Source organism: Taudactylus pleione, unplaced genomic scaffold (genome assembly GCF_031769625.1).
Source record: "Taudactylus pleione unplaced genomic scaffold, aTauple2 ptg000032l, whole genome shotgun sequence".
Classification (NCBI taxonomy): domain Eukaryota; kingdom Metazoa; phylum Chordata; class Amphibia; order Anura; family Myobatrachidae; genus Taudactylus; species Taudactylus pleione.
Window position 1 is genome coordinate 35,496,983 of NW_028284434.1, and position 144,179 is coordinate 35,641,161.

Sequence of the window (144,179 nt, forward strand, 5' to 3'; positions counted from 1 at the left end):
GCCTAGTTTTTCAAACTGCCATCCTGTCTGCCACTGCAGTGTCACTCCTAGATGGACCACGTGTTTGTGCCACCCACTCGTATCTCTTAGCATAGTCATCCAGCTACCTCGGTGCAACCTTTTGGATATAAAAACACTATTGTGAGGTGTGAGGTGTTCAGAATAGCCTGGAAATGAGTGGAAATTAAGGTTATTGAGGTTAATAATAGCATAGGAGCAGAAAAACACACAAATTCTGTAATTTTAGCTGTTTTTATGCTTTTTTTAAAAAAAAATACAGATCCAAAACACAAAACCCAGAACCTAAAACACGGAAGGGTGGTTTTGGCAAAACCAATCCAGATCCAAAACACGAAGAAAGATCCAGATCCAAAACCAAAACACGAAAAGTGGCCGGTGCACACCCCTAATATATATGTATGGCCTGATTCAGGGTTGTATGCATTGAAAACCCAGTAGATTACAAACAACTCCGGGGTATTGCAATCTGCGCAGGATGTGTACTGTGCATGTCCAGATCTGAGTCTGCGATGACGGTTGCAGTGCCCCCTAAGCCGCAACAATATTGACATGCTGCAGCCATTGGGTGAGGGGAGGCAAACGGCTACGTTCTTGAAAACAGGGGCATGTCGGCCCCGTTTTCAAGGCGTGCTGAGGCGAAGGTATATCGTCTTCCGACGCAGATTTCCTGGCCATTGCAGCGTGTTTACATGGGCCATCCTGAGTAACCTGATGGTAACTAAGATGTCCGATGGTCATGCAAGTGGTCCGATGATGCATCTCCGGACGCAGCAGCGCATCACAGAAGCCGACAGGAGGTGTCTATTTAGTTGCCTCCTGCGGCTTTTGCACATTGTAGATAATCCATTACATGCAAAGACGCCGCGGCTGCAATTCTGCGTCCATCTCTTAATCAGGCCCTATGTTACATGTCATTTTGTATAGGAGATCTGGCAATTTGTCTGCAAGTATACAAATATAATGAGCTAATATAAGATATATAGTACATTCTAACGTCAAATACCCCTACACTACACATATTTATTCATTAATCCTAGCAATATGCTACTTACGTAATGCAGGGTTTTTGTTGTAAAGGAGCTAAACTCGCTCTTAATATGAATGTGCCCGGGTCCCCAACAGCAAGTGTCAGACTGTTAGCTCCTAGTATCAGTTCGGCTTCCCTCTAGTCTGATACAGCCCCTCAGCCAGCTGCTGGGAGGATGTTCCTAGGCAACGAACAGGCTCATTACCGAGACCACACTGATTAGGAAAAAGAAAAAAAAAAACTAAAATGGATTAATTATTTAATTAACTAATTGATGATCAACTTCTTTTTAATTACGCACTTAATTAAAGAAGTGTAACTACAACATTGCCCTTATCTACTGTGTTGATATACTGATGAGATTTTAGGAGCCTGCCTGTTGCTGAAGATGTCGTTCTGAGGCTGCGATGTTCCTTAATTGAACAGCCTACTCCAATGTTTTCAGCATATAGAGTTCCAAGGATTCCAGCTTGGTTTTAATAATATAATAATGTAAATATTATGACAGATATTTGACAGGAGGAGAATCTGTCGCATTAAGGTCCGATATGAACGATAACGATATCGATCATATTGTTATCGTTCATATCGTCCAGTTTTTGGGCCCTTCCAACCCCCAAACGATGGTCGATGCGCGGGCACGGATGGTCGATATCGATATCGACCATTGTCCGTGCATGCAGGCCAACCTGGTCGATATCGACCAGGTTAGCCTGGTTACTATAGGGACCCGCGATCATTGACCGCGAGTTGTTATAGTTGTTTGGGGGTTGGTGCATGTGCTGGATGTTCCATATCGAACATACAGCACATGCAGTACGATCAGACAACGATATCTTTATCGTTTTCTGATCTGTCTGATCGTTCCGTGTGTACGGAGCTTTAGACAGTTTAAAAAATAACAAACTTTTGAATAAACTATTGATATGATTAGAATCTTTTTCTGCACGGTACTATGACCAGTGGCGGCTCCAGAGGTGAGGCTGCAGCACAGTCAAAAATTCAAATAGGGGAATCACACCAACTGCCAGTGAGTCCTGGCCGGCGATGTTTGGCTGTGTTTGGGGTGGCAGTTGGTGGGGCTCCCCTATTTGAATTTTGGACTGCACTGCAGCCCCACCTCATATGACCATAGGTGGAAGCGTGTTAAGCGACCCAAGTTTGCATTTATTTTAGCAGCTCATGCTCATGGACGAATATATTTAATATAAAGTCATTCGGTGGGCGGGCCCTATGGCCAGAGGTGACATGTCTGAAGATGACTGTACGCACCCATCTTTGCAGCTATTGGGCAACAGCATTTGCTGGGCAGCCTATTCAGAATGTGATCATGGGCCTGATTCAGCATGGATCGCAATTGTAACCGCCTACTCAGATTGGCCTATGGTGCATACTGCGCATGCGTATGCACTGCAGTGTGCTTGCGCAGCGATAGCCTTGCGATCATGCACGCACATAGAAAGCCATTGCAGAGTGAGTGACAGGACAGCAGCATTTGGGGGTGGTGACAGGGGAGTGGTTGGAGAAACGCAGGCGTGCCTGTCAGTTTGAACGCCATTGCATGGGCATGCATAAATTAGCCACTGCGACGGCATACGCAGCTTGTGTAATCACTGCTTGCGACGAGGCTTGCAATTTCTGAGACAGGTAATTGTGCGTGACGGGCCGATGTTACTCAATGTTACTGATGTATACGTAGAACCGTGAGGTATTATGGATGTGAGAAAGCAGTAGTGGGCATCTTTATGCTGGCTGAGCGGTGGCTGATATTAGCAGGGCCGGCTCTAGGGGTGTTCGACTAGAGCGGTTGCACAGGGGTGCCACCCGTAGAGGGCGCACCCCTCCCCAGAATCCCGATCTCAGCTGGACAGTACTGTCCCGCTGTTCCACCCGTGGGCCAAAGTGGCATGCGTGTGGTCAAATCGGGAGGTTGGGGACCCCCACCGCCGCAGCTGTGCGGCAGTGCCGGTCCCCAAGAGTGTGAATGGATTCAGTGACGGGAGAGGGCTGGGCTTTACCCCCAGCCTGACGTTATTTGTAGGCGTGCCATGTGGGCGTGCCATTATGCAGCCTCCACTGTTCATTGGAGGCCAGCAGTGGCTCTTAAAATTAAAAAATTTACTTACCTTTGAATACTTGTAAACAGGGGCCGAGCTGTGCTGTGCGCTTCTTGGCAGCGTTGCGTGATTCAGAAAATGGAGGCCAGGGAGTGGCTAACTTGGTCAATATGGTTGATCGTTTTATAGTTCAATATGAACGATTTTTTTCAACGATATCGACCAAGTTGGCCTGCATGTACGGTCGACCTCAGATATCGTTATCGTCCATACGGCCACGTGCATCGTTGGTCGTTCAAAGCAAAAAAGTCAACGATCTGAACGATATAACAATAACCGATATCGTTATTGTTCATATCGTTCTAGAAAATCTGACTGTGTGTATGCACCATTACTCTGCAAATGAAAATTTTGATTCCTATTGCACTGCTCCACCAATGAGGGCACCTTTGCACCTATTCTGTACTCTGAAGATTATGTCTTCAACCTGCTCATTTCCCCACCTGCCTGTGCAAGCTTCTGCTGCTCTTCTGCAAATAAACCTGCCCGCTTGCTTCTGTTGCACAACGATATAGTAAATGTTCTCCGTTGTGTATAGATGACAGGTAAACATTGCAGTCCACAGCATAAGTAATTCTTCACGTATGTTAAATATTGAATAATATAAAAATATTGAGGTATGACTAGTGGAGGTGCGATCACATAAGATCATGAGGACCTATATTTACAAAGCTTGAGCTTGCTGTCAGCACAGTGTTATGTGGTGAGGAGGACATGCACAGTGTATATCAACGGTGAGAAATATGCCAGCTCTAACATTTTCTTGACCATGTCATTTTGGGGATCCCTTATCAAATATTGTCATAGAGTGAGCTGGTTATAGTGAGCATAAAGGGCCCTGCAATGTAGCAAATATTCAAATATTCCTGGCAATTGTACTCACATGTAACCATACATGGCAATAAGAATTATTATTTTCCAAGGATGTGTTTCAAAAACTCTTGCAAGGACATGGACTCCGACAAAAGTCCATGCTTACACGATCACTTTACCTTCAGGTTCAGTTCCAACAGACCTATTGCACATGTGACCAGGGACACCATAGGGGGGGAGGGGGAATTGGATGGCAAGGTGGTACATGTGTATGGGGCCTGGGCAGATAGGATGGCGGATGGTGGCTCCAAAGATCCTGACTACAAACTGCTTCTGTGAAGCAGTGGCTGGGATCCATGGTGCCTGCAGTCTCTCCCACTGTCCTCTTTGCCCCTGAAGTATCTCCCGCTGTCCCTTTTTCTGCTGCAGTCTCTCACACTCTCCCTCTATGCCGGGCAAGCAGACAGGAAAAAGGGTGAGGGCTCTGCAAAGATCCCTCTCCCATCTGTTGAATAGAGGGAAGAGTCTGCTAACACCAGAGTTAGTTTAGTGAGGCTCCTTTTGCTATTTTTTCACAATTTACAAATGGTAAATCTGACCTGATCGCATTTCCCATTACATGTATGGGAATTTTGACCAAGATTCAAATCAGATGCGAATTTTAGAGCATGAAGAAGATTTTTGGGAAATCTCCTCCAAAAACCCTTTGATACTTTTAAGGGATACTAAAATAATGTGAAAAGATTGTTTAGACATCTGTGTGTGTATTTATTTTACAAGTGTCAACATTGGCCCTGGCTCGCTCTGAATCAGGGCCCTCCTCCATTAAAATGGAGAGTCCTCCTGGACGCTCGTATAGCTGTGGGTCACCACCCACAGCATATACGAGCGTGCAAAAAGATGGTCGCGATGGTCTTGACCACCGCGACCATCGGACTTGCGAGGGAAACCCTGCGGTCGGGTTTCCCAGCCGCTAGCCCAGGAGTGATTTTGGCTCTATCAGAGCCAAAATCACTCCCACTGACACAGTAATCCTGTGTGGGCAACTGTTTAGTTTTTCTTCCATATTTTCTCTGAGTGCAGGATGTGTTGTTTATTGTGCATCTCTCTATTGATCTAAAAAATATGTCTGATGGCATGTGGGCAGGTCTGCATATGTGTGAGGTCTGAAGGGATGCTTGGAACATCTGGGTTATAAGGAGAGGTCTGATGGTATGTGGGGCGCATCAGTACCATGTAGAAAGCTTCATAGCATGACCTTGCTCTGGGTACCAGAGCTTAATGCCACACCTCTGCATCCACCAGGCCTTTGAGGGGTGCGTGGGATCTAGGAGTTGGAGGTCCCTGCCTTTTTCATATGTACTGGGTCAAAATTTCTGATGGCAGCACTGTATGTGCGGCCATTAGACTGCATATACACGAGAGTCCATTTTCAGGGAGGGCTCCAAAGTTACCCTTTTAATACACACACAGGATACTTATGTATATATATATATATATATATATATATATATATGTGGCAATACTCCAGAAAATGGTTGTTTTAGGAGGATTGACGGCAGAACTAGGTTGCTACATTTTCCCTTATAATTTATAAATAAAAAAAGATCAGGATTATGTAATCCAACTAGATGACTAAAAGGTGGTTGATTCTGCAATTGGATTTTTTCTCAGCATGTAGAAGAGAAGCAGATCACTAATACGCTGAACAATATTGGCAGGTCTTTAAACTTTGCTGAACAAATAAACTATTTTGTGTTTCTCTTGCCATGTGTTTGCTGCAAAACACGCACATTATACAGTATAACATTATAACGTGCACTGTCAGGTTTTTTTTTTCTACGGTTAAAAAAATATTTTGTAATCTTGTTACAAAGCATTTGCCAGCGGCCTACACTTTGCAAACATACCACGATCCTCTAGTTGGCAGGGACTGAGGAAGTACCAGAGGGATCCATATTATGCATTTTAGCTACAGAATTTGACATAATGTACTCTAAACAAGAGTATTTAGCACGTACAGTATATACATTCTAAACACTACATGGCAAAGACATCCATTTTTATGTTACATCTTATTATTTTATGACCATTGTGTTCTTAAAGCTGTATTACTACTTATTTTACAAATGTCCTCCGGTAGACACCGGAGGGGAAGAGCAGATGGCAGGATGAGGAAGGCGTGACGTGGTAGATTGCTTCATCATAGGGCATCACAAATTGCATCATCAGAACCCAGGCCACCCACTTCAATGAGGAAGTGAGCAGATCAGGGAGGCTAGCTTACTCTCTTGGGAACCTGGAAGAGCTCCCCAAAAGTTTTGAATCTCCCGGACAGTCTAGGAGAGTAGGGAAGTATGCAGCTGAAAGACTTTCTTCTTTTCTGGGGGCTGTTGTGTGATTGATCTCAGAGCCTCAGCCGAAAACCAGACTGTGTGACACCATGGAGAGTGGTAATAGCTGGAGGAACATTCAGACGTTGGCATCACAGGTACTGTGATTTATATTGCTCCTCCCATTAACCCACCACTTCTCCCTCCACAATGGTGAGCTGAAATGTTTGGCTCCATAGGTGGTAGTGCAGATTTTGTTCACTTTCACAAACACACAAATGAGAGCACCATTGATGCCGGGATCTGTAGGCAGGAACAGATATTTTTTTTTCCATAGCTTGAGAGTTGCTGTAGTTCTGCGCTCACAGTCTATAGGAATGTGTCTGTATGGAGCACGTGAAAGCCTCAAGCAGAGAGCTTCCTGGGTTACGCTAACATCTGATAGTGTTCTTTTAAGAGTTATTGATACATTGGCCTGATGCTAAGGTTGAACGTATTTGACTCAAATGTGCAGATGTAAAATGTGTTCACTAGCAAACAAAATACGCAATTTTGTACAGAAGTGTGCTCATTTACATCAATAGCAAAGCGCCTGGTATATAGCAGGCAACATAATCCGTAGTGTGTACTAACACCTGCTCTTGGGTACCTACAATTGATACAGCCTTGGCAGTTTATTGTGTGTTCCTCTCTGTACAACTTTTTGCAGTTACACAAAAACTGCCTTAAAGCACTTGGCCTATATTAGGCAGCCCCTTCCCTTTCCTGTTCTGCCTCTCCAATGGCAAGCTGGTTTCATGTCAGATGTAAGCAAATTTGCATATGCGGGTGACATGTTTTGTGGACACATACAGCATACCTCATAAGATTTGGGAGAGGGTCTCAGGACATCACGCACATGCATGCACGGAAAGGGGGTAGGGCTGTATGTCTTGCTCCTGCTGTGGATCATGTTGGGAATGGGCGCTCATCACCCCCACACAAACACACACACACCTGAGGCACGCTGGGGGCATGTCCAGTGCTTCCCGGGTGGCCTTGAGCCTCTATAGTCAGTACTGGAATAGAGCAAGCATGTGTGCGTTGACCTATAAACCTTCTATCGGATGAGGTGTGTCATGTATGCAAACCACTTATCATACTAACATAAAATAAAGACACACTGAGACGTGGATTTGGCAGATAACTTGATGGCGATTTATTGGAGCAATAATAATAATTATTATTTATTATTTATTTAAGGATGTATGGTGGCAAAGAAAGGACGGCCAGAAATCAGCCAAATCTGCTATGCCCACACACAAACAACAAAAGACATAGCAGGCGTAGATTGCCCAGAGTGCATACACATAACCATGTAAATCATATCATCAACAAAAGGTAATGCTCACCCCCATCTTGACTTCCCACCCGTTTAGGTGGTGATACTGCCCCCCGTTAGGTTGGTACAGCCAACTACCAGTCAACGAAGTGAGCGACCTTAAATCATAATTGGACCCGGACTGGTGACCTGCCGTTCTTTCCTGCCACCCAAAACCAAACCCACAACATACCAAAATTTATAGGGGAGGGAGGGTGGGGAATCTGGAACAAAGAGGCTTTGGCCCACACTTCTAGTCCTTTATATAATGTTCCTGTTACAAACTCGCCCCTGCTTGCCATAGGCTAACTCCCACAAGTAATTTGCATACATACCTGCCCCCATCCTAGAGGTTTAAAACACCTCTCTTCTTATGTAATCTTTCGGTTTCTCTAAACCTTCTATCGGATGAGGTGTGTCATGTGTGCAAACCACTTATCATACTAACATAAAATAAAGACACTGAGACGTGGATTTGGCAGATAACTTAATGGCGATTTATTGGAGCAATAACAATTATTATTTATTTATTATTTATTTAAGGATGTATGGTGGCAAAGAAAGGACGGCCAGAAATCAGCCAAATCTGCTATGCCCACACACAAGCAACAAAAGGCATAGCAGGTGTAGATTGCCCAGAGTGCATACACATAACCATGTAAATCATATCATCAACAAAAGGTAACGCTCACCCCCATCTTGACTTCCCACCCGGTTAGGTGGGGATACTGCCCCCCGTTAGGTTGGTACAGCCAACTACCAGTCAACGAAGGGAGCGCCCTTAAATCATAATTGCACCCGGACTGATGACCTGCCGTTCTTTCCCGCCACAGCAAGGTTCTGCTTATAGAACCGCCGCACCGCCACCATACCAAGTACTACCCCAAAAACGCCAACTCCTCAAAAAGATCCCCAATAAACAATGACAAACCCTCCTCTGTTAAATGAAATCCATCAGGTCTATACAAATAACTAAATGGAAATTGAATGTTCTTATGGTAAATGACATGGCCATAATTGGCCATCACAAATTTGGCAACTGCGAAATTAAGTTTCTTCCTAGCTTCGTCAATAGCAGGAAAACTCCTAACCCCACACCAGCCCTGGCGAGGTACAATGCAAGGCCCAATTAATTTACATGAGGGCCAGGCCGATAGCATCTTTTTTTTTTTTTTTAAAGAGCATCCTAACGGTGGAGGAAAGCAGTAAATGAAAAATTAGTAATTGTCATAAAACAATAAAATTTTATGGTGTATTAGTGAGGATCTGATAGAACATAAGTGAGTATCTGCCAAAAAGAAAAATGTTCTATTGGTTGCCGACTATTTAAAGTGTCTAAGACAAACAAAAGACACAAAGGGGAAGAATGGGTGGGGGGGAATTGGGAAAAACAGGTGAACTCGGCAAGAGGTAAAATAAAAACCTGCTGAGGGATGGACTATGACCTAACTAATTAGCGCATTTTTCTCTGTTTGTATAGTAACTTGTATTTGCGAACTAATTAGCGCTTTTTTCTCTGTTTGTATAGTAACTTGTATTTGCAAACGAATTAGCGCATTTTTCTCTGTTTGTATAGTGACTTGTATTGGCAAACTAATTAGCGCATTTTTCTCTGTTTGTTTTGTAACTTATATTTGCGAACTAATTTGCGCATTTTTCTCTGTTTGTTTTGTAACTTGTATTTGCGAACTAATTAGCGCATTTTTCTCTGTTTGTATAGTGACTTGTATTGGCGAACTAATTCGCGCATTTTTAAATGCTTATTCATCCTGTAAAATTGTTTGTGGTTGCCCTTTAGCATTTTTGGCTTACATTTGACCCCAATTTGACGTACTGTGTGCAATGTCGTTTTGCTCTTTGCCCAAATGTGTGTTTCGCCTATTTTATGTTTTGTCTTGCACCAAATTTACAAACATAAATGCACAGACTAAACAGATTTTTTTTAATATTGGGAATATTTACAGTTTGGACGTATCATGACAATACCCCGGCATGTAAGCAGCAATGGATGGTATCATCAAGCTAAGGTGTTTTAATTTTCTTTTGGGGTGGGTCCAAAGCCTTACATTCAAATCTTGCCATTTCAGGTTGATCTTGGGCGGATTGTTCTGGCCATGCTCCCGGAAGCCGAGCAACCTCAATCTCGTCCCAGGCGTAGGCATCGTAGGCGTGCAAGGCCCCAGATATTTCGAAAACGTGTCACCCTTTTTGGAATGCCCGATGATGAGGTTTTAAGACGCTACCGTCTTCCTCCCAAAATCATCATAGACACTCTCTCATTAATAGAGAGTGATCTTGAGCGGCAAATTGACAGTCCAACAGCAATACCACCACTTACGCAATTTATGGCGGTGTTACATTTCTGTGCCTCAGGATCGTTTCAAACAACGGTGGGAATAGTGGCGGGCATCTCACAATCCTCCTTTTCCAGGATCCTGAGGGCAGTGATGGAGGCACTTTTCAAGCACCTCCATCATTTTATTAAAATGCCTTTGGATATGGGTGCCCTTAGTGTGGCCAAGGCCAATTTTTACCAAATAGCTGGCTTCCCACACATCATAGGGGTTGTGGATGGTACTCACATGCCACTTCAGCCTCCAGCACGGCTGGAGGCAATATTTCGCAACCGTAAACACTATCACTCCCTGAATGTAATGGTGGTATGTGATGCCTCCCTCCAGATCCTGTCCCTGAATGCAAAATTACCAGGAAGTGCAATGACTCCTTCGTCATCCGGCAATCAGGGATATGGCACAAATTAAACAACCTACAAGCTGGTGATGCGTGGCTTCTGGGTAAGTGGAGACCTTTAGTACATAACAATGTTAAGCTTGATACACAGTGATCCTGATGTTGTCTATTCTTTTTCACAGGAGACAGTGGATACCCTTGCATGCCCTGGCTGCTCACTCCTTATTTGGCTCCCACACCAGGCCCACAAAGTGAGTTTAATACCGCACTTACAGCCACCAGGCAAGTGGTGGAGTGCTGTATCGGCCTTTTAAAAGGCCGATTCAGATGCCTCCACCGCTCTGGTGGCGAGCTCATGTATTTGCCGGATATGGTTTCGAAAATTGTGGTCCTGTGTGGGATATTTCACAACATCGCCATAAGGAGTGGTGTCCCAATGCAGCCAGAGGATGCCTTACCTGAGAAACACCTCCCAGTACCAATGTCATTTTCCATTTTTGGGGTGGACAACATGATAGTTTACATACTGACCTCCGACCAACCTCGGGGGGCCATACGCGATGATGTGGTGGCCTGATATTTTAGGTAATTATTGACCAAACAACAGTGTTTATACCCAATGTGTTACGGTTTTTTGGCGTTCATCTTTTTTGATATTAATTCTTGCACCATCTTCTGTTTGTTTGCATAATCTTTGCCACTCCCACGATGACTACTTCCTGCTACCCTTCAAAAACCTTTATGTGGAAACTTCTGGAATATATTATGACACCCATATTGCAACGCCATATTTTTGACATCATGTGGGCATGGACCTTCGTCAACCAGTTCTTGATTTGTTGTGTGTTTGTTTCCTGTTTTTGGTATGTGGTGTATTTCTGATTATCACTGTGTGTTTTGTTTGTGAGTGACCACTTTGTTTTTTGATTTCTGTTGTGAATAAATATTTGGAGAGTGTAATTTGTTTCCTTTTTGGGCACGTTAGAAGCAAGTGTAACCAAACTCCCAAACGTTAAATTTACCTAAGGGGTAACCCAGTAATGAAGCAAGTGGAGCTAAAATGTAATATGTTTTCGGGGTACTAACCAACACACCAAGTAATCCTGTACAATCAGTTACCTTCGTAAGATTGGCCTAAGCAGATTGGCCACCAAATAGGAACCTGTAAAATGTTGTAAACTATCATGTTGTCCACCCCAAAAATGGAAAATGACATTGGTACTGGGAGGTGTTTCTTGTGCCTGTTTGCCTTCAAAATACAACACACAATCTGTAGTGAGATTATTTGGCAATCCTTGCTTGAAGAGTCTACTTATGTCAGTGTAAAGAATCTTGGATTTACTAAAAACGCATGAGACAGAGCGTGAATTAAAACTGATTTATTTGTAAACAATTTGAAATTTAAAAAAAAACAAAACTAATTCCTAAGTAGGACCGCCAGATGGTCAAGGCCCTGCAGAAGCCCGGTGACTTGCTCCCGCATACGTGCCACACACTGACAGATTTCTGCCCGACGCCTCTGTTCCTCTGTGGGTGACAAAAGTTTGGGGATTAATACATCAATAATGAAGCAACATTAAAAAAAAACACAAAACAAGCAAACCAAAACTTAAAAACTTGTGCCAAAAAACAACATTACACGGATAAAACCCAGCACCCCAAAATGTCCTAGGCCAAAAATACAAGGGCCCTAAAAAAATGCACACAGGTGTGATATGTGTATGGTGAAATCAGCAGGAACAGGTAAAGACAACCCCCAAAAATACCCTAAGGCGACAGAAAGCCAACAAAAATGGGGAGGACACATGATTACATACAAACAGTTTGTGGTGCCCCCCCCCCAAAAAAAGTACATACCGTTCGGCAAAACGCCAGAGCGAGAAGCCACTCCCTCGACCACCTCGGAGGTGGCTACATTCCCCAAACCTAGGGGCAGGGTGTTGGAAGAATCCTGGGAGGGGGTATTTGGAGGAGGGGCGGATGAAGGAGAGGGGGAATTGGGCTGGAGGGGAAGTAGACCAGAAATCTCGGCCACAGGGTCTGGGGAGGAGGGGGTAATTGAGGAATTGGGGGTTGGAGAGAGGGGCCGGGACCGGCGTCTTGTCTGGCGATGATGCCGTAGTCTTTGCTGTGCCCCTAAAAGATGTAAAAAATATTGTGGTTAGTTTCAACAGGAATCCAAATACAAAAAAAAAAAATATATAAGTACAATGACTAAATAGGACAGACATGAAAACATGCACATGCAGATATGACTACAATGACTAAATAGGACAGACATGAAAACATGCACATGCAGATATGACTACAATGACTAAATAGGACAGACATGAAAACATGCACATGCAGATATGACTACAATGACTAAATAGGACAGACATGAAAACATGCACATGCAGATATGACTACAATGACTAAATAGGACAGACATGAAAACATGCACATGCAGATATGACTACAATGACTAAATAGGGCAGACATGAAAACATGCACATGCAGATATGACTACAATGACTAAATAGGACAGACATGAAAACATGCACATGCAGATATGACTACAATGACTAAATAGGACAGACATGAAAACATGCACATGCAGATATGACTACAATGACTAAATAGGACAGACATGAAAACATGCACATGCAGTTAGGGCCCACAAGATAAACTTGAAAACCACAGTCCATAAAACTTACTTTCCTCGATCTGCATGCGAAAGCATGCCAGCAAGCGGGGCGTACGCCGGTGCAGGTCCGACCACCTGCGCTACAGCTGGCCAATATGTCGGCATGAGCCGAAGGAGCGCAGGCGGCGACGTACCTCCGCATATGCGGAACGCTTTCTGCTATTTGAGATGGGTGGAGGCTGACTGGTGATCCGCCTGTCCATCACCTCCGTGAGCACCAGCAGTTCGCGCCTGGTGAATGCGGCGGATCTCATGATGGCAATGGTGTATGTTTAGAAAATTATTTTTAATAAAGCACCAAAAAAAAATTTGATTGGCTAATGTATTTGGGAAATGAACAGGACAAATTCTATTGGTTAGTGTATGAGTCATGTGTTCGACAGGGCCACAAATCTCTTGAGAGTTATGATAGGCTTGATGCAGTGACATGCGTAAGCAAATTTAAATAAAGAAATGAACCACAGAAAATTTGTGGGGATACAAACAAATAGAACAATTGTTTAATTGGGGCTAACATGTCTTTTGAACAATAAAAGCGAAGGTTTAAGCCGTACGTATTCTGCGAGTAAACACAAACACGGACAAGATTAAAGTTTATTGCATTGTGTTGAAAAAAAAAAAACAATTAAGCTAATTGATACATTGATTGGCATGATACGATTGAGGGAGGTAGGCAGAAAAAACGAGCAGGTAATCGGAATCTGACAGGCCCACTTCCGGTTTGTACTTGTGCGTGCGTTCCCTTCAAGCCATTTCGGGGATGTACGCTCGCTATTTGGCACGCTCGTTAGTTAGAGGAGGGGTCGCCTGAGTTTGGGGTGGATTTTTAGCTGCGTACGAAAATACGAGCGAGTGCTTGAATTTAAATATTTTTTTACGTACGCCGAACGTACGTACGCCCACTTGCGAGTGGGTCTGAATCAGGGCCATAGTCTCCCTTGCAGATCTTAGTGCGGCAAGTAGCCTTTAAACCTCGCAATACCGCGGTGTTGTCGCAGTGTACGCCTGCAGCACCTTCCAACCTTTTCTCTATATTCCTACGCTTAGGGGTGCGATGCCTACGCCTCGAACGTCGCCTTGCCTCCAATTTTGCGTATTTTGCCGCTCGCACGCTCTGCCAGCGCTATCCGCATTAGAGATAGAGGAAGCAAAAGAAGACGTCAAAGAACTAGAGTCTGAGAAAGACCCACCTGAACCCTCCGATGTCACGGTATCAGAAGAAAATGTGGACGGCCCTTCGCCGATGTCTCCATCCACCAGCTCTCCTTCCTCGACATCGTCATCTGAAAAAGAAGAAAGGACGCCTGCTGCCACCTCTGCGGCAGGCAACCCAACATCCACACCGCCCTGACCAGATCCTTGGTTCAGCGGAAGGGAGGGTACGGTAGTCACTAAACTTTGCTGGGCCAAACTAGGAGCAATAGTCCTCAATGCTTGCACCAACAGCCCTATCTCCAACCCCCCTTGCACCCCTGCAGCGTTAACGTTAGCAGGCGCGACAGTTTGGTGAGGCAAAGGGCCTGCTGGCGGAGCTGCTAAAAATGGGGCAAATGCAGCAGCCAGAGTTAATAAGGCCGACGCAATGGCTGAGGGTTCTGGCTTCACAGCAATGGGGGGAGGGGCGGCAATACCCAAAACTACAGGGGCTGACTGAGCTTGCGCCATGCCACTAGCACTAGGGCCCTGAGCTCCAGACCTGGTAACATGAGCTGGGGACAAACTGTCTGTAAAATGGCTGCCCCCTCGACTAAGCCCAGATCAGCCTCAGGCAGCTGAAAGCGGGCAGGAGGGGGCGCAGAACGGCGGGGACGGGGCATGATCACTAATAAACAGAGACAGGGCCAGCAACAGGGATGCTACACAGCGAAATTGACAGGCCAGGAAAGTGGGGGGAAAGAAATGAATGTGAGAAGAAATATGACAGCAGAATAGGGAGAGAGATGAGTAGGGAGAGAGATATACAGTAGAAAGAGCGATATAAAACAAGAAGGAAATCAAAAAACAAGAAAGCAATTAAGAGTATCAATGCTAACAGCACACACTGTACAATGCCAATTTCTGTTACTGACCAGAATCTGGAACAAAGAGGCTTTGGCCCACACTTCTAGCCCCTTATATAATGTTCCTGTTACAAACCCGCCCCTGCTTGCCATAGGCTAACTCCCACAAGTAATTTGCATACATGTCTGTCCCCATCCTAGAGGTTTAAAACACCTCTCTTCTTATGTAATCTTTCGGTTTCTCTGACATCTGTAGAACACTGGGGCCCATGAGTGGGATCGTTAGACAGTCCTGAAATGTGGGACCTTCCTACCATAATCAGGACAGTTGGGAGGTATGATGTACAGTACAATTTCACAGAATTTACTCAGCATCTTCGCCACTGTATTTTGAGAATTGCTCTAATTAATAAACAGTCCCATAACATTTCTTATTACATTATCATAATACAAAAGCAGTTGGGGTACCAGGGTTGCTATTGATACTGGGCTCAAGGCAGAACATAGAATCAGCTTTATTATCTATTTAACGATCACCCTAACTTTTGTAAGCACTAAAATCAATGCTGGCAGTATATTACGGACAGCACCTGGAAAAAGAAGAGGAAAATATATGGCAGGTTACACAGTAGGATTTGTCTACTTCTTCCTTCATGAGTGGTAGCATGTCCTCTGTGCTTTACATAAATCTAGCGCTGAACAACAGACTCTTAAGTGTAGCAGCCAGGACACAGCAGATGTAATGAAACAATCGACTTTTGAACGCAGCCTGCAGCTTCTCATCTCTTAGCTATACCTCGTGAGGCTTCTGACTGCTCGTTTCTAATTTGATTTATTAGTGGCTTGCAACTAGGACGCCCAATGGATTCCTGTAAACATGTAGGGTGCAAGATGGTGTAGGGGATCAAACAATGTAATGTCTACTTATGAGGGACGGTAGTGGATTGAATTGCTGGTAGTTTTAGATCACAAAGGTTAGTGTAAAAACAATGAGCCTTTTCCTGCTTGAATTGTTGATTATATGCAGTGGATCTTGTGTAGCACAAAGGAAGAAGGATGAATGAAGTTGTATAGTAATCAGCGGCGTAACAGGGCTTCAGTGCACTCTGTGCTGACCCCACCCCCTGAGCGCTTGACGTCATGATGACGCGCATTGGGGGTAAAGCAGCGAGCACCTGGAAGTGCGTCCTGAGGATGGGTTGAGCAGCTGTACATACCACAGGGTGCGTGAATGGAGCATCCAAAGGATGCTCAGGGCAGCACTGCAGCAGCGATACTGGTGACAGGGTCCGCCCACATGGCCCTGCGCTCTGTTCAAAGGCACCACTCACACACCTCTACTAGTTATGACCCTGGTTGTACAGTAGCTTAGACCTGGTAAAACTTTGATTCATGTCAGTTCCCTCAGTAATCTTTGTGGAAGTTATTTTGTCCCAATGCCAGTTCTAATTCTAAATAATAATATATGATTATGGACTACCATAGCAACCACAGTTCCATGTCACCTGATGTAGTGAGCAGAGAGGCATTGTAATGCCCCTCTGAGCTGTATCTGCACTGAGACATCCTCCCCCTTCTTATCCCTCCTCTGCCATCACATGACATGCCGGGAGCTATGAACCTGCACAGACTGACTGTGTCTGGCAGCCATTTTTGTTGCCCTCCAGAGAGATGTCAAACAGAGATAATGATTTATAGAAGGGTAGCTAAGAAAAAATAGTAAATCCTTAAAAGCTACTTTATAGAGAACAAAAATTGTTTGTGGGATCGCTGCTTTAATCTGTTCCTGATTTACCGGTGATCCCACTCTTTGTTGCAGTGGCTACTAGTGCCAACAGCACATTACATAACATTACAGCTATTATGCAGATGCAGCTATGATATAGAGGGCAGATATATGATATTTTGGTAAAGACTGATATTACTACACCCAACAAATCAATTCGATCTACCAGTATTGGCAAAAGGCAGGGCTGTTTTCGTTGTACCTGTATGACTTGTAGATATCTATTAGCTGGTGATGTATTTTACCATCCATACTCTGGAAAGCCCTATCATATCAGATTTACCCGTACTTGTAATTCCACATTTGTGGTATACCAAATTTTGTGCCCTTGTGGGTTGTCATATGTAGGGAAGACTGAAAGGGCTTTTAAAGAACGTATGACACTCCACCACTCGGCTATTCAGTGCAGCTTTGAATACAGGTACGAGCGAACATTTTGCCACGGTGCCTCATACCCTTGCCTCCCTACACTACCGCATGATAGATCTTGTGTCAGCTTCTATCAGAGGTGGTAATCGACCCCTTAAGTTACTCCAATGTGAGACTCATTGGATCCACACGTTGGGGACCCTTGCTCCCAAGGGGCTCAACGAGAATTTAGGATTGAACTGTTTTCATTAGCAGTCCTCCTCCCATGAGCTACACCTTATTATAGGTTAAAGTATATAGTAATTTTCACATATATCTTAGCGACAGTTTGTTGTATATGTCACTCTTATTACTGTGTGTACAGCTGATGATATATGTGCTCCAATTTGCTGACACCTAGTGTCTTGTGGTGCTGTGAACTTCACCTGGTTTGATATTAGCCCAATTGTGCTTCTCCTATTATTGTGCAACCTGTATGTACTATCTGCTATCGTTTGATCTATTTATCATAGCTGTTTTCTATAGCTTGTCCTCTTAACTTATGTGTTGGCATATTTAGTCCATTTTTAACAGGTGTGTTATATTTGTATTTTTATAACTTGTCTTTCTTATACAGAATTTTCGTAATTATGTTGGTTTCCATGGTGATGGGGAGCACCTCCAGGTCCTCAGTCGGTGCATACCATGTGACTTAGAGCCTGATGACGTGTTTTTAAGCGTCGCCCGCCGGGGGAGTGGTCACTGGGTGAATGAACTGTTTTAAGGTAAGATGTGTTTTGCGTGTTGCATTAGTCCTGATGAAAAAGCCATAATAAAGAAACGTTGACTTCATACGCTGCCTGTTAATTGCCGTTTGTACCAGGAGTGCCGTTGTACCTTTGCATTATATATATATATATATATATACATACTGGTAAATAGTCACCGACTGAATGGGAGCGACATTACATTTCTGGTTAGTAAATTATTTCCTGTGTCTGTCTGATAACACTGGATTAAAGGGGTTTATAAATTCACAGTGAATGAAAACAATGACATGACTAGTTATGTTTAAATCTGTGTTAAAACTGCAAGCAATTTGATTAGGAGCAAACTGTTGATGGATGGGGTATTTCAGGAAGCTGTAAATGGAAATTGTTTGTCCTCTGGCCACTTGTGTTTTATTTGAAATTTATAAAACTTGAATGCAAACTTCCAGGTTCTGGCCTGGAGAATATCGCAGCTCCACAGTAGTTTGTCTCCCTATCAAAAGACATTAATAATTTACTCTCTAATTAAAAGTGAGGTCAAACAATGAAAATGCCTTAACTAAACAGTTGCAGCATGATATATTAAATTGTCAAATATATTGTTTTAATGGATGGATTGGGACTTAGTGATTTATGCATTGAATACTGACCAATGTTATATATATATATATATATACATACTGCGTACATTAGCACTTGGGCAATGAATTATAGTCTACATGTTAGCATATTATTTTTAGTTCTTTTTGGGTTTGCAGTCATTCACCTTATCATGGGCCTTTGACAATGATGCTCCCTGTTTGCCTACAGACTGTCGGTTTTCTCCAAGTCACCTCTTCTCTTCTCCACCCACACCACACTAAACCTCCACCTTACCCACCATCTGCTGTCACCCTTCCTCATTCAGAAGCCCACCATATACCCACACTCTCTTCATCCCCCCGCTCTAAATCAATTTCACCTTCACAAACATCTGCAACTCCTTGATTCTCCTTGCAATCACCAAACCCTTGATTTACCCATCTGATACCACTGCTCCTGCAGCTATCCCCTTTGGGGGCCTCACATTCTCTCACACACCTTGGCTTGGAGGTTTCCAAGGTGGTGGTCTTGGGGTCCCTCTATCCTCGGGTCACTCCTACCAACTCTTACCTTATGAACCCTCCATTTCATTCTTTCCATTCAACACTCATAACTGTCTCCTCTTCCAACTTCTTCGAGTAGCTGTCTTTTTTCGTACCCCTGGCCTTAGCTCAAAATTCCTCCATAACTTTGCTTCCTGGCTCTTAATCTTCAAATGGGCTCTCAAGACCTATTTCTTCCTCAAAGCTTTCCAGCGCTCATCTTAACCCACTACCCTATGCTATAAGGACAGAATCACCAAACAACGATGGTGATTATTATATTCTGACACTAAATAACCATATAAACAAACCAACTGTTTAGACATTAATTTAATACTTTTACTGTAGAGTATCCAAAATGTAGAGTAAGCTAGGACTGTTAGAGCACAAAATATGATCCCCTTATTCTATTTCTTTAAATATAAGTGGAAATGGAGGTACATGGTGGGGACTTTTTAGACTGACTATGAACTATGAAGTGATGGCTATTTATCTAGACACTATTACATGAGTATGTATTGCTTGTGGTTTGAGGCATTAGCCAGCAATTTCATCTTGTGATATATTTATTTTACCTGTCAGGGTCCAAGACACAAAACCTGTGAACTCTGTCGCTCAACCCTGTCCAGACACATTGCCTAACAAACCTGTGGGGGAACAATGGGCCCTTGGCAAAACCTGACTCTTATGTCATTTGAAAAAAAAAAAAAGATAAGTTGGGGAATGTTTTTGTTGGTAGTTTAGCTTTGAGGTCACCGCACCTTGGATTGTACGTCCTTGTTACCATGGCGACCAAAATTTTGGACATCGGAGTAAACCCAACTGGAAAACCAAGACAGAATTAATAAATAGATCTGAATTTAGGGGATGCAGCGCAGTGTTCTTTAATATGTTCTAGGGGCAAAAATACATTGCCTCCAATACTTAGGGGCAAGGCAGTAGATATGTAGGCATTGATTGGAGGCCATAACTGTCCATTGGCCATTGAATTTAATATTCTCTTCTTTCAGAGAAGCAGGCAGAGTATCCTGATCTCAGAGTTACAGTACAGTATGTCTGGCCCTGTCCCTTACTCCTTAGACTAGCATTGCTGTAACCACAAAATGCTTCACCTATCAGATAACAACAGGGAAGGACTCACTGGAACAGGTGTCCAGAACGGGATGTATTTAGCAGACTCGCGGCCGGGATGCCACCGGTCTAAATTGCATTGAAATACCGATACCTATCTTAATCCCGATGCTGGAATCTAGAAGGACGCCATCCTGAACGAGGTGTCCGGGGCGTCTTAGCTGTTAGCCGCGAGGGGGGAAGGAGTGTTATGTTTAGACAGCGAAGCGGGGTTAGGTTTTGGGGGGGGAGGGTTAGGCACCACTGTGGGGGGTTAGGCACTAAAGGGGGAGGTTAGGTTTAGGCACGAAGGGGAGAGACATAGTTTTGGCACTAATGGGGCGGATAAGGGTGTTGGGTGGGGAGGATTAGGGTGTTGGGTGGGGAGGGTTAGGCTACAAGAAGGAAGGGTTAGGGGGAGAAGGGGGGAGGGTTAGTATACTTACCTGACCCCTGTCGGGATACCGACCATCGGGATGCCGCTGTCAGTATTTTGAAAGGAGGCATCCCGACTGTCGGTATTACATACCCATTCCATCTGGAACTATACATAACTTCAGGCACAAGTGTTCAACATGTCAGCAACAAAAAAAGTTATTTGCAAATTGCAATGTTTTCATTGTTGGTTTAACCAGGAAAAAACGCTAATAAAGTCTTGTTGAAGGTAAAAACAGATTATAAGGTGAATTTGATCACGTTTTAAAGTTTGTCTTTTAAAAAGGATTTATTGTTCATCCAGACCAATGATAATCGTAACGTGTTTGGCTCATATGCAGATTGTGCTGCAAACTCTCTCTGTATATATAAGGAATAATTTCTATATTTTTTAATGTACATAAAGTGCACTACTGTAGGCACTGTATATTGGGCACTGCATAAGGGGCACTCCTGGGGCTCTATGTAATATTGGCTTTCTCGGGTCAACATTATGCTGCTGAAAGAATAAGTGTCGACATATCATACCTAACCTGTAGTATATCTGGTAAATGCAATCGCAGTTGAAATAGAGAATTGCTTCCCATGAGTGTTGGAAGCTCTGAGGGCAGTCTAGGTTCAGTGCCGGAACTAGTGAGTGATGGGTCAAGGTGTTAGCGAGTGTGTGCAATGGCAGCCCAACGCCGCACTCCAAGCACATCTTATCACAGACAAGCAGTTGGCTGCTGCTTCTCCATGCTAAAGCCGGCAGTTCCTATGAGGCACAGAAAGGACATTTAAAAAACTGAGTGTAACCTTAACTTTTGTGTGGAGAATCCCTTTAGCTTTTCTCCTGAATGGAAATGTGAATTAACAGTCCACATGTTCTTGGTCCAGTGATATTTTAACTCCTGTAAACAAATTATATTTATACTGAAATAAATGTTTTATTGGTTTTATTGCTGTAACTTCCCCATTTATTATCATAGTAGGGTGTGATAAGATACACCGCAACGGCAACAGTGAACTGTTATAAGAAGCATTGTCCGGCAACTGTTTTTGTTTGAAATTTTTCCCCATCATCACCAACCTGGTAGGGTTCGGGTTCAATAGAGAGAACTTCATGAGGCCATGTAGTCTAGATCATGTGCTATGGTCCTGTAGCATATGGCTTATTAATTTGAATGAAACAGTAAGGTGCCTTTCAGTGGTGCTAGCTGTCTGGCTGAGTTGTGCTGCTTAGTTAATATGGCTCTAAATCTGCTGGACATGGTTTTTTTTTTAATGCTCCCGGTGATCTTGTGATTCAGATGAGAAAGATGGGAGATTGCTGCTACAACCCTCTGTATTAATTAACTGGAGGCTCACGGCTCCCACAGCCATCTGTGATCCTGTGCAATGGGCAGAAGGGGGATACTGGAATCCAAGCCAAGTTGTTTAACTTCCTTTCGCGTTCCAAATGCTTATGTCAGCGCTATCAAGCTAACCCGCAACCTCCTGCCTGTGCCCTAGTGACTTACGTAATGAAAATAATCGGTTTAGGGGGGAAAGAAGCCTTGCTATACATCTCATGCCAAAAACAAAACAGCCTGCAATTGTACAAATATTTGGGAATTGCATCAATCCCAGCACCTATTGAGCAGTAACCCGCACAGTGCCAGCAGCAGGAAGTGTTTATTAAGGGCTACTAGTTCAACGTCCGCTCCGGCCCATGCGTGCTCTTGCTGTAGGGGGGAACTTTAAAAGGGAGTTAGGGCTTTTTCAAAATAAAGAAATCCCATCCTACAAATAAATGGCACTTCTGTTTCTCAAAGAAAACGATGATAGTTCAAATAAAGAAGGTTGTGGATCTATAAAATCATAAAGTATAGTTGCTTACAAATGTGCTAAATCTAGCAAAATCTGAGTAATGCACTTTAATAAGTTAAGTTTTTTTGCAGACATAAAACATTTTGGGGTTTATGGTAGCCCTGAATCGTGCATACAACAGGTGACCTGTTTCCAGATATGTATTGCATTTTGTGACTAGTTCCAGAGTACAATACTTTTTTGAGTTGCAGGCAGCAACGAGGTATCAGCAGTTTAGCTACTAGATTTAAAGCGGCAGTATTTAAAAGGCAAAACCAAACCGGTTTTGCTTTTTATATTATTGCCGCTTTAAGAATTTTCTACAAGCCAGTAGGTATTTAGGGCCGCCTGATACTGGGTTAAACATACGCCTGTTAGCAGAGCGAATGTTCTGTGTTATCGCTCTGAGCAGGGCGTATGCAAACATGGGTGCATTTCAGACTGATCTCTACTTATGGCTGTAGAGATGTAAGTAAGCTGTAACGGGGCAGCCTCACATCGGCAGAGGGAGTGTACATAGCTGTCTTTACAGCAGTGTGGGCCCTGGGCAAAGCAAAGCACTGGGGCCTCTACCCACATGGGAAAAAAATGTAAATGGTCATATATGCTGCCCAGAACAATGATATGACGCAGCCACCATATAGTACACAAAATAGCCTGCTGCCTGCATTGGGAATCAGTATGAATGACCGCCGGTCCTATGGCCAATGTGGATGATGGAGTCCACCTGAGCAGTGTCCTATCCCCCTGGGCCTCACTACCAATATCTGTCCCCCTCCCCCCCAAAGCAGTGTCATAAACACCCTGAGCCCTCACTCCCCATGTTTCTGCCCTCCCCCCAATAGCAGTGTCCTCAGCCCTGAGCTCCCACACACCCTTGTCTCTGCCTCCCCCCCCCATAGCAGTATCATCAGCTCTGAGTCCCTAATTCCCATGTCTTTGTCTCACCCTCCCTTTGCAGTGCAATAAGCCCCAGTCCCCAAATGTATATATCTACCCCTTCCCCTTAGCAGTATCATCAGCTCCCTGAGTCCCTACTTCCCATATGTCTTTGTCTCCCCCTCCCATATTAGTGCCATCAGCCCCCACTCCCCATATGTATATATCTACCCCTCCCCCTTAGCAGTATCATCAGCTCCCTGAGTTCCTACTTCCCATATGTCTTTGTCTCCCCCTCCCTTATTAGTGCCATCAGCCCCCACTCCCCATATGTATATATCTACCCCTCCCCCCATAGCAGTATCATCAGCTCCGAGTCCCTAATTCCCATGTCTTTGTCTCACCCTCCCATTGCAGTGTCATAAGCCCCACTCCCCAAATGTATATATCTACCCCTCCCCCTTAGCAGTATCATCAGCTCCGAGTCCCTATTTCCCATGTCTTTGTCTCCCCCTCCCATAGTAGTGCCATCAGCCCCCACTCCCTAAATGTATCTGCCTCCACTCATCCAGCTCTTACCTTTATCCTGTGTTTATCCTGTGTGGTGGAGACGGGTCTGTCAGCAGCTCCGCGGATGTTGCCTGGCTTCTCTTCTGCACTCTGCAGTAGCTCGCCTCAGCCTCACAGGCAGAAAGTGAAACTAAAAACACTTCCTGCCTGTGTGAGTGGCCTGCTGCTGCAGCCGCCTGATCTCTCCTGCTGGCTGCCTCGGATTTCCGCACCCGAGCAGCTCAAAGAGAAAAAAAAGCCCCGGCCCTGCTGGCGGGCCCTTTGAAGCTTCGGGCCTTTGGGCAACTGCCCAACAAGCCCAATGGAAGAGACGGCCTGGGAGTTCCAAGCATTTCTTTTAGGCTGGTACAAGTGCACCCTTTTGATGATGATGATGACCAGTAGCAAACCAAGCGTATGGATTGAGGGAGAGTGTGTCGCAAGTTGTGTACAACTCTGTATATGGGTGAATAAATACATTTATCTCCGTGTATGCATTGTGGGATCATTCAACATCAGGAATGGGCAGCATAGTTTTCTATGATGCACTACACAAAAGGGGTTGAGTATGATATGTCGACATTCATAATGTTGGGTATGATATATCAACATGGTCATAATGTCAACATACATCATGTAGACACTGATGAAATGTCGATGTTAGAATGTTGACATGTGGCCCAGCAGTCACTTACTTACTTCTGAGAGCTGCAGCGGCTTCAGCCCAACTTTTGGGTCCTGGAAGTCATATGACCGTCACTTCCAGTGCAGACCTCTGATCCTCCAGCGTTCCAGTATGTATTTCTAACTATCCCTTTAGTGCCTAACCCTAACATCCCCCCTTTCCGCAGCCTAACCCTAACCGCCTAGTGCCGAACCCTAACCTCCACCTTCCCACAGCCTAACTCTATCCTCCCCCTAGTGCCTAACCCTAACCTCCCCTCTTCCCACAGCCTAACCCTAACCTCCTCCTAGTGCCTAACCCTAACCTCCCCCCTTTCAACAGCCTAACCCTAACCGCCCCCTAGTGCCTAACCCTAACCTCACCCTTCCCACAGCCTAACCCTATCCTCCCCATAGTGCCTATCCCTAACCTCTCCCCTTCCCACAGCCTAACCCTAACCTCCTCCTAGTGCCTAACCCTAACCTCCCCTCTTCCCACAGCCTAACCCTAACCACCCCCTTGTGCCTAACCCTAACCTCCCCCTTCCCACAGCCTAACCCTATCCTCCCCCTAGTGCCTAACCCTAACCTCCCCCCTTCCTGCAGCCTAACCTTAACCTCCTCCTAGTGCCTAACCCTAACCTCCCCCCTTTCCGCAGCCTACACCTATTCACCCCCTAGGGCCTAACCCTAACCTCCCCCCTTCTCACAGCCTAACCTGAGCCTCCCTCTAGTGCCTAACACTAACCTCCCCCCTTTCCACAGCCTAACCCTATCCTCCTCTGACCCTAACCTCCCCTTCCCGCAGCCTAACCCTAACCTCCCCCTAATTCCTAACCCTAACCTTCCCCCTTCCAGAAGCCTAAGCCGGGCCTCCTCCTAGAACCTTACACTAACCGCCCCCTTCCCACAGCCTAACCCTATCCTCCCCCTAGTGCCTAACCCTAAACTCCCACCTTGACGCAGCCTAACCCTAACCGCCCCCTAGTGCCTCCCCCCTTTTTGCAGCCTAACCCGAGGCTCCATCTAGTGCCTAACCCTAACCTCCCCCCTTCCGGCAGCCTAACCCTATCCTCCCCCTAGAGCCTAACCATAACTTCACCCCTTCCAGCAGCCTAACCTCCTCCTAGTTTCTAACCCTAACCTCACCCCTTCCCGCAGCCTAACTCTATCCTCCCTCTAGTGCCTAACCCTAACCTCCCTCCTTCCCGCAGCCTAACCCTAACCTCCTCCTAGTGCCTAACCCTAACCTCCCCCCTTCCGCCGCCTAACCCTAACCTCCTCCTAGTGCTTAACCTTAACCTCCCCCTCAGCCTAACCCTTACCGCCCCCTAGTGCCTAACCCTGACCTCCCCCCTTCCCGCAGCCTAACCCTAGCCTCCCCCTAGTGCCTAACCCTAACCTTCCCCCTTCCCGCAGCCTAACCCTAACCTCCCCCCTTCCTGCAGCCTAACTCTATCCTCTCTCTAGTACCTAACCGTAACCTCCCCCCTTCCTGCAGCAAAACCCTAACCTCCTCCTAGTGCCTAACCCTAATCTCCCCTCTTCCCGCAGCCTAACCCTAACTTCCTGCTAGTGCCTAACCCTAACCTCCCCCCTTTCCGCAGCCTACACCTATTCGCCCCCTAGGGCCTAACCCTAACCTCCCCCCTTCTCACAGCCTAACCTGAGCCTCCCTCTAGTGCCTAACACTAACCTCCCCCCTTTCCACAGCCTAACCCTATCCTCCTCTGACCCTAACCTCCCCCTTCCCGCAGCCTAACCCTAACCTCCCCCTAATTCCTAACCCTAACCTTCCCCCTTCCAGAAGCCTAAGCCGGGCCTCCTCCTAGAACCTTACACTAACCTCCCCCTTCCCACAGCCTAACCCTATCCTCCCCCTAGTGCCTAACCCTAAACTCCCACCTTGACGCAGCCTAACCCTAACCACCCCCTAGTGCCTCCCGCCTTTTTGCAGCCTAACCCGAGCCTCCATCTAGTGCCTAACCCTAACCTCCCCCCTTCCGGCAGCCTAACCCTATCCTCCCTCTAGAGCCTAACCATAACTTCACCCCTTCCAGCAGCCTAACCCTAACCTCCTCCTAGTTTCTAACCCTAACCTCCCCCCTTCCCGCAGCCTAACTCTATCCTCCCTCTAGTGCCTAACCCTAACCTCCCTCCTTCCCGCAGCCTAACCCTAACCTCCTCCTAGTGCCTAACCCTAACCTCCCCCCTTCCGCAGCCTAACCCTAACCTCCTCCTACTGCTTAACCTCCCCCGCAGCCTAACCCTAGCCTCCCCCTAGTGCCTAACCCTGACCTCCCCCCTTCCCGCAGCCTAACCCTAGCCTCCCCCTAGTGCCTAACCCTAACCTTCCCCCTTCCCGCAGCCTAACCGTAACCTCCCCTGGAGGCTAACCCTAACCTCCCCCCTTCCCGCAGCCTAACTCTATCCTCTCTCTAGTACCTAACCGTAACCTCCCCCCTTCCTGCAGCAAAACCCTAACCTCCTCCTAGTGCCTAACCCTAATCTCCCCTCTTCCCACAGCCTAACTTCCTGCTAGTGCCTAACCCTAACCTCCCCCTAGTGCCTATCCCTGACCTCTCCCCTTTCTGTAGCCTAACCCTAACCTCCCCCTAGTGCCTAACCCTAATCGTCCCGCAGCCTAACCATAATGTTGACATTCTGAAAATGTCAACATCATAGCTGTCGACATTATGGATGTCGACATTGTAAATGACTACATCCCCATTAAAGGCATATCCCTATGATACCTTAGTATGCACACAGAAAATATTTGCACATGGTGTAAACGCAAATGCCTATAGAAGTCAGTGATTAGTGCCCTATATCAATGTGCAATACACTCTTCAATGCCACTAATTAAGGTTGGAGGAATCAACAGATTTCCTATATGCTGGTCTGTTTTCCTAATTGTTCTCATTTCCAAATAATTGAAAGTTGGGAATACCTCCAAGATTAAATGATGAATCACAAATACAATCGCTGTTTTATGCGCTGCTCAATTAGGGATGTCCACATCAGCAATATTTGCAACATTCATTGAAACCCTGTCTAGTATGACAATAGTGATAGGTAAAAGTATGATTTGTACAAATAAAAACATTTTCTGTTGTACAATATAAAAACATTTCACAAACAAATGATATACTCAAGCAGACATTTGTTTATGCATGAGGTGATTATATTCAGTGGGATTCCACAGTTGTCTCAGTTGGGACTCATTTAGGGCCTGATTCAGCTGTGATCGCAGTTGCTAATACGCACGCAATCAGCCGATTGTGTCGCATTGCGCATGCGTACTCACTGCAGTGCGCATGCGTGAATCTGCTGCTGCGATTGGAATGCGATCGCAGTGGCAACACAGACCCATCGCAGAGTGTTTGACAGAAAGTGCCATTTGTGGGTGGTGATGGGGGGATTGGGTGAAAACAGGCGTGCCAGTGCGTTTCAACGCCGTTGCATGGGCGTGCACAAATTATCTACTGCAATACCACATGCAGCCTGAGGCCTCGTAGCGTGCGCTGAAGTTAGCAATTCCTAAGTGAGGTCTGACCTGCCTTAACTGTGCATATGAGTCTGATGTTACTCGATGTTACCGATTATTTTGCTATGTTGCCCAAGTATACGGATGAGTGTAAGGGGAAGTGGGCGTCCTTATGTTAGGCTGTGATCGCAATGCAATCATTTGCATATCACCGCTGATATTAGCAACTGTGTTGCGTGCGTATTAGCAGAATAGCGATCCTTGCTGAATTAGGCCTTTAGTGTTGGACGCAGATGTGAACTGAACATACATAGGAATGTAAGCAGGCAAGTAAAAACTTAATAGTATACAGTATGGCGAATCAGACAAATCTTAGGATGCATGCAGCTCAAAAACAGTAGTATTTGTTCCAGGTGTATATCAGGTGTATAAGTGAGCATACTTACGCCCAACAATAGCACAGAGATGTGACAACAGTGGTAGAAGTAAAGGATAATGTTACATTACCCTATTTGTACACAATATAATAATGTAATAAAGTATCATATACACAGGAGAAAATAGTTTTGTGACAGTTATCAATAAATGTGAAAGTAAAAGTTTCAATATAAAATGTAATCAAATACAAACGCTCCCAAAGGTGTTATTTACTCTTTTAAATATCTAATAGGGATCTTCTTTCCTGCAGTAGTGCAAACAGAAATGTCTTATGCTGGCCATACACGCTACAATTATCGGGGCGATCCGCCTGATATCGGCGGATCGCCCCGATAATTGTAGCGTGTGTGCGGGCGACCGAGGGTTAAATATTGCTCGGTCGGGCATGCAGGATTGTCCAGCATGCCCGTCCGGTGCGATATTTACCCGGTAACTGTCGGCCGCATCGGGCAGTTTATGCCCAGCGCGGCCAACAGACAGACATTTCCTGTGTTCCTTCCTACGGAAGAAATAGGGAGATGTCTCCTCCCCCAGGGGCGGAGCACGGATGTCGGGCTATACACTGTGAGATTTCTCTCACAGTGTATGCCAGCGACATCTGCGGCTAGCAGCCGTCCAGATAAAATGTCTGTCGGTCTGACAGACATTTTATCTGGCTGTGTATGCCCAGCATTAGGCCTTCAGTTGCTCTTTCAGTATAACATACAACAAATAAGTAAAAAAATTGTAAAAAAATAATGACAATATATTTTAATCTAAATAATAAAAAGCTTTGTTTCAACAGTACATTTTTATCCAATAGTGATCCACTTATGCTGGCAATATTTGTATCGCCGGTCTCCTTGTAGTTAGTGGTAGATGTAATATAGCGGCACTTACCATGCCACTATAGCTCTTCCTGCATTGCCTCTTATTGAGGTGTAGCAGGAAGCAGTAATGCTGAGATGTATTAACATCTCTTCCCCCAGAGGGGTGAGAGGAAACTACCCCCTCTGGTGATCCGTGCAAGACCCACAGCACATCAGTCTAGTGCTGATCCGCTCGCTGTCTTACCTCCTGGACGGCCCCACTGCACATGCGCAAGTAATCACAAACATTGTGAGATCTCATACACAAGCTGGACCCCACACAAGCTGCCACAGGTTTGTACACCTACCCAGAGCCGTAACTAGACTTTTTGATGCCCTTTGCCAGAAAGAGCATTGGCACCCCCCTCATTTTTCAAAGGGACATAATGCACCCAAAAAAGGGCCATGGCTTCATGGGGAAGGGCCAGAGAAGAGATAGGAGAGGCCAGGAGATGCTGGGGATGAAATAAGAGGAAGCTACAAGCAAGAATGATAATAAACAGAAATTTGACAGGCCCAAACAGCGCCCCCTGACCTGTGGTGCCCTGTGCGATGGCACCGGCCGCACTACCCTAGCTACGGCCCTGCACCTACCTGCAGGTAATCCTACCAAAATGTGAAAGAACAATACGCCACAAAAGTGCACTTATTGGTTTTTAATAACATCTGAATAATTTTCTGATGCCACTTAATAGTATGGTGAGGGCAAAATCGTTAGATGTTTTCAGATAATGTAAAACAGCAGTGTTTCTCAAACTCGATCCTTAGGACCCTAATAGTTCATGTTTTCCACACCACCTGTGGATCTTTTAAAATGTAACAGTTAGTAATAAATACACCTGTGCACCAGCTAGGAGATCTGGAAAACGTGAACTGTTCAGGGTCCAGAGGACCGAGTTTGAGAAACACTGACATAGAGAAAAGTGATTTTCTCTGCATCATATGCGTTCATACATACCAATCTTCGTTGTTATAGCAAATTTGACACCACTTCTTCTTACATCTCCCCCCAGGTTTCCTAATGCTTTGATTCCGGAGTCCTTCTCCAGAGAGTCTAAACACGGCTCACACTGCTCTGTGTGGAGGTTGTATGTTCTCTGGGCACTCTGGTTTGCTCCCCAATCAAACACATACTGGTAGGTTAAGTGGCTTCTGACATAAATCAACCCTACCTTTACCTCTGTCTCTACCTCTCCCTCACTTCCTCTTCCTCTAGGTGTTCTCCAAAGGTCCGTTCTCTGCCTCCTTCTATTTTCTCTGTACACCACTTGGAAATCCCATCAGCTCCTTTTGGCCTTCAATACATCTATATGCTGATGACACTCAAATCTACCTCTCCTCCCATGTTCCCTCCCTATCCTCAGTCGCGTCTCCAACTGCCTGTCTGTCAACTCCTTCTGGATGTCCCAGTGCTTCCAGCAACATGGGCTAGACCGAACTTTCTTTCCCCTTTGCAGGATCCCCCTTCCACCAAGTACGCTGCAAGGGCGTATCTATAATGGGTGCAGGGTGTGCGGTGTACACCGGCCCCCGGGTTAAGGGGGTGCCTGCACTGCACACCCATATTGTTTAAAACTTACCTCTCTGAAGTCCCGCGTCGGGTCTCAACGCTGCTCAAAATGTCGGAAAATGGCAGCCGTGGCCATTCTTCCGGTGTTTTGCGCATGCGCTGTGAGGTAATCGCCGGGAAAATGGCGGCCGCGCCATTTCCCTGGTGATCTGTGCAGTAGACTCTGGGCACACTCTAGTGCCCAGAGTCTACTGATAATGCAGTGGCCGGCCAGCTGCGTCAGTCGGCTGCTGGCCACCAGGGTGAGAGGACGGGATCCCTGACGGGTAATGCACATGGGCCCCCTCCTCTCTTAAGATGCCTCTGGTACGCTGCCTATGTGTCATCCTCAACTCTCCTTCAACCATCCCATTTTCACCTCCAGAACATCATCAGAACCCAACACTTTCTTACCTCTGATGCCACCAAAGCTCTCATCATTTCCGGTTTAAACTAGTGTAACTTCCTCCTCTCTGACCTTCCTCTCTCTCGCCTCTCCCAACTTCAATCTATTCTTAACGTTGCTGCTCATCCCATTTTCCTCTCCAGCCTTATGACTTCTGCCTCTCTGCTCAACAACACGCTTCACTGGTGCCTATGTCCCTCAGAATCCACTCACCTTTAGTTACAAAGCCTTAGACCATCAAGCCCCTCCTTACATCTCTGTCCACATTCTCTCACACCCTCTCCACTCCTCCTTAGACCAACTCCTATTCTTCACCCATGTCAATTCTTTTCCTCCAAGTTTTCACAAGAGGTACCCCATCTTATGGAACTAACTCCTTTGCCTAGTCAGACTCTCTACCAACCTTCCCAATTTTAAACAAGCCCTTAAAAACATACTTTATTATTAAAGCATACCAGCTCTCCTCTTAAATTGATACTCTCCAACCCTGTACCATTGGAGTTCACCCTCCAACTGCTCTTCCCTTCCACCCAGTACATAAGCTTCTACAGACAGGGCCCTCCTCCTTCTTGTTCTTCCTCTTGTCTCCAATGCTCCACTTCCTTCTGTCCTTCAGTGTCTCTGACTCTGTCTGCTTACCCATACATTAGGCACAGGATCAATGACTACTGAATTGATTCCCACCTGTGACTCCTACTAGCTCCAGTGAGTTGTCCAACCCATGTCCCAGTTATTTGTCCTACCCAGTCCAAAATGTGACATTTTATGCATACATAGGCTTGTAGGTGTAGCAGAGTTCCTGTACACACCAACGGATGCCCTGAATCTATGAACAGCCCAATTGCTTAACCAGCATGGTAGTTTACTGGTGATTAATCAAGTATAGCCGTACTCACTATTACATGCACTGGTAGGATAGAGCAGAGCTTGAGCGGAGCTGGGTGTCATACAGCTCACCAGCCGGTGAATCAATAAAGGTAGCAGTTAGTGGCACATGGTCTCTGGAAGGTGTTGTGGGGCGCAGGTAAATGCAGGTCTCACAGGAATCAACTGTCTACCACTGTGGTGCTCATACAGAGTGACAAGATGGCAGTACTTAGGTCGGCAGCCATCTTGGAACAGGAAGTGAAGACTCCATGGAGAAGTAAGATGGAGTCTGAGCAGTAGCATGCTCCACTTTCAACAATATTAATGTTTGGTACTTATGCTATGGTATATCACTGTGTATTATTGTATTAAAGATCTGATACCCTGCTAGTGTGAAATGTTTTGAATGTTTTCCCTGTGTACATCTTGTGGCGCTTATAAATAAAACTTAATAATAACCTTAGTGTGTGTCCATGTGATAGGAAAATAGATGTGAATGACCAAATCTTCTATGTAAAGTACTTTGTTATTACCACACAACTCTCACTTTGCTTCTGTGTGCCCTCTCAGCCTTCAGATAAGTTGTACAGTGATCTCAGCATACACTGAAATACACTTAAAAAATAAATAAATACAAAAATACTAAGAAATAAAACACTCTACTAACTAAGGCTATAACTAATGATGGTAATAAATTACTCAGCTGTTGGGCATCTATTTGTCAAGACACCACAAATCCTTGGGCGGTTATGCAGAAGAAATCAACCTTAATAACAAAGCACAGGTTTTTTTTTCCAGGGTGCTGAATGGATTTTGGAATTTAATAATGCTGTGTAAATTGCCTGCAAGGAGGAGGGATGCGGTAAGGTGGTAAGAGGTCTGCGCTGGCTGTCGGAAGCTTACAGTTGGTGCTCTCTGGTAATCTGACTGGGTGACAAGGTATATTGGCAGAAATGCCTCTACTGAGGCTGAACATGGGGCACGAGCTGCTGCAGAACCTCTTATGAAGAAATCCTTCAATGAATCAGTAAAAAAAGAGGAAAAATGTAAAAGGAACAAAATGATAATCATTATAATGTATTATTTGTAATTCATAAAAAAAAGGTTTCATGGCAGAAATATTGACAAACATGTTTAGATAGATAGATATGGATTAGATTAGATAGATATGAGGTAGATTTATAGTACAGATGACCGGTTCGGTTTTGCTGACAACCGAACACACCCGAAATTTGGGGTTCCGAGTCAAACAGGGGGCCCGATTCAAACCCGCTCGCGAGCGCTATGCGCTCGCAAGCGGGTCGATGGTGGCCCAGTGTGCAAGCCGTCGCTCCAGGTCTCGTACCAAAGGGGGCGTGCTGTCGATGTTGAGTGACAGCATGCCCCCTTTGGTGGGCGGGCCAGGGGCGTGGCTACCCAGACAGAGGCGTTCCCATGGGAAAACCTACCGTCTGGGGCCGGCCCTACTGACATCACAAGTGATGTCAGTGGGAGTGCTTTCGGCTCTGTTAGAGCCGAAAGCACTCTAAGGCTTGCGGCAACGAGACCCTGCCACAAGGGTCTCGTCGCAAGCCCGATGGCCGCGGCCATTTTCCGATGTTGTGCGCATGCGCAGTAGACTCCAGGCGTGGATAGATAGATTGATAGATAGATATGAGGTGGATAGATAGATATGAAGTGAATAGATAGGTATTGGGTGGATTGGATAGATAGATAGATAGAAATGAGGTAGATAGATAGATATGAGGTGGATAGATAGATATGAGGTGGATAAATAGATAGATAGATATGAGGTAGATAGATAGATATGAGGTGGATAGATAGATATGAGGTGGATAGATAAATAGATAGATAGACAGAAGGTGGATAGATGGATAGATAGATAGAAGGCGGATTGATAAATAGATATGAGGTGGATAGATATGAGATAGATAGATAGATAGATATGAGATAGATAGATAGATAGATATGAGGTGGATAGATGGATAGATAGATAGATAGACTTCAAATTTGGATTGTCATCAAATAAAAATGGGCATAATAAAATCAAACATAAGTCAGAAAGGGATGTGTTCCTTTAGCATTAGTGTATTGCTCTATACAAATGTCACTTTGTGAACATGAACAGCACAGTGATCTACTTTGTATATCCTACAAGCAGGCAGAAAAGTTCAGAGGCACGGTGAGTTAGGTATTCAAATTTCCCTTTTCAACTTTTCGGTGAGGTGCAGAACTGGTTAATATTCACTTTCAGGGCCTGGAAATATTGATGAATAAATTACAATACAGGATAGTAGGCTTTGTGAAATCTATTTTAACAAAACCCAAGAAAGCCTGCCAGTATGATAATTCACGACCCGAGATTTTCTTTTGACTCCACTTGAGAGCGGTAACACTGTACAATAAGTAGCAATCATTATAAATTCTTTTAGCATTTCATTGTCAAAACAGTAATTCTTCCGAACCTTATTTTACTTTTAATGCATGTGTGCTGTGAAATTCCATAGGAATCACTCAGCAATGGATAATTGTTGAATCCTCCCTGCGCTGTGACCACGTCTGCTCCTTATCTGCCAGACATTTTGTTATGTAAATAGCGATTCTTCCATTGTGCAGCACAATCGGGGCAATAGCATTGAAGAGATAGGTTTCTTGATGAAAAGTATTTCTGAAAAAGGCATTTTTTCTGAAAGTTTGCCATCTTCGCCCGCAAACATATGCAACGACTCCCACACAAATTGAAACAGTCAACGCCATTGTTTTTATGCTGTTTGCACTTTAACTGCAATAAGATAAATGCACCCAATTATACAAACTAGACATGTGGTATGGCATATGTGCTGATAACCTAAACAGAGATTGGAATGTACTTTGCCAGATAACCAACATTGTTTTACATACAAACGGATTAAATTTCCACTGAGCTATCGGAGATTCTTCAGCCTACTTTAAAACATCTGGCACATTATCAAATGAGGTTAAGAGAGGAATTTAATGCTTGGGAAAACCCTCTTCCCTGGAAACTGAAGCAGGCAGCAGACAAAATCAATACAGTATGATAATAGTACAGTCTCTTATCTAACACATCTCATAATTAGAGATTGGAATCCAAAAAAAAAATAAAAAAAATCCTTACTGGTCGCACTGCCTGCGGCTTAAGTCTAGAGGCCCAAGTTCCAATTTTAATCTTTTTCAATTACTCAGAATGCCAATATCAAAACATACATGGTTTAGAATCATCAAATATGCATTTATACATCAAAATTTCGATTTGTGTTTTAAGTAAAATATGTCATTATTATAAAGCATGTCATTCTGTTAGCTCTATACAACAAAAATATCTAAAGCCTACGATAAATGATAAATGGGTGCATATTGGTAGGGAGGGTTGATGTACCATTCTACTAGAGATTAAATAAATCTCCCACAGACTGGTTTGCAAAATAGTGTAATTTGCTATATTTTACTACTGGTTAAAATATAAATAAGAGCTAAATACATTTTAATTGTTCAAAAGGCTAAGGAGTGAAATGTGCTCCAACCTAACCAAAAGTGTAGCTTTCTTCTATTTGAGATTAATAAAAAAAAACCTATGTAACAAAAATAAATTATTTTTTTTTTACATTTTTATTGGAGTATTAACAATACAAGTATACATAATGCAATAATACATCCATAAGGACAATAGGGGGTAAATTTACTAAAGGTCGATTTAAATCGATAAAAAAAAATCAATCTAAATCGATCAACAGCGATGTTATGTTTCAGGGGCTAAATCAAACATTTACTAACAGACGATTTTTTTATATTGATTTTTAAGTACTAGTAAATGTGCATTTTGGCCCCTGAACACAACATCGATGTTAATCGATTTAGATAATTTTTTAATCAATTAAAATTTACCTTTAGTAAATTTACCCGTAGGAGTACCGTCTATACAGTCATAATGTAGATATAAATATAAATAGCAATATGAGGCATAAATCATAGCATATTTAATGTTTTTTTTTAAAGAAACGGTTACTAATAAAACACTTTCTAAAAGAGAATGTTGTTCAGAAATGACAATTAAAAGCACAGTGTTGGTTTCAAATGTTTGTCACCTTGACCACTCTGTGCCTCGTGCCTCATTGCTATCACTAGATTCTAGGCGACATGATTGGCCAAATACAGGTTCAGCTTTCAAGATGACTGACCGCTAAGCTTTAATGTGTAAAGTGACAGCACCTATGGCTTTTTCTGCTACCCATTTTTTCCATAATTAAAATTAAAAAAAATATATTGATTAAACCTGACGTTATTATTATGCAATAATGCAGCACACAGCTCTGCTTTCTCAACTTCAAGAGCAAACTTAGACTAGGACTGGCTGGCTGTCCTATTGACACTGGATCTTTGAAGAGTCTTATTAGCCAAACCACCAGCTACATTTATAGGCATTTGGAGTGGTTATAAGTCTCATTACATAACACAACAAGGGTTTGAAAGTGAGAACCTCCACCCCTCCCTTTTGGACTCCATTGTCTGTCACTTTGTGATTCCCAGCTTTGCCATATGGGGAGCAAATTAAACCCTGGCTGGGGCCGGGCCAGCAGCTTCATCGCTCACATAATTGGAGTAAACATTTGCTCGTTGTTTCCCAGGTAACTTTCCTTTGTTTTCTTTGGCTCCTCTGCTTGTGATGTGAGAAAAGCGGCAGATTCATCCAATGGCCACCTCTGTCCATCCTGACTGGCTCACAATGCAAGCAGCGGCTCGTTCCTGTGGCCCAGTCCTCAGCATAATTTAATATTAATAAACAGTGCCAGTTCAAACAAAAAGAGGGATTTATAAAAGGCAACAAATTGAAAGCATTGGCTCGTCTGTGTAGTAGGACAGGACAGTCATTGATATAACTTATGACATTTTTAGTCATTTTAATTATTTCATTAATTTATTATCACACAATATAGTATCAAGGGGCACATCAGTATTTGCTTGAGGACAATAGGAGTAGCTGGTAACATACAATTAGTAGGTCATTCGATTAGCCAAGGACATAAATTAAAACATGTGCAATAGGACTGGGTGATAAGAGGTACTGGTTAAATGGTATCCCGGCTAGCTTGGCTTGGTTATATTACGGAGCAAGCATGATACACTTACATTTTTACCTCAAGATATGTTGCTTTATTGCAATGTCATTTTTATGTTTATTTCAGCTCCACACAGTACAGCACTGTGGAGAATGTTGGTGCTTTATAACTAAGATGATAATAGTAATAAAAATCAGGACATGCTTTTTTTCTCATCAATCACCTACTCATCCAACCAAACCCTGAATTGCTGGATCTCAGCCCATAATTATAGGCCAAAACCGTTTTTTTTTGTTTCCATAAACCCAGACAGGCCCATAAAAAAAACAAGATCGCTGAAGGGAAATATATAGGTGTTCCTGAATTAGGTGATGTTATTTGCATATGGCAGTGGTTCCCAAACTGTGTGCCGTGGCATCCTGGGGTGCCTCAGGGCACTTGCAGGGGTGCATTGGGTTGGTGGTCCAGTACCAAGTAAAATTAATTTTATTCAGTGTTATATGCAAAACCAGTGCTAATGGCTGCCAATCAAAGAATGTGTGGACAAAAAGAAGCACAGCCCTGTCAACCACCACATAACAGAACCTGAAGCATAATTTACTTAATTTAATTTTTCCTGAATTTCTCAACAAGAAACTTTTGGCTCAGGGGTGCCGTGGAAAAAATTCTGATACTCTATGGGCCTTATTCAGACCCGGTCGCAAGTGCTGAGCGCTCGCAACTGGGTCGATGTTTGCCCACTGGGCATGCGCACGTCGGAGTCGGCTGTGATCATCGCGACCATCACCCTGGTCGGTCGCTAAGTTGTGGGTGGTAACTCACAGCTTAGCTAGCGACCAGGAGGCCGCACTAAAAAAAAGAAGGGGCGGCCCTCATTCAGAGAGAGCGTTCGCTTCTTGCGACCGCCTCTGAATGAGGGCCTATATCTTAACAGAACACTGTAGGAGGTGACCACATATCGCACCCATACAATCACACGTCTCTGTATAACCCTGCTGTTTTCAGTATTTCAATGTGTTACAGATAATTGTGCTAGGCCCCTTTAAACAACTTTTCTAATCTTTTTTACATCACAGGTAAGTATCAGTTTAAACTAGAGATGTGCAGTTCGGTTCTGCAAGAATCCAAATCCACCTAAATTTTTTGAATCCTGACAGATACGAGTCACGGTTCTGAGGGGGTCATTCAGACCCGCTTGCGAGCAAAGGATGCTCGCAAGCGGGTCGATGTTGTGCGAATACGCATGCACACGATGGAGGGAGCTCCGTCGTGCGCATCCACGAGACCCGGCGAGCGACGAGGAATACGTCGCTCGGGGGCTTGCACCAAAGGGGGCGTGCTGTCGATGGTGAGTGACAGCACGCCCCCTTTGGTGGGCGTGCCGGGGGTGTGGCTGCCAGACGGAGGCGTTCCCATGGGAACGCCTACCGTCTGAAGCCGGCCCCACCGACATCAGTAATGATGTCAGTGGGAGTGATTTTGGCTCTGATAGAGCCAAAATCACTCCAGGGCTTGCAGCAGGGGGCCCCTACCGCAGGGTCTCGTCGCAAGCCCGATGGTCGCGATGGTCTTGACCATCACGACCATCTTTTTGGCCGCTCGCATATGCTGTGGGTGGTCACCCACAGCTATGCGAGCGGCCAGGAGGCCGCTCCATTTTCAGGCAGGAGGGCACTGATTCAGAGCGAGCGCTTTGGTCAGAGCATTCGGCTCTGAATCAGGCCCTGATCTCCCTGCAGTTCGTCATTTGGATTTTAAATCCGGATTTTGGGTTTTGGATTGCAAAATTACGTGATTTTAGCTGTTTTTAAAAACTTTTTATCAATTTACAAAAAAACAAACAAAAAAAAACCCAGATCCAAAACCAAAACACTTGAGGGTGGTTTCGTAAAACCAAAACATGAATCCAAATCCAACATCAAAACACTGTGGTCAGCAGTGCACACATCTCTAGTTTAAACATTGCACCTCCCATTTCTGTATGACATCATAGACTTGCATATAGTTATATCCTAGGTCCCCATATACAGAACAGTTGTCTGGTAATGCAAATCATAAAAAAGTAACATCTGTGATGACAAACACAACGTGATCTATGTCCCCTATGACAGATGGGAAAGGTCTCTTTGCATTAATGGCAGTTAAAGCCTTGCTGGGAAAGTCATTATCCTCCAGTTTACATAGGGGAGTAGAGGAGTAAAAATGGCAGCTGCAGCATGAAGTGATAGTAGAGTTTGCAATCCTTGCCTGGGATGTAGATATAACTGAGGAAGACATATAAAGTGTTGGAGAAGGTATATTTATAGGCAGAACAAATGTTGTGGAGGGGACCATCCAAGTCACCGTAGCTGCCCCACCCACGACACCTGTATTTTGCTTGCAGGATGTTTGGAATGGATGCTCCTCCTGGTGCAGACCATGCTACCTGTAGAGCCGCCCTAAGGAGGTTCTGGCCAGTGTTCTCCTTCTTGGTGCCGGGGGAAAATCGCCCTGCTCTGGTGCTTTTTGTGGAGGTAGGACAGGGGCGATTGTACATATATTTGCCCTGAAATTATGGAAAGCCAGTGTAAAGTTTGGCAGATGGGCAAGACAGTTATGTAGATGAGCCAAGCAACTGATGGATGGTAAAAGCTACAATCTTGTTGCTGGAAGGCCAGAGAGAAAGAGCTACAGAAATCAAAGCGGGACATGGTATGGACATGGATCAGGAGCTTGGTGGCCACTGGTGTGACGAGAAAGTCATGATGATATAATCTAGTGCGGGTTTAGAATTGAGTGTAGACCTAAAGTGCCTATAAAGCAGCCAGCTTGTGAGGTGACTACAGTAGTGGTGGAGGTGATGGTGCTATTGCAGTTACATTTATCTGTACCCTTTGGGTTTTAAACTGACGCTATTGACATTTCTGGTTATAGAAATAGCTGAAAATTGTACAATCTGGTTTGGTACCAAACCTGCAATGTTGGATTGAATGCAGCACCAAGTGAAGACCCCTGCTAGCACAGAGCAGCAATGCCTTCATGCGTCTGAACTGACCTGTTTTCCCTGCTTTGCAAACGTTTGTGCTACTGTGAAGAATGCTCCAAGCTCTGCACATAGCACCTTTGTTTGAACAGTCACCACCTACCTGTCTACTGTCTTCTTCTACCGTGGAACTATTTTCTTAAAACAGGCTTGCCTGCCACCGGGGCCTGATGCATCCTTCAAGTTGGGACAGTCATTTGCAAATGATGACTATTGCTCTTCCAGTCTAGCAATGATACTTCCTATTACAGATAACGACTTCTAAAGGGGTTGGGTGACCTCTAACCTCCATGATATTTTTCTCCCAACTCAAAAATCAGAAGTGTCAACATCTTCCCATGATTGCAGAAAAGGAAACTCATCCTCAAGGTGAAATTTCCAGTGCGCCTGAGTCACTTTCATTCAAGGAGACATGCCTAATATCAGCCCCCGCACCGCATCTCATTCCACGCTACCGTCTCCTATTGCATTTAAATTTACTCTACTTTTCCTTCCTGACACCTGTTTAAATCAATATCTTCCTCTCCAGGTCGCGAGCCGAATGTGCTGGTGCTCTCTGCACAGTGCTTCTCAAATCCACTAAAATCAACAGAATAATTGAAATATTTTCAAGCTGATTACACTGCAGCCGGAGGCTAGGCTGGTTGCTAAGAGTAAGCTCCCTGGTTGCTAGGGGGAGTAAATCATCTTGCATTATTTGATTTTTGTTATAGATATGAAACCGCTACTCCCTCGATTAAATGTCTCTCAGTCTAACACCTATGGGACCTGGGGAGAGAAGCAAAGAAAAGCATCAACCTTGACCCTGTCAAATAAATATCTCTAACTTTTCCTGTCCTCCGGCTTCAAACCCAAAACCTGTCTCTCTCTCTCTCTATATATTTTTTAACCTGACTTTAAATAACAAAGCTGTAGGGAAAAGAAGATAAAAAGGAGGGGAGGGAAATATACAGTCTAGTACTGATTTTCACAACTTGACTAACAGCACAGGATGTATACTGTTAGTACATAGACAAACATACAGCGTCTCGGTGGCGCCGTAGACTGGAAGTGACAAAGTCTGAGCAATGCTCTTCCACTTCTTGATAAATGGTTTTATTCTCACCCTGACCAAAATAAATCTTAAAAAGAGTTTTATAATTTTAAAAGGCGTTGATATGACATAAATGTTCTAGTTAACCATTTTTTATGTCATATGTTTGAGAAATATACAGTATGTAGTTGTCTATTGGCAGAAAATATCTTATCAGGCACCAGCCCAAGATCATAATTGTCATCCGCCTAAGAGGTCAGGTGAAAATATATAATTGGAATATGTTTTGTTTGCGATACATATCTGTAAATGATTCATATGGGTGGCACAGTTTTTGGTATTGCTACCTTACCCCTACCTGGTGCCAGGGGTCCTATTCTAATGAGACCACGATCTTGGCAGGCATCGCAAAATATGTTTTTACGCGCTACAGGCAGTTGTGGACCCGATTTTAAAAACTAAGCGGGTCCTACAGGACGCGCTGTGTGTAGCGCCGCAGCAGCCTATCGCCACCGTCGGCGTCTTCTCAACCAATGGCCGCCAGCGGCGTCTCTTCAACTAGTCCCCGCCCGTCCAGTCATCAGCCAATCTCCAACCACAGAGCAGGCAGCTCCAACCAGCCAGACACCGGCCGGCCCACCACCCTGTCCTAGGACCCTCAGGCTCTGCCCACTCCCCGGGAGCAGCAGCAGCGTCCCAGGACCACCAAGCCCTGCCCACTGGCCAGGAGCAACAGCAGCAAGGAAGCGCCTCTAGCCCTGCATACTCGCCACCAGGCCAAACTCGGAGCAGGTGAGAACCGGGAGCACAGCACAGCGACCAGAGGAAGGCCGGGTAATACACCCCCGGGCCCACAACAGCAGCGTCACTATGCCATTCCCCACGCTGTGAAGATGGTTGAACAGACCTCAGGTAGGAAGCTCATTACACCTGGCTGCACAGCACTCCTCTTACTGCTTCAGTCACACAGTACTCCTCTCATTAATTCCCCTTTAGTTTCTGGCTTTCTACACTTGCTCCCTACCTACCCCCAACACTGCCTACCCCTAGCCCCCTCCTTGCCCCCAGTACTGCTCCAGCTGCTATCTAACTTTGCCCACTCCATACTCCCAGTACTGCATGCCTCTAACCCCCTCCTTGCCCCCTCCCGGTACTGCATGCCCCTAACCCCCTCCTTACCTATCAGTACAGCGCCAGCTGCTTGCTCCCTCCCTACCCTTTGCACTGCCTGCCCCTAGCCCCCTCTTTGCCCCCCAGCATTGTCAAAACTGCTCCCTGCCCTCACCCCCCATTATATGTGATGGGACCCAGAATCTGTGGAGTAGGACCCCAATTATTTAAAGTGAGGGGTCCGATCACTGCTTGTGTGGATTACCTATGGGTGTTCTGGCTTCTGCCCACAGGGAGAGATTCAGAGGCGGACGCTAACTTGATTTGGTCGCAATTGACCAATGTTTTTAAATCTGCACATTTGCAGATCTGGTCCTGCATCGTTGGATGCAGTACAGCTGCAGGCGTTGGTTGATTGACAGTCTGCAGCAATTCAGGGTGGGCAGCGGGGAACATTTCAGAAAAAGGGGGAGTTTTGGCGCCATTCACTTGGCTCAGCAGGTTAGTAATGGTGGACATTCTGAGCAACGCTAGGGCTGCTTTCCGCAATGGCGATCTGATTCCGCGTCTTTGGACTCATGCAGCAGAGCTGAGAAATCAGAGGTGGGCGTCTCAAGACGGCACCTCCATCAATTGCATAACTTCTCGGTGGCCTACCCATTGGCACCTGTATTTGGCATGGAGGGAATCTCACCCTGCAACCTAGATAGCTGACAGCCCTGCCACCTCATTGTGGTGTCATCTCATCACAGGTGCAGAAGGAAGGGGGTGGAGGCAGCCCAGAACACATTAACCATGGATTGTAGCATGAAACCACAGGGGACTTGGTAGATGCAGTAAGTACATTATGCCATACTATTTTGTAAGGAAGGGGCTAACATTTAACCAGGTCGTATAATTGCTTGTTGCTCCAATTGGCATGCTGATTCAGTCCACCAGCTACCCATCCATGATCAAATTCTCCTGGGTCAATTCAATTATGTGCGATGTGCTGTTCATCACTTTCTGAAACAGCACATAGTGGGATCCTCTACATCGCCAATTTTCATAGAGGTGCGCACAGGAATAATTGGTACCGTATATGACAAATGTATGCGCACCCCTAAATCTTCGTGTTCATTTGCACTGCACTTGCTCAGGAAGCCATCCCACGCATGTGCGGCTCTGCAGACCCACATACATTTTGCATGTATGAGACCTTATGACCAGAGAGGTGGATCAGGAGTGGGAAGAGACGCTATGACATAGGCGGAGATCAGTGCGGGTGCATTCCCATGTGTAAGGGCATATATACCTGTTAGGGGGTGCATCTATTGCGCTTTCAAGCACACACTGATAAGGATGAGTTGTTGCAAACCTGATTGTGGCCATCTGCTTCTAGTAGTAATCGCCCTAATATACTAGTTAGATGGGTGACTGCATTTTATCAGGACTCAGTAGTCCATAGGTGACTATATTGCACACAGGAAAGAAAGCATTGGCCGGGTTATATATCCAAGTGTTTGGAAACAATCAAATGTGACAAAATAGAAAACTGCTTTTGACAATCCATGCCATAAACAAGTAAAAAAAAATCCCAAATGATATGTATATTAAATGTTGTAGTCAGCTAAATGGTACAGCATAAAATAAATTGCATAGGATTTTTCTATCATGAGTTGCAGGGCGGATTATTAATAGCTCAAAATTTTATCAACCTTTAACTGAAGTCTCCTGACCTTTGCTGAAAAGTCTATCAATCCGCTGCATGAGAAGTCTCTCTCAGTCATTAACAAGCTTTCTGCTGTCGGCGGGGACCATTTCCTTTTCTATGTCATAACAACAATTCCCTGAAGGAAGTTCTGGTATTGTATGTCTATTGTATGTGTACGAACCTCTTAGTAATGGGTAGCTCCTGATAACCTTGTTTGTTCATTCCCTCTCCTTGTCCTATAATGATTATCCTTACAGACTCTCTGGAGAAACTTTCTGATTAATACCACAATCCTGTTCTTCCAGTATCATGATGGAAATCTATTATACCTACCATAGTAGCAGGGGGTGCAGCTGTGATGGTGCCTGAATCTGTGGGGGTCAACCACGAGTTCAAAAGCCCCGTATGCATATTATAGCTAAAAAAAATTGATACATGCAGAAATGGGATGAAATTAGCCCTGTCGCCAATCCACCCAAACCCCTGCCATGCCCCCTTTTCAACTAAGCTCCACCCATTGTTGTGTAAGCTCTGCCCCATCTGGGGACCAAGAATCAGAACTGTCCCGCTAAAATCAGGACAATTGGGAGGTATGGTACTGTATATGTGATTTTTTTTTCCTTTTTTACATGTTTATCTGTGATTTTTTTGCACTTAGGTGGCACGTGCTGGCCTTTAGACAATCTTGCTAATTGGCCCACACTTTTTCAGTTACACCCCTGGAGCAAGGTGCTGTTTTTTATTCCGTGGCTGGCTTGTGCAGGTCTCCTCTCTCCTTCTAAGCGTTTTGCACTGATGCCCATCTGCCAAACCACACGCTTGAAAGAGACAAATTGACACTGTTGTCTTTAAAACAGATTCACTCCAGTAAGTGACTGCATTTAGTATTTCTAAAAATGACTTTCTGTTAAAAAAATGTTTTCCCTTACTGTATTGCAATTTCTAGGTTGCTATGTGCTTGCCTTGCAGTGGGAGCTGGGAGACACACTGATCCCCCTCCCCCCCAGATTTGTGCAGGGCTGAGGGGCTCACAGGGTCTCCTCCCTGGCGCATAGCGGCGCAAATAGGTTTTTTCTGAGGGGGGCGTGGTCACACCTCCCACGATTAGGTCACGCCCCCTCTATAGTATCGGGGCCCGGGCCGGCTCACTACGGCCCTGCACACAACATAAGTTAATAGAACTGGTCTTTGTGAGGCCTTCACCTATAGCAACGGCTGTTCCATCAGCGCGATCTGGGCCTTAGTCTGAGTGGGATGCAGCGGCCATGTAAGACGCAGGGGAGCAATGTTTTTTCTCTACACCTCGCATGCTTCCCGATTTTGTTTGTACAGAGTCACAGCACAGATTCTGATGCATGGTAGCAGAAGTGTATTGGATATGTATGGGGGGGTACCTGGGTGGTGACTGGGAAGTCACAGGGGTGGCAGCTAATCAGACACGTGGAGATGTTGCGTCTTATGGGTGTGTGGCAGGCTGTGCCGCTGATAGTAGTTGTGTACAGAGAAGCAGGCACCAACACTTGCTAGGGTGGGTAGTCAAGTTAAAATGTTGAGTTGGATATGGATACCCTCTTTGTGTTGTACTTGTTTCATTGTTTGATACCCTTGTTGTTAATCACCTGCAATGCATGTTGTTGTTGTTTGTGGTGCATCGATGGGTTGCATTGATTCTAGCCGTCATTTTCTTTCCCATCATGCATTCCTTCCCTTTTTAGTTTTAATTTATGATTTAAAATAAAAACTGCCAATTAGATGTCTCCGCCTCTTTATTTTAGAGGTGTAAGGTTTTTTTATATTATGCTGAACTACACATACGAAGCACATCAGCCGTTAGAAGGTTTAAAATATCATTGGTTTCAAGTTGTTTGCTGTGCAGTGTTTTCTTCTACAATATCTATTCTCCAAGTAAAATCTAAAGAAATGCCACTCTCTTACAATGAGTCTTGACACCAGACAAGACCTTGCAGACCCATTTCCTCAAATAGATGTACATGCCAATTCAATTAGCCCATTGTACATTGATAAGAAGGCTTCGCAATAGGACTTGTGTGAGCTGCAGAAGTGGCTGAGAACAACAAATACTAGTTATACCAAACCATGTATCAAAAACTGTGAATTCGTGTTTCTTTATCTGTGTTTTATAAATGTTCATCTTTACCAATATACTAAAAGCTTCTATACCAAGGGAAGTCTGAGAAACTGACATGAGCTATTTTTAGGTACACATTTCCATTTGTTTTTGCTCGCCCCTCCGAAGTGCTGCCTCGGCGCTAGTTGTGAGTTGATTGCGGGCCTCTAAGTGAATAGCCACGGCACTTTACCTGAGAGCAGGGTCCGCGTGGTACAACCCATGGCTAATTGAATCTCCCCCTTAGAATCAGACTGATCTCTGCAAGCTCAGAGCAATTGCACAATTTACGTTATTTTGTCTGGGCAATATTTATTTATTTATGTATTACCAGTTATTTATATGGCGCACACATATTCCGCAGCGCTTTACAGAGAATATTTGTCCATTCACATCAGTCCTTGCCCCAGTGGAGCTTACAATCTATATTCCCTACCACATGCTCACACACATACACACTAGGGGTAATTTTGTTGGGACCCAATTAACCTACCAGTATATTTTTGGAGTGTGGGAGGAAACCGGAGTACCCGGAGGATACCCATGCAAGCACAGGGAGAATATACAAACTCCACACAGGGCCAAAGTGGAAATCGAACCCACAACCTCAGTGCTGTGAGGCAGTAATGCTAACCATTACACTGTCTGTGCTGCACAGAAATGGTTGTTTGCCTTTCCGCAAACCAAGGGACATCTTTATAAATGCACCGCTTTTGTCTATTTATCTAATTTCTTTGTATTTTGTAAGAAACTCTGGTGCTTCTCCCACTCTTCCCTCACACTGTCCTGTGGAAAGTTTGCACCTCTGCAAAAGCACCAACTTGCTTCAGAAACCTGTCTACTTGGTGAAAATCTAGGTGCAGCAAAGATAACTGCGATATGTGACACCACCTAACTTAGGGGTCTATGGGGCATATGTATCAAAGCTTGATGTGAGATAAAATTGTGAGACTTATATCACCAACCAATCAGCTTCTAATGTACATTTTGCAGGCTGTGTTTAAGAAATGATTGTTTGGAGCTGATTGGTTGGTGATATACATTTCACAATTTTATCTCACACCAAGCTTTGATGCATATGCCCCTACCTAAATACTTCACTCTATTCATTATCAATATACACATACATTGTTGTTTTTTTCCCAATTTTGCGCCATCAGGGTACAATCTTTATACTTTAATATGCCCCTGCGTACGAGTACTAACCTTGCTCTATTCTCTGAGAAAAAGCTGCTCCTGCTTTGCCTGCATACCGCTGAGATGCAGGAGACAGCTACCACGATTGTTACGATTAGCCCTCCTGACTTAATCACCCTCTCAGTGCTGAGAGTACAGGCTCATAGCACATCCCTGATGGGGCGATTACGTGATTTGCGCTGGATCGCGTCATCATGACCCTGCCCCCTGCTTCACAATGCTGATAATCCCGGCATTGTGTACCAGGGGCGGGGTCAAAATGAGGCAATTCCGCCCCACCCCCCATTACCGGGTAATATGCCCAGCTACGCCCCCTCATGCAGCGCGATGCTGCCCCGGTTGCCCCCTCCCGGTGGGGGCTGCCAGAATGTCGGCAAGCATGGTACATAGACCCCGTATTTCCTACCCTCCAATATGACCCCTTCCACCAGGTACAAAATTCTCTGCTCCTGGACTTCCCACATAATTTATAATTGCAGTCATCTGTGCTGAACTGCTTAATTGATGAGAAGGGTGTTTCATCACAGGTGGCTGCAATCATATATTAAGAAGGAAGTCCAGGAGCAGAGCCTCTCGTACTTGGTGGAAGGGGTCACGTTGGAGCGTCTGATAATTTGAGGTTCACTGTGTTTCCGGGGTGATGGATCTTCTGTTTTACTGTTATTGAGTAATCTCTAAAAAGTTTATTAATTAGAAACAACTTAAAATGTAACTGTCACTTCTGTAAGTTACACCTTAACATAATAAACAAGTAAATAAATATTATTGGTTCAGAATGCAGAATTGCTGCCTGCACTGTGAGCTAGCAATCTGTACAATGCACAAGGAGTAATTTGGCGACACATTACAGAGCTCCCTGGCCAAGTTTGCTTATAATTTGGGAGAATTTGTTTATCATCTACCAATTTCTTGTATTATTTTTAACATAAAGAAGAATTGGAGAATACCGCTTCGCGCTTATAAATATAATAATATAATGTAACTTATCTTACACGATATCCCAATATATGAGAACTGGAGAACCTCTTCACAATAAATCCTCAATGTGATAAATAGGAGGTGTATACTCCGGTGATAATGAACATGTAAAGATGAAAAACAAAAGAATTCTAGTGCAGACACCTCAACACAATGGGCTCTATTTATTAACATTATTTTTACTAAAATAAAGTGAAAAAGGGTGTTATCACACCCTTTTCACATTATTTTAGTATCACCTGTAGTTACTATAGGGCAATTGGAGTAGAATTAGTAAAATTCTACTCCAACCCCTAAGTATCACTTATTTTTAGTAAAGCAGATCGCATTGCTAAAAATAAATTGTAAAAAAATACCGGGGGAAGCCCTGTGATAATAACGCCACCTGGCTGTAAAAAAAAGAAAAAAAAAATGAAACTTTTTTTTTTTTACTTATCTGAATCCAGGGACCGGTGATCGGGTCTCCTGTGATGGCTCCTCTCCGGTCAGCTGGTCTCCCATAGTGCCCTGCTGCCCGGTCATCAGGTGATCGGGCCCCAGTGCAGTATGGGAGATCACCTGATCGGGAAGCTCGGAGAAGATCACCGGAGACCAGGAGGATGCAGGTAAGTGTAATGAAGGGAGGGGGGGGTCGCGGGGGTCCGCGATCGCGGGGGGCGGGGCTTAGCGTCGGTGGGGGGGTAGCAGCGACGGCCGGTTGGCGCATGCGTGGGCTCTTAGTCGCGGTATTTTTTCAGAAAATACCGTGACTAGAGTGCGGATGGGATCCGCAGGGACAGAGCTTTATCGCAAGCTCTGTCCCTGCAAGGGATTTATAGTAAATCCCTGTGATATTGCCTGAATTCGCAATGCGAATTCACTCGGTAATATCACACTACAATCCGCATTCAATATCGGATTGTAGTAAATAGAGCCCAATATCTTAAAACATATAGGGCCAAATGTAATAGGGTGAGAGTTTAGAAAAGTGAGAGTTTCTGACACTTTTTAAACTTTGCCAATCTAATAGTGTCCAAAAACAAAGTAACAGAGTGAACTTGCATGTTTTTTTAGACTTAAAAAACTCTCACGATTTAAAATCTCATTCAGATGTTTTCCCATTTTGAAGATTAAACTCAACCAATGTGAGAGTTTACTGCTAAACTCTCACATTTTCTAAATTCTCACCCTATTACATTTGGCCCACAGTCTTAGAATGGAAATGTCCATAATAGTATGTAACAGAATGTCACGGTTGGACTCAAAGTGATTTCCAAAAAAGGAATATTTTTAATGAATTTTTTCCAAATAGTAAAATCCTCAATGTCAGGTACACATAACAGTTTCCGTAGCTGGTGCATCCAGAAATAAATTAAAAAATGATGAAGGTGGCCTCCTACCAGAATCCAGTGATTATTGTGCATGTAGAGATTTTTAATGGATGGTCTCACGTTGTACTGTATATCATGTACCATTTTATTTACATTGAGTGGTAAGTGCCAGGGATTTTTTTCTAACCATTTGGAATTGACTGTTTGCTATGTTTTACTTGAACTGTGTCTGATATTATCCATTTGGAACTATAAGCACTCTGTGATACTGACCGGCTTTGATGTGGGCAAATCTTTCTTCTATATCATGGAATATCATCACTTACCAAATCGAACATTGTATTGGAGGCGAATCATTTAAAGTGTTTTATGAAAGGGCTGATTTGTAATCTAGTGTCATTAGCTTTACTGACTATTGCTTGAAGTGACTGAGATCATATTTTAATGTCAAGCTAGATTTGTTTCCTCTCTATTATGAGCCGACTGTAGCCATTAACATTAATAATCCCAATAAGAAAAGGAGGTGCTACATTAATAAAGTTTAATAATTAAAAGGCAAGCATTATATATCAGTTGTTTTTATTATTGAATCAGAACATATTATTTTGAGGTCACAGTCACAGGTGAACCTTATTGTGCATTGATATATGATATATAGTAACCAGGGCTTTACTGTGTGATAAATATGGGCTTTACTATGTGATATAATATGGGCATTACTGTATGATATAATAGGACATTATGTATAATATAGTATGGACAATACTGTATGATATAATAGGGACAGTACTGTATGAGAGAATAGGGGGGGTGTAGTGTATGAATAATAGGGGCATTATTGTATGATATGGGCATTACTGTATGATGTAATAGGAAAATTACTGTAAGATATAATATGGCATTACTGTATAATATGGGCATTACTTTATGATATAGTATGAGTGTTATTACCGTATGATTTAATAGAGGCTTTAATGTATGATATTGGCTGACATTACTGTATGGTGTAATAGGAGCATTACTGTAAGATAATATGTGCATTACTGTATGATATAATAGGTCATTAATGTAAGATACTATGGGCATTACTGTAAGATAATATGGGCATTACTGTATGATATAATAGGTCATTAATGTAAGATACTATGGGCATTATTGTATGATATAATAGGGCATTAATGTAAGATACTATGGGCATTACTGTAAGATAATATGGGAATTACTGTATAATAGAGCATTAATGTAAGATACTATGGGCATTACTGTAAGATAATATGGGCATTACTGTATGATATAATAGGTCATTAATTTAAGATACTATGGGCATTATTGTATGATATAATAGGGCATTAATGTAAGATACTATGGGCATTACTGTAAGATACTATGGGCATTATTGTATGATATAATAGAGCATTAATGTAAGATTCTATGGGCATTACTGTATGATATAATAGAGCATTAATGTAAGACAATATGTGAATTACTGTATGATATAATAGAGCATTAATGTGAGATTCTATGAGCATTACTGTATGATAAAATATATGGACATTACTGTTTAAGATATTAAATGTGAATGACCCTTTTATTTGCATGCTGGGGCCACTGGCAGGAAATGGCAGTAGGAAAGAGAATGTGTAAGCATTTATATAATACATGTCAAGTACATTACATCGTTTTTTCATACTATTGAATGAGAAAATGCTAATTCATGGTGACAGGTGCAACTGTATTCAGGGCTACAGATGTTCTGCACAGGTGTACTCAGAGATTAAACTGGTCGGCCATCACTGTCAAATGTGGGCATGGATTATACACGTAACAGAAATAACTAGATATAAAAATGAGGCTGTGGTTACAGTAAGATAGTAAATAATATTGGCATAATCAAGATAGTGTGTTACTATTATTCACACACGTGAGTGGCAGTAGAGACAGGTATATAGCATCAATATTGCTGCTGTATTTATTTACAACTCACTAAAATCACAAAAGTAGAGATTTAAAATGGGGGCATGCTGCCGAATGACCCGAGCAGCACGCAGCAAGATCTATGCTCACATCAGACCCACATGTATGTTGCCAAATCAAAAACATCCAGATAGCCAACACTCAGGCAGGACGTCCCGCTTCTATGGGGAATTGTAAAAAGATGACTGCCTAAATAGTTTCTATAGGCGTCATGTCCAATGTAATTTTCTGCTAGTACTGACCAACATCTCATTGTTCCCGGTAATATGTTGATTGGGTTGACCATTACTTTGTGCCTATCCACAGTGCTGAATCATCCATAATGCAAGATAGGCAAAATACTTATTTGGTAGCCTATGTACTTATGATATAATCTATAATCTGTGGCTAATGAAATCTATAACACCCTCATAGGTTGTCAATTATCTATAACTCTACAGTTAGGGTTGGAGCTAATTGGTTGGTACTTTATCTCTCTCCACTTTATTACTCTCCAAGGCTTATGCGTCTTTCCTATTGTGACATGTATGTGATACTCGGACTAATAACTCTGGGTTAGAAATGCCACAGTATTGATTATACTATACTATTATACCTCTACATTGTAAGCTCTGGTGAGCAGGGCCCTCCCTACCTTCTTTCCACTCTAATGGGGGTATTTGTCAAAGACTGAAGAGAGAAAAAATTGTGAGAGATAAAGCACTAACCAATCAGCTTCTAACTTACATTTTACAAGCTGTGTTTGAAAAATGACAAGAGCTGATTGGCTAATACTTTTTCTCTCACAGTTGTATCTCTCATCAAGCTTTAGTACATAGACCCCTTAATCCTATACCTTGTGTGCCCTTGTGTCATGATTTATGTACTGTACACACCGTTTTCTCTATTGTGGTGCCCTACAAATAGATTTTTAAAAATAATATTACTTAACCTTGCCTGAGAATATCTGGCTAAGCCGGGATCAACCAAACCATCATACAAGCTGGTATGGAATTAGAGCGAATCATCCCTTTGTATAACACAGTGTCTGTCCAGAATAGGTGAAATAACAGTTTTTCCACATTTCCACTTACACACGGAAAAAATACTTTTTCTTCTTTCTTTATGAAATTCTTTATGTTTGTAACATATTATGTTTGTATCCTATTGCTCGCTCCATGATATTGAGTTGTGTGCATTTGTCGAGTGCTTCGGAGATTTCTGAAATATATACTTTACAAATTGTATCAGAAGACAGCAGTAATATTTCATCCTCTACAAATTGTTTGATGCCACCTACCTACTTCGAGAAGTTTCAGATCTCCTTAGGACAGATATAACTGCCAGCTAAACTTTAACTACAGTCATACCCAGATTCCATCTGTGAGACAGCAGGTGGGCCTGTGAGGCCCACAGTCCTGCTGGGATACAACCAGCTGTTCCCTCGGATGTTTAGAAGCTGGAGTAAATTAGCAAACACTGCACAGACCTGTCAATTGAATCATTTCTGATTCTCCGAAATCAAGATAAGACCAGCTGAAGCACAGCGCTCGAGTACATACAGTAAAATGTTTCACAAGGGCTTGCAGATGAAGAGTTTTAAATGGTTGTCTTGTATTAAATTAAGGGATGGAAGAGTTGTAGTGCTCGAGCCAGCGAGAGACAATCTCAGAGGCTGGCGAAGCCTCTAAACAATATACAGCAGCTCAATCAGGTTTACACACCTCCTGGATATAGAACATAAACACAGACTCTGTAATACATATCTCTGGCAGGCGACCTGAGTCCGTGTTCTACTGTGGGTCATTAGGCAGGGAGACAGTCTATACAATTGAATTGAGAATTGCATATTAATTGTCCAACACATCGCTTGTAGAGAATTCTGCAGCCATGGCAGAGGGATGTAGCCAAAAGGTCGATAATGACAATCCTGACAATTATAATGTCGACACCACAATGTCGACAGGTATGTCTAGTGTATGCGCTTGTGTGTCTGTGGTAGGGAAATTATAATGTAGGCTCTACTGAGGCACAGACTGAGGTGAATGACTGAACATTCCATGTACCGCATTGCTTAATATGCTGTTTCTATATAATAATCTGGCTTTTTGTATTGTTACTTTGCATGAATAGTGAGCACCAGCAAAAGGCTTTAATGGAGTGTAAAATGGAAGAAAACTGCCCTTCTTTGACGGTGTGAAATGCAGTCGATCTACAAACACCTGTGTGACATCACAGAAGTGCAGGGTGACCACACTTCACACAGTATGACGTACCTCCAAATATTGGAGGTCTAAAAGGGGATGGGGGCAGGTGTGTAATACATTGGGGTTGGCCACATCCCAGTAGACATGGCAGAAGTACAACACTTCCCGATCTTGCATGTTTTGCTCCCTGCACGCTCTGTAGCCAGGCATATGCAACTGCGGGTGATTCAGATCCATGCACAAGTCAGCAACATGTCCACTTGTGGATGGAGAGGCATTACTTGGTAACAGGCAAAGTTTAACAGGGGCATGTTGACCGGATTGCGAGCTTTGCAGAGTTGCGCATAAGTGTTGCTACGCCAGACAGATCATTTGCACCAGGGATAGAGCTGATACAAGGGCACTGATAATGATGATGGCTATGACATCAGGCGTACGGAGCGAGGGCTCTGACCGCATGTGAATATACTCGTTTAGTTCTGTGCAATTACACCCATTTATGTCCGTCTTGCATTCTATCGTGCATTGGCCCCAAAGTACTCAATGATACTAGCGAACGGAGCGTCATATTAGGAACGTATTGGGAGCATTTCTGAAGTATCTAGATGCCTTAAGCACCCACCAAAAAAACTCTGTCAGGATATAGGGGCCTATGTATCAAAGCTTGATGAGAGATAAAATTGTGAGAGAAAAAGTATTAACCAATCAGCTCCTAACTGGCATTTTTCAAACACAGCCTATAAAATGTAAGTTAGAAGCTAATTGGTTGGTGATTTATATCTCACAATTTTCTCGCTCATCAAGCTTTGATACATAGGCGCCATAGCCTTAAACTTGTCTAAGAAAACACCTCTTTAGAAAATGCTTTCATATAGAAGCAAAGTGTGAACAAATCTATTGAATTCCCTGTTTAAGTTAGGTTTCCAGGGAGCTTCCTATCAAATAAAATATACATTTCACATACATATTAAATGAGTTTGAATGAGAACGACCCAGTATTCAGAATATTGCGTTTGAAAGCTAATTTATCACTTTTAGAAAAAAAAACAAAGCTTGATAAAATTGTATTAAATTGGAAGTACATTTTTAAAGTTTAATATCCCCCTATATAAGATGTACTTGAGCTATTTTACCTCATACTTTTAGCACATAACTCTAAAACAGTTAAAATGACACCCGGAACATGATATATATAAAATATTTTCCTGAAAATATCAGGTAGCAAAGTGTTTTCACCACCAGAGATGACAGTAGGGGAACATAAGAGCTTACAGGTATTGTAAATGGACTTACTGTGCATGGCGGGGGTCTGCTACCAGCTTTGATATGTCAGCCAAGGCAGGTTGAAATGGTGACGATGGAATAGATCTAAGTGTGTACTTAGGACAGGGAACTTGGTGTAAAAGACAATAAATCTACAGAACAAGTTGCCTTAGGCTATGTTACTATAAGATATTGTACCAGAATTTAGATGAAAAGTGAATAGGTTTTTTTTTTCTTTGCTAATCAATAACCCCAGCCAGGCAATGAGCCTAGTTACACTGCGGCCATAGGTTCTGCAGCAATCCTAGATGGATGGAGGAGCTTGGGAAAGCTAGGGGCGGAAATATCAATTATGTTCCACCAGTTAGGAAGGGAACACACCTTCATAAATCCTGTTATGATTACACTGAAGCCGGGTAAATAGTAGATGTGTTTCTGCCCAGGAAATACTTTCTCATGTTGTCTTTTATTCAATTAAAGCCGCAATGGAAAATCAACAGCGAAATGCATGGTAAAAGTGACTCGTTTTCATTTTTCAAAAACAGGTGTCTGGAAAGGAGATTAGAAATAGGGTATTTCACCTCACTTAATTGTTTTTTTTTTTAAAGAAAGGTCTTTAGGAATTTTACCTAAGTTAGCAAAAACAGAATGTTTTCATTTTTTCTCAATTATATTTTCTTCTGGATAAAATGAAAAGAAAAATTATGTAAGACACCTCCCAAATTTTCTTATCCATCCAGGAAGTAGCCACTGGGTTAATTTGTAAAGTTAGAGTATAACACTTATGCTACAGACTAAGGGCTGTATTCAATTAGCCGTTTTCGTTGAAAAGTTCTCGCGGGTGACGTCTTATCGCCAGATGAAAACTTATCCCCGTATTCAATTTCAAAGACTTTTCGCCTGTGCGAAAAGTCTGCGCCTTGTAACCAGCAGAAAAGATTTGCCTCTGAATGCAGGCGGAAAAAAGTGCAGAATTGGGGGTTTGGGGTGCAAAGTTGGGGGAACACCCCTGCAGCCTTGGGACAGCCCCCCAAAGGTAGACTGCATCAAAAAAAGTAAAAAAAAATACTTTAGATCACCCCAAAAAAGTACTTTCGTTTTGGGGGTGAAAAAATCCAAAGTCGGGGACAAACTTAAAAACTAGCGAAATGGACTCCATTTTTTTGATCGCAGGTGATTGTAGAAGGTGCGTTTTTTAAAATCTCACTTTAGCGATTTTTAACCAGGCTTGCACCCATTTTCATGTACCCCAAATTTGCTGGGACTACTTATTTTTGCCCCAAAAAAACTGCTAAATGCTATTCTTCACCACTTGTGCAAAGACGCTAATTAGCAGCTATTGAGAGCATTTAAGAACCCCAAATACTTTCAGCAGGGCTATTCGAGGGTATCTAGAGTGATCCCCAATGTCAGTGTATCTTTTGGGGGGTGTCAGGCTGATTTCCCCAAATCTGACAGCACTTTTCGCCTGTTTAAGTTTCGCCGGGACGTGTTTTCGCAACCTTTGGAATTGAATAGGGTAAAAAGTGGCCGCGCTCTCAGAAAGTGTTCTATCCAAAAACACGCGATGTAGGCAGAGAGTCTGGCAGGCGAAAAGGACAGGACTTTTCACGGCTAATTGAATATGCCCCTAAGACACCTCCCAAATTTTCTTATCCATCCAGGAAGTAGCCACTTGGTTAATTTGTAAAGTTATAGTATAACACTTATGCTACAGACTAAGGGCCGTATTCAGTTAGCGTTGAAAAGCCGTTTTCTGCGAAAAGTTCTCCCCGGTGATGTCATTTCGCCAGGTGAAAACTTATCCCCGTATCTAATTCAAAGTCTTTTCGCCGGTGCGAAAATTCTGCACCTTGTAACCAGCGGAAAAGATTCGCCTCTGAATGCAGGCAGAGAAAAGTGCAGATTTGGGGGTTTGGGTTGCAAAGCTGGGGGAATACCCCTGCAGCCTTTTAACAGCCCCCCAAAGGTAGACTGCGTCACAAAAAGTTTAAAAAAATAGTTTAGATCACCCCAAAAAAGTACTTTTGTTTTGGGGGCAAAAAATCCAAAGTTGGGGGACAAACTTAAAAAACTAGCGAAATAGACTCCAGGGAGTCCCCCAAGTATGCCCCAGTTGTTTTTTGAATGCAGGTGATTGCTGAAGGTGCGTTTTTTAAAACCTCACTTTTTTCATGTAACCCAAATTTGCTGGGACTTATTTTTGCCAAAAAAACTTGCTAAATGCTATTCTTCACCACTTGTGCTAAGACGCTAATTAGCAACTATTGAGAGCATTTAAGCACCCCAAATACCTTCAGCAGGGCTATTCAGGGGTATCTAGAGATTCTAGAGTGATCCCGAATGTCAGTGCATCTTTTGGGGGGTGTCAGGCTGATTTCCCCAAATCTGACAGCACTTTTCGCCTGTTTGATTTTTGCAGGGAAGCGTTTTCGCACCCTTTGGAATTGAATAGGGCGAAAAGCGGCCGTGCGCTCGGAAAGTGTTCTCTCCAAAAACACGCGATGTAGGCGGAAAGTCCGGCAGGCGAAAAGGACGGGACTTTTCGCGGCTAATTGAATATGCCCCTAAGAGAATAGGAGTTTGATACATGGAGCTACGAGCAACATAGTGCATTTTAGCCCAGCAAGATTGCAATGGGAAAAAATTTCTTAGTCGAGCTCTGTGACTCAAGGTGGGTACATACGATATATCCGATACCGTGGATCAGAGCGACATATCGGGTACATCGTCTAGTGTGTACCCAACATATGCGCGCTCCCGCGGGTCGTTAGCAACATCACCCATCGGCCCTACTGCAAGAGCGACGGGGGATGTTGCTAACAATGTCATGACACATACCTCCCTCCGTCAGACTCAGCATCGGCAATTGTGAATACACATGCAGCATGCCGGGTCCTGACGCCAGCGATATCGCGATGGGTATACATCGGCTAATGTGTACCCAGCTTCAGTCACTATATTGGTTTTGGGTTATAGTGCAGGCCAGATTAGTTCGAATTTTCCCGCCAAATTCATTTTTTTTCAAGACAAGAGTCCATGAAAGATGATGCTTGTCGAGAGATGACGTTTTGCCTCTTTCTGAGACCTGATGATTATTGGCGGGAAAAAGCAATATCACTCGTTATTAAATATGCCCCTAAAGTCCATAAAAACAGGCTAAAATATGACATCACAATCCACTATGGGCCTGATTCAGTAGCGGACACAAATGCAACTGCAATCACCTACAGGACGCAGTTGTTTTAATCTGCTAATGCTTGCCAAAGCACAGCAGACATAAAGGCGCCCACTGCTGCCTTCTCATATCCGTCCAGTGTCGCTCTTCTGTGGCTCTTCTGTGTAAACATCGGTACCATCGACATACATCGGCCAGTCACACAACATTTACAACAAGTCTGACCAGTTGCAAACACCGCAAGTCTCCTCACACGCAGAGAGCTCTCATGCTGCATATGCAGACACAGTGTCTAATTGATGCACGACCATTAATGGCTGTCAAATGGACAGACATGCCTGCTTTTTTACGGCCAACCCACCCCCCCTGTCACCACCCCCAAATGTTGACAGCCTGTCACTCACTTTGCGATGGATTTCTATGTGCGTTCGCAATCGCAATGTGATCGCTGCTCATACACAGTGCGACCTATACGCAAGCGCAATGGCAAACAATAGCTCGATCTGCATCCATAATCGCCATTGCGCACACTGCTGAATGACTGTCCTTTCTCGTTAAATAACCCTCTGTGCTTCCATTGCGAATATAAGTGTTATAACCACAGAAATCCTAACATGGACTTTATTTTGCCACACAATCCTTTCTTCATACTTAGCATTTCATGATGTTATACTTTTAACCACTGTAGTATATATTAGTAAAGGGCAGTCGCACATATTCTTGTCTTACCACGCACAATAAGACTTTCCTCTAGTCTCCAATCTCAAGCGTTCCCTGAAAACTCACCTCTTCAGGCAAGCTTATCAGATTCCAGAACCCCCCACATAACCTTCATAGCTTCCATATCTAATTACATCCCCTTTCACAGTCCACACATAACCTCACACACTGTCTTTCTTTCACATCCTCCTGATATTTGGCCGACATTCCTGTGTGACTGGATCATGCAGCCCACCAAGAAACTCTGTATTCTGGTTGGATCAAAATGCAATATATAGCACCTATCCTTGTGTATCAATGCCTATTCCCTATAGATTGTAAGCTTACGAGCAGGGCCTTCCTACCTATATATCTGTCTGTTATTATCCAGTTTTGTTCTATTTATGCTTCCAACTGTAAAGCGCAACAGAATATGCTGCGCTATATAAGAAACTGTTAATAAATAAATAAAATAAATATATCAATAGTGATTTTCACTGTGATTTATTTGTTTAATTTCTGTGTAAAATGCTACGATTTCCCCTTCCAGTAATTATTATCCTACATGTTCACTATGCGCTGAGAACATCATACTGCTGTGCTATGACCTCCAGAACACAGCCATGTTTAATGTGTATGTAAATGTACTTGGAATTCAGGATTTTAATAAAACACAGAATTGTACAGGGCTTGCGCCTGCACTGTGGAAAAAGCTGCTTTGTGCTATAGACATCGTTAATCCGTAGCCCGGCTCTGTCAAAGGCTTTAGGCAGTGTAATGCACTGATGCAGCAACTTAATGACATCCATCGGTAGTTCCTGTGCATCATGCTAGAGGATTTAGCCAGCGGTTCTTAGTGCGGGAGTCGGGACACAGTGGCACTTGCAACTCTGCTGAACAAGACACTGCAGGATACGTTGCCAGGGACTTGCCAATGCCGATCAGAATAAAGAGTAACATATATACAGTATATACATATATTTCTCTAAAACAATCACTGGAATAAGCAATATTCATAATACTATCACTACCAGACTTAAATGTCTCCTTAGTCATGTATTTAGGTGCAAAATTTGCACCATAGCAACTGGATACTTGCTTTATTATTGACTTGCACCAGACCGATAAAACCTAAATGCTGATTGGTTGCTGTTGGTCAATGCAATCATGTAAAATAAATGATCCCCACTGTCTGTTCTAACTAGTTTACCCGGCTGTCAGCAACCTATGTGACATCCTTTATTGATATACTGTATCTGTATATGGAGTGCGTAGGCATTAATGAGTAGTCATTGTTGAAATAATTCCACTAAGGGTCTTCAGCGAACCAATGTGGAGTTTAAATGTCCCTACTGTTAAATAAATCAGATGGGCATCACAAAACTGTATTTGCAGACTGTATGTCTTTTTTTGTAGGGCATGACAAGTGTTATGGACCCACTAGACTGCCCTGTTTCCTTCCCTTTAAATGTCACGTGTATCTTTGAAGGTGAGCATAGCACCTGTTCCCTTTTGCTCTGCTCATGCCGCCTCATGAGGACAAAGCAGTCTTGATTGGCAAGGAGGAACAGAGCTCTCAAAACGGGTTGTACACCTGAAATCGGCACAGTTGGAAGGTATACTGTACATTAGTTGTGATCGTAGATTTCGTTCAGAATAACTAGAGTGCCTCATTGCTTGGGGATAGTGGCATTGTTTCTGCTGTGCATGAGTGATATTTACCATTTAGTGGAGGTTATTACAATGTTCTGAACAGTACAGCCCCAGTTTTTGTGACCCGCTGTGCACTTCGATTTGTGCAAGTACTCCAACATCCCAGGTTCCATGGGATTGTGTAGATGATGGTGTTGTTTCTGGAGGAGCTGGACAGCCGATGGAGGAGTCGTGCAATCGCTTGCAAATCGTCCGCAAATCTGGCACTTTAAAGTCGGTAACGACCAGCGATGCACTTGCACGCTGGTCGTTTCCGACATCAATTATCGCGCAAACATGCTGGTCAACCTGACGATAATGTCAGGTTCAGCATGTTGCCAGATGATTGATGAGCAAAGGGGTAGAGGGTTGGTATTTAAATGTTTCCACAGACACAATCTTCTTGTTGCAAACTAATAATAAATCCCTAGACTGTAAGCTCTCGCAAGCAGGGTTCTCCACCCACTTGATTATCATCCTGCACTGTCCATGTCTCCAGTGCACCCCCACTCACTCACCAGCACTGATTCTGTCGGTCTGCCCTCCTAGGGCACTGAGGGGCAGATGTACTATAGCGGCACTTATTGTGTCTTTAAAGCTCTTCCTGCTTCGTCCCTTATCAGGGTGAAGCAGGAAGCAATAATGCTGAGATGTATTAACATCTCGGCCACCGGAGTAAGGGAGAGATCTTTCCCCCCTCTGGCGATCCATGCAAGACCCACAGTGTATCAGCCTAGTGCTGTCTTACCTCCTGACTAGCCCCTTTGCGCATGCGCAAGATCTCGCAAACATCGTAAGATATCATGCGCATCCTGATACTTCCACAGAATCCGCTGGCTGCCGCAGGGCAGCACACATACTGGCAGGTAATCCTGCTGATATGAGAAAAAACGATAAACCACAAAAGTGCACTTATCGTTTTTAAAAACATGAGAATGATTTTCCATCGCCTTACATACTGAGGTTCAATGTTAGTGTCAAATAGTGCTGTTTATAGCGCATTTGGTACTTAACAGCTCTTCATACATCTCCCCCTGAGTCAGGCTGGCCACACACTAGACAAACTTTCATCCAACCAGCCAACTAGTTGATTGGTTGGAATGAAAATTTGGTAAGGTATGGGAGTAAATGATGATCAGCAATTTGCTCCTAAATGCCAGAAAACAGATGAAAATGGTCGTCAGACAAGTTTGTTAAATGTGTGATCAAAACAATTTGTTCAATCAACAGTTTTTAGTCCATTTTCCGACGTTTGGGAGCAAATTGCTGATTGTCATTTGCTTTCATCCCTTACCAGATTTTCATTCCAACCAATCAACTAGTTGGATAGTTGGATGTAAGTTGGTCTAGTGTGTGGCCAGCTTTAGTCTACTACTGTTATTACCCGTCAGTTGTATAGATGGCTCACTACGTGATTTTTGCCGTATGTACTGTCTGTTTGAACTTATTAGTTTATGTTTGTGCTTTATTGTAATTTCCTTTTATGGCACTATGGACACTGAAAATATATCAAATGTAAAATGTATTGTTTTTAAACTGTTTATTTAATTAAGTCAAGGTTGGAATAATTGTACAATCAGTGGCCCAACTGAAAGCAATGAACTTCAGGTGAAATGGGTTAGGAGTGTTGGCTGTTATATAGACTACAAATTTTGATATATCTAATTTATTAAAAAGAAATCATTACTTTTCCATTTTTCCATGCTTTCTTCGTACTGACAATTGTAAAAGTTTCCAAACTAAAGCTATGTGAATGTCAGCAAAGCCTGGGCCCATTTCAGTGTAGACCAGTTTAAGTGGCCACTGAGTTGTCTCTTTGCAACCAGTAATTAACGTTCTAAAGCACCACCTGTTCATTGGCAATCTTCATTGTCTCAGTGGAAGGATCCGTTTTCTAAGTGACGGTTACACCTAAGCACTACACTCATTGTTTCTTCTGTCACCTAATGTTACCCAAGATTAGCTTCAGGTTACAACGTCCTGATGTGCATTTATTTCAGATTGTGATATGAGAAGGCAGCCGTTGTATGGAAACCATGTAGCACATAGAACAGAGGTAGTCAGCCTGTGGCTTTCCAGCTGTTGTGGAACTACTCCTCTGGCATGCTGGGACTTGTGGTTTTATAAAAGCTGGTACACTAGCGGGTGATAGCATATGCAATAACAATCAGTGACTTTTTTACCACTGAACATATCACCTCTATAAAGATGGGCAAAATAATATAGTTTATTTTAGTTGTGTACCATAGTATTATTGTGCCATTTATGTAAGGATCTCTATGATAGTTTGATTTAGTAAGGGTATTTTATGCTGTCTCCGCCCACTTTAGAGCATTGGACACATGAATTACTGTGAACTAACAGCAAAATGGTGTTCTGATCTTAGATAAATGTAACTTTTAAATTGCAGCAATTTGTACCAGGACAAATATGGTGTCCAAGGATTGGGTGTGAGTGCGATCACCTCATATGATTCCACTCTGATAATCTCACATCCTAACCTGATCATCTCACATCCTACCCTGATCATCTCACATCCTACCCTAATCATCTCACATCCTACCCTTATTATCTCACATCCTACCCTTATCATCTCACATCCTACCCTTATCATCTCACATCCTACCCTTATTATCTCACATCCTACCCTTATTATCTCACATCCTACCCTTATCTCGCATTCTACCCTTATTATCTCACATCCTACCCTTATCTCACATCCTACCCATATTATCTCACATCCTACCCATATTATCTCACATCCTACCCTTATTATCTCACATCCTACCCTTATCATCTCACATTCTACCCTTATTATCTCACATTCTACCCTGATCATCTCACATTCTACCCTGATCATCTCACATTCTACCCTGATCATCTCACATTCTACCCTGATCATCTCACATTCTACCCTTATTATCTCACATCCTACCTAATCTCACATCCTACCCTGATCATCTCACATCCTACCCTAATCATCTCACATCCTACCCTTATTATCTCACATCCTACCTAATCTCACATCCTACCCTTATCATCTCACATCCTACCCTTATCTCACATCCTACCCTTATCTCACATTCTACCCTTATTATCTCACATCCTACCCTTATTATCTCACATCCTATTCTTATTATCTCACATCCTACCCTTATCATCTCACATTCTACCCTTATTATTTCACATCCTACCCTTATTATCTCACATCCTACCCTTATTATCTCACAACCTACCCTTATCATCTCACATCCTACACTTATCATCTCACATCCTACCCCTATCATCTCACATCCTACCCATATTATCTCACATTCTACCCTGATCATTTCACATCCTAACCTGATCATCTAATATCCTACCCTGATCATCTAATATCCTACCCTGATCACCTCACATCCTACCTTGATCACCACACAGTCTACTCTGGTCTTCTCACGTCCTACCCTGATCACCTCACAGTCTGATCTGGTCTTCTCCATTCTAACCTGCTCATCTCACATCATGTCCTCATCATCTTACATACCAGCCTGATTAATTCTCATCCTACCCTGATCATACCACATCCTACCCTGATCATCTCTGATCTTACCCTGGTTGTCACACAATCTACTCTAATACACAATACATAAATAATTGAGAACAAGAGAACAGTGACTTACAGTACAAGACAATGCAGGACAAGTACATGATATATAAACATTGCTGCAACAGCGGTCATAACACTCAAATAAGTAAAGTCATTTACACTCTACTGCTGCCATGTCTTATCACAAAATTTTCCATCCTCCTCAAAATCCTCTTTGGGCGCCTACTACCCTAGACTGAGGCCTTCATAACCTTTTCACAAATAAGAGCTTTGCCTATAACTATAGGTCAGCCATACAAGTCACTATGGGCCTGATTCTGATCTGGGAATAAAACAAGAGAAAGCAAGTAATTTTGCACCTTGGTAAAACCATGCAGATGTAAAATGTGCAGAGAGATTAATGCTGGTCATACACTAGTACGATGTGATTCATCGTACATTTTCCCTTGAACTCCCCGGCAGTCCCGACGGCACGATTTGGTGCTTTTTAACACACACAATCTGCATACGATTACGATAGATATGATGGGCTGCACATCTGATCATACGATACGGTTTATAGTGTGGCGGGAATGCGCCTTGGTTCGTATCCTACCCAAATCGTACGACGCGTTGAAAATTGGGCAATCAGCCCGAAATCGCTCTAGTATATGGCCAGCAGATGTGAGAGAGGAGTGTGTTCAAACTGAAATCTAAATTCCAGTGTAAAAATAAAGCTGTCCAGCATGTGTGGGCTACGGGTTGGGAGTTCGGGATCCCGGTGGTCAGAATCCCGACGCCGGCATCCTGACGGGCTTAGGATACCGACACCTGTTGGTCAGTATCCTAACCCTTCCCCTCTCCCTACTTCTCCCTCTCCGCTACCTAAACCTAACCTCCGCCCACCACACCCAAAACCTAACCCTCTTCCCCTTAGCGCCTAACCCTAACCCTTCCCCTAGTGCCTAATCCTAACCCCTAACCCTCCCCCTAACCGCAGTACTTACCGTCGGGATGCCGTAGTTGGGATTCTGACAGGTGTCGGGATTCCGGCGCCGGCGATCTAAGCGTTGGCATACTGACTGTCGGTATTCTGACCGCATCCTATGGGCTACATGTAATAGCAACCAGTATTTACCATGCACGCAATGTTTTTTATGTATGTGCATCCCTTGCATTGCTACATGGTTTGTCTAGGCACACAGGGCCTGATTCAGCAAGGAACACAGCTACGAATTCGCATGCACCCAGCCGATGTTTGCGTTCTGCGCATGCATATGATTGCAGTGTGCGTGCGTGATCCGGCTGATACGAACGGGAAGCAATAGCAATGAGCATGCAGTCCCCTCATAAAGTGATTTACAGTAAGTGGCCGTTTGTGGGTGGTGACGGGGGGTGGTCAGAGAAACGCAGGCGTGCCAGTGCGTTTGATCGCTGTTACAGGGGCATGCATAATTAAGCCCCTGTGACGGAAGACGCAGCCAGAGCTCTAGATGCCCACAGGAAGTGGCCCAAATCCTGAGTGAGGTAATGGATTAGATGGTTCTCGATGTTACCGATGTTTTCACTGTCTAGCGGGGTATTGCGGATGTGAGTAAAGAGAAGTGGGCGGCATTATGTAGTGGTGGGCGTCTGGTTCTTGTGCTGTGGTGTCATTGCAATTGGATTCACTAGCATAATTTTGCAGCGGCCGGGTGCGTGCGTGCGTATGTGCAGACTTGCGTTCTGTACTGAATCAGACCCACAGTTACTTGCTCTTTCTTGCTTTATTATTCCAAACTCAGAATTAGGCCCAATGTTCAGGATACAACAGATGACTCTTTTTTGTTTAAGACAGGAAATAAAAGATCTGAAAATCAAGTTGCTGGAAAAAAAATATTGGTTAAGTATTAAGAATAATTGAGTGAATCGAACTGTGGAAGATTCGCTGATCTTTGTGATCTATAAGTGTTTTCAAGTCCTATTTAGGGCATATAATTATGATGCTAACGGCAAACAAATGATGTCATTGCAGCTTTCCGCCCTGTTAATGTGCAAACAGCATCAGTGACCTCATTCATTCACAATGACTATAATAACACTAATGCGTTCGTACTGAACTTAGTAAATGAACCTTTACGTGACAACTGTGTTTAAGTTCATTCTTATTCACTAGTGCTTCTGTTCATTATTAAAGGTGTTTGCTTTCTGCTTGTTGTATATGTGTTTAGGCATTTAATTATGTGGGAGAGGAGATGTTTGAATAAGAGCGCAGTTTGTGAATGCGTTAGAGATACTTGTTAAGCTGATCTTGAACATAATACCGTCTACTTACTTAGGTAACTTTGGGAAGTGAGCAGATGAGAATCTATAATTTTTACGCTTGTGTGTGTTTGTATACTTAGTTTGGAAATAACCTGCGTCTGTAGTGTTTATATTGGTAGACAGAATTGGAAGGCAGGAATGTATAGTGCTTGCATATAGAGGCAAAAACCTTTTTAAATAGTCTGTGAAGCGAGCAAACAGCAGGAAAATATTGTAGGCACTTGGATGATTGAGTCCAATGCTTGCACTCTATTGAGGATCAGACAAGCAGCAGTGGACACCCATACACGCACCCTGGGACGCAACGGCCGATCCGATGGCCAACATATCGGGCGGTACCCACACACGGCGCAATCCGCTGCCTGACTGCCCGATATATGCTGGCACCCCCCTCCCACACCCGCAGAGTGCTGCATGGGATAGTACATCGCATTCCCAAATCAAGTGAACATGCAGTAAGATCTGTATGTGCTATGCACGACCCCACGGGAGCGCGCACTGGCCGATATCATGCCCACACACGGTACGATATAGCAGCGATATCGTACCAATCCGTTAGATCGGCTGCTATATTGCACCGTGTATGGGGACCTTTAGACTTAAAGGTGTTTCCATGGGTCCATGTACAATGCCATGACATAATTGTATGCACATCACACTGATTTGATCATGTCAAAATGTGTAAATGACCCCAGGTGACAGCAAATGTATCTCCTGGGGTGGATGTCTAGTCTAAAGGGTGAAGGTACAAAACTTTCAGAATTTTTTTAATAAAAACTCAAATAATGCCAATGTATATCAATCCATAGAAACGAGTCAGGGGCTAATGTTGAGATGGACGCATCTTGCACCAAAAATGCAGGAGTAAATATTTACAAATTTTTTACATTTCCGCCTGAGACCTTAAGGAGGCATAAGCACAAAATGTGACTGAATGTACATACGGATCGAAGCCTAAGAATTTTTAGTTTGTGTGCACAGTAGAAAAATGCGCAGTTTGCGCCAATAAATTTACATTTGTGTCCAACTCAACAAAAAACCCTAAAGTGATCATCTTTGATCTATTGCAATTCACACAAGGAAGGCAATTGTCTGACTACGTTTGTACTCCTCTACATTGCTTAAGGGGAGATGTATCAAACCTTGGAGAGAGATAAAGTGGAGGAGTTTCCTACAGCAACCAATCAGCTTCTGTCATTTATCTAGCACAGTCTATGAAATAACAGATATAAGCTGTTTGGTTACTATGGGCAACTTCTCCATTTTATCTCTCTTGAAGGTTTGATACATCTCCCCCATAGTTATATTTTTCATTTCTAATCAATATACATATATTTCCCCTAGTTGGACTAACATTAAAAAAAAACTGTTATTCTGATCTTTTGGCACTTTGTTTACTACTTTAAATGTCATTGTTGTAGAATATAGTAATAAGGAGGTATCATTTGCTTATTAAAATGGACTTTCCAGGCGTCATTATGAGGTTATTGTTAAACGGAAAGAAAGTGACAGATTGAATCATAATAACATTATTAAAAAAAAATGCCTGCTGAAGATCCTCCTTTGCCACAATCTGCTGAAAAGTCAAAATAATTGTATTTGCTGATGATTAGGAAACTGACTTTGCAGCGGAGAGGCTGCAATAAGTGAGCTGGTCTGTGGACATATAAGAGATTTGTGCATTACTAAGTGATTTTGTTATAGATCCATTCCTCCCCGGCTGGCAGATTCTCATGAAAGGTCAAGAGAATAGACTGCCCTCTTCACCCTACAGACAATCTGAAGATGAAATGAAAAGCTTCCTCTTTATGGCAGCGCATTACACAGCAAAATGTGGCAATAGCACAGAGACCTAAGTCAGTCATTAGGCATCACACAGAGCTCAGGAAGAGAGCAAGGGCTGCTGGGTAATAGTTACATGTCAACACTTCTACCTATTATTAAATGCACTAACAATCGTGCCTTCCAGCATAACCTCTTTAATCTGGTTCTCAATAGGCTGCACATTTCCCTATTTTTCCAGTTTGGGCAACCTCTGTTAAATGTAATAATTGATATTTAAAAATAGCAAAAACATTATAGGGTCCTATTTATCAAATAATATTTGTGGCAGTGTTTTCGGGGAGGGGGGGGGGGTACCTGCAAATATTAAGGATCCCCAGAATGTACGAAGGAGAGACTGCAGCAGATACCTCCAGCCAATTTCCGACAACAGCCACAGCCTCCATTGGTTTTTATGGGGACTGCGAAGCTGTCATATTTACCAAGCGCATTCTGTAGTCTGGCCCCAGCAGCTAAAACCATCTGCAGATGGTGTTAGCCGATGAAGCCTATGGGCTACATTCCGCAGAAATTACCATGAGAGGGTTCCACCGGAGCTCTCCCTGGTAATAGCCACCGCATTTGCGCATGCGCAGAGCGGCCCCTGGCTTCCGAAGGAGAAATTAAATGAAAGCTCCTGCAATAATTTCACTTTTTACATATCTCAGGGACAGACTCATTTCTGAGCCCCTGTTCCTGCATGCGATTAGGTGATCTATAGTTTCTTATTGCCTTGAATAGCGGCAATAAGAAAAATCTGATTAGTAAACATGCCCCCTAATAACATTCATTAGTGTCATTTAAGAGGAAAAATAATTGTAGTGATCAATGATCATTAGGACATAGGAATAATTGCCAAATCCTTATTTCAATTTGAGATGGTGAATAGTGGCTAGTTTTAGAGGTCAACAGGTGTAGATTGTACACAGTGGTACAGTCTCCTTCTGCCTACTTGTCCTTTTCACTTCTTACACCATTAGGCTGTATCTTCCTTCATTGCTGTCCAATCATATCTGGCTTGGATGGTCATCTCCATATTCCTGAAACCAAGATGCCTTGATAGGTAATGGCATGCCTCAAGGACTTCTGATCCTTATTCCATTGGGATAATAATCAGTTTGGTCTCTTTGTGATTATATGGTTTCACACTCTTTCGAAACATAACTGTTTATCAAAGAATATTTTGTCTCACTGAGCCTGATTCAGAGGTGGAGCCAGTGTCGTTGCCGCATGCAGTTGGCTGATGTTGTAAGTGTTGTGTGGTTACCGCAAGGAGATGCAGAACCACATTGAATGTGGGCATTCCAGGGAGGTAACGGGGGTGGCTAGCCAGATGCGGGAATGTCGCTGACAGCGGCTGTGTCTAAAGACACAGTGGTGCTGACACAGGAGACCATGTTCAGGCGGAGATATTGCACCTGCTATAGGGCTGGTGCAAGTTTCAATGGAGCGTCTGATGGGGCCCCATCGCTGCTAGTAAGTGTCTCAGTATAATCAGAATCTGTATCCACCACTGAATCAGGCCGCACTGTCTCAACACTTTCATCAAGCTGGGCGGAGCAGTGCGTCATCCCTCTGCGGTTAGCTCCTAGTTGTTATTAATTAGTTTTCTCAACCTTCTCACTGTACATTTTCTTTGGAATGTTTTCCAGCCTCTTCTTTGTGGTTTACATCGGTGATTTGTATAATACTTTGAAGAAACAGAAGAATCTACCTAGAAATCATAATTACTCAATGGAGATATCTATCTCTGCTCTAGGGCACCTAACTGAGCGGCCTGGCCACGGTAGTTCTTGGCTTTGGAGAGTGCCCGGTGCAGGGAGAGGCTGCTAGCCCTGACAAGGCCCCTAAGGAGCTGGCTACTTTTTAATGCGAGAAGAAGCCTAGATTATGGGGATAAACAAAAGGCATCAGGGGGGGAAGGGGGAGGGGTATTATAAGGAAATGTGACATAAATTACCACTGTAAACACTTCAATAGATAATTTAGAAGAACGATTTACATACTTTTCCACAAGATATGTTACCTCCTATGTGACTGATTAAATAACTTTAATAAGGACTAGTCATGCTTATCTTACTCTAGATTTTTTCATAGCTTTTTGCGACAATAAACAACAGGGTCGTAGCTAGGGTAGTGCGGCCAGTGCCATCGCACAGGGCACCACAGGTCAGGGGGCGCTGTTTGAGCCTGTAAAATTTCTGTTTATTATCATTCTTGCTTGTAGCTTCCTCTTATTTCATCCCCAGCATCTCCTGGCCTCCCCTATCTCTTCCCTGGCCCTTCCCCATGAAGCCATGGCCCTTTTTTGGGTGCATTATGTCCCTTTGAAAAATGAGAGGGGCACCAATGCTCTTTCTGGCACAGGGCACCAGAAAGTCTAGTTACGGCTCTGCTAAACAATATTCTCTTATAAATGCATATTGTTTGTAACACACTTATAGACATTAGGTCCCTTGAAGTCCAGAATGTATCTCTATTTCATTCCTCTCTTCCTGATTAATTGCTCATTTGATCACAACTTTAGTTGTAATGTTGGAGACTTCTATGTGTATTTTGCGAGTGCGATTATAAATTATCTGTTTTAGTTCAATCTGTATTGGTGGCATGGATTGGCTGGCTTGGAGTCTGATCCATGTAAAGCTGACTTTAGGCTTCCCTTTCGTGTGGATTGTGAACTGATTCTTGATGTCCTCTTAAGAGGACCAACATACACTGGCACTGATGCTGTAGTACCTATGTCTATCCTTCCCATTTCCCTATCCTACTCTGTCAGCCTGACGCAGCCCCCTAACGATCGCAGCCTGTCACTCAGGGCACAACGGCCTGATTGACAGGCTGCGGAGTCCGGACACTGCGAACAAGCCCGCACAAGGAGATCTGTATATGCGCAGTACAGATCCTGCACATGCGCAGAACTTCAAACATTGGAATTATATGCAAACCATCGGGTTAATATACAACTCTGAATCATGCCCAATAACAACAAAGGTCTGAGACACTTAGTGCTGTGATCCAATATGATGATCACGAGGGTCAATGATCCATAATTGATTGAATGATAGTATACTCAATGTTCCAGCAGGACACAGATGGCAAGAGAATAGGAAAGTAATGAAAGTGATGAATATTCACCACCAAAACACCTGTATGTGTGTTAGTAAATCAGTCACCAATCATCATGCAGTTATGTGAAGTCCCACCACCAGGTTGGGTATCCTCACTTACATCAATAAAATGCTGAATGTCTCCATGGGTTTCATGGGTACATAAAAGAGATAGAAAAATAACCCAGTAGTGTCTATATATTTGAAATGTTTACACATGCAATTTATACAGAGTTTCAGGGAGACTCCGGAATGTTGGGGAGTTCTCCCAGGCTCCTGGCAGGGTTGATTACCCTCCCAGGTTCTCGGCATTGTGCTGCAAGGGTGGTTCCGCGATGCCCCAAATTACGGTGCAATGGCCCTTCCATCTACCACCTCGGCATACATTCTCTGGATCTCCCGGAGGCATGTATCAAGCAATTTTATTATAATCGCATCATGTAGATCTACAGGACTTTCGCTAATTGTTGTCAATGGACACAGCTACACATACAGCTCTATGAACAATTTGCCAAGTGCTGTGAGTCGTCAGGTCATGTACATTGTGCATGTACGTTGTTTAATACATGTTCCTATCTGAAGGTGCAAAACCATGCACCAATTTAAATTTCTGCATAATTGCCTCATTTTGCTCCAAAAGTTACAAAAACTTCACATGCCGGAGTAATGAGATGTTCTGCTCTTTTTCACACTATTCCCTGTCACCCTGCTGATAATTTACAGTAAAGTCAGCCCATTTGTGACCCTTAGGGCGGTGTCACAGGTCAGCGACTGTATGTTCACTTTCCTACAGAGAAAAGTGAAGTGCTCATTAGTGGTGAATTGCTCCCATGGTTGCACATGAAAGTGAACATGACTCAGTCTCACTGCATTATTTTATTCTTACCATTGGGGAGTCACAAAAGAAGTACAGTAAGTCATCTTAGATCCGTGTGAAAAGGTGTGACACAGGTGAGCACTGTCTGGGACTAACGGCCCTGTCTATCAGTTTGCGGCAATAAGGCTGATTCTTTATCGCTGCTCATCACTGCAATTGAAAATCAATATATAACCGGGGCAGCTGTCCGCGGTACTGGCCCGGAGGAATAGGGCTTAACTTACAGCTTCCCTGAGCCAGTCTCCGCTAGCCCGTCCGCTCATCCGCAGTGGAACTGAATGCCCACTCTTGAGCTTTCAGTTCTACTAATATAAAATAGATTGCAAAAATATATAGAAAAATATGTTTGTTTTTTTAAAATTCAATTAACTATTTAAAATACATTCTTTATTGAAATAATAAAACAATTTCTTTATTATTACTTTTTATTATTCTTCTCCAGGTGTCACCATTTTATAAGTATTGCCGTTGCAAATCAGCAAATCATTTATCACCAGCAATAGCAGTTGCAATGCTGGCAGTGACTCTTTGGTCAATAGGGAGAAATCCTACCTCCAGTGAAAACACCAGATAGGGTTTTTCTCCATCTGATAAATAGGCCAGTAAAGGAGAGGGGTCATGTGCTTTAACTCATTCATGATTGCAAAAAGTAGAAATACACAACAGCCAGCCCTGTGTGGGCTTATAATGCAATGAGGGACAGCAAACAACTGGTTTCAGCACAAGTCAACCCTACATCCGCACACTGCACACCAGTAAGAACTCATTACATTTTCAGTTTGTGGCTGCAGTTTGCAGTATAACCACAATTCCACAATTTAGTAACCGTCCATAATCAAAGGTGAAAGCTCCTTACGTGCATTTCCTGTTGGTAAGTTTGTTATAAAAGACAATACAGAAAACAGCAAAGGGCGAACTGCTACTTAATGTCTGGTCCTGTTATTCTGTACCTTCCAACGCTGGGCAGAAGATCGGTCACGGCAGCAGCATTGGACACTGAGAGAAACTCGGCCGCAGCCTCTTTGGGACCTATTCATGGTTTGCCATTTAGGCGTACTTGTGGGCAGTGAACGGAATCAATAAGACACCTCCAACTGCCTCTATTTACAAACTAGCTGCCTTCAGCAGCCAGCCTGTTTAAGCACTTCATTCCCATTCAGCAAGGGCCATCTGCTTCCTTTTGCTGTAAGTCTCTTCGAAAAAACCTCAGCCTTGACAAGCTAGAGATATGTCAGTGCAGTTATCAGCAGAAAGCAACATCTGCCATGCCTGACACCCACTATTGTAGGCCTTTTAATCTGTCCCCCTCCTCCCTTTAACTGCAGACAACAGCTCCCTATATTATATTTTGCCACTCAATTAGCACTATCATCCTGCTGAAATAGAGGCCAATTTACCTTTAATGACATCATTGTTAGAAGAGTGGCAGCGGCTGGTTGTTGGCTGTCATTGGTTTGCAGAAGGCAAGCTTGTCTCTCTCCACTAACCCCGACAGAGGCAAGGAGAGGCTCGGTGGCCTATCACAGGCAGCCTTCACCCCCGACCATAGACATTGTTTCCGACAGTTCGCAGAGGCACTGTGGCGGAAAATTGAGTCCAGATTCATTAGGTTTTTCAGTGTGCTGCTCAAGTCAGTTAAATTGATACATTTCCTAACAAAATTGAAGTGCTTTGTGCTGCCAGCGGAAAGCCTGGTGACCCTGCTCGGCCCACTGAGCAGCCGAAACGAGTTGATGGATCCATTAGGCCGCTCGGAATGCTTTTCCCCCCTCTCCTTCCATTCCTGAGTGACACTGTAAATCTGAGCCAATTTCAGTCCCTAATCATCATTACAAAAACCCTCCACTGTTCATTTATTACTCTACAATTCTAATACTGCAGCACAAATGGGTCAGCACACAGCAAGTCAACACAGAAGCAAAGAAAGCTTTAAAGTGCCAGAGTCTAACCGGTACTACCAAATGCCCCGGGGGTCATTGGCACATATTGAGCCAGACCTATTTCCTATCTTTATAAACAAAATCCTTTCTTACCGGTGAGCTAAAATATGACCAGAAATTCAAGCTGACCTGCACCATTAGCACTGCATCAGCTAGTGGCCCCTGGACTTTAAAGCAAAATAACCATTTCATAACACTAGCTTTATTGCACTCTATTACCCTTTTTTTCTTTTGCTTCCTAACAGTTGCCGGTTTGATTTTATTTGTATTTATTTTTACTTTGACCATTGGCACCTTTGTAGAATTGCACTTTAGAGTTGAAGTGATTTGAAAGTTTGAAGATGACCGCCCCTATTAGGAATCCTCATTGGCGGTTGCTATGGTGATCTAGTATTGCGTTGGGAAAAGAGATTTAGAAGTTTATGCTCCAGCCCGAACATCTGATGGAGACATACAGTGGATTGATGCTTGTCTACGCATCAGCTTATAAAATGTATTGTTAACTACATTACTTGTTTATGAGTGAATGCTATTCCACAGCTCGATTTCTACATGCAGTCATTTCGACTAATACTGATTGTTGTTGAATAATTAAAGCCTACTTCTGTCAGATTGCAAAAAAAAACAAAACATTTGCGGCCTCTCCACAAATTAGTTCTGTCAACGCGACTTTCTGTACTTGCTGTCATCTCTTTTGCCCCCTCTGTGCAAAAAGCAAAAATTAAATTAAAGCTCACATAATGTGTTAGAGTATATTTTTTTCAACTCCCTTAACAAAGTTCTGCAAGCTGTGAAACATTAATAGTTGCCTATAACTCCGCAGTAGCTCGGAGACTGCTGAGGTTTTAGTCTATTATGTTGTTTTATATCTGGGCATTATTTTGATACTTCGGTTGAAGTGATGATGTGTTCATTGATTATTGTGGTATTGTGCAAGAGTTTGGACTCGGTGAAAAACAGAAGAATTCGCTGTTTCTCCATCGAGGTGTGTGACATCCATCTGAGAGCAGCTGGGAAGTGTTTTATGGGTGTTAATGGCAAGTCTGTCGGACTTGTGTCCTGCAACATTTATAATCCTCAGCATGATGATGATGATGAAAATCTTTTGATTCTAGATTTTCTTGTTTTCGTTTTATTATCGGCATAGTGCAAGCATCTCCTCTCTCTCTAAGAGACAATGGATCATGTTAGGTCTTTTGTTGCATCAGAGCATAGGGATAGGGGAAAGCCTTTAAAAAAAGGTTGATTAATAAAGTATCAAGGGTCACACATTGTAGGGCCACATTCAAAGAACTACAAACCAAAAGTTGGATATTATAAATGGGTGGCCACTTCACCACATACTCTAGGCTGGACCTTTATGATTGCTTCATAAAGTATCCTTTGATAAAAGTTCTTTACAGTATTTTTTTTTTCATTTATGTTTTTACTATGTGTTTTTACATAACAAGCAGTGATATAAATGCAAAAAAACGTATAAAGCAAAAGATGCAACAAAAAATATTTCTCAGAGTATAATACAGTTACTAACTAAGCCTAATATAGGTAACTGCGCTTATGAGTCAAAGTACCAGAGTATGTTAAGGGTAAGATGTACCAGAGTATGTTAAGGGTAAGATGTTGGTCCTTCTGAAAATCTTGTACCACTCCATGTACTGTACCACTTTCAGGTACTCTCCATGTACTGTACTACTTTCAGGTACTCTCCATGCGGGTCAAAAAAAGTCCTTCAGTAACTATAATGTGTTATATATGGTAGGTCACTATATACTGTATGATGTGGGGTACAGAAAATCGAATATCTGGCCTCCACCTGTTAGATCAAGATGAAATTCTGTATGCCTTGCTGCTGTTTTTTTGGACCTCATTGGTTCACTGACCCCACAATGTAGCCTGTGGTCCCTTAGATGTCCCCATTGACTTCATTATGGCAAAATAATGCACTTCTCAATGAAAATTGAGATACACAATCCTAGCCTGCGTAGTGTATACTGGACCAAAAACTGAGTAGGTGGAATCTGACAAAAAAATACCATCACCCTCTATATTTGCAGCACTAATTAGCTATTTCTAATGAAGTAGTTGCCTTTTGTGTGGTAAAACTCATCCACCAGTGGTATTTAAAACCACCACTCCCCCCCCCCCTCCCCCCCCCCCCTCCCCCCAGAGATAGAAAATTTGCACTACCAGACAGTTTTTAGGAATGCAATACATTGGGTAATACATCTCATATAATGAATGTGTCCCAAAGCTCAACACTTCTGGAGTAAGATGTGAGTGACATTTTATTGAAGACATTTGTCTTATCTGGGCCCCAGTATGTGCTTGACTCAGACTTATTGGCTTAGATAACAGCAATGGCCTCCTAGTACAACACTACATATCTGCAGCCTTGATTAGAGCTTGATTCCTGTTGATCTCCAAAGTATTGCACAATGGGCCTGATTTCGATAGACGCAAATGCTGATATTTAAGCAAATTGAGCGATTGTTTGCCATCGCGCATGCGTGTAACAGTAACATGCGGTGAGATAAATGGCTGGGGTGGCACTGGCTAGTATCAGAGCCAGATTTACACACACATATATGAAACCGAGGGTTCATGTGGGCATTATACAAAGGTGCAGTAGTAGTAAAGGTGCTGGAAATTTGGTGTGTTTTTTGATCAGGGATGTGCGGAAAAGGTAGACAGGGGAGGCAGTGCCTCACCCAACATACACTTTTTACTCAAGAGTTTTGACTATAAAAATTCTTACAATAATACAAAGAAGATATTTATATTATTTTCTTTACATTTTTCTTATAATTTTTAAGAGTATACCTAAGTGTGGCCGGAGGCTGGCTACACGTGGCTATTAGTGCCCACGGCACTGAAGAGGTTAACTCCTGTACTGCAGTGACATTTTTAAAAAGAACAATAGGCACTAGGCGCCGTGGAGTAAAATTTATTACTGCCACTAGGCGCCGAGTGTTGTAAATATTGTAAAATGTTTATGTGCCGCGGCAGCACTGAATGTTCACCCTCGGTGCACCGCACCGAGGGACTGTGTCTAATAACTGCGGCCATGAGGGAGCCTGGCGGAGGCTGTCCCAGGCTGCTGGGCTGAATGCTCCACGCTGGGGGTTGGGAGCGCTACCTCCCGATATCCCAGCATGGAGGAAAGGCCACACACTGAGAGACTGGACAACCCCACTCCCAGCACAGGAATCGGTATGATTTACCGCCGGACCCATGCCCAGCGGTTCAAATCCTGACAGCGGCAGCCCGACAAGGATGAAAATCCTGATCGTCCCCAGGTAAGTATTCACTAACCTATTCTACCCCTAACCCTCCCTTAGGGGTGCCTAACCCTAACCTCCCCCCGGGGGTGCCTAACCCCCCCCTTCCCCTAGCCTACACCTAATCTCCCGGGGGGGTGCCTAACCGTAAGTCCCCACGGGAACCCTAAACCTAACGGCTATCTGCGCTCGGCGCTTGGTGTCCCTTCGATCGGGATGCCGGGCGCCGGTCTCCCAGCGTCAGTAAAATGACAGGCATCTAGATTTAGACGCCTGTCATTTAACCCTCGCCGGGATTAAGCACTCGGGAAGCCGGCTGCCGGGATTAGGTCCGCCGGTTTCCCGACTGCATACCCCAGCGCAGCGTGGCAGAAGGGGGCTGTGTGTCGGCTGCTGTGGACCGGGCGCTTAACTCCCGGCACCCCAGCATTAAGAAACAGCAGAATTGAGTGCTGCACACTGGGGGGAGGTCTGGGCAAGCCAGCTCCCCGTGCGGCCATGCAGGCAACCAGTCAATAGGTTAACCTCCGGTGCGCTGCACCTGGGGTCAGCGGTGCCGTCAGCCTCGGGAGCTCCAGTGGCTCCGGCTAAGCAGTGGGGGCTAGTTGTGCTGGGGGACCAGGCAAGCAAGCTCCTGGCAACCCCCGACACTGAGAGAGTCCGAGCACTGCAAGAGTGCCGGGCTAGGGAAGCCCAGCACTGAGCGCTGGGTACATAGTATACAAAAGCACACCATCAAAGATGTAAAAATATAGAAAATAAATGTATAAAATGGTATGTGCAGCACTGAGTCAGGACAGCAGGTCCTGGGCTGCAGTAATTAAAGCCTGATGCTGGGCACAGACAGAGTGTGTATTTCCACATGTGAGGAAGGAATGTATTTGAAATGTGCCTAAATGTATTTTAAATGTATTTAAGTTAATGTGTATAATTTAAAGTAAAGTGCACTTACCTGTGATTTCTCTGGACGGCCGGGGGATGCAGAGTCCTCAGTGGGCTGCTGGATCCTCCAGCCCCTTCCAGAGAGATAAACTGTCCTCCTATGCCGCCTCATGCCTAAAAATGGTATGATGAGGTGTATAGGGAGCTGGCTAATGCAGCCAGCGAATTGTTTTTAGGGAGCTCCATAGGGCTCCCACTCGGTGGGCAGGAGACGCTGCCAGGGGACCTGGGCTGCCTATCTCTGGAGCTTGGATTCAGGCTAGAGGTGGTGAGCTGAGTCCCTGTGCAGACTCCTGGAAGTCCGTTTTGGAGGGAAAACTTTGTCCCTTCCAGACGTGTTGGAGCCGAGGGCGTGCCAAGCTTTGCAGGTGGGCTCAGACACAGGAGAGTGACCACTCCCCACTGTCCATAGGGGACAATGGTAAACATGCATGTGGTCAGCACATGCATAGCACATGCACTTAAGGTGATTGGTTGGAAACCACAGGACGGACTTACCCCCTGTGGTAATGTGTATTGGAGTGGCATAAAAGAAGGCTGCGTGCCTGGTAAAAGTGTATCTTTATATATCTTTTGAACACCAAGACTGCTGTAACATCTCAGTATGCTATACCCCCTTGACGCTGAGAGGAAGTGTTTTTTTTTAAGATTATTGAGCAATAAACATCTTAGCCTATACGACTACATCTGAATCCTGCGACCAACAGAATAGCGCAAAATGCTATTCCGTTCTCCAGCTGTTCTGGATTGAGCCAAGCGTCTCCAAAGCTCAAGCCCTCTGCCAGCTACCGTGCAGAGCCTGGTCCATTGTGACGGATCAGCAGGAATCAGCCGACATCAGTCAGGAGGTGTGGCCGCAGATAGCCAACGCATACGCAGCGATTCCAGGTGCCGGCGGTAGGAGCCTGAGTGTACGTAAGAAGCAGTTCCAAATGCCGATTGAAGGAGTTTGGTGGTGGCAGTGACATACCCGCCCACTGCGCAGTCGGTGGAGTCAGTGACAGGCGGTCACTGACAGTAAGCGGGAGTCCCTGATACCCAAAGACACAGTGGAGGCTGAGACCATCCGGTCACAGAGGATTAACTCGCAAAGGGCTCTATTTATTAACATTATTTTTACTAAAATAAAGTGAAAAAGGGTGTTTTCACACCCTTTTCACATTATTTTAGTTTCACCTGTAGTTATTACAGGGCAATTGGAGTAGAATTAGTAAAATTCTACTCCAACCCCTAAGTATCACTTATTTTTAGTAAAGCAGATCGCATTTCCCATAATTGTAATGGGAAATGTGATCCGACCACAGTTACTAAAAATAAATTGTAAAAAAATACCGGGGGAAGCCCTGTGATAATAACGCCACCTGGAGGTGGCGTTATCCAGGGTCTCCCCCGGTTACCGGGCTCCCACTCTGCTCTAACGGGGAGAGCAGAGGCGGGAGGCGGTACCAGTAATCAGCTATGTGGTCTAAGCAGACCGCAAGCTGATTACTGTAAAAAAAAGAAAAAAAAAATTAAACATTTTTTTTTTACTTACCTGAATCCAGGGACCGGTGATCGGGCCTCCGGTGATGGCTCCTCTCCGGTCAGCTGGTCTCCCATAGTACACTGGGGCCCGGTCATCAGGTGATCGGGCCCCAGTGCAGTATGGGAGATCACCTGATCGGGAAGCCCGAAGATCACCGGAGGCCAGGAGGATGCAGGTAAGTGTAATGAAGGGAGGGGGGGTCGCGGGGGGCCGCGATCGCGGGGGGTGGGGCTTAGCGCCGGGGGGTGGGGCTTAGCGCCGGTGGGGGGGTAGTAGCAGTGGTTGGTCTCTTAGTCGCGGTATTTTTTCCGAAAATACCGCGACTAGAGTGTGGATGGGATCCGCAGGGACAGAGCTTTATCGCAAGCTCTGTCCCTGCAAGGGATTTATAGTAAATCCCTGTGATATTGCCTGAATTCGCAATGCGAATTCACTCGGTAATATCACACTACAATCCGCATTCAATATGCGGATTGTAGTAAATAGAGCCCAAAGTGAGAGACAGGTAGTCAGCGTTTGGGGGAGGTAAATGTGGTCTGGTTAGAACAACGAAGGCGTGTCGGACCATTTAAACACTGCTTTTTGGGTGTCCATAAATTAGCCACTGTGTTCTTGCTTGCAGTAGGAGAACCCTCTGTGTGTCTGGAGGCCCGCTGTGTCTGCGACAGCTTAGACTTACTCAGAAGGCTGGTGGCCACCTGATCTGTATTTAATGTTTCCGATTTTGTGCGTGAGTGGCGGATATGAGATGCTTTCAGTGGGCGTCTCTAAGCACTGGACGGCTGGTGAGTCATTATAATATTTTCGCAATTTCGATCCGTGAGAGATGGCAGCTGCTATGGTATTTGCGTCCATCTCTGAATCAGGCCCAATGTCAATGAAATCACATAGATGGAAAATCTTAGAGCATGATCTGCCAGTCATGTACCTCATTACTCAAAGATCAGGGACACTCAGCTCATCTCTTGTCATTCTAGAGAATACTCCACTTATGCAAGTGTTAAAATTATTACACTAGGGCACTTACAGGTGGTTGTGTATATATACTCACAGTACGTAGAAAAGCGTTGTCTTAAGATGCAAGGTACGTCTAACAAATGCTGACATGTCCAATGTTAGTAAAATCTCCTGTGTATATAGAAGCAGCCGCACGTATCATATGAAGAAATAGATTATTACAATGACTAATACTGGTGCTGTGTTCAGTGGCACTTACCATGGATAGGTGTACAATTGACTCTGAGACAATGCCCATACCCATGGATGTGAGCAATGCTAAAAGGCCTGGTAACAGCTAACCTGCACAGTTACCATGGTCATCACTCCTTAATCTATACGTTCAGATTAACACGCCAAAGTATCAAAAACAATAATTAAACAGTTATTCTAGTCAATGTTCCTTCCAAACAAAGCAATTCGGAAATTAAAGGTAAAAGCTGCATTCTGAATCTCTGAATCTAATGTTCAGTGCAACCCTAACAACTTCAGTTTCTAACAGCGACATAGCCAGAGAGCTCATTTTACAGGAAACACTGAATCTGGTTTTATTTAACAATCTAAGTTAACAAAATATATATTTGAGTACATGTTATATTTATTAAGATGAAAGTCCTTATTATCACCAGCGCCTTTCAAGAAATGGTGACAAAATTGTTTTTACAAAACTTTTTTGATCATCTTGCATTTGCAGATGAGATGGCATGTACTCAACTATTGTCAGATGGGACCCCAAATGTCAGCGTGACCGTGTTCTGGAAAATCATGTTCCAAGGTTCCATTGTGCCACTGTTCAGGATCCACCTGATAAAGACTGAGGTGGCTCACTATATAATGTTTTGCATATCACAATGAGGGTTGGGTCCATACAAGTTGTGCACATCTGATCTGTGGCCTATGCAGCATGAAGTTGGCTAGAGGAGTGTAGTGTGACATGGAACATCACACATGATATACAGCATACTTGCCTACTTTTGGAAACCACTTTCAGGGAGATTGTAGAAAGCGCCGCGCAAAGCGCTGATTTGGGGGCGTGGTCTGCTCTACTCAAAGGGCGTGTCTAACTCCACCTATTGGTGTATATATTCCTATAATCTGACACCCTAGCTCCCCCACTGACATTAATATCTGTCACACACATTCACATTACTCATGCTTGCCGACATTTGGCTCCCTCCTTCCGGGAGGGAGCTGTAGGGCTTACAGGGCTGGGGGCGTGATGCGGCCAAAGGGGGCGGGGCCCGGCACATGACGCAGCGTTGGGGCAGAGCATGGGGGCGTGACAGCACGATCGCATCATCATGGCTCCGCCCCCTCTTTACAATGCCGTGATTAATGGCATTGTGCAGCCAGGGGTGGAGCCACGATGACGCGATTCGCGCTGCCGGGGTTTATACTTGAAGGTGCGGGGGGGTGCGGACACATCGCCGGGGCCGGGAGGATTGCCTGCCTTCCCGGGAGATCGGGAGCGGCACACGATTTTGGGGAGGCTCCCGACCAATTCGGGAGGGTAGGCAAGTATGACATTACTAGATCTCAACACACACACATTACTAGATCTCACTACACACACATTACTAGATCTCACTACACACACACACACACACACACACACATTACTAGATCTCACTACACACACACATTACTAGATCTCACTACACACACACACACATTACTAGATCTCACTACACACACACACACACACACACACACATTACTAGATCTCACTACACACACACACATTACTAGATCTCACTACACACACACACACATTACTTGATCTCACTACACACACACATTACTAGATCTCATTACACACACACATTACTAGATCTCAACACACACACATTACTCGATCTCACTACACACACAGACATTACTAGATCTCACTACACACACAGACATTACTAGATCTCACTACACACACACACACACACACATTACTAGATCTCACTACACACACACACACATTACTAGATCTCACTACACACACAGACATTACTCGATCTCACTACACACACAGACATTACTAGATCTCACTACACACACACACATTACTAGATCTCACTACACACACACATACTACTAGATCTCACTACACACACACACACACACACACATTACTAGATCTCACTACACACACACATTACTAGATCTCACTACACACACACACACACACACACACACACACACACACACACACACATTACTAGATCCAACTACACACACACACACACACACACACACACACACACACACACACACATTACTAGATCTCACTACACACACACATTACTAGATCTCACTACACACACACACACATTACTAGATCTCACTACACACACACACATTACTAGATTTCACTTCACATACACACACATTACTCGATCTCACTACACACACACATTACTAGATCTCACTACACACACACATTACTAGATCTCACTACACACACACACATTACTAGATCTCACTACACACACATTACTAGATCTCACTACACACACACATTACTAGATCTCACTACACACACTACTAGATCTCAATACACACACAAACACATTATTAGATCTCACTACACAGTACACACACACACACACACACACACATATTTACAATACATGAGTAGATATAGGGAGTAAGGACTGACCTGCCGCTGCTGGGAACTGCTGGGAGAGCAGAAAGATCCGGAGGAAGACCCCATCAGCTGCTGGCTACCCAGAGTAGTGCCCGCGGACGAGAAGACTTCAACTAAGGAGCCTGCTGCCAGGACGAGAGGGAAGGAGCCACCGTCGCAGAGGACTTCATGCTGCTGCTGATGCCCATAAATAGAAAGACCCCACCGAGGAGGCCGGAGAGACAGCCTGACAGCCGCAGGCAGAAGAAGGGCCAGCCCCTGAAGAGGACAACTGTTAGGAGTATGCTTTGAGGGCCTTGCATGGGGTAGAAGAGGCCACCACTGCTGCTGAAGCCTCCGTCGCTCAGAGGTACTGTGTAAATAAACAGCAACCGCTACCCATAACCCTGCTGTGGGCGGCCTTCATGTCATGCGTTGTGATGTCTCCGTTTGTAGGCTCCGCCCCTTACGAATGCGCAGTCCTTATTTTAAAGGGGTCGAATGGTCGATGGAAAAACCGGGAGTGGGAGCCTGAGGTAAAAATCGGGAGGCACCCGCTAAAAGCGGGAGGGTAAGCATGTATGATATACAGTGTATTAAAAAGTTTTGTTTTGTTTCATGATAATTAGAGATGTGCAGGTCCAGTTCTCAGGGAACCGACAACAACTGAATTTAGGGGTTCTGAGTCGCACCGGAGCTGAGTTCTTAATCACTTTGGGGTACCAAGTCGAACAGAGTGCCTGTTTGGATCTTCCCGCTGTTTGAAACTCGGATTTTAAAACAGAACTCGAGTTTTGGATTGCATGCTAACAGATCAAAATGACATAATTTTAGCTGTTTTTGTTAATATATATTTTTTTAAATACAGAACGAAAACACGTGAGGGTGGTTTTGCAAAACCAAAGCATGAAGATGAATACAGATCCAAAACCAAAACGGGGTGGACGCACATCCCTAATGATAATGGCTTTTTAAATTAAACAAGCAAAACAGTGGTCTCTAAAACTGGCCAGTGGCAATGACTGTATTACACAATATGCCAATTTAAGTGCATGTTCTAGACAAACATAGGCAGTGATGGGCCGTGGACAGGTATCATTCGTGATTTAATTCAGACAAATGACTCGTGCTGAGCTAGAGAGGAATTAAAAGCCACTTTTCTGGATTTTGCTGCGTGTGGAAGAACCAGGTTAATTGTACACATATACAAAACAGATGACAGGTGTGTATATTAATGTGCCACTTTCAAGTTACTGTCTACAAGCAGAGGACCCCAGGGGGGGACTCTAAAAGTTTAACATGGATAAATTAACCCCTGTGGACTACCAAACACTTGTTTACACAGCAAAGAAGCACAAAGATGGAAATTTATGACACCTCTGAAAGAACTTCTCACCTATTGCTCTGGGAGGAGATGTACGGCCAGCAATATTTCCCAATGAAAGGAAATAGAAAAGCTCTTAAGGAATCAATACCCTTATTTAGTCAATAAACTAACAAAACATTCCCTCTGGGATGGCAAATGAAGAAGAAGTCGGCTTGCTACAAGATCTCTCAAACTCCGGTTTTCATCTTCAGTCCTATCAGAAAATAAAAAAATACTCCAGAGTTAAATATTCAATTTTCTGTAAACCACCTGGGAATCTGTAATATTTAATCATTTTCTCTCTTCATTTTCCAAGGCCAGTGTAAGCAACATAATGAGATGCTGGGCCAAAGATCCTGTCATTTTCACCATTTATGTACCAAGCAGCAGATCACTGAAAGTCAACTGCACTAAGGACCTTGACTATTATAAAGCCACATTTAGGTGTAACAAACTGCTTAGTACATATGTGTCCTTATACACCTAACATAAACTGACTGAGAGGTGTAGAGTACCATTTTTTCCTTACATATTGCATCTTATTTGCATCGAAGATGCAGGCCCAGTGAAACACCACTCTAAGGGGTCTATTTATTAAGCAGTGTTAGGAGACAGAATGAAAAGTGATAAGGTGCCAGCCAATCAGCTCCCAACTGCCATCTCACAGGCTGTGTTTGAAAAATGACAGTTGGGAGCTGATTGGCTGGCACCTTATCACTTTCTTATCACTTTTCACTCTGTCTCCTAACACTGCTTAGTAAATAGACCCCTAAGTATACTAAAGACGTTGGACTGTGACTTTAATCGCACAGGAATTCGTTTTAAACACATACAAAGTTGCAGATGAAGCACAATGTAACTTGGCGTGACAAAAAGTCGCCGCTGCTGCTTTGTAGCACTTTGTATACAGATTCAGGGGTCTATGGGAGATAAGAGGTTAGAAATGCTAAAGACAGAGGAAATCCCTGTACATACCGCTTCTCAGTATGTATTAAAGGGATTTTCTCTGCCTGCAGCCTGCCAGCGTTAACTAAAGGCTACAATATCGCCCTGCACCTGGTGCACTTAGCGCTACCATAGACACCACTTACCGTCAGGTGTCTTCTCCAGCGCTGATACCGCCTCCTGTAGCTGCCGGTATCTGCTTCTCCTCACTGGAGAAGCAGGACTTGAGCTGTGTCAGTTTGGAAGTTTATTAATAAAGGTTGTTGAAAAAAAAGGCTCCTTTCTATTTCCTGCTGCACGGGACTCCGGAGATCTGGTGATGGTGAGTCCTGTGTATCTTTACTATGCTGCTTACACCGCCGAGGGGGTGACTTAGCGTTCACCCTCCTCGGCAGGCATATTATTAGTAATACCCGCGGTAGCAGCCGAAGCAGGAGTGGCATTAACTCCATGGTATGTGGAGCCTTAGTAAATAGACCCCTCAGACTCGTCTGCTCACAGATGTACAAATGTCACACATCAAATAGATCAGTGCAAGCGAGCAAGATAACTTTGTGACTCCCAGTTGTTTTATTTATGCGCAAAAAATGCTCGTTACGACCTGGAAAGGTGCTACTTACTGTGACTACAGCCACAGTGTACAGTATAAGAACACATCCGTACGTACAACCGACCATTAATAGCTAATGACTATTATTTTTTTTATCCAGAATGCACTGTTACGTAGAATTTACACAGTAATAGTTTTCCAGGGATTTTCCTTGAAGTTTACAACAAGTCTCTCAAAATTAATTCTGAAATTAGTGCAATTAACAACTGATCTGGCCATTTTCTAACATTCTACATTTATTTATAGTTTGCCCACAGCAGAGGCAGCCATGACAGCCCACAGTGGAGGCAGCCATGACAGCCCACAGCGGAGGCAGCCATGACAGCCCACAGCGGAGGCAGCCATGACAGCCCACAGCGGAGGCAGCCATGACATCCCACAGCGGAGGCAGCCATGACATCCCACAGCGGAGGCAGCCATGACATCCCACAGCGGAGGCAGCCATGACAGCCCACAGCGGAGGCAGCCATGACAGCCCACAGCGGAGGCAGCCATGACAGCCCACAGCGGAGGCAGCCATGACAGCCCACAGCGGAGGCAGCCATGACAGCCCACAGCGGAGGCAGCCATGACAGCCCACAGCGGAGGCAGCCATGACAGCCCACAGTGGAGGCAGCCATGACAGCCCACAAAAGAGGCAGCCATGACAGCCCACAGCGGAGGCAGCCATGACAGCCCACAGCAGAGGCAGCCATGACAGCCCACAGCACAGTCAGCCATGACAGCCCACAGCGGAGGCAGCCATGACAGCCCACAGCGGAGGCAGCCATGACAGCCCACAGCGGAGGCAGCCATGACAGCCCACAGCGGAGGCAGTCATTTCATTGGCTGGACATACATTTGTGAGAAAGTAGCCTATCATATGGTTAGGAACTTATATGACTAATGATAGGCTACTGGTGTGGTACCAGCATGTCATACTAAGTATTATCAAGGTAGACATAATGACAAGTTCTTGCAATTTAAATTAAATGCTAAATTATTAACCAAAGCGAACAAAGATAAACAATAGTGAGAATTGAATTCAGTATTAAATATACTAGAGCACAGTTGGTCAATATTAAAAAGCAATAATCCTGCATTATACGGCCCATTAATAATTGTTTTTTAATCAATAATTATAATTTCTTAAAACCGCTATAGCGGCAATAATACATAATATACTGCTGGCATGTATTCCTATTAAACACTAAAAATTTCCCCAAAATTCAAAATTATGTTAATAATAGTTATTTAAAGTAAACCTGATTCAATATAATTTCTTTTTTTACAAAAAAAATAAAAAAATCTCTAATTTGCTATTAATTACATAATGTGACAATAAAAAAAGTTACCAGTTTGGAGACATTTGTGAAAAATAACTACTTAGAATTTTTAAAAACCGTTAGCTGGGGAGGGAATGAGAGACAGGTATGTTTGTGTGTGTGTGATATATATATATATATATATATAATACACCAAACAAAATCCTGGTCATCCTGATGAAGGGGTGCTGGACCCCAAAACGTTGATTAAAGCACCAGTTGTTTCACCGTTGTAGCCAGTCTTGGAGTGCCACCTTCTTTTTGTTTGCTGTATTAAGTGTGTGGCATCCCCAGGAAGGCACCCAAGCAAGGATTATGGTTTCCTATATATGTGTATGTATGTGTGTATATAAGTATAATATATTATATATACATTATCTATCTGTCTGTCTGTCTATCGGTCTATCGATATATCTCACATACCGTCTACAAACACTGCCCGATCACTGTGGCCAGCATTGATTGGGCACATGGGGAGCAGAGGCGGAGCTACTGCAGCTGCTGTCTGCTTCTAGTGCAGACACAGCAGCAGAGAAGCCTAAGGAAGGGGTGGCCACGGCTGCTGCTTTCATTGAAGTGACGGCTGCCCATGCAGCCTTGCTAGGAAGAGGGTGCCGCTGGCTGGACACGACACAGCAGCTGCGGCGGCTACCGGCTTTCATTGCGACCATGTCAGTTAAAGCCCAGTCCGGCGTGGTCACATCTGATGCAACCACGCCAGGCAAGTGGTTAAAGAACAAATCCAGAGATAGGAGCCTGTCCCTGCAATGTGTAAAAGTAAAGTGATCGTATTAGCATTCACTTTACTTTCTTTTGCCAGGGGCAACTGTGCTACTACACATGTGCAGTCTGCTGACTTCGCTACTGGGCATGTGCAGTGTGCTGACTATACTACTGGGCATGTGCGGTGTGCTTACTATGCTACTGGGCATGTGCGGTGTGCTTACTATGCTACTGGGCATGTGCGGTCTGCTGACTATGCTACTGGGCATGTGCGGTCTGCTGACTATGCTACTGGGCATGTGTGGTCTGACTATGCTACTGGGCATGTGCGGTCTGCACAGCACAATACTCCAGTGACTAAAGAAATAAGATGGGGAGACAGTTTTTTAGATCTGGACACAAGCCACCATCAACAGAAAACGGACCTCAGAGTAAAAAGGAAATTAGATCCACCAGAAGAGGGTGTCGGGGAGGTCAAAAAAAGCAGAATAGAGGAACTAAAATGTACACCGAACAACAACCAGTAGGCATCTTTAATTTAAGTGATCATCAATTAACTACATCACAGATCACTCTACTCAATAAAGGTCTTAAATTTGCCCCAACAAACAAATTAGATAAGTTCAAGATCTATCTAGATGTTAAGAACTTCACTAGAAAATTATGCCTCAAAAAATATTTTCTAGATAAAAATAAAAGTATAGAGCAAAATGCTGACATAGATAGATTCAAGCACACCAATTTAAGACCCAAATCGACGTTTAATCCAAGCTTCATGAAGGGATGTTATATTCAAACTTTCGAGAAGGCAGTCCTGGAAGACATTAAGCAATTGGAACCACAATTATGCCATCAAAGATCAAACATCTCCAAGGGAGAATGGGAGGCACTAAGAGAATTAGAGCAAGATAAGGGAATAGTGGTGAAACCCGCGGACAAAGGTGGTGGAATTGTCATTTTAAATAGGAAAGACTATGATTTAGAGTCATACAACATCTTGAATGATACTAACACCTATCAGAAACTAAATAGTGATCCCACTAATAGATTTCAACTCGAACTCAAAGCATTATTAGATGAAGGGAGGACCATTGGTATCATTAATAAACATGAATACATCTTTCTGTCAACCCCCAATCCATTAATTCCATTTTTTTATTATCTTCCCAAAATCCACAAAAACATCACCACCCCCCCCCGGCAGACCAATCACATCAGGGATTGACTCCATTACTTCCCCACTGTCTCAATATATTGATAATTTTGTGCAAGATCTTGTACAGTGTCAGAGAGCTTATTTAAAAGACACTACAGAGGTACTTCAAATATTACAGGATATAGAGTGGGGTGAAGACCTGGTTGATCACAAGCGACGTCACCTCATTATATACGATCATTGATCATCAACAGGGCCTCAGCAGTGTGAGTCATTTCCTACATCAAAATCGAGATTTGGATTCAGAACAGTGTGATTTCATATTACGTGGAATAGAATATATTCTAACACATAACTATATGTGGTTTGATGGGAATTTTTACCTGCAGCGTAGAGGGACAGCTATGGGGACCAAGTTTGCCCCAAGTTACGCAAATCTCTTCATGAGTTATTGGGAAGACAATAAGATCTGGTCACATGCGGGACTTGGGGCAAACTTGGTCCTGTGGAAGAGGTACATAGATGATGTACTGTGTATCTGGAGAGGGGACGAATCATCTCTAATACAATTCCTTGACTACATTAATGACAACGATAGGAATTTAAAGTTCACCTCCAATTATAGCCAAAGTAAGGCGGAATTCCTAGACCTAGAGATATTTGTTAGAGATTCCAAGTTACACACTAAGACACACTACAAGCAAGTGGATGTTAACAGCTATATCCTTGCCCACAGCAATCATCACCCGAGTTGGATTAAGGGGATCCCCAAGGGTCAATTCACACGTATACGACGGAATTGCACCAATATATCTGATTATATAGAACAAGGCACAGATTTGAAACACAAATTTAAAGAAAAAAATTACAATATGGGGATAGTTGAAGGAGCATTTAAACATCTGGAAGCCACACCAAGAGATAAATTGCTTGTACCTTCCACCAAGAAATCATTAAATATAAATGAGCAGGAGTAAGTTTATTTTGTGACACAGTACACTGGAGCATCACGTAAAGTCAAGCAGATACTGAACAGACATTGGTACATCCTAGGTATGGATAACAGCCTTAAAGATGTCCTACAAGCTAAACCAGATGTAGTTTTCCATAAAGCTCCTGATATTAAGAGCAAACTAGTCCGCAATCACTTAAAGGTGGACAAGGGAAACAAACAGGTCACCCTTGAAGGCAATAATATCAGAGAGGGTTTCTACCACTGCGGGAGATGTGGTAATTGCACCAAATTAGGTTATAAGAGCACAAAACCCACCAGTAAGATAGTGTCTCACCAGACCAACAAGGAATTTAGAATAAGAGGTACCCTATCATGTGATAGTGACAATTTAATTTACCTCCTAGAATGCCCATGCGGATTGCAGTACATAGGACGCACGACAAGGACTCTGAGAGTCCGGATTTATGAACACGTGAGAAACATACTAAGGGGTTTTGTCAACCATAGTGTCTCTGAACACTTCAGAAATACTCATCACTGCGATCCGACAGGCCTGAAATTTGTAGGGATAGACAAGGTACATTATAACTGGAGGGGGGGTAACAAAATAGAGCAAATAGATAAATTAGAAAGCAGGTGGATTTACAATCTGCAAACATTACATCCTGAAGGTTTAAATATAGATCCCTTGATAAACAAAGGGATATGCGACTTCACTTTAGTTTTTTACGAATAAGATGCATAGGCGATTTCATCATATTTTAACATCGTCTTATTTAGACGAGATATCCCCAGAACATACAGTGACACTATAATTTTCATATCCACTAATTTATGTAATCAATTTATTGATTAATATTTTATATATGCAATATATTATTTTTATAGATATAATTATTTAAATTCACACTGGTATTTACCCCAATTACTATTTTTACCCAATAAGGCCTGTCATTTTAAATCATCTATTAGGTTTTATTGGGTTTTATTAGGTTTTATTATGTTTTATCTATAAATTTTGTTGATTTTAGATTCTATTCGTCCTTTATTTAAATTTTAGTCATGTAGCTAATATATTATATATAGGACTGGATCCATATCAGCTCCCTTGATTGATGTATAGAGTGTACACTGTGCGCTGGACATAACTTAGTCTGAAGATGATTACATCAACAATGTTAACAACCAATATTCAGTCTTTATTCACAAACACAGACACATCTTTGTTATACTTCATTTTACAAAGTAAGGCATTTCTACTGCATCTATCTATATCTATTCCTTTTTTATATAACCCTTACTTTTTAATCTATTCATAGATCAATTACATTTAAATTATTATACACGGATACCTCTTCCTGCACTAGTCCACCCCAATCGGTGTAGAGGGCATATAACAACCATAAGATATGGATTTTTCACATCTAATCAAACACACCAAAGATGGCCGCCGTCAATACTGCAGACAGACTACAGATAGCTATGCCTCAAGGTCAGACTATACTGTTTGCAGCATTGTTGATCCACAGAGGAGGGGACATTAGCTTGCTACTGAACTTCTACCCTTACACGAATGCACGCGCCATGTGCGCATGCGCACATCACAGAACCCGGAAGTGCGGCAGACTCCGTTTATTCACACAAGCGGGGACATAAGCCTGTTATGGAATATCCACCTCTACATAACCACACGCGCCATGTGCGCATGCGCACACCACGGAACCCGGAAGTGCGGCTTTAGACCGCGTTTTTTGACTATGTTGAAAGGATTAATTACCTATAAATAGACGGTAAGGACACAGTCACAACCATTTGCCCTTGAAGAAGTCCCAAATAGGGATGAAACGCGTTGGGACAATACTGACACTTTTTATAGACTTATGATATTTGCCACCATACATTTGTGTGGTAGTTGTTTTACTACAGTCTTTTAAAATCCAATAAATTAAGTATTCTTAATCATATATGGTTAATTTGTGTGCTATATGATATGGTATATGGAGGAGTCAGACCAGCAGACATCCACGTTGGGTAAGTAAGTTTCCACTTACCTATCACCACAATAGAGAGTCGCAAGATACCCTGATACTGCGTTTCCTTATTCTTGAGGTGGCGTTGCCTACAGAGAAGGAGGCACCTACAGCATACATTTCCATTGCAACACCCAGCCTACAGTTTTTGTCCACCTGGATCGGTCAGTTATACTGACATTTAACTAATTTGAGTTACAAGGATACCTGGCCCCATTTTCCAGCATATAATAAAGGCCACTATCACATCATTTTTTCGCCTTATAACATCCAGCCGACAGTTTTTGCCTACCTGCTACTGCCAGATGGACTGACGGCTTCAATCACATTGGATTAATTCCCTGACTATCCTCAACTTCCAGCCTCAAGTTATTGCCCACCGGTTCCAATCCATTTATCTACATATAAGACCACACATAGAATACTACCACCATTAAAATATCCATAATTAGATCCTTTACAGATTCATATGCATTCCCTTATACCTTAATACTCCCCTACCACGGAGCGCTTCTCTCTCTCTTTTTCATGTGCGGTCTGCTGACTATGCTACTGGGCATGTGCGGTCTGCAGTCTATGCTACTGGGCATGTGCGGTCTGCAGACTATGCTACTGGGCATGTGCGGTCTGCTGACTATGCTACTGGGCATGTGCGGTCTGCAGACTATGCTACTGGGCATGTGCGGTCTTCTGACTATGCTACTGGGCATGTGCGGTCTGCAGACTATGCTACTGGGCATGTGCGGTCTGCTGACTGTACTACAGGGCATGTGCGATCTGTTGACTATGCTACTGGGCATGTGCGGTCTGCTGACTATACTACTGGGCATGTGCGGTCTGCTGACTATACTACTGGGCATGTGCGGTCTGCTGACTATACTACTGGGCATGTGCGGTCTGCTGACTATGCTACTGGGCATGTGCGGTCTGCTGACTATACTACTGGGCATGTGCGGTCTGCTGACTATACTACTGGGCATGTGCGGTCTGCTGACTATGCTACTGGGCATGTGCGGTCTGCTGACTATGCTTCTGGGCATGTGCGGTCTGCTGACTATGCTACTGGGCATGTGCGGTCTGCTGACTATATTACTGGGCATGTGCGGTCTGACTATGCTACTGGGCATGTGCGGTCTGCTGACTGTACTACAGGGCATGTGCGGTCTGTTGACTATGCTACTGGGCATGTGCGGTCTTCTGACTATGCTACTGGGCATGTGCGGTCTGCTGACTATACTACTGGGCATGTGCGGTCTGCTGACTATGCTACTGGGCATGTGCGGTCTGCTGACTATACTACTGGGCATGTGCGGTCTGCTGACTATACTACTGGACATGTGCGGTCTGCTGACTATACTACTGGGCATGTGCGGTCTGCTGACTGTGCTACTGGGCATGTGCGGTCTGCTGACTGTGCTACTGGGCATGTGCGGTCTGCTGACTATACTACTGGGCATGTGCGGTCTGCTGACTATACTACTGGGCATGTGCGGTCTGCTGACTGTGCTACTGGGCATGTGCGGTCTGCTGACTATGCTACTGGGCATGTGCGGTCTGCTGACTATGCTACTGGGCATGTGCGGTCTGCTGACTATGCTACTGGGCATGTGCGGTCTGCTGACTATACTACTGGGCATGTGCGGTCTGCTGACTATACTACTGGGCATGTGCGGTCTGCTGACCGTGCATGTGTGAGTGGCAAGTCCTGGGGAGGGATCCTAAAGATTTAGCTACCAGTAATCTGGCCTATAGGCTACAATAGCTAATGACCAACTTGAGATAGCGTTAGCTACCAGGGCATTAGCTACCAGGGTCAGAGCTTGGTAAATTCAGCAAAAAAGCAGTCCCCAATAGGTGTCTATGGGGGCTGCTTTCGCAGTCAAAAATGGTGACCGCAGCAGATATCTCCCATTTCTGCTGCTGACTCTGTAGATTAATTCAGGGGATACTTAGTATTTGCCGGTACCCCCCTAAAACATTTTAAATGTTTGCTGAAATAAATTTTGTTAGGTGGTATTTTTTTGTTTTTTAAAGTCAAAGTAGTTCCTGCAAATATTAATCAATAAATAAGCCCCTTAATCAATTTTGTATTACACTGAAGAGGGCTGAAGTACTAGAAATCTCTCTTCCTAATGTATTAAATATAGTTAACCTTTTACCATGGTTCATTAGTCTAGTTAGTACACAGCAATCAATTATTTTCTGATTCAGGTTACAAAATGAAAACAAATATCCAACTGGTTGAAACAGGCAACACGACAATTTTTCCTTGTTTTGTAATTTGTAACCGAGCTGTTGTGTGATTATCAGATTTTATTTATTTTTTATAAACAACTTACTATATATACACTTATAAGTGCTATTTGGCTTTTGCCTACTGTATGCAAATCACTTAACATTTACTACTATGGACAGAGGGGGTCATTCAGACCCACTCTCGAGCGGCAGTACGCTCGCAAGTGGGTCGATGTTCCCCACTGCGCATGCGCACGACGGAGGGAGCTCCGTCGTGCGCATGCGCGAGACCCGGGGAGCGACGGGCTTTCCATCGCTCCGGGTCTCACACCAAAGGGGGTGTGCTGTAGATGTTGATTGACAGCACGCCCCCTTTGGTGGGCGTGCCGGGGGCGTGGCGGCCAGACGGAGGCGTTCCCATGGGAACGCCTACCATCTGAAGTCGGCCCCACTGACATCACTAGTGATGTCAGTGTGAGTGATTTTGGCTCTGATAGAGCCAAAATCACTCCAGGGCTTGTGGCAGGGAGATCCTACCGCAGGGTCTCCTTCGCAAGTCCGATGGTCACGATGGTCAAGACCATCGTGACCATCTTTTTGGCCGCTCGCATATGCTGTGGGTGGTCACCCACAGCTATACGAGCGGCCAGGAGACCGCTCCATTTTCATGGAGGAGGGCCCTGATTCAGAGCGAGCGCTCTGGTCAGAGCGTTCGGCTCTGAATCAGGCCCAGAATGACTTCCTCTTCCTTATAGAAATATGTCTACAACCGACTGGCTACCTCAGTATATGTACTGACTAATCCAGACGGGATACATGCAAATATCTCGGCGGCTGCCATTCAGACACATTCCTAAATATTCCTTGTCGACAGGAGAGCAGAACGCTGCAATTTGCACAGGAGTTAAAACCTCATCATAGAGGTTAAGAAGACCAAAAAATATTGTTTCACAGCCCATAGTTGTCCACTATCCACATACACATGTCATACTTGCCTACTTTTGAAAAGTAGTTTGAGGGAGATCATTTACGGAAGTAGCAAACGACACGCGCGGTGTTTGAGGGCTGGCCAGCACCACCCAAAAGGCATGTCTAGATCCATCTATTGGTGTATCTATTACCATGCGCCCACACACACACACACACACACACACACACAGTAATAGGACCCCCCCCACACACACACACACAGTAATAGGACCCCCCCACACACACACACACAGTAATAGGACCTCCCCCACACACACAGTAATAGGACCCACACACACACAGTAATAGGACCCCCCCACACAGACTCACATTAATGGTCCCCCCACTGACACACACACACACAGTAATAGACCCCCCACACCCACACTCTCTCCCTCTCTCATCACCTCTCCTCTCCTGCAGCACCACTGACATTCATGGTTCTTGCTCGAGCTACAGTGAGCTCTGGTCAGTCACACAGCTCCTCAGTCAGTTCAGCGTAGGCTCCTCCACCAGCTGTCTGTCCTCCGTTATGGCTGGGAAGTCTGGGCTGGCCAGGGAATGCTGGGAGCATCAGTCTCTCCCAGCAGTCAGTGTGTGGCCCATGTGACTGTCAGCTGTGCAGGGGTCGGACCTGGGAGGCATCTCCGGGCTTCTTAGCAAACAGACTCCCTGCCCCTGCGTCTTCCTGTATACAAGCCCAGGCCCCATCGCGCATGCGCAGGTAGTATTTCCTGCAGGGCAGTGGGGAAAGCGGGGGATTGCATATACATTGCGGGGTAGCGGGAGCTCCCATCTTAATTCGGGAGGCTCCCGCAGAAATCGGGAGGGTAGGCAAGCATGACACATGTTGTAGTCCCTTGCCACCTGTGCAACAATTTGTGCTCCATTATAGGAATATGCTCCTTCCCTATTATATTTTTTTGCACTAGTGCAGATTACAAAGTAAATGAATAACTATGACAAATTTGTGTACTCTCCCAGAATGTTCAGGAGACTCAATAGTTTTGGGGACAGCTCCCGAACTTCCAGGAGAGTAGACCACCCTTCCCGGGATGGTACTTGTCTTTCTTGGTTACTGTTCAGGGGTGAGATTATGATCACGTGATTCTTATCATCTGGCTTTTCCTGTCTGCAGGAAAAAGAGACTTGCATGGTTGTGCTGATGACGCAAATATCATCATCATGTTACCATGCTGCTGCACGATTATGACAATCGTATCATTGGGCGGTGGGGCTGTGATTGTGATGATGTGAATTGTGGCACAACGCCCCTTGCAGTTGTTCCTTGGAATTCCTAAAAAAAGTGAGCAAGTATGCACTAATACAGTGTTTCCCAAACTCATTCCTCAGGGGAGCACTTAAGGTCCCCATACATGAGCAATCAGATTGTGGCAATTCTGCAATTTGCAATAGATTGTGTATAAAAATCTGCAATGTATGGGCTTCACAGATCGCAGTTTGCAACCAAAAAGTGATTGGAATTGTTAAATCAGATTGTCCAACATGTTGGATTTCACAGATGTATTGGGGCTGTAGATTGCTAGTGTATGTACTTGATCGGCAGATTTGCAGATCGTTACTAGTAAAATGATGGGCTTTTCAAGATTGGCAGATCTGTGTTTGCTGCAATCGATCTGCAAATCACTGAAAAAGATCTGTAATGTATGGGCGCAGATTGCTAGATTGGGAAATCCTAAAATCGGGCAATAAATCTTCAAATTGTTCAATTGCGGTTTTCAGATTGCTGATGTATGGGGGCCTTAACAGTGCATCTTTTCTAGATCTCCTCACAGAATCAGCAGTGAAATAATTAGCTCCACCTGTGGATCTTTTAAAATGTGTCAGCCAGTAATGAATACATCTGTGCACCAACAAGGAAACATGGAAACCACTGTTAGTGCTCCTTGAGGAATGAGTATGGGAACCCTAAAAATCAGAACTGTCCAATGAAAATTGGGACCATTAATAGCAACAAATTCATGCCTCAATGTTTCATAGCCAATTCCCATTTATATTGGGTCAGCCCAAACAATTCTGCATAAATATATAAATGAATAATGCTCCTTAAATTTAGCTGTGTAAATTTGCATGTATTTACTACAGTATTATTATTACTATTATTATTATTATTATCCTTCATTTATATGGCGCCAAAAAGGTTCCGCAGCGCCTTACACAGTACATAAATGAGGAAAAGGACATGGTTAATAAACATAGCTGCATAACACAAGCAGCAGGGCGTCAGCAACCAAGTGTTAAGGCCCCCATACATCAGCAATTGATTGCAGCAATTGTGCAATTTGCAATCGATTGTGTATAAAAATCTTTCCCTTTGTCAATCGATTGTGGCAATTCGGCAATCTGCAATTGATTGAAAAAGGGAAAGATTTTTATACACAATCGATTGCAAATTGCACAATTGCTGCAATCAATTGCTGATGTATGGGGGCCTTTAGGTGCCAATTGGGGAGTTAGGAGTACATGATAGCAGGGGTGCCAAGAAAGGGGGGGAGCGGGTACTATTCACCCGGGCTTGCTAGAGTTGCTCGGGTCCGGCGCCGCTGTCTCCCTCCCTCCTCCCACCCACACAGCAGTGGGAGACTGCTCGCACCCCCTCTGGCTTTGAGCTGGTCCGAGAGGCTCACAGCGCCCCCCTCCCCGGCTAGGCTCTCAACGCCCCTGCATGATAGTATAAGTAGGGGAAGGAGAAGCACATGACGGACCTGGGCCCTGCTCGCGAGAGCTTACATTCTACAGGGGAGGGGTAGACAGACAGGGGCGACACAGATGGGGCAGATAGTGAGGAAGAAGCATGGAGCAGTGGGTTAGGATATAAGCAGTGGAATGTTTGTGTTTTAAGATGACCTTATGCTATGTCATATTTATGTTCTTCGTTCATCTATCTCATACTTGCCAACTCTCCCTCATTGTTAGGGAGACTCCCTGAAATAGTAGCAATCTCCCTGACTCCCTGAAGAGTCCAGCAATCTCCCTGATTACACCTTACCCCATTATGACACTGTTATATAAAAAAAAAACAAAGATATATACATTTAAATGGAATCATTAGTATCATTTCCCTGCATTTTTAATAAGACACAATGGGGCAGATGTATGAAGCTCTGGAAAGTGATAAAGTGCAGAGTGATAAATGACCAACCAATCAGCTCACAACTGTCATGTTACAGGCTGTGTTTGAAAAATGACAGGTGGGAGCGGATTGGCTGTTCATTTATCACTCTGCACTTTATCACTTTCCACAGCTTCATACATCTGCCCCATTGATCCCTATGGTTATATGCATTTTCTACAAAAGTAAGTGTGTTTTCATCAACAAATAGATCTTAGTAACTGCTTTGAGGCTCATTTACATTTGGATGTAAGTCAGTTTTATGACACGCCCCTCGGATGTAGCAGTACACACCCACTTTACCGCTGTGCTCATAGGTGTCGCTTTCACCATCTCCCTAAAATGCTTTAACAAAAGATAGATCTTATTTATGTGTTATTTACATGAGAAATGTGCAAAATAAAGTTGTTGCACTTTAATTTTTATGTTACATTATAGCATCTAAATACATCCAGCTAAAAATGCAGATATTATGGGGTTGTCCTGTCATCCTAATAGTGAATATTTTTGTCCCAGCTGCTGCGTGCTATGCCATACTCCTGTGAGTGGGTGCTTCTCACAGGCTAGACCCACCCACAGTATGATATGATCACACCTGACTCACTGGATATTGCATTAAAACGTAACTAGTATAATTAATTGCAGGCCAATTTGGGCCAGTTACACATATGAAATCATTTTGCTATGAAAATTTCTCAAGAGTCCCGATGCATTAAGTGTTTTATGGCAATGTATAATCTGCAGATGTTTGTGGCGTTAAAGAGTCAATCACATACGTTCTATATATTACTTTTTAATAGATTAGATTTTTTTTTTCGCTCTTCACAACACACATCTACACACATCTACATATCATTCCATTTCCCAACGAAACATCTCATGCAAAATTAGCTCTATACCGTGTGAAATGTATTCACTTGCCCTGGACAATTTCTTATCTCTCCCCCTACCAGGAGATAGAGGGTAGGGGGAGAAACATCACAGTTTGTGAAAGTAATTTTTTCTATGATATGTAGAGATCTTCAGAAAATACTTATTATCCATGAAGTGACTGAGTTAGTGCAGTATAAGTGGATTTACAATGGAAGGTGATGGGAAGAGACGCGTATCTCTTAAGTGGTTTTTTTTCCATTGGAATGCTGATGTATCATGGATTTAACCTAACATGTACTGGAATCAGTGCCATTTTACACTTGAATATTTTATTTAAATGTTGGGAAATTATTATTATAATAATAATAATAATAATTATTATTAATAATAATAATAGTCTGTAAAATAGTGAAAACTCCATGTTCTATAAAAATACTATCACTTTTACACAAAAATTATAACCACTTTTTAAATACAATATAGAGGTAATTTCTCTCCATTATAAGAACAGTTTACCACTACTGCTTACATACATTTTTTTATGATCCCCCAATATGTTTCAGAAAGGGTTAATGTAATGTCTTGCCTTACCTTAAATGGCAGAACAATCACGTAGAACAGTGGTTCCCAAACTTTCTTGAATCGCGGCACCCTAGAGTATCAGCATTATTTTTACGGCACCCCTAGGTCAAAAGTTTCTTATTGGGAAATTCAGCAAAAATTACTAAATTAAGTAAACTGTGCTTACATGTCATCCTTATGGTCAATTATATGTTTGTCCATATATTTTATGGTTGGCAGTCAACAGCACTGGTTTTGCCTATCATAATTTGATTTTGTCCTGGACCACCAATCCGTGGCAGTTCTGTAAGTACACCGTGGCACCCCAGGATGCAATGGCACTCAGTTTGGGAACCACTGATATATGAGATAATAGTAATGCTCTGTGAAGATCCAAACTAAAATAAATGGGTATAATATACTTTCCCTCAGAGAAGTGCACACTCACGTCCAGTGAGCATTACCCCTGTGCAAGACTTTGCACCTCTGTGCTAGCCACTGTGTGGTCAGATGATGGGTGGACTTCTCTGGATGATGAGCAGATCATACTTAATGCATGAAAGTAATGCGCCAGGTCTCCAACAGTGACCCACAATGGTATGGGCTACACTTGTGCATTTTTGTCAGGCCGTGACTATTGCATGTAGTTGGGTGACATATTGTTACACGTTTAGTATTTGTAATCTAGTAAAAACTATAATGTGTTTGGATAACACAGGATGGAAACTCGGGTGACTGATATGCACAATGCTTAGTGAGAGCTACAGTAGTGGCCAGGAGCACAGGAAGGAAGCACACAGCAGAGATATCTGGGGACGGAGGAGTCAGACACCATCCAGTACTACACTGAGCTCAATAATCAGTTCCCACAGATATTAGCATAAAGAAATAAAATAGGTGGAGATGTTAATTCAATTTGTTGTGGTTCTTTGTGATTGGCAGGGCATTGCAGCTCCCTGTAACCGCTGCTGGGATCAATTGTCTCTATACCATACTTACCGACTTTTATTATCTTCTCTACAGGAGATGCCCGGAAAGGAAACACAGCTGGGCACTTCGAGGGGCAGGGCCAGGTTCCTATGTCATTAGGCCCCATCCCCGTCACGGCAAAGTGCCACGAATCGTGGGACCACGAGGAGGGTGCGGGGCTAAATTACACTATTTTGCATCTTTTAGTACAGCCCCCTCCATACAGTGCTTCGATTTCCGGCAGTTATGCCGCAATTCCTGGCAATTTTCTCTACATCCTGCCGTATTCGCTAGGAAGTGGGCTTAATGCAGGAGATCCAGATACTCTTCCGGGTGTGCGGGGTGCCACCTGAAAATTTGGGAGCCTCCACAGCAACCGGGAGAGTAGGTATGTTCTATACTCATTTGCTTTCTTATAAGAGGATATTTTTAGCATGTCTTTTTTAGGCGATACTAGTTAAGGGGCTTATTCAGAATGACTACAGCCCCAATTTGTGTGATTCCTTTATATAGCACTCTGCATGCACAGTACAAGGAGTGCAAGCTTATGTGCCCGTGCAGATCTGTATCATTTTGGGGCAGATGTATCAAGCCTTCTACAGAGTGGAAAAGTGAACAAGAGGAGAAGTTGCCCATAGCAACCAATTATTATATTAGAATGTACTTGATAAATAGAATGTACTTAATAAATGCTAGCTAGAAGCTGATTGGTTGCTATGGGAAACTTCTCCATTTGTCTGATTCTTCACTCTTTAGGAGGTTTAATATATCTCCTCCGCAGCTACATTCGCCTCTTTGAGCCTAGATAGCTGGGACAGGGCAGCCGCAGGATGGGGTAGTAACATAGGCCCTCTCTGTGCAAACAAATATAGACCAGGACAAAGGCACATATGCATATTTGCTGATGGCCAGATGCAGGTGCCAATTCGGATGACAATAGTGACAGTCGCCGGCATTGGAGAACCTGATCCAGTGATTGGCTGTTTGCACAGGCTCTGTTGACACTGATTTCTTTCTTGCTCAGATATACATTAGGCTTTTCTGTGCGTGTTTAGGCAAAATATTTTTATTTTGTACACTAGTCATGGATTGGTTTCTGCTGTATTATAGAGGCTTTAGCCTAATATCGAATGCATTTATCGAAATTCAAATATCTATTAAAAAATATAGATGCAAATGAGGATTAAGTGTATGTGATGTAGTCCTGGCATAAAACAAGCACATATGCCACTTTTGCCGGCTGGCATACATCTTAAGCTGCTTTGCATTTGGCTGTAATTGTGGCCTTTTTAACGAATGCAAATTGTGGCTGCAATTTAGGGCACTGCCCATCAGTCTCACTGTATAGAGGCAGCAGAGTAAGCCGTGGATCAGCCTAGCCGTGGTTTTATGTTTTGTACTTGCAGTTTTTTCCATTTATGATACTAGTAAATAGGTTAAAAGTTGTCTTTTAAATATAATTGTTTCCAGTTCTCTGTTATTTCCTTGCTATTGATTTTATTTTATGTTTCATTCCATTATCCAGAGTTAAACTTTTCTTCTACGATTTTTTTTTTAGGTTGGTAATAAGCAGACACACGGAGTTGCCGGCAACGCAAAAATGAGATCATATGACATCCCTCTAACAATGACATGACACCCGAACATGTGTCAGGAGCAGTCAGGCACGTGCCATCACAGGTAATGAATCCTGAAATTGGGGGAAAAACTGAGGTTATTCCCTATCCGTATGAGCAATAAACAGCGCCTCTATTTATTTTTTCCTATTTTTGAAATTTATTAAATGGCAATTTGACCTAAAAATCCTTTAGCTTCTCTAGCTAGTACAGCTGTAAATAGAGACTGACAGTTTATTTTCACCGCCTGCTTGAAGAGGGGAAAAAACACATTTGGAATAAATTCTTATAGGCCCATGACAGAGTAGAGACAAGCAGTTAATAGTATGTACCAATCTCTCCTAGCTGTCACACTCAGTGATCGGACCTCTTACAGATACAAACACTGCTGATTTCTTATCAAATGTAAAACCAACACAGCTCTTTCTTAAATGGTTACCACTAGCATGAAACTGACATTGTGAATCACATGTGACACTAGATTGTCTGGCTTGTAATTGATCTGTGCTTAGGAATGGGATGGAGCCGGTACTGTCTACTTATGCCAACTCAGCATTCAGCAGTCTGCTCTTGCCATCTAAATTGGTCCAAATTACTAGAAACTGTAAGAAATACTTCAGATCTACAAGTTCTCTCCTTTACGATTCTGGCTTAGGAGTCAATTCTCATTTATTTACAAGACTGATTGCTATGCACATGGTAATGAAATCTGAATGCAGAGGGAAAAGGCTGCAGGACAGGAAAGTGATTTTGGGGTAGTGCGCCATGCATGTCACATTAAGAAATGGCATTTGGGTAATCTTTTGGCAAAGCTTTGTGGCTCAATTTAAATATTGCACCATAATCTTCTATATGAAATTCATTGGTCTGTTTATTTGTTTGTCTGTCTGTCCAGTTATGCATTCAGACACCCCTACACCAATTGGGATGAAACCAATGCGAGGTGGTAAAGTTGGATCCTGGCCAGGTTTTAGGGGAGTTAAAGTCCTGATCAGACCTCCCGTTGGTGTACGCTGGGCAGAACTTTGACCTGGGAGCCTGTTCTAGGCCTTCCACTTGTTGGATTTGGCTGAAAATTTCACAGTGGGTTAGCAATTGGTCTGGGATGCCTAATGGAGTGGTTGGGTTCCCAGTCGGACCTCACGGCGCAGTGCGCCAGGCAGAACTTTGACCCAGGCAGCCTGTTCTAGGCCTTCAACTGGATGGATTTGGACGACATCACATAATTTGGACAAAAACTTCACAAGGTGGTAACATTGGATCCCAGAAGACATACTAGGAGGTTGTGGTCCCGGTTGGACCCCCCGTTGGTGTACACTCCGCAGAACTTTGATCCGTTGAGCATATTCTGGGCCTTTCACTGGATGGATTTGGATGACAACACTTACTAAAACTTAATAACCTGAAGATTTAAACCCGGTAACGCCGGGTACTTCAGTTAGTTATCAATATATTGGACGAGATGCACTATGCTGAAAAATGCGGTCAAACCTCCGAAAATGCAGGTTTCAGAGGTTTGACCATATTTCCCGTATGCACCAAGCTTTGGAAAGTGAAAATTTCTGGAGTTTGGTACTGATAGGCAAAGTCATCTTTAGATGGCATTGCCTAATAGAAGCTAACGGTCTTCTTCGGCATAAACCCTGAAGTCCTCACACTGCAAAGGTCAGCTGTTATTGGGTAAACTGTCCTTCGCTTAAATCATCATGCATACAGCGTTACTAAACGCCGGTATGCATGCAATCATTGGCGGAATACATCGCATCCAAATTCCTAAGCATCACACCCATTAGGAGAGATGTTTCATACCTAAAGTGGAAAAGTCTATCATAGTGATGGACAACCGGCCCTGGGGCCATATATACGACCCTCCAAGCCTTCACTTACAGTCCCCAACTCCTTCCTGCTTTATTGTCATATTTGTCTGTTGTAGCTTGTAGTGCTTGTTTATGTTATTACAGATAGGTGTCTCCTTTGTTTATTATTAATTTAACTTAGTTACTGAGATTAAGAGTAACGTGCAGCCCTTTTGAAGGTTGTGTGACCACCAAATGCAGTCCCTGAAGTCTATCAGGTTGCATGTCACTGATCTATAAAATGACAGTATTGGTTGCTATAGGCAACTTCTCCACTATCTCTCTCGAAGATTTGAAACATCTCCCTATTGGTGTCCGGGCAGTGGTAGTGTTCCTAGCAGAGGATCTAGACTTTTTTCATCTGCCTACTCATGGCTCCATCTGTGCCAAAAAGGGTTGACAAAACATATGCACGTGTGGTTTATCTAATGTGGGTGTGTTTTTATATAGCCAATGATATATATACAAAATTGTTATATCAAGGAGCTAAATATAAATGCAATACCTACCATCACACACTTGCTACTATTCAATGCAGAGACTATTCTAGAGACCTCTGTCCAATACAGAGAGCATTCTAGTGACCTAGTGATCTACATACAATACAGGTAACAACCTGGTGGGAGATAGGTAATACACTGAGCATTCTAGTGAACTATATACACAGCATTGTGGTGACCTATATAAAATACAGAGATCTTTCTGGTCAACACTATACAATTTATAGAGTTCCAAAGTGGCTGGCATGGTATGCGTTCGGCATCCCGGTGGTCGGAATGCCGACGCTTACATTACCAACGCCATAATACCGACGCCGGTCAGAATAGGTAAGTAACGGTGTGGGGAGGAGGGTTAGGTTTAGGCACTTGGGGGAGGGTTGGGCACTAAGGGGGGAGGGTTAGGTTTAGGGTGTGGGGAGAGGAAGGTTAGGTTCAGGCACTAGGGGAGGAGGGTTAGGGTTAGGCACCAGAGAGGGAGGGTTAGGGTAGGGAGAGGGGGACGGTTAGCATACCAGCGTTTGCTTTTTGCGTAAAATATGCAAATTTGTACTGCGCAAGCCGACACAAAAGACGTACTCCTACATCCATATGCAGATTTGCTACTTGTACATTCTTACGCTTGTAGAGGCGAGACGGAGGAGGGATGTGGCATGCAAATGCAGTCTGTGTACAGTATTCACTATAGTACAATCAGACTTTTGGGGTTGTCACGGTTACTGTTAGTTTGTGAAACAATGTTGCTCAAATTACATTTACCTTTTGTGCTGCAGCAGCAGAAAAATAAACATCACAGCACATAATTATATTATACATGGGAGCACATGAATTTGGTTTTGCAGATAGTTGAGTAATGTTATGGGAGTGATTAGATATCAGAGGAAGCTGGGAAATTAGTGATGGGACAGAGATGCTAATTTACCATGTGTCACATCTGCACCGCAACAATCCCAATTTACAGACCTCACTCTGCTTATGGGGTAGAGGGTGAGGCTTTGTGGATATATTGTATACACTAGTCCAGGGATTCCCAACCACGGTCCTCAAGGCACACTAACAGTCCATGTTTTAAGGATAGCCATACTTGAGCACAGGTGACTCATTTAGTTCCTCAGTTATTTTGATTTAACCACCTGTGCTGAAACATGGATATCTCTAAAACCAGGACTGTTTGTGTGCCTTGAGGACTGAGGTTGGGAATCACTGCACTAGTCAGAAGCAATAGTCAGCGCCATTCATGGAGATACAGATACTCAGCAGTTGGTTTCCTCCATTTTGGCGGCAGTGCTGTCACTATGCTCAGGTGCTGGTCATCCATTATAGTATAAAACATGTCATAGGGCCAGGTATAAAACACCAGAGCACAGGAACATCAGTGGCATTTCTTCTCTCCCTATACTGGCTGCTGAAGGTGCCTGTGTTGTCTTGTACAACATGAGTAGAAGGGAATTGTGACGACTTTTGGAGAATCAGAGAGGATGGCGTAGACAACATGGTAAGTTATTTGTTTGGGTCAGTAACACCAATGTAAGACTTGTTATTCTGTGTGACACATGGACGGTACTTAGAGTTATCTGTACATTCGCTCAGCTTTATATCCCAGGAAAGTTAGCAAAGTTTGTCTACCGTAACAGATGGTAACGCGCGCAGCCAGACATCACAGTGATGTATGGCATTACATCATACAGCAATTCATTTCTCCTTAACACTGTTAACAGGTAATAAATCAAATTATTATTGCTGCAGCTCATGTTACTGATCAACATTTATTGATGTTTATATATTATCTATGTGTTATTACTATAGCTACAATATAACTTTTATCTTTTCAGATGAACCTTATCAGGTTTTTATATTGGAGAGTGCGTTCAGCCCGCAGGCGACATTGTATGAGAGGCGCAGCAGATAATAGCCGTAGAGCATGGGAACCACAGAGGACTGCAACAGAGGAGAGATTACGCTCCAGGAGTCCTCGTGCACAGGGATCGGACGATAATATACCATCAAAGCCTAATATCATTATAGATTTTATTCGCCGGGAGCAGAACAACCTGCAGATAACCATCAGATATACACGGCCGAGTCATCAGTACGCAGCGGATGGATCTACATTGGGATACAGTTTATTTGCCGGCGGACGGGATGCCGGCAGTCGGAATCCTGACGCCTGGCAAAATGCAGACACCGGTATCCCGAAGGGGATCAGGATACCGCCGTCAGCATTGCGAATGCCGGAATCCCGAACGTAGGATCCGGGTAAGTATCCGGATGGGGGGGTTAGGTTTATGGAGCCCCGGAGGGAAAGGCACTCTTGGAGGAGGGTTAAGGTTAGGCTGCGGGGAGGGGGTGTTAGGTTTAGGCACCACTGGGGGGAGGTTAGGGCAAGACACCCCCCCGGGATACTTTGGTTTACGATGCGGGCCTGGGGGTTATGTTAGGCACCACGGCGGGGAGGTTGGGGTTAGGCACCACCAAGGGAGGGTAGGGGAGAGGGGAGGGATAGGGTACTTAGCAACCAGCGTCGGGATTTTCATCTGTTCTGCTTCTGGGGTCAGGATTTGAACCTTCCGTGGTCGGGAGTTGTTCAGTCGCCGGTATTTCTCCTGCATCATCTGCATAACGGACTACCAGAATAGTGATGCGGTCTCTCGGCTGCCCTGCTCACACATGTTCCATCATGTCTGCCTTTCCAGGTGGATTCTCAGAAACCCTGCTTGGATGTACGAGTAACTGTATCTGACGTAAACCTGGCACATGTGCTGCTGGTGCACATATACTACTGGTGGTAGATCTGGGTGCATCGTCAGGTGCCTGCGTTTCAGCATAAGGGCGTATTTGGTAGAGCTTATTTTTTAACACATATACATTAAACTTGGCATCAGCTCCTTGTCCATGATTCAGAGGGAATTAATAGCTTCTAAGAGTTTATCTTGGCAGTATAAGTGGATCTAGGAATATCTGAGGTCAGCTGTTGGGTGCTATGGTCCTCATTTAAGCGATATAACTTAGTATAATACTCTGCACAATGGGCCTGGTACAGAGGTGTACGCTAACCACACAACTGCTGCGGTTTTGTACGGTGCTCTAGTTTCCTCCCACACACCAAAAACATACTGGCACATACTGTACATGGACAAAAGTGCATGTGATAGGGAATATAAATTGTAAGCTCCACTGTTAAGAAATAAAAATAAATACTGATGAACTAGGTCATGAAGAAATTTGTATTTTCAATAAACATTAATACACCTTTTATACTAAAGTTCCGGGTCTAACCTGGGATTTGGAACATGGTTTTACATCACGGTGCTGACCTGGAGTTATTCCCGGATTGGCGCTGTTCACCCTGCACATCGGTGCAGTGCCGATGCTGGGAGATGATATCATCTCCTTGCGCTGGAATGCGGCTCTCCTCATGCTGCAAACGGATCCCGGGTCGGATGACCTAGGTTACCCGTTTACACTGAGCCTTACCCGGGTCCTGCTCGCTAGCATGGTTGGCTTCCTGGGTGACTGGACCAGGGTGGAAGCTTTTCCACTGTCAAAAATCCTGGGATGATGTACGTTCTTGTAAAATACTCTGGGATTTTCAGGTTAGTGGAAAAGGGGTATGACTTTTAAAGCCCAAACAATAAGAATAAATATTGAGAATTATAAGAAACATTCTACATTAAAGAGGCATTCCCCATATTCCAAGGATAAATCATTAAACCAGGCAATGTGCATTGAGATTATGGGCAGTTATGTATTACAGCCACACACTTCAGAACCTCCAATCTGTGATCTATAAGTTTATATTTCCTTCCAGTATTTCTGACACCTGTTAATTAAGTAATACGTATTCCCCAAAGTGCCTATTATTCAGATTTTTTTTTCCCTTCTGTCTGGTTTAAGGGCGGAATAACTAATTTATATCAATTTTAGTCATTTTGCCGACCTTTTGTTCATGAATCTCCAGGCTGGGAATAACCCATGGAGCATTTTACCCTGTCTAATCATTGTTTAGTAAAAGATTATTTCATACTTAATCATAAACCCACTCCATTTAGGCAGCTTTTAGCCAAAGGTTAAACACCTGGACCTAACAATACCGATTACAGCCAGAGAGTCCCAACTGGACGGTTTAGGTCACATGCAATTATCTACTATAAATTGAAATTAACCCAAACACCCACAATTGTTTTGAACAGGGTCTAGTTTAAAATAATAAAATGGTAATATAATCAGTGATAGCTAATCTATACTCCTGAGTCTCTTCATTGCAGCGAGCTCTCTGGAGACTCAGGTGATGTAATTAGTTGCAGATCTTTCATGGCGTGTAAACACGCTGTTGTTTTTGCTAAACTGCTAAAAAGGTTTGCAAACGTGTAAGGAGTAATGTCAACAGACAGCTCATAAACTCACCTTTAGAACTCAGAGGAATTCTATATCCATGGATGCTGGACTTTATATTTCTACAGAGGTACTGTCCAACAGCTATTATGTCTGAAATGCTTACTGAACAGTCTGGGGGCGCGTCCAAATCCGTGCTCACAACAATTAATTTTTGACAGCCGGCCAATAAACAATCACATATATATCTAACAGTTATGTAAACACGAACATGGAAATTTATATTACTAACTGTAAACCTGGAGGTTAATGATGCAGAAGACCTGTATTCCGACCCAGTCTGTTACCGTCTCCTAGATAACCTTATCCCCATTTGTGTCATGTAAAGATACAAATCTACCCTGTTCCTTACGGGCCTGAATACATACATAATGATATTTTCAGAAAATATCATTATGAAAATATCATTATGTATGTATTCAGCCACGCCAAGAGCCGTGGCGGGCCCCGGTAATAGGGGGCATGGCCTACTTGCGGGAGGCGTGGACACGCCCTCTTGGCGAGAAAAAAAAAAAAAGCAGCGATGCGCGCTGGGGATGGGGGGGGGGGCGCTCTGAGCCCCCTCAGCCCGGCGCAAAGCCAGGGGGGGCGCGATCAGTGTGATCGCTCCCCCGCACAGGCATAGGAGACTGCTGTGGCTGCTGCTCATCAGCCATGAGCAGTCTCCAACTGCAGCTCAGCGGCACCGGACCCGGGCCCCCGCCGGGCCCCTCAGGAAGCCCAGGCCCGGGTAATCTGTACCCGCTCCCCCCTCTCCTCTCGGCGCCTCTGTATGTATTACAATTATATTTTTCTGCCCTAATCTATTCTTTGCTGGAAGCCAAAGTGCATTTATCCTCTCTCTCACTAAATAGTCGCTCAGCACATGCGTCTCGTGGTGTGTACACAAATGAGACGCATGGACTCTCATAAGGGGTGCGTTATGGGAGTGTTTCAGGGATGTCATATAACTGGCCACGGACTCAGATGATAAATCGCTAACATTGGAGGGAGACCATACCTTGATGCACCAGGCATGGGCCGGGTGCAAGTTTCAGTGGTGAATCCAATTGCTGCGTCTAAAAACGCACCTCATGGGACCAAGCGTCTGTCGCACAAAGTAGGCGATCCAGTCCTTACACAGTCAAACATACGCTTGTACACCAAGGGAAGAGCTGATACTAGCATTAGCATAGAGTTGCAGATGCAACTATGGCTAAAGACGCTAAAGTGGTCACAGCAGCCTGCTACTCTGACTCAGCCCCTTAATATCTGGTAAAGTTACACCGGCTACTGTTATTATTGTCAAGTCCATGGAGTTCTGCACTTTTGCTGGTGTGTGTGTCTGTACTGGTCCATCTTCTTCTAGACTGACTCCAAGGCACCTCTTTCATGTAAGGTGGAGCGCCAACAAACTCATGTGTATATATATATTTATATATATATATATATATATATATTCAGCTTGACCATTGAGTTTTACTCTAACCTCTCTTTCTTGTGTAATATAGAATTACATATGGCACAGTTGAGACATCTGTACAGTTTAGTCCCAACACCCTCTATTACACTTGTTTAATCAATTTAGCACCAATACTCCACCAATAATCCCAGATGCAAATTTTTAGGCTCTGCATTTCAGTTTTATAAATTTCCTACCGTCTCATAACACCCACTTTCACCTTATATATTATATACCTTATTTTATTATTATTTTCCTTTTACTACATTTCCTTCCCATGGAGCCCTTCCTAAACACTAATTATCATTTCCATTGAAATCGGAAAAGATGTAATTTCAAACTCATCAAGGTAAAAGTGCAATTAAATCCATTACCCATAATATTTGAAGAGGCCACAGAAAGTAGAATGGTGTACACGGAATAATGTTCCTCCATTGCACGCAGGTATTATCTTTCTTTGGGTAGTTCATAACCCAATATAAACCCAAATTCTGCCCCCTAAATAACCAGTGATATACCAAGCATCTGACCCTAAGAAGATTCACTCTACTTACAGATAAATAAGATCCCTTTAATGAAAACAACGTGGGTCATTTTCTGACTCTCGTGTACAGTATGCCCAATCAGCGGAAACTGACTGTTCTGGTGCCCCCAAACTACAGCAAAGTCCATTTTTGGAAAGACCTTATTGAATGACCTAGAACTTTATCAGGCATGACCTTCATTCCCACTCCCTTCCCACTCCTTGTTATGGCTAGTGACTTTGCCCCACATCTAGACCCCATGCAGGATAATTACTAAATATCCAGTTGATGCCTCTCCTAGACCTCTCATATACAGACTAACTACTTTGGCTCCCTGATGTGTGGAGATGACATGATAGTGGGATGGACCTTAATGTGGCATTATTACTGTGCATTTAAATGTAGACATACAGAACCTGGGGCAGTCTAAGAACCAAGAAATGATGCGCTTGATGAAGAAATAGTTGGTGTTGCGCAACTAAAACAATATTGTGTCCCTACACTGTCATTTGTAAATTTATCTTAGATCCCTCACATGTACCTCTACGATGAGACTCCATGGGTTATTGCTAGTAGGCAACCTATTTTTGCTTGTGCCCCATAGAGGTGCAAGCAGCAATATGCAATATTTCACCTATCACACAATACCCAAAACTGCATGTAGCTGTACAACGGGAGCACATGGCTGCCCCCTGGTATCTGAGCTTCCAGGCTATGAATGTTACTTTATCTCATGTAGGGCCCTATTTACTACTATCTGCATTTAAAATTGTAGTGTGATATTGTTGCCTAAATTTGCATTGCGAATTTAGGAAATATCACAGATTTATCAAAAAATCCCTTGCAGGGACAGAGCTTGCAATAAAACTCTGTCCCAGTGAGTAGGTTTCCGTGGACTCACCGCCGCCCCCCCATGACCGACCCTACCACAATTGCCCCCCTCCCCACCCGCGATCTCCTTCCCCCTATGACCCCCCACTCACTTACACTTACCTTCGGTGATCGGTGCTCCGGTGATGTCCTCTGGGGCTCCAGTCAGCTGGTCTTCCGGCTCCTGCACTGTGACCCAGGTCAGCTTTTCTATGCAGCAGCTGACCAGGGTCACATTGCAGGAGTCGGGGGACCAGCTGACCAGAGGACACCACCAGAGCACTGATCACCCTGGATGTTTTGTTCTTTTTACTTATTTTTTTTAGCAGTGATCAGCTTGTGGTCTGTTTAGAACACACAGCTGATCACTGGGGCCCGGCTCTGCTGTGCCTGTTAGAGCAGAGCAAGAGTCGGGGACCCGAGGGAAGCCTTGGATAACGCCATCTCCAGGTGCAATTGTTTTTTAGTAACTTTGGCCAGATCACATTTCCCATTACAATTATGGGAAATGCGATCTGCTTACTAAAACTATGTGATAATTAGGGTTTGGAGTAGAATTTGACAAAAAGTAAATTCATGTGATGCTAAAATAATGTGAAACTGGTGTGAAAACACTAGTTTTCACTTTATTTTAGTAAAAATAATGTTAATAAATAGAGCCCATAGGGAGAGATGTATCAAGCCTACTTACGAGTGGAGAAGCGGACAAGTGGAGACGTTGCCGATAGCAACCCATCACCTTCTGCCATTGATGTGTTGTCAGGTGAGGCAGGTTTGCAGAGCCTTTCCTGTCATACTTAGGTATACTCTAAAAATGTAAAGACAATATTATAAATATCTTCTTTGTAATATTCTAATTATTTTTATAGTCAAAACTTTGGAGTAAAAAGTTAATGGCAGGTGAGGCACTGCCTCCCCTGTCAATATTTTCCGCACGCCCTGATCAAAACTCACCAAATTTCCAGCACTATATACTGCTGCACCTTTGTATAATGCCCACATGAACCCTCATAGGTATGTGTAAATCTGGCTCTGATACTAGCCAGTGCCCCCTCAGCCATTTACCTCACCGCACGTCACTGTCTTCTGCCTATAATTTTATAGAATGTCCTAGATAAATGCTAGCTTGGAGCTGATTGGTTGCTATTGGTAACATTCACTTCTACACTCTTTAGAAGGCTTCATACATTTCCCCCACAGAGTCGTATCATACTAATTACTACTAAAACTCTCTCTGTATGCATCTGTGTAATAATACCATAGCAGGGCTAATATCTGACAGAATAGAAACATACACATTTGTTCAATGTTATGCGCAAGGTCTTAACTAGGGGTGTGTGACCAGTGCTGCTGTACAGAGCACAGTGCTGCCCCAATGCCCTTGCTTCTGGTTAGGAGGGTGCCTGGAACGGCATCCTGCAGCCAGTATCGCTCTGGCAGTGACGCACGTAGCATCCTTTGGAAATTACAGGCAGGCACATTGTGTGCAATGTATTTCTCAATTCCTCTTAGTCAGAAGGCTACATAACTAGGGGTGATGGCCAAAATTATATAACTTGTTTTAGATTAAATATGTGCCATGTACGCTAGTACCCAGATTGGCATGAAAAATTGTAACACACTTGTATCACCATGTCTGCATAAAATCCCTCAAACAGAGGTACAGTACAAGTTTTCTGCATACACCTATAATACGTCTATATAATCTATACGATTTGTAGAATAAATAATGATTCATTATGTGCCCTGAAAAAAATAGAAAAAGTTCTACAGTACTTTGCATTATGTATTTCTACATGAGAATCAGATTATTGGTCTGGCATAAGTAACTTCAGCGATGGACCCCAAATATCTATTATATTTGGCTATTTACTGATGTTGTTTTGGCCTCAGACATAAGAAATAATGATATTGCACAAGCTTCCTCTCTCAATTTAGTGCCTAGTGGCACGGCCGTAAATATTTATCGCGTGAAAAAGACAATTGCTGCCCTAAAGAGCTTGCAATTTGCAAAGAGTGTTATAATCTGTGTTGGTTGATTGGAAAAACACATCTACTCCAGAAGCAAGCTGTCCGGCACAGTATGGGGGAAATGTACAATATAAAGCCCAGTTTTATTATCACTACTATCACAAAGCACTTTTGCCATCATACTTTGGTCTGACACCCTCAGTCATAACGTGATGCAATAGCTTCCTTTGTGCCAAGAGGTCCCAGGTGCATCGTGTGCCGGGCCGACCTTCTTCTCACCATTTGGGATTTAAGTAAATCCAAGTATTTTTCTGCCTGCCTGCCTGCCTGCTCCCTGTTTCCCAGAGACTGCTGGGTAACTGCCTATTATCCCATGGTTCCACTCCACTGCCCTCCCCAATAAAACTTTTCATATCCTTATAAACGAACTAGATTGCCGTGTTATAAACATTTACACTGTGCTAACAGATCATCTCCGCACATCAGAATTGGCTAAATTCCCTTTTCCAGATGAATATATTGAAGGAGATTAGAGATATGATAGCTTTTCAGATTGCTGAACCCAGAGAAATTAGTTTAGTGAGCATTTACAGAGGCTAAATTGGAACCATTAAATAGTGGATTAAATTGATGGTACTTTCATTGTCTGTCCTTCGGTGCTGCTGTAAAATCAATTAGCCGTCACCATTCTGCTCTTCATATAGTGAGATTGTAGGGCAGCTTTGGAACTGCAGAACCTCACAGCAGCAGCGAGCACGGAGAAAGTACACCTATTAGATGATGTGCCATGAAATAACATCACAGGGCACAATGTCTCGCTGCAAATCAGCCCAGCTATAACTCTCTGGGCTTTTTTTTTTCTTCTGCTTTAGCAGGAAACAGACAGAGTTGATTCTAACGGCGTCAAGGCTGGAAATTACACTGGTTGGTGCTGCTGGTCAGTGCGGAATATCTGTAGCATTTTGTAATGCTGATAAGCAGATCATTTTATCTGATACCAGAAATAGGTTTCAGATAAGGATTGATCCATAAGCCATTTATCAGAGCCTCCAGGGGGTGGAAATGGGGGTTTGTGTATGGGTATTATTTTAATGTCACAGACAAAAAGGAGGATTACTGTTATATTATGGCTGTAATACATTATTCATAATTATTATCAGTTGTTTCTATAGCGCCATAGTGCTCCCCAAAACTGTATAGTCAGGGAAGCAAATTGGACGTAACATAATGTAATGTAACAGAACTTGTGCTTACAACATACTTGCCTACTCTCCTGGAAGGGCCGGGAGGTTCCTAAATATAGGGTGATGCTCCCAGCCACCCGAAAGAGTGGGAAAGGCTCCACACCCCCTCTGGCTGGTTTTGCATGCGAAAAAGTATCACGCGCGTCCCCGTTTATACCCATATTCAATTCCAAAAGACGCGAAAACGTGTCCCGACGAAACTTAAACAGGTAAAAAGTGCTGGTAGATATGGGGAAATCACCCTGACACCCCCCAAAAGATGCACTGACATGGGGGATCACTATGGATACCCCCGAATAGCCCTGCTGAAGGTATTTGGGGTGCTTAAATGCTCTCAATTGGTGCTATTTTGCATCTTTGCACAAGTGATGAAGAATAGCATTTTGCAGTTTTTTTGGCAGAAAAAAGTATTTTCAGCAAATTTGGGGTACATGAAAATGGGTGCAAGCGTAGTTAAAAATTGGTAAACTGAGGTCTTAAAAGCGTTAAAAACGCACCTTCAGCAAGCACCTGCAATCAAATAAAACCCCTCCCCTATACTTGCAGATCCCCCCCCCAAAGTCTATTTCGCTAGCTTGTAAGTTTGTTCCCCAACTTTGATTTTTTTTTTCGCCCCCTTTTTCAAAGTAATTTTTTGGGGGGATATTTTTTACGCAGTTTACCTTTGGGGACCTGTCCTAAAAGTAAAGGGTTGTTTCCCCACCTTTGCACCCCAAAACCACACTTCTGCACTTTTTTCCACCAGCTATTTATAGGCAAAACTTTTCCGCCGGGTACATTGCACTGCGTATTCGCACCAGCAAAAAGTCGCAGCAATTGAATACGGGGATAAGTTTCTGATAAGAAACTATTTTGCAAAAAACTGATTTTTGCTGCTAATTGAATACGGCCCATAGTTTTATATATATATATATATATATATATATCACGAATAATAGTCCCCGGTGCCTTCTGTTTTAAGGACACATGTACTGTGCCCAAATACAAAACCACAGATGCGGCAGCACTCAGGTGAAAATAGTCACAAGAAGGCAGGTAAGTAGACCGAATCTACTTACCTGCCTATTTGTGACTATTTTCACCTGAGTGCTGCCGCATCTGTGGTTTTATATATATATATATATATATATATATATATATATATATTAGGGGTGTGCACCGGCCACTTTTTGTGTATTGTGTTTTGGTTTTGGATCTGGATCTTTCTTCGTGTTTTGGATCTGGATTGGTTTTGCCAAAACCACCCTTCCGTGTTTTGGGTTCTGGGTTTTGCGTTTTGGATCTGTATTTTTTTTAAAAAAAGCATAAAAACAGGTAAAATCACAGAATTTGTGGGTTTTTCTGCTCCTATGCTATTATTAACCTCAATAACCTTAATTTCCACTCATTTCCAGTCTATTCTGAACACCTCACAATAGTGTTTTTATGTCCAAAAGGTTCCACCGAGATAGCTGGATGACTATGCTAAGCGACACGAGGGGGCGGCACAAACACGTGGCCCATCTAGGAGTGACACTGCAGTGGCAGACAGGATGGCAGTTTGAAAAACTAGGCCCCAAACAGTACATAATGCAAAGAAAAAAAAAAAGTGCAAGATGGAATTGTCCTTGCGCCCTCCCGCCCACCCTTATGTTGTATAAACAGGACATGCACACTTTAACAAAGCAATCATTTCAGCACCAGGGTCTGCCACACGACTGTGGCTGAAATGATTGGTTCATTTGGGCCAAAACAAGCTGGCAATTAATCTGTCCCTGCACAAACTGACTCTACGGAGGAAAGATGTCGTCCTCATCCTCCTCATTCACCATTCCTCACCCTCTTCAGTGTTGTGTACATCCTCACCCTCACAGAGTATTAATTCGTCCCCGCTGGAATCCACCACCATCGGTCCCTCTGTACGTTCTGGTGGCTGGTCTCCCTGGAAGAGTTTATAATTCATTTTATGAACATCATCTTCTCCACATATTGTGGAAGCAACCTCCTACGCCTTTCGCTGACAAGGTTCCCGGCTGCACTAAACACTCTTTCGGAGTACACACTGGAGGGGGGGCAACTCAGGTAAAATAGAGCCAGTTTGTACAGGGACCTCCAAATTGCCTCTTTTTCCTGCCAGTACAGGTACGGACTGTCTGACATGCCTACTTGGATGCTGTCACCGATGTAATCCTTTAACAGACAGACGCATGCTTGTTGCTGCTGCTTTAAGGATGCAGGTGCGGCTACAGCCCACACATTTCACAAAGACAGAAAAAAAAAGAATTTTTTTATTGTTTGTGGAGCGCACTTTGAGGGTTACACCACCCTTTAACAGACAGACGCACGCTTGTCGCTGCTGCTTTGAGGATGCAGGTGGAATCTAGACGGGATTTGGAACCGGGGACACACTACCTCCATCAATTGTCTAAATCCCACTGCACTAATGGCGGATACCGGACGCACGTCTAACACCAACATAGCAGTCAAGGCCTCAGTTATACGTTTTGCTTCAGGATGACTGTCGTACTTCATCCTCCTCGCTAGGGACTGTTGGAGGGTCAATTGTTTAGTAAAAGTAGTGGTGTTCCTACTTCCTCTCTGGGATGATGAACAACTCCCAGCAGCAGCAACAGCACTAGGAGGAAGTGGTTCTTGATCTTTCCCTATTTTATTTTTATCGGAGAAAGTTTGGTCCACCATTTATGTTATATTGATATATACGTGCGGCTAAGGCGCACACAAACGTAGAAAATATTTTTTTATTTTTGCTGGAGAGTAGTGCACTTTGTGGGTTACACCACCCTTTAAGAAATGAGCCAGCCGGCCCTTTACTTATGACACAGGCGCACGCTTGGCACTACTTTGTTGATGCACGTGTGGCTTCTGCGCACACAATTCACAAACACAGAAAATATTTTTTTATTTGGTTTGGAGTGTACTTTGGGGGTTACAGCACACTTTAACGGTCAAGCCAGCCGGCCCGTTACTTATGACACAGGCGCACGCTTGGCACTACTTTGTTGATGCACGTGCGGCTACTGCGCACACAATTCACAAACACAGAAAATAATTTTTTATTTGGTTTGGAGTGTACTTTGGGGGTTACAGCACACTTTAACGGTCAAGCCAGCCGGCCCGTTACTTATGACACAGGCGCACGCTTGGCACTACTTTGTTGATGCACGTGCGGCTACTGCGCACACAATTCACAAACACAGAAAATATTTTTTTTATTTTGTTTGGAGTGTACTTTGGGGGTTACAGCACCCTTTAACGGTCAAGCCAGCCGGCCCTTTACTTATGACACAGGCGCACGCTTGGCACTACTTTGTTGATGCACGTGCGGCTACTGCGCACACAATTCACAAACAAAAAAATATATTTTTTTATTTTGTTTGGAGTGTCCTTTGGGGGTTACAGTACCCTTTAACGGACAAGCCAACCGGCCTTTTACTTATGGGACACAGGCGCACGCTTGGCACTACTTTGTTGATGCACGTGCGGCTACTGCGCACACAATTCACAAACACAAAAAAATATATTTTTTTATTTTGTTTGGAGTGCCCTTTGGGGGTTACAGCACCGTTTAATGGAGAAGCCAGCCGGCCTGTTACTTATGGGACACAGGCGCATGCTTGGCGCTGCTCCTTTGTTGATGCACGAGCAGCCACAGTGCACACAATTCACAAACACAGAAAAAATAAAAAAATTTTAGCACTTGGGGGGAGCACCCCTGATGGACAGAGCACCCCCTGGACAACACTACAGCACCCCTTTAGGACTGGGACACTGCACAGGACTTTGGAGTGGACACAGCCCCTATGGACAACTGACTGCACAACACAGTCCAGCCTGCCCCTATGGACTTTGAAGTAGTGGACACAGCCCCTATGGACAACAGCAGCACAGCGCAGCACAACACTGCACTACACTACAACACTACACTACACAGCCCAGCCAGCCCTAACTCCCACCCTCTTCACTGTCCACAGCCGAGTGAGAAAATGGCGCCGACGCGGGTACCTTATATAGGATCCAAAACCCGCGAGACCCGGAAGGCGGGATGATGACGTTTTGCCTCGATTTCAGATCCGAGTCAGGCGGGAAAAGTCGAGCCTGACTCGGCTCGGGGGGGTTCGGATTTCAGAAATCCGAACCCGCTCACCCCTACTTTAAACATCTTTGGCATTTTTTTTTGGGGGGGGGGGAGAGGGAGTGCCACAAACTTTTGGCAGGGGGGAGCAAAATGTATAGTTTCGCCACTGCTGCTGTCAGTGAGGCAGTGATGTGTATGTCAGTGAGGCAGCGATGTGTATGTCAGTGAGGCAGCGGTGTGCTGCTTTTCTGTAAGCAGTGTTTCTCTGTCTCTGAGAGATGATATTGGTTACACTTGTGGAGTGATACAGTTGTGGCTCTGTGATGAGGCTCAGATTACAGTTGGAAGCAGACCAGGCCTGAGGTGTGCAGTCATTGGAAATAATGCACGGTCATGTGATCTATATATATATATATATATATCCTACCCTCCAACATGACCCTGTCACAAGCCGTGGCAGCGGCTTGTTTCCCACCGGCTCGGGACCTACATTGACTCAGAATCCGGTTCCGCTGATTACCAAGCACCGGTGATGCTGCAGAGAGTGACTCATACTCCATATGCTGCTGATTGGCTGCTCCTCCTATTTGTAGCTTCCAGATTCATTCCCCCTCGCCGGTTATAGAGTTTCCTCCTACATCTCGGTCTGGTTGTTAAAGCTATCCTCCGTGATTGTCTACACTTCAGCCGCTGCTTCTATTTACCACTCTCTGTCTCCCCCCACGCTGCCTTCCAGGCTTCAGCAGGTAGCTCAATTATTCAAGACTGTTGTTCCACTCTGCTCTGATTGCTGTTAGCTTGCTGTCTGTTTTCGCCATCCACATGCTGTGCTCAGTGTATGCAGGCCCAAGCCTTTGGGTCCGTGCTTCCTCTGTATAATCAGCAGCTACAGTTTTCTCAGCCCTACTGTGTGTAATCAAACTGTACATTTACACCTGAACTATTTTCAGCCTGTGTTATCCTGCCCTCCTGGCAGGCAACTCATCTAGCCATGAAATCCTGCCCTCCTGGCAGGCAACTCATCTAGCCAAGAAATCCTGTCCTCCTGGCAGGCAACTCATCTAGCCAAGAAATCCTGCCCTCCTGGCAGGCAACTCATTAGCCAAGAAATCCTGCCCTCCTGGCAGGCAACTCATCTAGCCAAGAAATCCTGCTCTCCTGGCAGGCAAGTCATCTAACCAAGTTATCCTGCCCTCCTCACAGGCTACTCTACAAACCAAGTTTTCCTGCCTTATCTGGTGAGACACTTTTCCATAACATTATTAACTGGCCAACTTTGTATTTAAGTCTGTACGTTCCGTGTCCTTCATTATGGAGCAGGCTCAAAACCCTGCACAAATCCTTGCCGCACAGATCCAAATGCTTACCCAAAAAGTTCAGGAGCTCTCTATAAGATTTGAGGATGTTCGGGCATCCACTCCTGGAGCCGTTCCCAAGGAACCTAAAATGAATCTCCCTGATAGGTTTTCTGGAGACCATACTCCGTTCCTGAACTTCCGTGAGAGTTGTAAACTCTATTTTTGTCTCTGACCTTTATCTTCTGGATCCGAGACTCAGCAGGTAGGATTAGTGATCTCGCTCTTACAAGGAGATCCACAGACTTGGGCATTTGGTCTCGCTTCAACACATTCTGCGCTTTTTTCAGTAGATGCCTTTTTTAATGCTCTTGGATTATTATATGCAGATCCTGACCGTAGTTCTTTGGCCAAATCCAAGCTGAGGGCTCTTTGGCAGGGAAAGAATCCCACAGAGGATTATTCCTCAGAGTTTCGGCGATGGGCAGTGGATTCAGGATGGAACGACCCGGCATTGCGTAGCCAATTCCGCTTGGGTCTTTCGGATGCCATCAAGGACATTTTGGTCCAACATCCATCACCTGAGTCCCTTGATGACTTAATCTCTTCAGCCATCCGTATTGACCGTCGCCTCCGAGAACGCAAACGAGAACGCAGTCTTTCTGCACATTCGCCTCAGTCACCTTCCTTGCTGCTGGTGGAGGACTCTGAGGAACCCATGCAACTGGGAGCTTTCCAGCTATCACCCAGGGAGAGACAAAGACGATGATCTCAAGGCCTCTGCCTATATTGTGGAGCTAGAGGTCATCCGCTTAAATCTTGCCCACATAGGTCAGTAAAAGATCGGGTCTGAATGTAAAAGAGGAGTTACATTTAGGCCTGGCATCTGTTTCCTCAAAAAATTAGTTGTTATTTCCTGCGGTGGTACATCTGTCGCAATCCGTCCATTCCGTATCGGCGTTTGTGGACAGCGGTGCTGCTGGGAACTTCATGGACTTATCATTTTTTCATTCCTTAGGTTTAGCTGCAGTTCCTTTACCTCAAGGGGTTCCTATTTGAGGGTTAGATGGTGGTCTGGTGGCTAATGGTCTTATCAAATTCAAGACGCCACCTCTTCGTCTCTCAGTTGGAATTTTGCATTCGGAGATGATTTCTTTTTTGCTACTCCAGTGTCCTTTTACTCTCGTCATTTTGGGGTTTCCATGGTTAATGACCCATAATCCCGTCATTGATTGGATTACGGAGGATATTGTCAAATGGAGTCCAGCGTGTCAAAATTGCTGTTTATCTACACCCATCTGTACGACTATCTCTCCTGTCTCAGAGTCTCTTCCAGGACTTCCTGCTCAATACCATCTTTTTGCAGATGTTTTTTCTAAATCAAAGGCCAATTCTCTACCACCTCATTGTCCGTATGATTGCGCCATTCAGCTGTTACCAGGAGCCAAGTTACCCAAGGGTCGTCTCTATTCTCTTTCTATACCTGAGAATTCCTTCTAAATCTCCGGTTGGGGCTGGTTTCTTCTTCGTCCAGAAGAAGGATGGGTTATTACGTCCTTGCATTGACTTTAGGGCATTGAACGAAATCACCATCAAAAACTCGTACCCTTTGCCCTTGATCTCGGTACTTTTTGATCAGCTCTGGCAAGCTTCCATTTTTTCCAAGATTGATCTCCGTGGAGCTTATAATTTGATCCGGATCAAGACCAGAGATGAATGGAAAATGGCATTCAATACGCATATGGGGCACTATGAAAATTTAGTTATGCCGTTTGGATTGGCTAATGCTCCAGCAGTCTTTCAAGACTTTATCAACGATGTACTTCGGGAGTTTCTTGGCATTTTTGTGGTTGTTTATCTCGAAGACATCCTCATTTACTCTCACTCCATGCACCAGCATGTCCAGCATGTCAGTCAGGTCCTATCTAAATTGAGAGAGAATTCGTTATTTGCCAAGTTGGAGAAGTGTGAGTTTCATGTGGAGCAAGTATCTTTTCTTGGATATATTATTTCTCCTCATGGCTTCTCCATGGATCCTGGAAAGGTTAAAGCAGTATTGGACTGGGTTCAGCCTACTACATTGAAAGGCATTCAATGTTTCCTTGGTTTTTCCAATTACTATCGGAGATTTATTGGCTCGTTTTCCTCCATTGTTGCCCCCATAGTAGGGTTAACCAAGAAAGGTGTGGATGCTTCTAACTGGCCTAGTCAGGCAGTTCGGGCCTTTGAACATCTCAAACTTGCTTTCACCAGTGCCCCTGTTCTCAAACATCCGGATCCAGATCTACCTTTTGTGGTTGAGGTGGATGCCTCTGAGATTGGGGCAGGAGCTATTCTCTCTCAGAATAATCCGTTGGATGGCAAACTCCATCCATGTGCGTTTTTTTCACGTAAATTTTCTTCAGCCAAGTGTAATTATGACGTTGGGAACAGGGAGCTGCTTGCCATTAAGTTAGCTTTTGAGGATTGGAGGCATTGGCTTGAAGGAGCCAAACACCGGATCTCTGTCCTCACCAACCACAAAAATTTGGCATACACTGAATCGGCCAAGATGCTTAACTCCAGGCAAGCATGATGGGCACTATTTTTTACCAGATTTAATTTTCTCATTTCTTTTCGACCCGGATCTACTAACATCAAGGCTGATGCATTGTCCAGGAGTTTCACTCCTATCCAACAGGATACTGTAATCAAAGAATCCATCATTCCCAGATCTTGTATACAGGTGGCTTTATCTCGAAATTTGACTGAGGATCTGTCTGTGTTTCAAGAGGATTCGCCTCCTGGTAGACCGTCCAATCGCCTGTTTGTTCCTGTAAATTTGAGAAAAGCTGTCCTACAGGACTTCCATCTGAGACGGGCTTTCGGACATCCAGGCATCAATAAGACCATTGAATTAATGTATCGTGCGGTTTGGTGGCCTTCTTTGGCTTTGGACGTTTGGGAGTTTGTTTTGGCATGTGAGGTTTGTGCTTGTAACAAGACTCCTCGTACCCCACCATCAGGATTACTGCTTCCTCTTTCCACACCAAAAAGACCCTGGACACACATTGCGATGGACTTTATTGTGGACCTTCCTCGCTCTGCTGGCTGTTCAGTTATTTGGACTATCGTGGACCGTTTTAGCAAAATGACGCACTTTATTCCTCTGCCCAAATTGCCATCTGCCAAAGAACTTTCTGTCCTCTTCTTGGAACATATTTTTCGTTTGCATGGTCTTCCCTGTGACACTGTTTCCGACCGTGGGACACAATTTGTTGCACGGTTTTGGAGACGTTTCTGCACTGCACTGGGTATCAGTCTCAGCTTGTCTTCAGGATATCACCCACAGTCTAATGGGCAGACAGAACGTGCTAATCAAACCCTGGAGCAATATTTACGGTGTTACGTCTCAAAATTCCATAATGATTGGGTGTCTCATCTTCCCATGGCTGAATTTACTTTTAGCAATTCCTGTCACTCTGCATCTTCAGTTTCACCCTTCTATTGTGTGATGGGCCAACATCCTCGGGCCAATTCATTTGATTTATCATTCTCCAGATCCTCTGATGCAGGGACTGTTTCCAGACTCCGTGGAATTTGGGCCAAGGTGCATCATAATCTCCTCAAGGCATCTCTCCATTCTAAGAAATTGGCAGATAGACATCGGAAGCCTTGCACGTTCAAAAGGGGGGACTTAGTGTGGCTGTCTACTAGAAATATCAAACTCCGGCAACCCTCTCACAAATTGGGTCCTAGGTTTATTGGTCCTTTCCGGATCATTTCTCAAGTTAACCCAGTTGCTTTCAAACTCCAACTACCAAATTCGTTAAAGATTAACAACACTTTTCATGCCTCTTTATTAAAGCCAGTCCATAAGTCAGATAGATTTGGGAACTGGAGTTCTTTCAGGCCTGCTCTGGTGGTGGTCCACGGTCAACAGGAGTTTGTGGTTGAGAAAGTGCTGGATTCTAGAGTATCTAGAGGTCGGTTGCAGTTTCTGGTCCATTGGAAGGGCTATGGTCCTGAAGAACGTTCCTGGATTCCAGAAGATGCCTTACATGCTCCCAGGTTGAAGAGGATGTTTTTTTAGGAATTTCCCTTTAAACCAGGCTCTGGGGGTTCTTCAACCCTGCATCAAGGGGGGGGGGGTACTGTCACAAGCCATGGCAGCAGCTTGTTTCCCACCGGCTCGGGACCTACACTGACCCAGAATCCGGTTCCGCTGATTACCAAGCACCGGGGATGCTGCAGAGAGTGACTCATACTCCATATGCTGCTGATTGGCTGCTCCTCCTATATGTAGCTTCCAGATTCATTCCCCTTCACCGGTTATAGAGTTTCCTCCTACAGCTCGGTCTGGTTGTTCCAGCTATCCTCCGTGATTGTCTACACTTCAGGTAGCTCAATTATTCAAGACTGTTGTTCCACTCCGCTCTGGTTGCTGTTAGCTTGCTGTCTGTTTTCACCATCCACATGCTGTGCTCAGTGTATGCAGGCCCAAGCCTTTGGGTCCGTGCTTCCTCTGTATAATCAGCAGCTACAGCTTTCTCAGCCCTACTGTGTGTAATCAAACTGTACATTTACACCTGAACTATTCACCATCCACATGCTGTGCTCAGTGTATGCAGGCCCAAGCCTTTGGGTCCGTGCTTCCTCTGTATAATCAGCAGCTACAGTTTTCTCAGCCCTACTGTGTGTAATCAAACTGTACATTTACACCTGAACTATTTTCAGCCTGTGTTATCCTGCCCTCCTGGCAGGCAACTCATCTAGCCAAGAAATCCTGCCCTCCTGGCAGGCAACTCATCTAGCCAAGAAATCCTGCCCTCCTGGCAGGCAACTCATCTAGCCAAGAAATCCTGCCCTCCTGGCAGGCAACTCATCTAACCAAGTTATCCTGCCTTCCTCACAATCTAGTCTACAAACCAAGTTTTCCTGCCTTATCTGGTGAGACATTTTTCCATAACAGACCCCCTCCCTCTGGTACACAATGCTCTGCTCCTGGACTTCCCACCTGAATTAGTTAATTGATGAGAAAGGTGTTTCAGCACAGGTGACTGCAATCATAAATTAGGAAGGAAGTCCAGGAGCAGAGCATTTTGTACCTGTTGGAGGGTCTGATATATACAGTATATATACTGTGTGTGTATATATATATATATATATATAATGAGATTACAGTGCAGATAGATTATAAAACAGAATATGTAGCTGTGTAAATGTACATATGTAAAAATTTACAAGTTAAGCTGGGTACACAGCTAAAGATTATCTGTCCAACCAGCCAACTAGTTGATCGGTTGGAATGAAAATCTGGTTATGTATGGGAGTAACTGATGATCAGCAATTTGCTTCTAAATGCCAGAAAACAGATGAAAATGGTCGTCAGACAAGTTTGTTAAATGTTTGATCTAAACAATTTGTTCAAACAACAGTTTTTGTCCATTTTCCGGCACTTGGGAGCAAATTGCAGATTGTCATTTGCTTTCATACCTTAACAGATTTTCATTCCAACCAATCAACTAGTTACACATGCAGATAAAATACCTACCAGACCGACAGACATTTTATCTGGCAGCATGCCAGCCGCAGATGTCCGTGGCATACAGTGTGAGATTTATTACAGTATATTTGCCCGACATCTGCACTCCGCCCCGGGGGAGGAGACATTTCCCTGTTCCTTCCAAGGGAAGTAACACAGGAAATGTCGGTCTGTCGGCCGCGGCTGGGCATACACTGCCCAATGCGGCCGACAGTTTACCCCCTATATATCGCATCGGACGGGCATGCTGGACAATCCGGCATGCCCGACCGAGCAATATTTAACCCTCGGTAGCCTGCACACACGCTACAATGATAGGGGCGATCCGGGGATATCGGGCGGATCGCCGCGATAATTGCACTGTGTATGACCAGCTTTAGTGGTAGCTAGGTAAGAAACAATCTAGCAGCGACGATAATAAATATAAAGCACTCACCAACAGTATGGGTGTCAGCTCAATCAATAGGGATATAACACTGGTAGTCTGTTATGTATAAGGAATGGAAATAATAAAATTGATATGGAGCACCAATTGTGTTTATGTAATTAGTGTGAACAGATGTATGCCCAGTGAATCAGAAACAAACTATTTAAATTAAAGTGCATAATATAAAATTTGTGTAACAGGAGTATAGCAAACCTACACAACTCTCAATAATCCAGCAACTAAACAATATATATGTTCTTGCATAAAGTGCAAAAAATGTCCATAAAGTGAAAGTTTATTAGATGATAAAATATAGTAAATTAAAGAACACAATGATTAGATGTCAAAAATACCCACACCTAAAACATGTTACTATAACATTTCAGGTCACTGGAAATAGTAGAACTAACACAGGTTTTATTTAAAAAAAAGGACATATAGCACAATCCGCCCCAAATGCAGTGTATAAGAATGAGACAGTGTGCAAATAAATTCACATATACACAAGAAAAACTTTGGCATATCAGTCTGTGAAATGGAGGAAAAGAAAGGCACCTGGTAATGCAGTATTATAAAATAAAAAGTAGTAATTAGGCATGCCAAAAGATTGACATACACATATTACAAACATACAGGGGTGAATTCAATTCCAGGCGGCTAGAACACTAGCACTTCACGGCCACTGACATATGCCCGGGTTCTGGTATATTATGTCAACATAGAATAAATACAATGTCTGACTGGGGCATTAAGAGCCCACCAGGGGAATGCAATCACAGAGACCCAGAAAGGGGGCGTGGCCAGTTGCTGGAAAGGGTGTGGTCATCTGACCAGAGAGGAGTGGCCAGCCATTATAGGAGCTTCATAGTATAGTATTTAAATAAATAAATAAACTTTCAAATAAGGCCCGTTTCACATTTATCATTGATCCCCCTCCCTAGCAAGACATAGCATCATCTTTATCACAGTATCCCCATGTTCAGCCATTATAGTTTAGAGAGCCCCCCAAACTGTTTCATTTTGGCTATCACTGCCCTATTGGATGGTCAAGCAGTAAACCAGGCAAATACTGTTTGCTGTACTAGTGTTTTCTCTTGGTTTCAACCTGGCACATACTGTATACTACTGTTCTTTATCCATACAGCTGGTGCATATGCCGTTACAGAGATGGGCGCAGTGCGAGATATGCACAGCTCTGCAACCTGGCACATACTGTATACTACTGTTCTTTATCCATAGAGCTGGTGCATATGCCATTACAGAGATGGGCGCAGTACGAGATATGCCCAGCTCTGCAACCTGGCACATACTGTATACTGCTGTTCTTTATCCATACAGCTGGAGCATATGCCATTACAGAGATGGGCGCAGTACGAGATATGCCCAGCTCTGCAACCTGGCACATACTGTATACTACTGTTCTTTATCCATACAACTGGTGCATATGCCGTAACAGAGATGGGCGCAGTGGCGAGATATGCCCAGCTCTGCAACCTGGCACATACTGTATAGTACTGTTCTTTATCCATAGAGCTGGTGTATATGCCATTACAGAGATGGGCGCAGTACGAGATATGCCCAGCTCTGCAACCTGGCACATACTGTATACTGCTGTTCTTTATCCATACAGCTGGAGCATATGCAATTACAGAGATGGGCGCAGTACGAGATATGCCCAGCTCTGCAACCTGGCACATACTGTATACTACTGTTCTTTATCCATACAACTGGTGCATATGCCGTAACAGAGATGGGCGCAGTGCGAGATATGCCCAGCTCTGCAACCTGGCACATACTGTATACTACTGTTCTTTATCCATACAGCTGGTGTATATGCCATTACAGAGATGGGCGTAGTACGAGATATGCCCAGCTCTGCAACCTGGCACATACTATATACTACTGTTCTCTATCCATACAGCTGGAGCATATGCCATTACAGAGATGGGCGCAGTACGAGATATGCCCAGCTCTGCAACCTGGCACATACTATATACTACTGTTCTTTATCCATACAGCTGGTGCATATACTGTTACAGAAATGGACGCAGTGTGAGATATGCCCAGCTCTGCAACCTGGCACATACTGTATACTACTGTTCTTTATCCATACAGCTGGAGCATATGCCATTACAGAGATGGACGCAGTGTGAGATATGCCCAGCTCTGCAACCTGCAAAACACAATACTTCTTTTCTTATAGAGCATTTTATTTTGCGTATTTGGGGCAAAATGTGTCTAACTTACCATTGACTCCTCAGTATTTTATGGTACCTAGGGTCTGATTCAGAGCCCCACACAATGCTGATGTTCACGTAGTTGAGCGATTTTTTGCAACAGCACATGCGCAAGCATTTCTGAAAACTTGTATATCTCATGCATTACACAGAGTGTTCACGGAGAAACTGAACCTGTCATGGGGTTGGTGCAAGTTTCTATGGTGCAACCGATGGTGTCGTCGTGGGCATCTCAGTCATTGCAAATTCTGCCGTAATGATGTACAGCAGGGAAAGAGAATGTAGCGCTATTTGCATAAAGTCACAGAGTATGTAGCGTCATTTGCATAAAGTCACAGAGTATGTAGCGTCATTTGCATAAAGTCACAGAGTATGTAGGGCCATTTGCATAAAGTCACAGAGTATGTAGGGCCATTTGCATAAAGTCACAGAGTATGTAGCGCCATTTGCATAAAGTCACAGAGTATGTAGCGCCATTTGCATAAAGTCACAGAGTATGTAGGGCCATTTGCATAAAGTCACAGAGTATGTAGGGCCATTTGCATAAAGTCACAGAGTATGTAGGGCCATTTGCATAAAGTCACAGAGTATGTAGGGCCATTTGCATAAAGTCACAGAGTATGTAGGGCCATTTGCATAAAGTCACAGAGTATGTAGGGCCATTTGCATAAAGTCACAGAGTATGTAGGGCCATTTGCATAAAGTCACAGAGTATGTAGGGCCATTTGCATAAAGTCACAGAGTATGTAGGGCCATTTGCATAAAGTCACAGAGTATGTAGGGCCATTTGCATAAAGTCACAGAGTATGTAGCGCCATTTGCATAAAGTCACAGAGTATGTAGCGCCATTTGCATAAGGTCACAGAGTATGTAGCGCCATTTGCATAAAGTCAGAGTATGTAGCGCCATTTGCATAAAGTTACAGAGTATGTAGCGCCATTTGCATAAAGTCACAGAGTATGTAGCGCCATTTGCATAAAGTCACAGAGTATGTAGGGCCATTTGCATAAAGTCACAGAGTATGTAGGGCCATTTGCATAAAGTCACAGAGTATGTAGCCCCATTTGCATAAAGTCAGAGAGTATGTAGCGCCATTTGCATAAAGTCAGAGAGTATGTAGCGCCATTTGCATAAAGTCAGAGAGTATGTAGCGCCATTTGCATAAAGTCAGAGAGTATGTAGCGCCATTTGCATAAAGTCACAGAGTATGTAGCGCCATTTTCATAAAGTCACAGAGTATGTAGCGCCATTTTCATAAAGTCACAGAGTATGTAGGGCCATTTGCATAAAGTCACAGAGTATGTAGCGCAATTTGCATAAAGTCACAGAGTATGTAGCCCATTTGCATAAAGTCACAGAGTATGTAGCGCAATTTGCATAAAGTCACAGAGTATGTAGGGCCATTTGCATAAAGTCACAGAGTATGTAGCGCCATTTGCATAAAGTCAGAGAGTATGTAGCGCCATTTGCATAAAGTCACAGAGTATGTAGCGCCATTTGCATAAGGTCACAGAGTATGTAGGGACAAGCGGGTCTGAATGAGGTCCTGAGTCCACTGATTCCCAAGGATGTGCTCAGTAGTAGAATACACCTTTAGTGCACGTAGCAGAAGATGTATAAGTAATGCTTACTATAAGCTCACATCAGCAAGACATATTGCAGACTCATAAAGGTTTCTTTTCTCCGTATATTTTTTCCCCCAACTTCCCATTGGTCACATATATGAAAGTGAAGAAAAACTCAGGATGTAGATAAAAATCACTTTTTAATGTTTAAAATATATATATAAGCAATAATACATCCGTACCAGATGGTAACAAGCCTTGCGATCCTCTTCCCAGCATGAGAGCTCTCTGCGTGTCAGGAGAGCTGCAGTGTTAGCGCCTGGTCAGACTTGACTTACATCCTGCGATGTGCGTTGATGTTACCGATGTTCATGATGTTGCACGTCGTCTGACAAATATGAGAAGGTAGCGGGGGGTGTCCCTATGCTCGGCTAAGCTTTGAAAGGCATTTACATATTTTTGCAACTGTGATCTGTGAGAGAATAAAGTTGTGATTGCATTCACGTAAATCTCGGAATCAGGCCTTGTATCTGTTAAAAACAAAAACAATGTAAAGTACACTAGCATACAGAAAATGAAATAACAAATACTCATGAAGGTATAAATTACAAGACAAATAGTGAACAGCCACTTATCAGCATTTATGAAAGTCTTTGTATTACTCATATGATTATGCTTAACAAATTTTGAGCCAGCATGCTGTGTTCTATCAGAGAAAATATCAATCATTAAAGAGGGAGGTGCTTCTCTGTCTTCCAGTAGAACAAGACAGTGTGACTGGTTAGCCAAGGCAACTGAAAGACTGTGTAAACAGTATATTAGTTGCTTTATACACAGCCAGTGATAATAGAGCAGGCCTGCATCTGATTCCTTTAGATTAGTGTCTTAAACAGAGCCGTAACGAGACTTTTTGGTACCCTGTGCCAGAAAAAGCTTTGGTGCCCCCCTCATTTTTCAAAGGGACATAATGCACCCAAAAAAGGGGACTGGCCTCCTGGGGAAGGGCCAGGGAAGAGATAGGGGAGGCCAGGATATGCCGGGGATGAAATAAGAGGAAACTACAAGTGAGAATGATAATAAATAGAAATTTGACAGGCCCAAACAGCGCCTCCTGACCTGTGGTGCCCTGTGCGATGGCATTGTCCGCACTACCCTAGCTACGGCCCTGGTCTTAAATATAGTTCCATGCTCTTCTGTGGGGTAGCTTAGGTAAATACACTCAGACACTTTCCTCTGGAGAGCCAAGGCAGCTCAGACCTCTTTTTCCAGGATATTGTAGACATATGCGGATTAGTAACAAGGGAAAGTTGAATGTGGAACTATAAAGGACGTGCTAATCGCACTGAGTGATTAATGCTGAAATATACTAATGACCATTTGATAATCAATGCATTAGTTATTTGGTGTAATACAATTGTTAGTAATCCTCCTATTTTCCTCACACCAATTACTATAGCATCCATGACATCTAAACTGTGTTTAAGAGGAATCTTTTTGTGCAACCTACCTAAACGTTCACCTTTTACCACAACCATAATCAGGGAGTCCAAGCTTATATGCTGTTGTTTCCCAGCTAGTCTACCCTATATGTGAGATACTGCTCCTTATTGGCTATTAAGTGGGTTCACCGTACATTAACTAATATGGTATTGGGAGCTCCTTGGGTGTAGTCTGCCTTGTGTATGTGTTTTTGTGTTCTCTTTATGGATTACGTTGGATTAAGGAAAGAAGATGATTGCAGATAAGTATTTATTAGGAACACTACACTACAGATATAGACAATCACAATATTAATTATTTCTTTATTCAGTGGGACTATCTTATTTATTTGGTAATCAAGCCATTATAATATATTTGATGCAGCTTGGCAGTAATGGTTATTTCTTTATTCAATGGGAAAAAAGATTATACAGCACATATACAGTATATAGTAATATGGGGGTTGTGTTTATTTCTTTATTATTGAGTCAATATTTTAGCAGCAATTACTATTTTCTTGGTACCCACCCATCAGGGGTATCAGAATTCCCATAGCTACTTAGCACTAGACAGGGCATCTCAAGGTGTGTGGATGGACCATTTCTTTGCGACCCACAGAAGACCAAGGACCTCATTCAGAGCCGCTCGCAAAATGCGAGCGCTCGTTCTGAATGAGGGCGACTGCTTCTCTATAATGAGCCAGCCTCCCGGTCGCTCGCTAAGCTGTGGGTGACCACCCACAGCTTTAGCGAGCGGCCAGTTTGATGGTCGCAATGGTCAAGACCATCGGGACCATCGGGGCTTGCGACAAGACCCTTGTGGTAGGGTCTTGTCTACCGCAAGCCCCAGTGAGCTTTCGGCTCTATTAGAGCTGGAAGCTCAACACTGACATCACGAGTGATGTCAGTCGGGCCGCCCCCAAATGGCAGGCGTTCTGTCGGGAATGCCTCCGTTTGGCCAGCCGACCCCCCACCCCGCCTACAAAACGGTGCGAACTGTCGATCACCATCGACAGCCGCCCCTTTTGTAGTGAGCCCCGGAGCGCGAGAGTTTCTCTCTGGCTTCGGGACTTGCGGAGTATGGCCACTGCATGTGCGCTGGGCCTCAACATCGACCCACTTGCGAGCGAGTCTGAATAAGACCCCAGATCTGAAGCTGAGTAGCACTGGGCTCTTACAGAAGTGGAGGGAGCACTTTTTTTGCATTTCTTTTATTTACTTTGCATTTCTTTTATTTACTTATGTTTGAAATACTGGCAGGCAAAACAACTCGAACAGTGGGGGTCATTCAGACCCGCTCGCGAGCGCAGGACGCTCGCAAGCGGGTCAATGTTGCCCCACTGCGCATGCGCACGACGGAGGGAGCTCCGTCGTGCGCATGCGCGAGACCCGTATAGCGATGGGCTCTCCGTCGCTCCGGGTCTCGCACCAAAGGGGGCGTGCTGTCAATGTTGATTAACAGCACACCCCCTTTGGTGGGCGTGCCTGGGGTGTGGCTGCCAGACGGAAGAGTTCCCATGGGAACGCTTACCGTCTGAAGCCGGCCCCACTGACATCACTAGTGATGTCAGTTGGAGTGATTTTGGCTCTGATAGAGCCAAAATCACTCCAGGGCTTGCGGCAGCGAGACCCTACCGCAGGGTCTCCGTCGCAAGCCCGATGGTCATGATGGTCTTGACCATCGTGACCATCATCATGGACGCTCGCATAAGCTGTGGGTGGTCACCCACAGCTATGCGAGCGTCCAGGAGGACGCTCCAATTTCATGGAGGAGGGCCCTGATTCAGAGCGAACGCTCTGGTCAGAGCGTTCGGCTCTGAATCAGGCCCTGTGTGTGGTTTCAGCTACCTCGTCTCTCACAATCACCTCTATTTTCCCTCAACATTTCCACAATATGTATTCCTTCCATTGCGTAGAGATATATAATGTGGTGATTTGAGAACCAGTGTATCGCCCTCGTAAGTCTGTCAGGTTTAAAACTACCAGAATAATCCATTGAAAAAAGTGGTTTCACAAAACAACACGTAAGCAAATCTTTAATCTGAGATTGAGCTCACATGGAAGTCAGGGATTTCAAAGTGACAAATTCCAGATTTTGGACATCATTTTCAATTATGTCACTCACTGTTTTAGATACCACCTAATCATTGGTGGCCAAGGCAACTGCCTAGTTTCCCTTTAGCTTCCTTCATACCATGTCTTCATCTGAAGGGGGCATTACATAAAAATTGGGTATTGTTTCACGTGTCTATAAAGATAGGTGGAACAATTGATCAATCACACTTTCATTTTTCAGCTGAGTGGTGGTAGGAAGTTAGGGCAAGTCTGAAAAATGTATTATAAATTCATGCTTAATCCATGAAAATTAAAATTTTTAGATTTAGCTGTCTTTTAAATAGAAAAGCTTTGGAGGAAATCACTAATAAGAGATTATTTTATAATGAAATAAGCTAACATATTAAATTACATGTCATTATATACAGCATTTTTAATAGTTTTTTGATAAGAAAAAATTGGCACCAAAATAACACCGTATTTGTGTTTATGTAAGGAGTGGTTTTATTGACCAAACATTTGATATATTTGGTTGTTAGTAGTCAAAAAGAAAGTAATGGAGTCTTTCCTTTTTTTTTTTTTTAACAATCATTCAGTCGTTTCTGAAAAACTCCAAGTCCCGTAGTTGCCATGGTAATTTTGTAAGTTAGACATTTAGACCCATGTGTGAAAAGCTCTAAAACTGCCAAGATAATTTGTAGGGAGAATAAAAAATAGCAGATTCACTTTTAATATGGTAAGTGCTTTTAATCCTGCAGTCATTCCAAACAAGTCATTAGACAGGACCGAAGCTTTAAAGAACTGACAATGGCCGACTATCCCTCTCCTTTCGTAGCTCAGCATCAAATTACACTGATTGCCTTTATATTAAACATCTTAATGAAAACACAGGTCTTAATATACTTTAAAATGATGGTATTTGGAAAAGTTCTGCAAAAACAAATACACAGTTAAACATTGGTATCAAAATGGACATCTTAGCTGCCATGTTAAGCTTTACTTTAGCATCTGTCTCCACATTGATGGTTCCTAAAGGTACTAACAAAATAAGTCAGACTTGTCATGAAAATAAAACATCTTCACTTTATTAGAAATCTATCCCATATAGGGAGGCAGGGCCGGTTCTAGACTTTGTGGAGACCAGGCCGAAAACTCCCTTTGGCGCCCCCCCAAGAAATAAAAACACGCAAAAATCAAAGAGGGCATTCTTCCTTTGGCACGCCCACTTCCAAAAGGGGGTGTGGCTTTGTGACATGCCCCGTGTTCATCACTCTATGGGGCATGCCCAGCAGAAAGTGTGTTACTGCTCCATACTCTCCGGCGGCCGCTCCCAAAATGCCATACGCAACGACTTATGTGTGGTGTCATCAGGATCCTACTGCTGAATGCTACAGGAGAGCTCCCTGAAATTCGGGACAGTATTTAAGCATTCCTTTTTTAAATTAGCATAACCTAAGTGTGTTATTATTATTATTATTATTATCATTTATTTATATGGCGCCACAAGTGTTCCGCAGCGCCTTACAAAGTACATAGACAAAAAAGTAACCATTGACTTACAATACAATACAATACAGGACAGGACATGGATAAACATTGCTATTTTAGTGACATTAACGCCCGCATAAGCAGCCAAGTGTTAGTTGCCCTAGTGGCTAGTAAGAGATAAATTAAATTACAGTAGGGAGAAGCACAAGAGGGTAGAGGGCCCTGCTCGAAAGAGCTTACATTCTTTAAGGGAGGGGAAGACAAACAGGAGTGACACTGCATATATGCATATATATGTGTTGCATATATGTATTTATGTATGCTCCTGAGTGTGCGTATAGGTTATCATTAAAATTAGGGATGTGCGCTGGACCATTTTTGCTGGATTTGAATTTGGTTCTAATTCGTCGTCCGGCTTTGGATTTGGATTTGCCAAACTGCGGTGACTGGCTTTGGATTTGGATTTGGATTTGGATTTTTTTACAAAAATTGACAAAAAAAGCTAAAATCACATAAATTGGTATTTTTTTTCTTCCTAGAGTATTATTAACCTCAATAACATTAATTTCCAGTCAATTTAGACCATATCACAGCTTATAATATTGTTTTCAACATTATTGGCCAAAGGTTGCAGTGAGCTGACTGGTTACTAAGCGACAAAGCAGCGGCACAACGACACAGACACCACAGTATAAAGCACATCTATGACACATTGCCACACAGCAGTGGCAGAAATGAAAAGCAGTGCACCCACCCAGTGGGGTACGGCCAGCAGAATCACAGTACTTGTTTACAAAGTGGGCTACGGCCCAAGGAGTCACAGTGCACAATCTTAATCACATTACACCGCACATAGGGCCTGATTCACATTACACCATAAAGTAGTGTCTCTTATTTATGTTACGACACACAGTAGTGCCCCTTTTACACAATGCCCACAGTAGTGCCCCTTTTACACAATGCCCACAGTAGCGGTGTCCCTTACACAATGCCCACAGTGGTGCCCCCTATGCAGTCCCCTTAGTAGTAGGGTCCACTATGCCGTGCCCCCAGTAGAATGCCCCCCAGTAGTATGCCCCCCATTAGCAGGCCCCCCCAGTAGTATGCCCCCCATTAGCATGCCACCCAGTAGTATGCCCCCCATTAGCAGGCCCCTCCAGTAGTATGCCCCCCATTAGCATGCCACCCAGTAGTATGCCACCCAGTAGTATGGCCCCCCCAGTAGTAGGCTGCCCCAGTAGCAGGCCCACCCCAGTAGTAGGCTGCCCCAGTAGTAGCCCCCCTGTAGTATGGCCCCCCCTGTAGTATGCCCCCCGCTGTAGTAGGCTGCCCCAGTAGCAGGCCCCCCCAGTAGTAGTAAGCCCCCCCAGTAGTATGCCCCCCCCAGTAGCAGGCCCCTCAGTAGTATGCCCCCCATTAGCATGCCACCCAGTAGTATGCCCCCCCAGTAGCAGGCCCCCCCAGTAGTAGGCTGCCCCAGTAGTAGCCCCCCCTGTAGTAGGCTGCCCCAGTAGCAGGCCCCCCCAGTAGTATGCCCCCCCAGTAGCATGACCCCCCCAGTAGCAGGCCCCTCAGTAGTATGGCCCCCCCAGTAGCAGACCCCTCCCAGTAGCAGACCCCCCCAGTAGTATAGCCCCCCCCCAGTAGCAGGCCCCTCAGTAGTATGGCCCCCCCAGTAGCAGCCCACCCCCAGTAGTATAGCCCCCCCCAGTAGCAGACCCCCCCAGTAGTATAGCCCCCCCAGTAGCAGACCCCCCCCAGTACTATAGCTCCCCCAGTAGCAGGCCCCCCCTGTAGTATGGCCCCCCCGCACCCGCAGTAGCAGACCCCCCCCAGTAGCGCCCCCGGCCCTTGCACAAGTAAAAAAAAAAAAACTTACCTGAATCCCCGCTCCCGCGCCGTCCGCTCTGCTGTCACACGCTGAGGAGGGAGCCGGAAGACGGAGCTCATGTGTGAGCTCCAGCCGTCTCCCTCCGTACAGCAGCCAATGAGAGTCTGTGTGACTCTCATTGGCTGCTGTAACAAACACACAGCTGCCGCTGGCGGCTGTGTGTTTATCTGTGTAGGGCAGACCGCCATCACAGCGCTCTGCCCTACACAATAGGAGCCCTGATGTCGGATTCTCTAGTGAGAATCCGGCATCAGGCGGCCGCCGTTCGGCCCCGAACAGGGATCCGAGTCAGGCGGTGAACACCCGAACAGGGTTCGGGTGGACTCTGATCCCCCAATGTTCGGAGCGGTTCGGATTCCACAGAATCCGAACCGCTCATCTCTAATTAAAATCTGCCTTAGGAAGCACTTTGTGGTCTGACAATGCTTTTCGCCCCCTGACACAGTAAGAAAACACACCCAAATTTACCTACTCATCTTTCCTTTTATGTCATTTATATATCACATGGGGTGATTGGTCCAGAAAATGTACTTGCAGGGGCAGGAAGACATATGTTTTGTGAGGCTAAATGTCCAGCTCCTACACTGGGTGTTTTATTTCTCTTTTCCCAGCATTATCTGAAAGCAGTAAAAGTTCCATTTGTGTTTTTCTTCAACATTATTTATTTTTCCCTTTTTGCCCTTTATACATTAATATGAGCTGCAGAGATCCCCGGAGGCAGGTACAGGTGGGGGTTGCAAGGAGTATGGTGTCATTGCGGCCCTGCTGCTGAATTAAATTGCCACACTCATTATGTAATACCCCCTCTACCCCCTAGCAACTCACCTCCAGGCTCAGGCTGCTGCTCCAACCCGCACGGCCTCTCACCTCCAGGCCCAGGCTGCTGCTCCAACCCGCTCGGTCTCTCTCCTCCAGGCTCAGGCTGCTGCTCCATCCCACTCGGCCTCTCTCCTCCAGGCTCAGGCTGCTGCTCCATCCCACTCGGCCTCTCTCCTCCAGGCTCAGGTTGCTGCTCCAACCCACTCGACCTCTCACCTTCAGGCTCAGGCTGCTGGTCCTATCCATTCGACCGTGGTCGCTCCTCTCTCCCCTGCGGCTGCTCCCTCCCAGTCCCGGAATACTATGCACGAGTCAGCATGACTACGACGTCTTCGTGCGGTGTGACGTTGTCACGCCCAGTGAGCATTCTGAGTCTGAGATACAGTGGGAGGTGGGAACTGGAAGGGAGAAATTTAAGATTATGGAGGCACCATGGTGGACAAAAGCGGACGGCCACCGTCTAATTATATGGCGCCAGCAGGGTGACTGCGGCCGCGCCCTCAGGTCGCAGCGCCCCGAGCGATAGCCCTGCTTGCCTGCCCATAGAACCGCCACTGTAGGCAGGTCTGTGCCCAGAGTCTACTGTGCATGTGCAGGTCACCAGGAAAATGGCTATGGTGGCATTTTCCCTCGGATTTCCCTACTGCGCATGCGCAAACCGCTGGGAAAATGGCAGCAGTGGTCAATTTTCCAGGAGATTTTTACAGCGCTGATTCTGCCTATGTGGGTCTTCGGAGAGGTAAGTATAAAAATATGGGTGCAGGGTGTGCGGTGTGGGCCCCCATGGAGCCAGGGGCCCGTGTGCTCTGCACATCGTGCACCCATTATAGATACACCCCCGCATCAACCTCTTCAAGAAAAAATCAGGAAAAGTCATAGGTGGCTCTGCAGACAATCAAGCTTATATTGTGATATATCGGACTTCTCCCCTTAGGAGGGATAGTCCAGGAGGTTCTGGGGAGCCCCTCTTTTGCCCTGCAGTGCAGTACCGTGATTTATGGAATCTTGCGTGAGGCTATGTTGATGCGTTTCGCAGCAACATGCATCATCAAACCCTGTCCTCACCCCCATTAATGGGGAAGAGGGTGGGATGCTGGTGGGTTGCCTACTGTTCTGGTAGTCCAGGAGAAGTTTCCAAAATGTGTGCATCTCCCAGACATTTCGGGAGACAAGGCAAGTATGCATTAAGGACTGAAAAAGGATATTTACCAGAGGGGTGTGTTTATATAGCACTAATCATGTAACTTTAACAATCTTTTGGAGGTTATTATGAGAAAATATTATAATAGTGATTGCTACAAGGAGTGGTCTAATGTCACTCAGATACACAAAAGCACTCTGAGTGATTTTTAACAGGTTTGCAAGGCCGGTTGGAAATGCTTATGGTAGAAAGACTTAAAAAAGTCACTAGAGGACAAGTCCATCCTAGTATGACTGTAGGAGCACCCCCATTTAATATTTATTTATTTATTTTTAAATACAGCTTGGATTATCCGCAGAGACTGTATGACTATAAGTGACTTTAAACTACATTTCTGTCTCTCTTTTTACATGTTGTGCGCTGGAAAATAAATGGGAAAATGTCTGTTTTTTGATCTTTGGATAAAGACATTTTTTGGTGGAGTGCAGGGAATTTATATACACACAGCAGACAGCCATAAGCAATTCTTGGTGCCCCCTTTCCTTCCTCACCCTCCAACACTCTTTCCCAGTAAACAAGTCTGATAAGAGAGTAAAGTATATCTACCTCCGGTTGCGAAGAAGATTCATGGAGATAGATGGGGGTGATTCAAATATTTAGTTAGGTCTTATCTGGAAAGACAACAAATAAAATGGTAATGCTTCAAATTGGCTGCTTAACTGCTGTTTGGTAAGTGGCGCTGTCGCAGATTGCGCAAAAAGTATTTTGTTTCGTATTTATTGTTATAAATATTACTTGATGTTCAATTGGACAAATCACATGAGAAAACATTTTTGTAAGGGAGCAGATTAATTAAGCACGAGCGGTGACAGCTTGCGCTGCACTTCTAGGCCTTACGGTAGCCGATTTCTGTTTGCACATCCATAGCCTGCGAGCAGAGATCAGATAGCGGGAGGTAAAGGGCAAAGCCGCCTCAAGTCTTTCCAGCGGGACTCACACTTAACTGGATCTTCCGCTAAATGTTATTAGGTATGCTGCTGGCACCTACTAAACAGGGTACATATTCCTATGATTTCCCTCTACACTAATGCAATCCTATCTAAACAATCCTGTTAAACAAAATTAAATCTAATTATTTATTTGTGGTTGATTAAGTAATCACTGTTGAAAGAAAAGTGCGCTACTGTGTAGACTCCGGTCTTCCTGTCCCTTGGGGAGGCTTCACGCCCTGTTCCAACTTCCAGGATGGCCACCGTAATCAGTGGCGTCACAAGGGGGGGTGCGAAGGGTGCGGGCTGCACCCGGATGTCACATGCCGAGGGGTGACACCAAAGTGCTATCTCCTCCTCAGTGACAGGAGCTGGGTGCTGCACTGTAGCATTATGTGCAGCTCTCGGCTCCTGACACAGTGAGGGAGCCAGCACTGCAAATAGACTGGTCCCCAGGGGCAGTCCACATCTCCAGCACCCCCACAGTGGCCATGGCCATGTCCCCTAGCTGTGAGGCCATGCCCCTACCCACGAGGCTACCGGTGCACGCAATGCTTACCTGCCCGCAATGGATGTTATCCAGGGGAGGGACGCCACTGATCGAAATCACTACTGAGCATGTGCAGGGTAATCTTTTCTTTTACTCTTTGCAATGTAGAGTGACAGAAGTCTCCTACTTAGCCCTATGCATAAAACTGTTCCAGCATCCCTGCACCACTACCCATTTTCAGCATACACTCACTGGCTGGGGAACTGTATAATAGAACCATGCTCCGCTCTATCGCAGTGTGCACGTAACTGTTTCAATAAACCAACACCACTGGTTAAGTACAAAGGCTGGACATATTTTGAGTCATCTGCTGGTGTTTGCCTATATAACTCTGCAATGGGATGGGTACAGGATGCTGGCATTCGGGAACCTGGCGGTCAGAATCCCGATGCCGGCTTCCCGACAGGGTTAGAATACCGACACTTTGTTGGTCGGTATCCTAACCCTCCCCCTCTCCCTATCCCTAACCCTCCCTCCCCAGTGCCTGAACCTAACCTCACCCCCTAGTGCCTAAACCTAACCTCACCCTTCCCACACCCTAAACCTAACCCCCCCCTTCGTGGCTAACCCTCCCCCCCCTTAGTACCTAACCCTAGTGTCTAAACCTAACCCCCAACCCTAGCCATTACCCTCCCCCTAACTCCGCTACTTACCTTTGGGATTCCGGCGGTAGGGATGCTGACGCCAGAATTCTGACAAGTGTCGGGATTCTGGCACTGGCATTCTGACTGCTGGAATCCTCTCCGTTGGTATATTAACCGTCTCCCCTCTGCAATACCAACACCTGCACACACATAATTTCCAACAATCACATCCCAGCACTGATCCCAAACTCTTTTGGCAATGCCCTGATTCTCTCAACTCACACACAAGATGATGCCAAATTTTCTAACAATACCATCTTGACCTGAAAATCCTGACAGTTTCCCTCAGCATCCACACAAAAAAATAGGGAGGTGAGTTCACAAAAAATGATCCAAACATTTCCACTGCGGGCCTGCACTCTTGCAAATCACCCTTTTTTGTATGTCTGTATTTACTACAATGTTTTTCCTAATCGTCAGATGGACCCTGGACTCTTCATGTTCTATTTTTGGTTCTGCCTGTCTGCAATTGAAGGAATGGCAGTGTAAACATACAGGGGCTGCGTACTGTATCTTGCGTGTACTCGACAATGCCGGTGATGCAGAGTCGTACGCTCTTAAGCCGCATGTCCACTTGTGTCAAAGTAGACATAACTGGTCTCTAATGGGGTATTCTCACATAGGCTAAGTTCAGTAAGCTGACGGAATTGCAGGGTATGCAGAATTGTGTGTACGCATAAATACGCCTGTTTTCAGACAGAACTTTTGCACCAAGGACAGGGCTGGTGCATGTGCGCATTGGTAATGATGACGGGTATCAAACCAAGAAACTGGATATGCGTGGATTGGCTGCAGATATGCGTACAACTTGGCATACGGGCAAATATGTGTAGTCATTTATGTACAACACAATGTAGGACCAGTTACTGGCCAACTTGCGTTCAACTATAGATCAGGCCGCACAGTTGATCGCTATTTTACCTTGTGTTTTAGCAGGACTGTATCATTGTACACCCCATCCCTTAGAATATACTCTAAAAAAAATGGAGGCAATGACTTTTCTTCGATTGGAGCATTTTACCAAATTTTCCTTTCCAGAATGTCTCTTACCTGCATTATTTTCTTTTACGTAACAATGAAACCACAGTGTACATTGTTTCAAACATGCTATTTTCTCCCTGCTCGTCTTATCTATTCTAATGTACCAATCTTGCACCCTTCCAGCATACATCCTGGGTTATTAGGGCCTTAGTCCTGTTTGGCCTTTGCTTTTCCACAGGAAATTAGCATGACAAAGGTGTCTTACAGCGTGTCTTCCCATGTGTGTGAACATATATCTCACTCTAACAATGGCACATAATCCACGCAAGTTCACTGTTTTTGGAGATAGGAAACTCCTCAATATAAATGAGGGCAATTGTACAAAGGCTGGAGTCATATGTTTGGAACCAACCAAGAGTGATAATCTACCGTCAACCAGAACAAAATCTAAGTGAACTTCTGTGTATAATTCAGCACCATATTTAAACGGCCTTTTGTTCTGCTCATCCCCTCACTGTTGGTAGTTATAGAGGTGGTCCCAGCTTTTCCTTTCATTCAATCTAAGTTATATTGGTAATAATGTGTTTTGCTAAGGTCCTGAAAGCTGTTTAGATCTACCTGTGATCTTTAAAAATTGTTACATTATCTTGCCAAGAGTAGGGTCATATCTATATACAGTATCCCTAATAGAGTAAAAAGCGTTCAGACAGACAGGTTATGTGTTCACTGATCATAGGTAATTTCTTTGACCCTTTCAATGTTCTTCAGTTTTTATATTTTACTACAAGAATAATGCTCAGAGGCACTACAATGTCAGATCATCTGGGAGACGAGTGTTAAAGGAAAACAACCAAAATCTGTGAATATTAAATAACATATTTGTTACAAAAATATTTATTGTAATAAAATAATTCAGTTTTGAATTTTCTTTTTTTTTTTTTTTCATCATCAATTTTTTATTGAATATATGTAAAAACATTAAAGGGGTAAAGAAAAAAAAGTATAGGGGAAAACAAAAACATAAAATGGGGGGATAAGGGAGACAGGTCCTCCACAGGCAAGTAAACAAATACTCCAAAAATAACAAAATATATTGGTCAATCATCTGAATCTACCATCGGAGTTTCATTTAA

The 144,179-nt window shown here is 44.0% G+C and overlaps 1 long non-coding RNA gene across 2 annotated transcripts; it reads left to right on the forward strand.

Moving 5' to 3' along the window:
- The first annotated feature begins 41,841 nt into the window (after window positions 1-41,841).
- Window positions 41,842-107,893, forward strand: LOC148539034 (uncharacterized). Of its 2 annotated transcripts, XR_015871315.1 has the most exons (5): window positions 41,842-42,176; window positions 44,726-44,934; window positions 101,531-101,864; window positions 103,035-103,156; window positions 107,278-107,893. It is a non-coding gene; the product is annotated as an uncharacterized LOC148539034 (long non-coding RNA). The 2 variants fall into 2 exon arrangements; XR_015871313.1 differs by lacking the exon at window positions 44,726-44,934.
- Window positions 107,894-144,179: the final 36,286 nt, after the last annotated feature.